This window comes from Symphodus melops (assembly GCF_947650265.1).
Source record: "Symphodus melops genome assembly, chromosome: 1".
Classification (NCBI taxonomy): Eukaryota; Metazoa; Chordata; class Actinopteri; order Labriformes; family Labridae; genus Symphodus; species Symphodus melops.
In genome coordinates, this window is record NC_136691.1 from 7,107,432 (window position 1) to 7,248,344 (window position 140,913).

Consider the following 140,913-nt stretch of genomic DNA (forward strand, 5'->3'; position numbering starts at 1 on the left):
CTGATAGCACCACACTGTCCATTGTTGTGAAGATACCACCAACTGATCAATTTGATCAATCTTATTATATAGCTCTCAATAAGAAAGAGAATAAGCATATTAACTAAGCCTATATCTTTTGTGTCAACATACTGTATGGGGGCACACATAATTCAGCTCAGTTCAAGTGGATATTGGAATTGGTCAGTATTTACATTTTTAAAAAATAAATAAATACAAATACTCAACCAATTTTTTCTTTTAATTACAAATAAAAATCCACCTTTATTTACACGTTTTAATTTCGGGGGGATGCAAAAGCTTGTGCTCTAAATATAGAAGGGGAAGGCCGGGTCACTGGAGGTCACTGGAGGTCTCTGTCAAGTCGACACTTTTTGCATCCACTTACACGTTTGATAGTTTTCGTCTTCCCAGCAACATCCCCTTGATTTTGCCATGGATGTTAAAATTCCTTGTAAGGTATGTTGGCTACTGAATGTATGATTGTTACAGAAAGCTCCCAGGTGACATACTGTATAAGCAAGAGCCAAGGCTGACTTTCGTTTTGTCATTTGCACTCCTTTAAACCAAATGGGGGTGGAGGAGGTTGTCAAGTGAGAGCTGGAGGGAAATTCCCCATCAACAGCTGTGAGATTGATCAATCATGGGGGGAAGATTTCTTAGCACTTTACAGTCAAACCTGGTCTTCAATGTCATGTTCACTGAGTTATAGTAATTGTCTAGTTTATGATGCAGGCTAGATATGCAAAAACCAGCACAGATACTTTAGTGTAAATTTACAACAGTTTTTCTACAGAAGAGTAGATACTGTAGAGAAACACGAGAATTCAATTATTTAATTTGATTTTATGTGAAGTCCTTCTGTTATAGTTTCGACCTGTTTCCCTGTCCTCAATCTGGCTGCCAATCAGTCCTAAGTGTTGAATAGTAGGGGCCAATAGGGGCCATGTGGTATGGAAAGTAGTATCGGTGTAGACTACCTGGCTATCTCACATAGTCAGGTAACACAGCCTGTTGAAGGCAGCGATGCTGTTTTTGATGCAGTGCAATTATGGGGCCATGTGGCTGGTTATGTAACTTGTCAGAAGGGAATTGGGGCATAATTAGGATAAGAGGCGTCTTCACTGAGCAGTTATCATTTAATTAGGACAAAAGTATCTTGTGTGTATTCAAATTCTCCTGCTGTAAGCAAGAGAGCGTCAAGAGGAACCAGTTAGTTCCAAGAAGCTTATAATTAAGTATTGACGCGCGCAGATGACACCTTCTTCTATATAACTGATAATCCTGTGTACCCCTGAGCTCTATTGACATAGTTTTTGTATAAATGCAATGTAATATTTTTATGTTGCATGTGTAATCGTTGGGTTCTGTACCTTTGCTGAAGTCCTTTGTCTTTACAGCCGAAGCAGGTTTCTTTCACAGAGGCCACATCTCAATTTCCACAGCCGTGGACCGACTTTCAAGGACTGCTGCTGTCTCTGAGGGAGACTGTTCACAGAGAAATTGCACACTTTTGTGCATAGTCAGCATTCCTGCAGAATTTAATGTGGGACTTTGATTAAGAGTATTGTAGTGATTTAAGTGCATTTTAAACTTAAAGTTGTGGAGTATGTGCATTTACATGGCTGACTCTTCTCACCTTTAGTCATTTGCTCAAATATGTCAATACCGTTTATACATTTTTCACTGCAACATGTGATGTAGTTATATAGTGTGTCCCATGCCTTCTTTGTGTACAATGTCAAGCCCTGGTGTTACACGCGAGTCCTGGGTGTGCAACACCTGTACTTCAGTTTAAGTACATGAGGATTTAGTGTGCAGGTTTGATTATTCAGGAGTCGTTGTCAGTTGGCTGAAATATGCGACCCAAATCATTGCGACCGATTCTTTAAAGCAATTACAGCTAAAATACCTTAATAATGCTGCAACAATCCATGAAGTTTCTTTTTTTTTCTTAAACCTGCAAACACAGAAATTACAAAAGAAATAACAAAGGCAGATGGGGAGAGGAGGTTGATGGACAAATTAAATGATACACAATAGTCAGGAGATAACCACAATCATTAGGAATCAACCCACTGTGACCACCACAGCATGTTGAAATGTAATCCAACAGATGCGTTTGTAGTATCATTTTGACTGGCGTTGCCTTACAGACCAAATGGCATGAACAATTATATTTTTTAAAGTCAAATAAACATCTTGACGTGGTAGTGTTAAGTTAATTTAATGTTTTATTATTAATCCAGTCACCAGAGGAAATAGTAGAATGATAAAAAACAAGATCTCAGTAACATTGTATTTCCCTTGTGTGCATTCTGTTCTGCAAACCCTCCTCCACTTTCACACCCCAGTGATGGTGTTGAGCATCATCATCATCGTCATCATCCATCCATCCATTCAGTGATCTGTCAAACATTCAAATGTAACAGTGAAACACATGAAGCAGTCCTTTTATAAAAGTACACAACAGACAGGTTGGTTGAAAATAAACATGACTAAGAGAGAGAGATATTTACAAGACTCTTCTGACTGACTTTAATAAAATGAAGTAAAAGATCTTTTGAGACCAAATGATAATAATGAGGTGCAAGAAGTACACAAAAGCAGCATCTGCTTTAGTGTTGTCAATCCAAAACAATATTATTTGTATATAGTGCTCTTTTTATGTCACAAGCCTTTCCCCCTCCCTACCATCTTTTACATACAGTAGGTTAGCCTTGGGATCATGTTAGTAAAACCTTTAACTAAAACAAAAAATGTATGCACCATGAGTTCAGGCTATTTTTTACAGCTATACAAGATTCATTCCCACATTAAGACACATAAAGGCCCCTGCTCTCCAACATGGAGGACTGTGAGATAAGCATTATGACTGACAGGTTCCACAACCGATGTAACATGGTGTCTATACAGAAGGTGACGGTCAAATATTTGGGAATTGCGTTAGGTACGTTGAGCGCAATGTAATTAACATTTATTCGAAACTGCTCACAAAGATTTCTTCAAGGTAACAGTACCATTTCATTTGGCGGCACAAGCCACATATGGTGATTAAAGAAAGATAAACAGATTCTATGGTTAAACTATGAACGAGGTGAAGAGGCGTTTTTGCACAGTTTATGGTATGGGACTCGTGTAATAGACAATCTTACAGGCACTCGAAGCTTCTGTGACTGCTGACTTGACAAATCACATCGGACCCCTTAGGGGTATCTTTGTGTAAGAGTCAAAACCGCAGAATCCCTTTCTGTACCTTAGCCAACAAACAATAGGAAAAGAACAAACCCAGACACACAGAGACATAATGCGCCACAGAAAACGTGGCTTCAGTTCCCAGTTTGCAGTGATCCCACAGTGCTACACCTTTTGCCCGAGCGACTGCGCTGGCCGCCTGCCTGACTTCATGCGGCTGCGAGCGTACACCCGCAAGAAAAGTGCCAAGAAAACTACAGCGACACCGAATCCTCCGACGATGGAGACAGCGTGTCCGTAGAGGAAGCACGAGAGGAGGATGGCGATGGCCTGCCGCAGGGTCATGATGATGGTGAAGACTGCGGCTCCGAACTGGTTGATGGTGTAGAAGATGAAGAGTTGGCCGCACGCAGAGCAGACGGACAGCAACACGGCGTGAAAGGCAAACTCGGAGTGGCGCGCCATGAAGGCCAGCGAGTCAAAGAAGGCGCCCTGCTCGAGGAGCGAGAAGACCGTGAAGAGGCAGGAGAACAGGTTGACCCCGAACATCATCTGCACCGACGACATCTTGTACTTGAACAGGTTGTCTTGCCAGTTGGAGGTGAAGCTATCGAAGACGATGTAGCCCACGAGGATGACGATCCCGCTGAAGGTGGTGACAGTGGACGGGTGTTTGCTGGGCGTGCTGGACAGCAGGAACATGCTGACCCCCACAGAAATCAGCACAGCGGTGAAGTACTCCCAGTATTCGTAGCTCTTGTGGGAGACGATCTTTCCCATGAGCATGACAGGAATGACTTTGGAGGCCTTGGCGAGGACCTGAGTGGGGAAGCTGATGTACTTGAGCGCCTCGTACTGGCACCAGCTGCTCATGATGTTGGAGAGGGAGGCGAAGGAGTAATTGTACATGGGCGCTCCATGGCTGGGCTGCTTGAACATGAGGCACCACAGGCCCGACACAGTCAGAGCGAGGATACGATTCATAAAGACCAAGAACTGGGAGTCCTTGAATTTCTCACCCTCTTCCTCTGGAGTATTGGCTCCATACGAACGGGTCATCACACGCTCCTGCAGGACTCCCCATGTCAGGTAGGATGCCTGGGAATGAGAGGAACGACTTCAGCTTAGATTTTCAGTCTTATAATTCTCTTCTGATCATTAATATGCCACTCTGTATCCGGAGCACGAGGAAGGTTTGGGTTTGCTGCCCTAACACATTACTAAAACGGAATTTGTATGACTACAGATTTAAAGATTCCTACTCTCTCCACTGGCGGAAATAATAGCGGAATATGTCTCCAAATAATTCCAACAGAAAAAGTGGACAAATGGTTAGCCAAAAACTTAAACTAGCCTTAGATGGACCCATAAAACTGTTCTTTGAACTACTGCTGAAGCCTATATGAAGTCTGTGTTTGGTGCACGGCTCGTATGCAGCACGTCTCTGTAAACAACCTTTCATTGTGCAGATCAAACAATGAGAATAATGGAACTTAAATATAAAACAACCGTCAGTAAAGCTGTACAAACATGTGGTGTTGTTACAGGAACTAGATCCCATATAGCTTTATGTATTTAACGTCTGTGTTTCCTGGGAGGATCCCCACCTGAAGTCCGGCGGCACAAAAGATTAATTTGATGACTTGTCTAACCGACGAGCCTGAATGACCCTCGTTCCTGGATCCAACCGACACGTCATCCAACAGAACTGACTTGGCCTCACTGCCAAACACACAGGACTTTATGACAGGGAAGCAAATCCCACTGCCTGAAAAGGAATGGAAAAATATTTATAAAAGTAATGAACTTGATCTGAAGGTGGTCAGAAAGGAAGAACGACTTAAACTGGCACGTGTCACAAATCATACATCTCACAAGCGCACACCTGTGTCGAGGTAATTGGTACGCTTGAAGTAGCTAATGAGGAGGTAGCCAGGGATGATGATGGTGGAGTATCCCAGGATGTTGACGAGGAAGCGAAAGACCCAGAAGTCGTTCCAGCCTTCCAGAAGTGGCGAATCATCAGCAGCCGCAGTCGAAGGAAAGAGAAGCAACACAAGTGCGAGCCAAACCCTGCAATGCAAACAAATGATTAAAAGATCATCCTCCATCCAGCAGCAGACTCAGACAAACAATAGCATAGTGCGTATAGTGATATGTTAGATCCCAATATCCTAGTGCAAACTGAAATAAATAGAAAGGTCCGGAAATGTTCAGCTTCAAATGGCAATTTTATTTAAGCAGGTAAACATTTCTATCAACAAGATCTTCTTCAGGAGAAGATTGTAGATCGAAACATGGCAAGAAAATGTAGCTCAACAGTTCAGACCTCTCTCTCTTTATTTGCGTCCCAACCAACACTGATTTTAATCTGTTTATTGAAGCAGGAAGACCTGAGATTAAACATTTTGTTTTCCAGCTTTTTCTTGGGCTGGGTTTTAACAAAGCCAGCCAAAACTACCCAGACTAATGTTCATCCATGGTTTACGCAGGCTGCAGTAGGAAGAATACAACACTGACGGAAACACAAAAACACAACCTGTAAAGAAGTGAGAGGAGCATCATTGCCCAACCACCACAAACAACAAAGATGACAGAAGCAAAAAAATGGTGGTGAAACCCTATCTTCCGATTAAAGAGGTGTGCGACTTGCTGTCGTGGCACAGTGTGTGTGTATCCATTTCCAAACCAGGTTGGGCGTTCTCCCCGGGGGCCTGACTCACATAGAGCCTCTTTGTGTGGGACTCTACCAAGGCCTGGTCTGCCACTGTAGCCCGCTGCAGAGAGACCTGGGCTCTGAACAAGCAGTGTGTATTAGACACAGGAATGCACTGCACAGTCAAAGCATGCAGCCCACGCTGTGCCACACCAAGCACTGAGAGAAATAACTTTACCTGACGAGAGGACGCTTTTACTCTATCAGAGTGTACAACAAATAAAACGAATAAAAAGTCCCACATGAAAACATGCTTACTGCTGCTGTGTAGTGGAATATATTATAAAACTACATCTGAACTGACCAACCCCCTTAATAAAAAAGGCAGAAGACCCAGTTCTTTCATTAACACACACTTACTCATATTGATGGTGATTAAAAAAACAAATTCTATAAACCTTGGTCATTGTCTCACACTGTCGTGTTTCCTCCCTCTTTAGATGTGTGTGTGTGTGTCTGGTATTTACTCTCAGAGTAAACACAGAAGTGCCAAAGGAAAAAGCCAGACTGGTGACAGATGTGAATGAATGTCAGCCATACTCCCACAGCTCATGATGTCATTATTCGTTATTATTATTATTACTATTTCAAAAAGCATTATCACAGAAGCCCTGTAACTTTCTGTACACAGTAATCCAAATATGCGACTTTTTTAGTTATGAAATATAACTGCAGCATAAGATTCGTTTTTTAGTTTTTTGACCCTACGGGGACACCGTTTTCTATTGTCAAGCCTTTGAAGACAAGGAAAAACATAAAAAATATGTTTTTAAAACAGCAGCTACGAAAATATAAAACTGATTTAAGCCAGCTCAATTCTAGCTGAAAGATTAGCCTTAAACCGGAACAATTGTTTGTCTAACTAGCATGAGTGTTAGCAGACCTAACAGTAACACAATCTGGAACTACAACTACCGACTCCGCGAGGGGACAAGTGTCAGTAAGCCTGTTTGAATACCTCTGTAACTTATCATTTACATCAGATAGTTGTATTTTCCTCTTGGTCTTAAACCTACCTCCATGATAAAGATGGCATTTTCTCCACACTGTGTAGCCAAAGATACCTGGCGTAGCACACACGCCGGACACACTCAGACTTCTTCTTCGCTGTCAACGAGCATAAGGACACGCAGACCGAGCAGGAGCAGCGATGATTTTATATAAACAAGGGAGTGTCTCCTTTTGTACGAGCCGCCTTTAGCTTTGATATCTCCAACTTCTCCTCAATGGCCGATGTGTTCACTTGAGCAGGAAAGGGCCCCCCCTCTCCTCTTTACTCAGCACCAAAGGATGTCGGAGACACAACAGCACACATCTGCCGCGCCCGCCCCCTGTCGGCGTGGAAGAGTAACTGCAACGCATGTACACAGACGATCAAACGGTTAAAAATACTGTTATTTTTTTAACCATAATGTTAAAAGGCACATCTTTTCGTTGTTGATTATTCTATCTTGTAAATTATATTACTGTATTAAAGATCTCAGAGAAGCCTCGAGACTTTGTCTGTTCTGAGATTGTGAAAATTAGATTTTTACACAACCTACAACAATAACTTACTGGATAGTTGATTCTGTTTGGATTTATCAATGACAACTCTTCAAATTGATTTTTAATGTTTTAAAGTAATTTGTGTTGGTGTTGGGTGGCCCAGTTTTTCAAGCAGGTACAAGCAGGGTAGGGGGGCTCAGAGGGAACAAGGCTGGGAATCAGTGCAGTAGAATACTTCTTGGTACGTTAAACTGGTTCCCCAACACATCTCTGCTTTTAACGCAGCCTGCAGCAACACCAGCATGACCTGCACTGTATATAACTGAAATAGCTTTGTGCTATGGACTCAATGCGGAAGTAAGTCAAGTTTCACAACTCTGTGTTCTGGTTTTTTGACCATAGAAATGTCCTTTTGGAAGATGTTTTCATAAGAGGTTCTGTCTGAACAAATCACTAAGCCCAGAAGAAATATACATATTTGAGTGTCTTGCAAAAATACTGATGTGATCACATGATGCAAAGACTTTTTCTTACAGTATATTATTGAATCTGTCGTGCTGTTGGGTTGTGCTTATAAAAGAGAAACAGCTGAGTGGAATTTCCAGCTGCTTCATAGTTTTACTGGAGCCACCAGGAAGAAGCCTTACAGAGAAAAACAAAAGATGCATAGAAACAGCTGACAGGAAACAGAGAAGAACTCGTGCTTTGATGAAAGAGCCCTGTTTTTTTATAATTGGCTGTATTTTATGCACAATTAAAATGACTTCAAATGCCCCTGACCCCCGATTGCCTTTTCCTTGAAAAAAAAAGCACAAAACGCAGCATGTTTTTTTTTTAAATCCTTTTTAATACAAAATAAACAAATTGCTTCTATTCACTAGACAAGGCAGTGTTTTGTCACACCAAAGAACAGTCCGATATGTTTGCAGATTAAAGAAAAGATTAGATAAATAGAGAATTCCTATTCATGCCTGTAAGTAGCAAACAAAAAAAGATCACAAAGATGAAGCTGCAATGACTGAATTATATATTACATTTCTGTTCGGGGAAAATAGTTTTATAAAACTTTTATTTTTCAAAGATTGCAGGTCTCTTTGGGACACAGTAAGTTTGGTTATTTAGTAAACGGAGCTTCAGTTTCCTTCTGCTATAGATTCACTCTTAAAGTCTGACTGTGGCTTCTACAAAAGACCACAGACATGAACACGTTACAAAACAGATGCAAACAATTGCTGAAACAGTTTGAGAAACTCTGAAACAAATAAATTTGAATGTTCATAGGCCATGTATAGCCATTAAAACAAGGTTAATGAAATAAAGAGGTAGAACTTTTTTTTACGGATCTTTAACATGTTGGTTGAAGATTTGGCACTCACATTGATGATCTGCTATCCCTTCCTGAGGCGAGCAAAAACATAGATTTAAACAAAATGTTAACAGTGTTCAGTTGAGCAAAAATTCTCTCACTGTCAAAGGACAGTAAGAACTATATTGGGAGCATCTTTGTCGAGATAAAAGATAAAGACCAATCAAATCAGAATGTACAACAAATAGAGGCACTATTAAAACTTCAGCCCTTTAAGCTTTTTTTTTTCCTTTTTTTTTACGATCAAAAGTTCCATCTGTTGTGACGCTCCAGACAATTTCAAGATTGTTTTTCAGCCCGCGAATCAGCTCAAAACTTCACACCGACCACTGACCTTCCAGAAATCTGGATGTCATCAAAAGGAAAGAGAGCCAGGATCTGAAAAGACAAGCACACAAATGATATAACTCCAAGCTGTTGGAAATTTAAAAAAAGGGACATGTAAATCCACAGCTGAGAATAACAAGTTAAATAGTCATTAAAATGAATTGTTGACATGTTTTCTTTTCCTCTGCACCCATGAGTTAGACTTGCAGTTGTAAAAGGAGAGACTGCAAACTGGACCTGATATACTGTAGTTGTTTTCTTAAAGGTAACGCATTGCTGTGTTAAATGTTACAGTAGTTAAGATGTTAAGTTTTCATTATTTACTCTCATAGGTGGGAAACACTGCTAATGTAAATGATTTGACAGACTTATTTCTTAAGTCAGAGGAAATGCAAAATGCAAAGTTTGTGTTGCTAGCTAGCAAAGTCGAGAGGAAGAGCAGAAGTCTGTGCAGCTTGTTCTTTTTAAAACACACCTGTATCGGTATCATTTGAAGCTTCCCCTATTCGACAGTAGTCGAAAAACTTTAAAAACTGCAGGAGTGTATTTTGAATAAAAAAAAACTACTATGAAAACATGCCGATACTTTTTTAAATTAGCAAATATTATTTTTTATCTTCCTATTAACAAAATGTTTGAAACTATTTGTAAAAGAAGAACGGTAACGTAAGTCAGACAGACAAAAAAGCGTTGTCGAGGTTTAGTGAGATAAAGAAAAGTGGCACCCAGAGCAACAAAGTAGCATGTTCCATGTCTATTTTAGAAATAATGGATCCGTAGTACAGAATCAAAATGTATCACTCATGTATGTTTGTCTTTGTCAGGAGTTTACATTTATGTGCCACCTTTATGTGTGTCATCTTCAACAACTTACGTCATCATTGCCGTCAGCCAGATCGAGCGCCGTTTCATCCTCCATGTTCCGCAGCATTGTGTCGGCGCCGGACTGGCAGAGGAGGTCGGCGATGTCCGCGTCCTGTCTCCCGACGGCGAGATGTAGTGCCGTGCAGCCATTAAACATTGCTACGTCCACATTAGCTCCTTTGCCGAGCAGAAGCTTCACTGAAGTGATGTCATGCAGTTCAACAGCGAGATGAAGAGCCGTTTTGCCGCTGGTTCCTTCCTGTTAGGAGAAGTTGATTTAATGTGAATATTTACATTTGTCCTTTCTTTTCTGAAATTACCCACTTTCCTTTGATTTTTCATTTTTTTTATTATACAAGCCTAAAATACTAAAAACCAATCAAACGGGTGGGAGGCTAAGCTGTATGTTTGGTCGGTGATTTAAACAGTGAGGAATGTCTGGGGTGGTTTCGGGACTCCCCATGTTCTCTTCCATCATTAGAAAGTTAAGAGTGGCTGGTGAAGTCGGCCTAATCATATCTCATATCTAATTATGTCTCCCTGCAGAGAGTCCTGAGCTCGGCTCATATCACTATCAGTGTTGCACAGGTGCAGCAGATTTACAGTTAAGAATACAACACAAGGCCAGGCGCCATATATAAAGTTTAAAAAGGAGTGTAATAATAAATACTTGAATGTCACTGGATTCGATGAAGGACTCAGAGAGAAATAAATCTAGCTCACATCTCAAAGAGAACTGTAATGTTTTCCCATCCTTTATTCTTTAGTTTGAAAAACACATTAAAATAAAAACCATGAATTAATGAAAGATGTGTAGCTCAAATCTTTTCATTCACAGCTGTCAGTAAAACTAAAAATGTTCTCCTTTAATCCCTTGACATGACAGATCCAGTATACGAAGGCTTCCTTTCAGAGACTGACCTGTATGTTTAAGTCCGCTCCCTTTTTGATCAGGAGCGTCATTATGTGATGTTGTCTGTTCAGTGCAGCCAAGTGGAGACAGGCGAGACCTGCAAGGAACACAGCTCGTTCGTTTGTTTCCTCAAAAAACTGAATGAAAACTGCATTTACTAAAAGTGGTTTTCAAAATGAAAAAAACTGAGACCACAAGGAAACAGATCAACAACAGATTGGTTTTGTAAACCCACCACATCTGTGCTACCTTTGATTTAACAGCTGAAACATGATGAAGATGATGCAGACCTCCAGTTAAATCAACAAAGCATTGTTAGCTGGTGAGGTGTGCAGAGATCAGTCTTTTGTCCTCACCTCTCCAGTTCTGGGTTTCAAGGACCGGTGCCAACTTGCTCGGGGAAACCTCTCGGGTCATTTCAGTGGCACACTCTGTCTGCCCGTGCTGGCAGGCCACGTGGAGCGCCGTGTTCCCATCCTGGTCCTGCAGCTCCAGACTGGCCCCTTTCTCCAGCAGGCCCTTTACCACCTTGATAAGGTTCAGGTATGTGGCCAGGTGCAGAGGACTCTGAGGAACACCAAAGAAGATTTATGATGCAATTAAAATATGGATGGATTAATTAACCATCATTTTTTAAATATCTAAATGAAAACATACAAGGGCCTCTTAAAGCTCAGCTAACTTTGCCCCAACTTAGCGCCTCCTGTTGACAAAGCATGAGGATTTATATCTTTGCAGATTTAGTCGTCGACGTGCATGAGAAGTGTTTATGATAGAAAAGTCTCCTCCTGTTGAGAACTGTATCATTAACTGTGGAAAATGTCAGCCAAGCCTGTTCGCGCAGCTGTCAATCACCTCGTCTGACTCCTCCCCTGTGGCAGAAGTTTCAGGTCATAAATGTAGAATCTATCAACCTGGCTGTTGATAATCTGTTGATCAGCTAAACGTGAACATGCTGTTATCTTTTGTCTGCGCTGCTTTTTCAAGCTGTGTTTGAAACATTACACACTAATACAATACTACCTAATACCCCTATGGGAATTCTTGATAGTGCCAATATAGTGTACTCATAGTGTAATGTACACGACCACCTTTTGAACACAACTCGCTCACTCTCCGGCTGCTGTGCCATAATTGCTGCCGCTGGTCGAGAATCAACCTTGACGGTGAACAACGGCATGAATTTGAGTGATAGCTGATATTATAGTTACAATTTCAAATAATAATTCAATAAAAAAAATGAATGAAGGATTTTTAAATCCATAATTAAACTAATGTTTAATGCCAGTCATCATTCTTATTAGGAGAAACTAACGTTACAACTCTCCATCTTTGTTAAAAAGTTTGGTCGACGTGTCCATAAACGTATTGGTGTAATTATTTAGTGTTCTGTTCCTCTTTTCTATGAACAGTCAAACGCCACTTTCCGCTCAGAGAAAGCTTTAAACCCCAGTGCATGATGGTATATATTGCTTGGATAGTGACCACGTGTTACACTACTTTTCACAATGCATTGTGGGATACCAGATATCAGTGCACCACAGAGGTTATGATAATAATCTATAGTGTATATTCACTATGCTGTGAGCGCTGTGTGATTTCGGACACAGCCTCTGTCTTTCTATATTTCCCAGAATGCCTTTCAACATCCTCCTGATGACAGTGTACCTGTGGCACTCACCTGTCGGTTACTTGCATGAAGACAGACACACACAGAGAAGCAGCTGATAAAGTGAAAGTTTCCCTCATCCACAACACGTCTTGTGGTTTCACAACAATTCTAATCTAATGAGGTCAACGTGGGTGCAGATTTCGAAACCTCTCCTCCTTTCTATGAAGGCATTCATTTAAAGGATCGATTCATCATAAGTTACACTGCATCGACTCGGCATTGCAACATCGGCTTCTTCTTTTAGAAGTGTGCACATTTCTCAGGGTGGAAAAAAGACTTGTTCTTGGTAATTTATCCAAATGTGAGGTCTCAGAATGACTACTAAAAGGAAATTAGGCAAACAGAGTGGCCGTAGGGCTAACTGAGTCACAGCTCCAAGCGCTGAATCTTAACTTCAGGGTTGCATTCTGACAGATCTGACAGTTTTGTTCGTCTTTTGCTCTGGTTTCTTGCACTAACAAGACTCTGGTCTGAAATTCTTGGAGGATTGCTGGATTGCTGCCTCCACCCACATCCACACAAGGAAATACACACAGTTCCCTGTGGTTCTATTTCTACAGGAGGTAGAGGAGGGGAGTTTCCATTCAAAGTCCCTCATGAGCTAACACTAGAGCCACCCACAGTGACGTCCCTGAGATAGGTCGGACTGCAAATAAAGAGGAACAACAATTCTCTGGAACTACAGAAATAAACACACAGCAGCAGTTTCCACAATCGATAGAGATCAGGAGGAAGTCACTTAGGATTGAAAATTCCCCCGTACAAGCTGAAGTGAGTTTGTGGACTCACCTGGTACAAGTTGTTTTGGATGTCGAGCACGTCTCTTGGGAATATTTCTATCAACTTCTGAGTAATGAATTCCTCTTCATGGATGATTGCTAAGTGCAGGATTCTACAGGAGTGAAAAAAGGGAAATCAAAATGTGTTTCCATTATTTTTTGCATGTTTACTTTATCTGCCATTGAGCAATCAACACCCAAAGGAAAAAAAAAAAAAAAAAGAAAAGGAAGAATTTCATCAAGAGAAAGAAAAAAGTTGCATCAGCTTTTATTCCTGGGTATTCATCTCGAGAGACTACCGAGTGAAGTAACACTAGACAGATTTAGTGGTGTTGTTACATGCTAACATTTCTTTTTCTGAGATGTCTCAGAAAAATTTAAACGGCCTTTTAAAAGAAAAAAAACACACATCCCTTCAGGTTTTCGTTTAAAGCCTTGACAACACAAACAAAAACACACAAACCTCAAAACCTTTGCAGGACGATGGAGCAAACAAATGTGTGTAAAAACGCAGGAAATGGAAGCGAGCATTTGTGCTTTATTTAGAGTAAGCTGGAGCTAAACAGACATGGGCCTTATCTGAAGATGGATTTAAACAAGTTTAGCATCAAATTTCCAAGATGTCACAGTTTATGTTGAAAGCTGTAAGAGCAGCAGAGGGATGCTGTTTCTTTGAGGCATGCAGCGTTTCATAAAAGGTTTGCGTCTGTGGTTACTTTAAAGACCAATGAGTGATTCGTCTTTCAGAATAAAGGTCATTGAACTATTCAGAGACAGACAGAGTGGGATCAGAAGTTCCCACAAAATCTCCCTGCAGACACATTTTATTCAGCTTTGTGCTGTGAGCGACGGGTTCAACACTTTGATTAGCTCGGAATATCACAGCACTACATATGTCGCTGCGGTTGTCATTTGAGTCTGCAGGAAGGAAGAGGGACGTTATCACTCACGTCATCGTTTAGAATACAAACTGTCTGATTGATTTAGCGTAGGCCTGTCTGCAGATACAGAACAAAGGATGAGATGTTACTGCCTTTACCAACAGACTAATCAATACATTTTACACACACGCTACCGAGCATTGAAGAGATGTTTCTCCTTAATGTACACATATTTAAGAACAGAATCAACAATTCAGAAAGGTTACTCTTTAGAAAAGACTGCAAATGTTTGACGTCTAAAGATTAACTTCTTGGGATTCCTTTTTTTTTTTTTTTTTTTTTTTTTTTTTAAAGGTCATCATAACTGCGGTTTTGTTTGAATGATCTTAATCAGAGCTGTAAGTAAAGAAAAACCAAAATCTGCAACAAGCACCTGTACATGCCTAACTTGTTGTTTTAAAGAGAATTTGAATGAAATGGCACTCTGCTCGCCGTTTCTGGGGAGCCTTAAGATTGGAGATTCATTTTCTGGTTACACTTCTGGAAGAAAAGCTGTAATGGCAGGTTTGTAATTAGGATTGTTCACAGAAAATACAGCTCTGATGCAAGTTATAAATACCATTCATTAAAACATTTGGGTTGGTGTTTTTTTTTAGTGCTCCTTTCACCCTGAGAAAAATGTGGTGAGGTTTTTTTTTTTGGTTCTGATAAAATCAAATGATTGAGGTGAAACAAGAGGTGCAATCAGCTTTAGTTGAGGTGCTAAAAATAACAGAATAAATGTGTGACCAAAAAGAGGCGTCACTTTTTGAATGAAAATATGTTTGGGTATTTATGTAAGGAGATTTATCCATCAATAACTGTCCTGACACAGTTAGGAGTGTTATGCACATGTGCTTCAATGGGCGCTTTAATGACTTGCAACAGAAACCGTTTTTAGTCCTATGCCAAAAGGTCATCACTGACTTATTGAAGTGCCTGCGTATTAAAGCCTTTGAGGAAATGTTCTGGTGTGAAAGGGACTTCCTGGTTTGAGTAAGACTTGAATGAATAAGAATTTTTAAAAAAAATCCCACAGGGGAGGAAAAAAAAAAAAATCATGTTTGAATGATTCTTCTCTCTCATGTTTCAGGTGTATTTTCCTCCTCTCTGTGACTTTTAGTTAAGGTGTGAGAATGAAACCATGTGGCCCCGACAACCAGCAAGCGGAAGTGAAAAGAGGTCACAGAAGCAGCAACACCTCTGCCATGGTGTCTACAGAAAATTGTCAGATCACAGTAGTAGTCATTAGCATGGCTGTTTTTTTTGTGGTTTTTTTACGTCAAAAAACTTTTGATGACAGAGCAAGACCAAATGAGTCGGTCACAAGAAGGTCTGCATGTGTTCCTCATGCTGTGTGTGTGTGTGTGTGGAGGTTGAGGTGTTTGTATTGTGAGCCAAAAGCAGCAGTTTCATTTAGTCAGACTGAGAAGTGAACTGCAGAAAAACAGCTCCTGTGGTAAAAAAAAAAAAAAAAGAAAGAAAAGAGACGTTTTTTTTTAGAGTGAATGTCTTGTGAAAAAGAAAAGAACAGCAGCTCATGCATACTGGGATCCAACAACATCAACATGCACACACAAACTGACTGTCCCATCCTGATCAACAAGTTTCTTGGATCTAAAGGCGTCCACAGTACTGCCTCACAGCATGTGCTTTGTCTGCGCAGCATGGGGAAGTCCGAGCCTATCTGTTTCACTTCTGTTTTCTGACTGAGAGACGACTCACAGGAGCAAGCGTGCATTCATGACAAGGACAAAGTTCATTTTAAAAAATGAGCTGTAGAATCACAGCCCAATGAAATCCCCTTCAAAACCAGCACCATGGGAAAGACAGGGCCCCAAATAGAGCACATTTACACACTCTGCAAGCTGCCATTTATGGATGTTTCTGGTGCAACAACTCCAGAGGAAATAAAGTTAAGCTTGTGATGATTGCAAGGGCAATCGTAGTTAAAGAGTAGATTAATCAATTATCAATGGGAAAGAACCAGTAACAGCGGTATCAGGGCTATTATTAAAGCAATGAATGCATATAAAGGTTGATTATTCTCTTATTCCTTGCTGTGTTCCTTTTTATCTTTCATGTTATCCTTTGCTGCTGATTGGATGAAAAAAAGGGATTTGAAGGGTTTACCTCAGACTTTGAATAACTGTGACAGGCACTTTTTTTTTAAAAAATATTGCGTTTCCTTTTATAAACCAGGGATACTGCTGACAAGCCAGCACAATGTATTCATGCAAAGAAAATAAGGGGGTTTGATTTTCAAGATAAATACGTTTGTGGAAAAAAAAGAAAAAGAAAAAAAAGACAAACAGATGCAAACAGCCTCTCTGCCTGACTTTGTTCTGTGAGGGATACTGTCCCATATTATGTCGAAAAAAACCTTTTGATTGAAGATGTTGAACTAAGCTGTTTGACACATGCAGGGCAACTAAAGCTTGACGTTCAGAAACCAGCAGTGGTGTAGAGCAGGCCTATTGTTCAGTTTCCATAGAGTATACCCACTTCAAAATCTCCTCTGATTCACACGAAGATTTTTTTGACAATATTTTTTAGTATGCGACATTTTTTTCCTAGGATGGTGAAGGGATGACCCTCCATACTCTGTCTCTAATTGGCTAGTACGCACTTACTAAATGTAATGTAAGAGTAGTTCGTTTTTATTAGCACAGCTACTTCATTAGGCACCACTGACAAACAGCATGCAACATTGGCTCTTATCAACAGATAAGAAAAATCAATAAAGCAAACGTGTTTCTATGTGATAAATAAGCAAACACGTACGTGTCTCCGTCTTCAGTGATAGTTGTGAGCAGGTTCTCCTCCTGTTCAGAGAGTTCACAGATCTGTGCTTGATCCTTGCTGCTGGACAGAGTGCAGTCCCCCACTATGTCCGTCAGACTCTCCACCGTGATGGACGAGGAGCCGTAGGCCGAATCCAGTCGCTCTTCCCCGGTGGAAAACTTGTCCCTCGGCCCGCTGAAGTCTCCGCTCGGCTCCCTGGCTCCCTCCTCGGACTTCAGCATGGAGCGGTACGAGTCGATGCCCGAGTCTGTGCGGTTCTCTTCCAGGGAGTCTTCTTTCCTGCAGTCGCTGCTCGCCATGGTGGTGGTGGTGGACTCGCCGGGTTTCCCCCCCCCCCCTACCGCTCCTCCCGCCTTCCCAGAGGAATTAAAGACCACTATCGGGTGTTGACGCCTCCCGGTGCTCGGTGATGTGACCGGACTCCGAGTGTAGCCGACGGACACCTGAGGAAGAAAACACCGCTCCTTTGTGAAACCGGAGGAATGAGCCGCCGCGTTTCATGCCACTAATGGAGAGAAAACTTCACCTAACAGCAACAATCCGGCGGTTCGATCGACTATAAAACTTCTTAAACTTTCAAAAAATATATCCTACGATACCTATGTACTGAAAAGTTTCGTTAAAAAAAAAAACGGAGAGGGAAACAGGCGGAGTGTCGTCGTCTACATATCCGGTAACAACACGAGCTCCAGGCGTTAGTGAGCCTATGAGCAATGAAATGCGATAAGGCCGGAGAGGAGAGCTGACATATGAAAGGCGAAGCTGTTGTTGTCACGAGGGGAATCCCCAGTGCGCGTGCACAAACGCACACATGCATAGTTACTCATGCGCGCGCACGAACTCGGGTACGGGAAGAACGTTGCCCCAGTAACAGAGCTAGACAGTTAAATGATTTTCAAAATAAAACTGAATACTATTGTGTGCTTTTTGGGGATATGTACATACAAATGGGGCGTTTATTAACACTTAAGCACTTTACAATAAATGTTGCAGCAATTTCAAATTCAACTTTTTTTAGTCCAACCAAAAACCTTTTTTTGCAGAACCTATAATGCAAAAAATATAGGAGTTGTCATGGCATAGTGTTTCCAGCACAGTGGGTTTTCTGAATGCATTGTTTAGGCCTACTTTAAAATGCCTGCAACACAAAACACAATAATATTATCAGATTGTTGTTCACTTTCACCAAATGTTTTTAAGTGTTTTGCGATGACTAGCCCAAGTAGGCTAATGTTGATACACCTGCTTTACAATAAAAAACAACATGTGAAGACATGCAAACACTTTTCTTCAAGTCTCAAACATAAATCAAGTTTAAAAGCAGCCAAGTTTTTGCTTGCCAAATAACACATCAAGTTTCTCTTTTAACTTCCCCCCAATAAACAATTCTCAAAAACAACATTAATCAGTTTTTAAAGCCCTAACAGGAAGTCCTAATTGTTATTGTTGAAGGTTTGACTAGCAGGAAACAAAAAATTATAATCAATGAACTGAAACCTATTTTCTGAGAAGCTGCCAAACCTGAACTTGGTTCACATAAATCTTGTTCAGTTGAATTTGACAGTGACTGAATAATAATGAGACAAGGCTGCAATGCTTGTTGTTTAACGACTGAAAGGCCAGTCTGCATTCTGACATACAGCATTACATAACAACACACATATTGTTTTCCATTCTGTGCTATATTGATTGATGCATTTACTATAGTTTATCCCAGTCACACAAACAAGATTGCATACTCGACCACAAATAATGTTTTTAAGCAACAATGACCATAGAGGATAACCTCTACAGCTGTCAAGAGCCATTATCTGTGTTTCATGTAGTGTCAACACAACACTAATCCAGCAGTCCTCTCTAATGTTCAGACAGTGGGATATAAACAAGGACTTGGACGCCAGGACTTTTAAGGAAAGGCTTCCTGATGTTTGGGAGGAAACCGTTTATCCAACTCTAATTTAAAAAAAAAAAAAAGTGACCTCAAAAGGTTGTCAGACCTACTTATACCTCTATTAGGGGGAGTCAGCTGCATTAAAATGAATATATAAAGGAAAGTGCACCTTTTTCAATTGCTCCCTGTTTGCTTTCTTTTTTTTTTAACCCTCAGTTAAACCCTTGGTAAAAGTCACAAGATCTTCTACTCTATTTGATTGTAACTTTGCCCCCTCATGGACACAAATTGAACTGCATGATTTCGATGACGAGGTCTATCACCTAAAAGACCACACCATGATAAAGGAATAAGGAATAACTCATTTGTATCTGGTCCTGCTTTTAAATGTGAACTCAACATATGATCTATGAACTGGAAGTAATTACATCTTTGTTTTTTTGTTTTTTTTTCAAAAAAGATAAATGCTCTTTGTCAAATAAACATGGCTTTTGTTATCTGCATCTAAAAGCTTTTCTGTAAGAAAAAAAGAGGCAAGAATGAAATTACTTGAACTGACAAAGATTGAAAAAGTCCTTTACAATATAAACAATCAAGACAGCTTATTGGCCGAATAAAGTCATTTCTGATTAACAGATTTCCAAAATAAAATACACATCACTTGTGTATTTATTTAGATGAAGAATTGCGGTCTTATTTATGTGAAAACAGTAAGCTATGTTTACAATTGTAAATGTTGGGTTCAAGGTTAGGTCCCTCAGAAAAGACATCCCTTATGAGGGGAACATTTTTGTTTAGCTTTTCAACATCTCTGTTAGGGAAGATCCTGCTTGTATGGAAGAAAAGAGGTGCAGGTAGGCCACAAACCACAACACAAACTCATTCTTTCAATTATTTCACTCTGAATTCATGACAAGCAAATTCAAGCAAATGTTCATAAGGGATGTGAGGCTCTGTTATTTATAGTCCATTTCGCAGTGATTTATTAATGATGTGCTTAGAATACAATGGGAATTAAGAACAAAAAAATCTGTTTTGTACAAAAACATATGGTTACAAGTGTTTAAATCTCACAGCACTTTGTTGATAAAATCTTAACCTAAACATGATCATCACAAAATGTCATATTGCATTTGCAATATTTAACAACACTAATACTTAAACAACCGTTTTTATGGTCCTGAGTCTTATATTGGATATTAATACCATTATCATAATTGGTCCATGCAGACAAGGTCCTGCATCTAATGGGATGCAGAAGGGTTGGTTCCTCTTTGCAGCCCCGCCTCTGTCTCCTGTTGGGCTTTACTCGAGCAGGGATGCGTGTGTGTGTGTGTGAGCCTGTATGGGTTTGTGTGTTATTTACGTTGTGGTGTCGGTGCTGGCTGCTCACACGTGTCGCTGTCCGTCGTCTTTGTCCTGCTTCACAGCTTCACTGAATGCTGTTCTGGACGCTGCTTAGGGTAAGGAGCTGACTGACTGACGCCTTTGCCTTTTCCTTATTACTATAGCTCCCCTGCGGCTCTCCTCACCAACATCCTGTCACTGCATCGCAGGAGGAGTCCTATTTTGCGCGTCTTTCCGAGGCTCAATGACCGGATTACCCTAAGCGATAACCAGCGACGTCTGCCCACCTGGAGGACCCGGGATGAAGGATCTCTTCAGATCTTAGTTTCGGGCTCCGACCGGGCTGCTTTGTTTTGGATGACGCGCAGAGGGTTCCTCGTTGTCTTTATGTTGCACCCTGATTTGGAAAACCCCCATCCCATCTTGAGATCCATGCCCCGTTGTCATTATGTCCCCCGCATCGGCTGCCACCGCCAGTGAAAGCAGCACCACCACCGTCCCCGAAGAAGAGGAAGAGGAGCCGAGCAGCCCCAGAGAGGAGGTGAGGACACACTGTTTACCAGCTCATTTTCTGCATTCACATTTAATTGGTGTGCCATATTTCATTGATATTGCAATCCCGATCATTTCACATTAATAATCAGATTTTATTATTAGATTAGGGTTGGGAGAAAAGGATGGGAATTATTCTGGATTTGTTTGAGATTACACCTGTATTTATGGTCCTAATAGGCGAAATAAATAAATGAAAGTGTGCGTCCAAGCGCGCACCCGAGTGTGCACGAGCGTGGGTCTACTCGTGTTTGTCTTCCCTGTAGACAAGTGGTTCCCAAAATGTGGTAAGCTACAGGGACCTTTTATGTAGAGGTTCGTACACAGATCACAAGATTACTAATATTTCTGCAAGAGCTTCTATTGACAAGGACAAGGCAGTCTATATCTCTATGTGACTTTGTTGCTCCAGACAGTGAATTCATCAGGGATCTTTTGTCTGAGTGAATTCTGATAAATTATCAGTACATTTTTTTGTTCTCCTATCTTCTACAAACATGTTGGACAAGTTGAATGTCCATTACACAAGAGGGTTTTTATATAATCTTGCTGGTCTTATTATGTCAAGATAAAGTGTCCTTGAGAGGCACTTAGTCCAAGGCTCTACATTTGTCTCATGAATTGTGAAGCTTCTCCAGCACTGGGGCTTCAGACTGAAACATTTATTTTAGGATATCACAGCACATCAAATTTAATATGAATTTTACCCTTCATCAATTCAAAAATACTTTTCTTGTTTTTGTCCAACAATAAATCAAGTGAATAAAGGATTACAGACACTGATTGGAGGTAAAATCTCACTCTGAACATGCTGCAGCCTGATATCCGGAAAATTCTAAATATGATAGAGAGTTGTTCTTTTCTGATTTAGTTTACTTTTGTTTTGGCATGCATAGAAAGGGATTGCATTTTTGTTTGAAGAGGCAGATATGATACAATAAAGAGAGCTGAGTGTCAGAAATGTTAATGGAGACTGCAGGTGACTTTGCCCGCCATTCTACACCACGCCTGTGTCAAATGCAAACAAGAAAAGGGTCAATTTAGATGCTGTTTTTAAATCAACATCATATCATTTTCATATTGGTTTCATTCAATAAACACTGCAACAAAATACTTGGTTTGATGTAACATCAGAGTAGCAGGGAATCATGGGATGTGTTGTCTCTATATATAGTTAAACAATCATTGTGGCTGTTAGATATCTATCTGATATCACTCAGATGGATATCATGGTCATTCGACTCCACTGAAATAGCAGATGCAGATTTTGAAAGCTTGCGAGTCTATTTCTTTCCTCCGTGACTTTTCTTCTAGTGTTTCTGGCATTTTCTCAAATGAAAGCCAATCGAACAAACTGCACGACTAGCTTAAAAAGTGTTTTTCGTTTCTTCTGGGGTTTAACATTGTTGGAATCGTTTGGGATATTAGGACAACAGCTCAACAAAATATAAAACCCAGGGTAGGTCGTTTTAGAGATTTAAATGAAGCAATGCTAAATATTGTACTTTGATTCCACCATTTGGCAAAACATGTTTATAGGACCGAAAGCTCATTTAATATTTGTGTAACCTCTTGATCTTTTTTTACATGTATTTTTTTTCTCTTACTTCTGGTTCGGGTGTCCCTGCATGACAATTACATGAGGCCTTGTTACCCTGTGTGCTTAATGAGAGGTCTTTTATGCCCATTAACCCTGCCAGAAACATTTGTTTTCTAATGAATCAAAGATGTGATGAAAACCACCCGTGTGTTCATGGTGAGTCATATCCTCCTTTTTCTGCCGTCCTTAAACTAAACAGCTCAGTTTTGATCTCAAGCTGGATTTTCTAAAATCAAACTGTCATGTGTGTTGATAAAATAGCTTTCAGAAACACAGTCGTATTTGCTCTGGAGTGCATTTCAGACATTTGTTTATTTACTTACCCAAATTGTGTTTTTTTTCTACTGCTTTGACCGAAGCTGTAAAATGTAACATGTGGCACAAAGTATGTCATGTGGTATTGATTATAGTGGTAGTGCGTGTACACAATGCATCTGAGTAAATAGTCCTTCTGCAGTGGGTTCGTCTCAATGGAGAATTTCAATGTTAATCCCTTTAATCCCCCGCAGGGTGTAGTTTTGGGTTGTTGAGGGACTTGGGGACCATGTGACCAAGGTGCTGCAGATAATTATGGAGAGAAAACATCTATTATTTATGCTCATCTGTCACTGGAGAAGCAGGGCTGACATATTGAAGTCAATACATCAATGCAGTAGTGCTGGTTGTTTGAATGTTGTGGTCACTATATGGAGGACTTATGGGCTGTGATGTAAGAGATAAACAGGGTAACTTTTTTTCAGTGAATCAGTGCTGCTAAATTACAGTCTCAAATGTTTTATGTCTGCACACAGACAGCTCTACCCTGGTGCGATGTCTCTTATGCTAATTTTTGAATGAATTTTGTTATTATAAATGCTTTCGGGGGCTTTTGGATGTGTGCCAGGTTTGTGTGGCAGTGTTCCCAAAAGGCTTGACTTGCTCTTGATGCAGTCTCTCAGGCTCACTGTAGCCCATGGTGACAAAACAGGGCCCCATCTTTACACTGCCAGAGATCGACTGTATTTTTTCTGGCTGGATTGACACTAAATGGGAAACCTACCCCTCAGTATGTCTGCTCTGTTACTGAGCTTTTTCAGTTATCACATCACACTTTTTCAGTTATATGTGTTTATAATCACTTACACTTTGGTTTCAGTTGATCATTTACTTCATTTTGGTCGTAACAGTGGCTGAGTCTTTTGATTATAACGCGAACAGACCAGGACACATGAAATTGGCTCACAGCTCATGCATAAAGTATTCCAAAGCACTTACAACGCAGAAAATTTCCCTAAATATTTTATATGCATGAGCGAGTACTTTTTAAGTTTCTAACTTTATACTTAACAGAGATTTAGGTCAGACGTGTGTTCATCAATAATTCCTAATTTTCTATTTTAGTTTGGGAATATAACCCATTATATTTCCAGATTATTCAAGGTATCCATGTTTAGGATTATGATTGATTACCATCCTAAACAAAAATATAAAGTATATGTAGTGTTTTTTGGTTGACTTATGTCTGTATTCTAATCTTTCCAGCAGCGACCTCAGAAACAGTCCCTGACAAAATCCCTCTGTCAAGAGACTCACTGGAAATGTCTGCTGCTGACCCTGCTGATGTACGGCTGTGTTGGGGTGATGGCCTGGTGCCAGGTGACCAAGGTCACACGCCTCTCCTTCGACAGCGCCTACAAGGGAAAGTCTATGATGTACCATGACAGCCCCTGCTCTAATGGCTACATCTACATCCCCTTAGCCTTCCTGGTCATGCTCTATGTGGTTTACCTGGTGGAGTGCTGGCACTGTTACACCAGGAATGAGCTGCAGTACAAGGTTGATGTGGAAAGTGTGGCAGAGCGAATCCAGCGCATGCAACAGGCTACACCCTGCATCTGGTGGAAGGCCATCAGCTACCATTATGTGAGAAGGACAAGGCAGGTGACGCGCTACCGTAATGGAGACGCCTACACTACTACACAGGTGTACCACGAACGAGTTAACACCCACGTGGCTGAGGCAGAGTTTGACTATGGGAACTGTGGGGTTAAAGACATCTCGAAGAGCCTGCAGGGCCTTGAGGGCTTCCCTGTCACCCGGCTGAGGTTCACCAAGTGCTTTAGCTTTGCCAACGTTGAGTCAGAGAACTCCTACCTGACCCAGAGAGCTCGGTTCTTCACAGAGAACGAGGGCCTGGATGACTATATGGAGGCTCGAGAGGGGATGCACCTAAAGAATGTAGACTTTAAGGAGCATATGATTGCCTTTTCTGACCCTGATCACCTCCCCTGGTATGGATTAAACTCCACTTTCTGGGCCGTAGCAGCTTTCACCCTCTCCTGGCCTCTGCGTGTGCTGACGGAGTATCGCACTGCATGTGTTCACTTTCATGTAGAGAAGCTGTTTGGCTTCGATTATGTGCCAGCAACACCATCTGAGGAGCGGCCATATTGCAGACACATCCCTCGAGTCAACACCATCGACAGCACAGAGCTGGAGTGGCACATTCGCTCCAACCAGCAGCTGGTGCCCAGCTACTCTGAGGCAGTGCTCATGGACCTGGCTCAGCTCTCTGGGAGCTGTAACAGCTACTCTGTTTGTGGAGGCTACGGAAGCTACAGGCAGAACTGTGAGCGCTGCCACCGTGCCATCAGCAGCTCCTCCATCTTCTCCCGTAGCGCCCTGAGCATCTGCAACACAGGGAGCCCTCGCATCCCCTTTAGTGCAAGTCGCTTCTCTCTGGGTCGGCTGTATGGCTCCAGGAGGAGCTGCCTGTGGCGGAGCAGCGGGAGTTTGAATGAGCAGTCCTGCCCAACAGAGAGCACGCGCTGCCTGTCAGGAAATCAGAACAGTGAGGAGAACCCCCCAGCCTATCAGGACGCTCTGTACTTCCCTGTACTCATTGTACACCGCAACGAAGGCTGCCTAAACCACGACCATCGCTCCTTGCACAGAAACGGCTCCTGTGTCGAGACCTCTCTATGACCCGCAGCCGTTCAGACTTTTCAGAGTGAGGAATAGAATGATACAGGAACAGATTGACCAGGCTCGGGCTGACCTTGAACTCTCCTTCCCCCTTTTTCAACAGAGGTAACTCACTCTCCAACCACAACCAGGACTGGATCATATCCCAGCATGTTGTTTAAAATATAATGCACCTTTCAAGGAACAAATTACCAAAAGCTCATGCACTGTAACATTCATAAGGACAAAGGTCACGTTTCCTAGAGGAATCACATCCTACTGTAAATGCCAGATTTGTAGAGCTTAGTCACAGACCATTTACAAGGATATGAGTAACACTTTATAGTGTCTGAAGCCTGATGGGGGTTTTGAATAAGCACTCATCCAAAAGGACAGTGAGTCATGTGAATTACGAGGGACAGCCTCATTTTTGAAAGCATATTTCACAAGACTTACCGCTAAGTGTTTTTTGGATGTTATGGCTCTCATAAAATGAAGAAGACAAAACAAACTATCTAAAACATCTGTATAAGAAACTTTTTCATACCGACTGACTCACATGTGTGCGCACAAAGTCAGAGCTCCTGGAAATTCATATAAAAGGAATATGTTTCTATGGTTTAAAGATAAATGTCGGATGCAGACGCTGAAATATCAAGTTCGCAGATATCGGTTTGGTTGCCGTGACATTATACTTCCTGACTGACTAAAAATAGCAACACAGTTGATGAATAATTTAGTACCTGATGGGCTAAAGGACAGGAGAATCAACAACGCTTCTGCAAACTGTTACTTTATTACTGGAGACTTTACATTTTGTATAATTGGCTATATTTCAATTAATGGACTTCACAATTATTACATTTAGCTCGTTTCTATCTTGAGATGCATTTAATTTCATATTTGGCAATATTTGTAAGCAGCCTACCTCTTAATTGAAGTGCCTAGTGTTTTACTGTTACTGACAAACATAAGCTATTTCTCTCTGAAGTCATCTCATCCCAACGCCTCCCCATTAAAACAACTTTTATTTACACTTTCACTGGCACGTGCTATACATTGGAATATCATTTTACATGATCTGATCCCATCATTGTTTAAAATACACACGAATCTGGCCCCTTACTGTTTCTCCTCATATTAAACACAGCTCATAAGTATAGCCGACTGAAGCTGCTGCTGATGCATATCAGAGAGACAGCCAGAGCTCGCCGTCCACGATGCTACAAATAGGCAGAGGCCTGGATTCACTACTGATAGTGTCACATTTAATAATATGTCAGGGTTACTTTAAAGAAGTTTTAAAAAAAGTACCTCCTCTCAAAGTCGCAAAAGCCTCACAGTCGAGCTATACATGGCAATACAGAGGTAGTGATGAAAATTAGGGAATGCAAGACGTTTAAAAAAATGAATAAAGGAATTATATTTAAGAATTAACTAATTAACTATTATCACTGTAAAATCTCTCACCTCAACTTGTCACTTCACAAGTGTGGTTTAACTCTTCTTCCTGGATAGCTAAGCCTTGACTGAATTAAACATAGACTTAATTTAAGAAGGGTTACTCACGAAAAAACAGCCTTCATACATAAACAAGATTTTATCCCACCATAAAACAATTCTAATGTGTAAGATTAGTGTCTGTGTTTGCACGTCTTCACAATAACGAGCCTTTCCACTGCAATGGGACCAGTTAGCCATGCTCAACTTTATAGCAATACCAGAGAAATTACAGGAAATTGTCAAAGGGAGCGAGCATGATAAGAAACACAGATTCCATTTTAAACCTGAAATTTGATTTGAACTGTTTTAAACCCTCTCGGCTGTCTATGTACGGCAGCAGAACTCAGGATGGTATTCAGGAAGGATTCTGCTTTGTAACAACAGACATTTTGATTCAGTGTTCAAAGGCGTCAACTGTTCATTACTTGTTTTAAAAGACAAACTATATGGCTGTTGAACCAAACTGACTATAATTCACATTCTAAATAACAAAGATAGCGGTAACACTGAGCGGTAAGATAATGATAATAATGAAAAAATTACTAATCTCTACTTGTGCTATTTGTAGATATGTACTTAGCAAAGAAACCTACTGAGATCTCTATTAATGTTAACTACATGATTTACCTGTAATACATTTTTTCGTGAAAAAGCTCTTATTTACTTTCCTTTAAAGACTTTGAAGAGTTTTACATCACTATGATGTATGTGCAGTTGTAAAGAGGCTACTGCTAGCAGTGTTTTAGTTCAGCTTAGCACAGGACTGCAACAGGCTGGCTTGACTTTGTCTCTCGCGACACATAAAAACATCTTTGATTATTTCTAACAAAAGCTTAAGAGTAAAAACAATTTATGGCCATACTAATGTCTGCATCTACAGTATATGTGCTCAGATATAAGCTTTAATGGTAGGTGGACTTTATTTTTATCTTGGTTAGTCTTACCATAGTAAACTAAAAGCTGCTGGATGTGAGCTCTACATTTTCTGGACGGTACCAGGATGTTGGGCAAGAAGCACAAATGATTTCTTAGTACCACAAAAAATAGTTGTACATCCAAAAATGTCAAACTATTCCTTAAATGGTTTACAAATGGTGAACAATGAACAAGGAAACCTTTTTGTTAACACAATACGGCGTTTTTTTCTCCAAATGTATGAAAGAAAATGAAACACGTTATCATTAATCCATTTGATAGTGGTTGGATCGTATCCCAGCATGCATTGGTCCGAGGGGATTCATGCTTTGTCCGTGCACTATGGGGTAAAGTTATAAACCATTGGGAAACCAGGAAGAGCAAACTAGCGAGGAAACATCGACTTTAATGGCTCTCGAGTGGGGCGCAAAAAAGTACATTTTGCTCTCAGTTTTTCACTCAAGTCATCACATTCTTTCATTCATTATAAGCCAAATAGCCTCTTAATGGCTACACTGTGATATTCACAAATAGTCATGTAGTAACAAAAAATGTGCCAGTGCAATGTTTACGTAGCAGCAGTGGCAAAAATAAAAATAAACCAATTTGTGGTAATAAATTCCAAATGATGACTGTTAGTGTAAAGGCTTTTGTCATGCAACGCACTAAACCCTTTATTCATGAGTAGGGAGCAGATTAGGATGGTATACTATGAACTCTTTCACGCTCTGGGGCTGTCTTTTTGTATTTAAAGGATTTGGGTGATTTAAAGACTGGAGGGCAGAAGATGATTTTGTACTGTAAATAATAATAGAGATGAGAGGTCGCAGTGAGTCTTGTGCTTAGCTGAATGTGTCACGCATACTTTAGAGGTAACCAATGCAGGGATGTTTTTTTTTTTATGCGAAGATGTTAAATAGTAAGTTTGAAAAGGCAATACAATATTTTTTAAAACACAGCAGACGACTTGTTTGTGCTGCTTTTCATTCAATTATTTTTGTTTCCCTAAATGTCATTTATACATTTTCAATACATTTTTGATACTTCACTCAAATTAGACCTATAGACATTTAGCATGCGGGGCAAACACATTCCCATCTTCTTTTTATGGAAAAGAGTTGCCGGATTATTGCTAATTATTAAAAAATCTTTATATTTTATCAAATGTACACTACTGTTTGTACTAGTTTATTTAAATACTCCTTCTCTTTACCAATGCTCAACTCATGATTTTGCAGGTTTTAAAATGTTGAAAATACGAGTTATTACACTCAAAAGGTTTTGTGTAACTGCCTAGTGAAGGTATGACTGCTTTAACATTGGACTGTAGAAAAAAATGCAAGTGTGTATGTATTCCAACACCACCACAACGTTGCCTTGATGTAACATAAGGACTTAAAACCAAATCTGTGTATGGTGTAAACATGGAAAAACAGCTCCTCAATAAACGGACATGCTCACTAAAATATGTGTGGATACACAACCTTTCTTAACACACTTGTTCCCCTATCCAAGAAGTGATACTTTCACACTGTACATCTTGGAAACTGGATATATGGAGAGCAATGCATGTGTACTTTTAGTCAAACTTAATTAAGACAGGTGTTGATGAAAAAATAATGCTGTGTAAGTCTATTTTATTTTATTCTCTTGAGTCAGTTTCTTTTTTTCTGAACACGTGTTGGTCCAAACCACCTGGTTTATGAAGGAAATACTCTGCTCATCCACCTCTGTGTTACGGACATCACACTCTGTTACAATGGTGTTGTAAGACATCGCCTCCTCCAGAGCTCTACCTCCATCCTACACACACACCCACACACACACAGCCACACAGGGAGAGAGAGAGAGAGCACACAGACATTTGGCACTGATGATGCATACATCCATGATGAACACTTCACAGAACGCTGTTCTAGGAAAGTCATGACAACCTTGAAATATCACCGCTCTGCAACCTTTACTGTCAGAAACTGCTTACACTTTGAAAACTGCTCACTGTGAGTGTCAACAGTGTTACATTGTTGTGTCTGAAACAGACATATATATTTTTGTCGAGTGTACACCGAGGTCCGAGATATTGACGGTACAGCGCGATGCATTTCTGCTCCGTGGGTGATTTTTGATCCTCCACAGTTTATTCCAGTCAGACATACTGAACGACGAGAGAGAGAAAAAAATCGGACCCAGCTTTCACTTACTTTGCTTTCCATTATTGCATGTTTTCCACATGCTGTTTATCTATGAATAATTGAAAACCAGTGCACTTTCATGCTTTTCTGTCTGCTAACTTCTCTGGTTGCTTTGAGTGGTAGTAGTTCTGCGAAAGAAAATCCAGTGATTCAACGGATCTTACTTGATAAGATTTTCAACAGCGAAGTAGCATTTTTATGTAAATCAAGATTGAATATAGAGACCAATTGGAATTGATTTAGCTTTTAAAATTGTCACTCTTTGTCTGCAATGTTCTCAACTCTTGCACAGCGACATTTTCTCTAGCACCACTCTCTGTCTTTAAGGCGGAAAATATAAATCCCAAACCTGGACTGTGATTATCATCACTTACCACACCCAGGCTGTTGCAGGAGATGTTGATGCACTTTAGGCTTTTATTCTGAGCAATCACTTTGGCAAGTGCGATGGCAGTTGGTGCCGTCAATGTATTACCTCCCAGGTGAAGGTGAACAAGGGTGTCGTGGTTCAGCAAGGCCTTCCCAATAGCCTGACCCCCCTCGTCTCCCAACCGGTTCAGACGCAGGTTAAGAGACAAAAGGGTGGAGTTGTTGGACAAGGCATGAGCTATGGCTTTGGCTCCATGGTCTCTGATTGCATTGTAACACATGTTCAAAGTCTCCAGTTTACTCCTGTTGAGTAGTTTAGCGACAGCTCTGGTTCCTTTGTCTCCAATCAGGTTGTAAGAAAAGTCCAGCTCCCTCAGAGACGGGTGGTCCAAAAGGTGTTTCACCAGCAGCCGGCACTTTTTATCATCAATGTGACTTTCATAGAGCCTGAGAAGCTGAGGACACAGTGTTTCATAAAGGTGAGCCGGAGAATATGAGGAGAAGCACAAAACATGAATCTTGAAAGGCAAAGGCCCATATTAGTTTAGTCATGGGAGTTAAACTTAGTGATGTTTTCATTTTTTCTTGAACTTACCCATCAAGAATTTATTTAACAAAAAGGGCAAACCTTCAAGTTTTTTGTTTATGCCTTTGTTTAAAGATAGCACAGTGCTAAACTAGCTTTGGAATTGAACCCGAGCTGCCTGCTCAAAGGACTAAAGCCTCCATGCATGGTGTGTCATACTTACCGCTAGACCACCAAATCTCGCCTGTTTTTAGCATCTCCAATTAGCTTTTTTTCATATTATAATAATTTTAAATAAATTTTTTTTAATAAATTGCAATAGCTAATTGGGAAACTGAATTTCATATGTTTAATTGTGTTCATATCTAATAAAAAATGCAATCATTGTTGCAGCCCTACTCTTAAAACCAATAATGTCTTTTATGGTTTCCATATCATGCACAGAGACTGGCAGATACATTCAATGTTCTCATGTTGTAATAAATTATATGACAAAAATGTTGTGTCATCTAGTGACTTATTCAGGCTGCTGCCAGAGGCTCTGCTGTCTGTTCTGAGATCTAAATAGAGCATGAATTTTATGCTTGGGTAAAGTCAACAACAATTTCCTTGTTTCATGACATATGGGACTGTAAAACGTCTGTAAGTGAGGCTTCATAACTGGCAAGAAAGCCAGAATGGCTGAATTACCACAAACTACATTATCCATGTTCATTTATATTATTGCTACAGATGGAAGTAATCAATATTCACCTTCAGACTCTTGCAGGACTGAAGGGCTGTAGCAAGGGACTCACAATCTCGGTCAGTCATCTCAAACATCTGCCATTCAAAGTTCATTCCACATTGTTTGACCCTGTATACCAAATGTAGCTCTTCCAGGTTTGTCAGCTTACTGAGCAGGATGTTAAAGTTAAAGTGGTCAATGGGCGGTCCTTCATTATTGCCAAACAACTCCAAGCCGTATTCCTCCTCCTCTGTCTGTGGCTCCTTGATAGGTGGTAGGAGCTGGGAAATGTCAAGCCTCTTGACAAATTTCTGACAAATTGGCACCAGCTTTAGAACTTTCTCTGTCTCTGTTACCTTTGGAATAAAAAGTTCAATAATTTCCTCCATGTGCCTTTCAAAAAACATCCGCTTCCAGCTGTTTCCATAATGTGAGACGTCACAAAGGTCCCACCGCCCCTCACAGCATCGCTGCCAGTAAACTCCATCTGAGATCAAGTTGGCGGTCAAATTAAAGGGCAGGGAAGTCGACAGTCCTTCTTGCACAAACTCTTTCTCGCTAGGTTTCAGCTCTCCATATATCTGCTTCACTGTAACAGGTTCAAATTTTGCATTAAGCTGGATTTACATGCGAACTACTCATACAAAATAGTTGCAGAGAAGAAAAAAAGGAATTAGCAAACCTTTAAAGTTTTTAATGATGCTTTGCAGACACAGTTTTGATAAACACGACACTAAAGGCAAGTACCAGTCTGGATCTTCAGCCATGATCTTTCTCCCCCTTGTGTTGAGGTTAGCTCCTGGATGATGAGAAGATCTCGACATGTTGCAGGGGTTTTGTGTTCTGCTTAAAGAAAAGATTCAATAATTATACATGAAAAGTGTAACTGATTTTACTGTTGATATTTTCTTCACCATATTTTGGTGTATTTAGGCTAGGTGACGATAGTTTGTTTTCACGGCCTGTGATTCCTGAAATTGTTTTAAATTACAGAGTAGGTCCTACATCATCAAATATACCATTGACATATACGTATAATACGTCTGTGCTAAAGTCACATACCTTCAATTGTAGTGTTAACCATTCATAGTTAACGATTTAATTAAAATCATAAAAGAAGAATTACCTGCGGAGTACTGGTCTCGACCTTGTCTGTCTCCTTGGTAACAGAATGCTCGTAGTTCAGGTTCTCCATCAACATGGGAAATTTCATCACCAAAGGTTGCCCTACGGTATCGCGCGGACTTCTATATATAAACCATTCTAAAAACATTGTTTACAACATTTTGCTTGCTAATGTTTTATGGATTTAAATTAGTTGCTGCAATATTAATAAGACAATATTTTGGAACGTTTCACAATACAGGGCTGAGGTTTCGTGAGTTTTCTTTCAAAAATTACGAGTCGAAAGTATGAAGAGTTGGAATATCCAACTTTCATGAATGCAACATAAGACTGTGGACGCAACCCTAAAGGCGAACAAGTCTACTTCATTTATCATATCATTAGGTTTTCATTAACCATCCAATCTAAAAAGTAGTGACTGTTGCAGTAAGATAAGGTGGATTTAGTGGCCACGATGTAAATCTTTATTTTTGTACTTGAACACTGCATCTCATCAATTATGTTAGAATACGTCTCTATTTCAAACAGAAATAACAAATTACCACATTTTCAAAGAAAGTGTCTGCTATTTATGGTTCAGTACAGGCATTTAAAGACTGGCTTGGGAAGGCCACACAATATAGACTAGAGTTGCAAATTAATTTACAGTAATATTTAAACAGCTGGACACAAGATAAACACATTATAGGCTGTTATTGAATGTGTATCCCAGGTCTGTGACACCAGTGTTGCAGGAGGCTGTGTGCAAGGATCTGCTGCAGGGTTTGGCCTGATCATGCTGGGAAAAAAGTTGGATCTAAAGAGTCGACAGATGGACCAGGAATATGGACCATGAGCTGTTTGGATTGGAGTATGTTGGAGTGTATCCATCTTTCTTTCTTGCAAACAACAACATAAAGCAGGTGCACATCTAAGGTGGAGGAGGGGAGAAACCAGAAAAGAAAGACACAATCCTGGCTGTTAAATAACTAATGGAAGGTGTAAAAAGAAGTTACAGTTAAACTGAAATGTTTTCTACATCCTGCTTTACAGGAGCTGGAACTATTCACATGCTCTTTATTGTTAACTGTCCTCAGATTTGAGCCATATTTTGGGAGTCTTATTGTGAGCTGCAGAGGAAGTGACACTGTTTAAGTGAAGTGTGGTTGCTGTTGTTGTTTTTTTCTTTGAATCCATCTTTCCTGGGATATTATTGCCTCCCACAGCTCTGACTTTGAACTTTTAATGTGACACAGTGAGGGGCAAAACTATCAAGCCAAACTACACGAGTTCATCTCTTTTTTTTTTTTTTTATGAAGTATGTTCTGTTTAGAGAGGGAATATTTTAGTCTGACTTCTGGAGGAAGTATCTGTTTGGATTAATGTACAAAGATATTAGTTTACTTCGAAGCTAAAGATTTATTAGATTTATACCTGTTACTTTAGTTCAAGACATTCAAAAACTGTTTCATGTGCGGTTGTAGGAGGATCAACTTAAATGATTCTCTGCACAACGGGTACTCTGTAACCTGGACAAAAACAGATTACAATAGATTTTTGTAGATTACATTTCATTCAATCCAAAACTGTGATTTATATTTTTTTTAAGTTTTATTTTTGGCCTTTTATGTCTTTATTAGATAGACAGGACAGGAGTGAGAATGAAAGATTGGGAGTGAGAGAGCGGGACAAGGGAGTCCACTTGGAGGACTCCAGCATCCGTTCATTGAATCGTCAACTATAGTGTAAAGTTCTACCTACTGTAGAGACAAAAGCTATGAACTCGATGTGCAATCCATCTGTTTCATTCTCTGTATTTGTATTTGTAAATTTAAACTGTTAATCAATACTTAAACTACTATAAGAAATGTTATCAGCAAGAACTTTGTGTTTATGTGGAAGGCCGGAGAGAGAAAGCAAAAAAGAGAGAGGGAGAAATAGCTTTTTACCATCATCACTATATGTTGCTCCAAGAGAGGGGTGGAGGGTTGGATGGAGCGACGAGGCTCCAACTGTAGCCCCGGGGGCAGTCCATCAGTGTCATCCTCACGAAATACAGCCTGACAAACACACGCTTCCCTTGTACTCTGGCTTTAATGGACCGGCTTGAAATCAGCACAGGAGGACAACGCACTCTGTGAGCTGCTGTCCCAGTGCACTCTGGGTAGAGTCAGCATGGGATGAATCATGGGGATTTTGGGGAGTCCCAACAAACTGTAGACATACACTGATTGGGTTGAAAATCATTGTCTTGACATTAGGCAGTGTGATTCAGCTGTCTCACATTATTTAGGACTGATGCATGTATGCAAAGGTAAATTCAAGAGGAGCTACTGAAAAAGACATCTTCTGAGAAAAGACCATTTCCAAAATTGTACAGTATTTCTTCCAAACACGTGTATATTTTCTTTTAACCCAATGTGAAGAAACCAAAGTATATATGGGCTCATAGACTTGTCAATTACTGTTGGTAAGTATTTCACTTAAAGTAGTCAAACTTTAAAAAAAAAAAGTATTAATAACACAAGCAATATGCATTTTTTAAATAAAAATAAAAAATAACAAGTACAAGAGCTCTTTGCCTGTAATAGCTCCAGCTCTCCTATATGGATATGTAATTATATCATATATTAAAAACAGCTGTTCCTCTGAATATCAACAGCTGTTAATTAACACAGCTAATGAGCAGGGCTTGGCCTTCCTATAGGATCCCTAGGGTGCGGGGGGGGGGGGGGGGGGGGGGGGAATCCTCTGGAAAGAGAGGCTGGTCGGCAACAAAAACAAAAACCGGCAATTTTTTTATGGCAGAAATGAGACTCAGTCTTCTTACGCTGCACAAACAGCATATTTTTTCCTTTTTTTTTTTTTTACAGCAGGAGTTCTGCAGAGTTCACCTTCAGCTGTCAAAGCCTATTGAGCTGTTGTACTCGTTGCTCGGCAAACACAGGACACGTGTAATTACTAAGATGAAAATCTGTTTTTAAATTTGACATAAATTACAGTATTCCTTTACCTTTTTTCTAAAAGCCACTATGACAATAACTTGATAGGTTACTATTAACAGGTATTTAAAGTGACAGAGCAGTGGCATGAATGAAAACCTGTATTGAGGAGTTATTTATGGGACTGAATTGTGTCTTGCACACAAAGTATTAAAGCTCCTGTGTAAAACTCTTGTGGGAATTGTGGTGCCCCCCCAACACCTTACATCTTCTCTCTACAACGATCTTGTCCTGAACACTAATATTGTTCGATTTTTCAAACAAAAACGCTTATCCTGCTGTCTCACACACTCAAATGTATCACAAATAGATCTTACAGTCATTCAAAAAAAATTACACGGAAACTAGAACAAACTAGATAGAAATCATAAACCTCGTTTATGGACTGGATTGTTATATCAGTATTTATTTCACTGTTTTGTCACTTGCTGAAAACTCCTCACTTGAGAGTTAAAATTCTAAATAGGTTGTCTTCAAATAAAGATAAACGATTAACACATTATAATTAAGCTTTTAGTAATTAGTGATTTCCTGAGATGAAAACATTCAGTTGTTTATGTTAGTCAGGACAAATGAGATGTGATGTAAACTCTGAAGTGGTGCCAGTGGGAGTGTTTAAGGCGCCTCTTCTTTTTTCTTCACCAGAGTACTTCAAAGCGTGTGTGGGTAACTCCCAGGAGGCCGGATGAAAAGAAATCAGGGCATCGCTGAATGGGACACAAACCACTACAATACTCTACATTTTTTCACCTGCACCTGGCTTAAACCAGTGTTTCTATAATGAGACGTGTAAAAAGGTTTTTCAGAGGTTAAGGGAGATCAGTATGTATTGAATATTTCATTGAATCACAAATGTTTGGCCTGCTTTACTTTGTTTTAAGGTGATGATTTCAAACGCCCTCTTTCCTTCTTAACCTCTATTAATAGCTTAATGGATGTTTATGTTGTTGGATTCAGTTCATGTCATTTTAATGTTTGTTGTTTTTTATTGACTTTCATAATGATGAATCTGTAATCATTACACCAAAGCAATAGTGTGTTGATGAAGGCTTACGTTACTGTTGTGTGGTAACTGAGATGAAAATGATCCCTTTTAGAAGTGTGCTCTGAGTGCACTTTGCATGGTTCTTAAGAAAACTACAAAAGTTGTGAGAGCGTCTGTGAAAATGCTACTAAAGAAACTTTATTCTTTTTATTGAAAATAAAGACAATAAGACAACAAATATTTCAACAAAGAAAAACAAACCTCAACCGAATCTAGAGACTGGACTCTTGATAAGACCAAAGATTGTGTAACAGCTTTAATGTCCCGCTGTAATATTCTCAAAAAACGCAAACAACGGCGCCAGAGAGTCCGATTCACACTACCACCCACAGCAGCTAATCGTCAAACTGATCGACACTTTCATCAGAGTACCCGCTGTAAGGAGAACTGGAGTCCAAGTGAATGCTGCTGTCTGTGTCCACAGAGACCACAGAGCTGAGGCTGCTGTCTATGGACACCATGCTGCCACTGTCACTGTCGCTGCTCCTGCTGCTGTCGTCGTCATGGATCACCTGGATCAGCAGAGCCGCGTCAGCTGCTAGACAAAAAGAAAAGAACACAAGTCAAAGAGAGTCTCTGTACACAGATTTGAAAAAAGAAGCATCTTCCCTCTGTGTTAAAATCAGGACCCCTAAAGCTGCTGTGAGGATCTTTTGGTTTGTGGGGATTTTGGCGCCCCCCTGTGGACATAGTAAATCAGAAGCATTGGGGCAACGGTAGACAAGTGAGTAGTGCACACCCTATGCAGAGGCTGTAGGTCTATAAGAGGACGGCCAGGGTTCAAATCCGACCTGTGGCTCCTTTCTCGCATCTCATTTCTCAATCTTTCTCTTTGATCTCTGACTCTGTCCTATCTCTAAATATCTGCACAAAAGCCCCCAAAATAAATCTTTTAAACAATCCTAATAGTGGTAGTAGAGGGATTCTCACACAGGCAGTTTTTGGATGAGGTTGCTTACAGAACACTTTTTGAAGCCACTCAAGGCATCTTTTGATTTGTGATAAATTGGATTTGACTCGACTTTGGTAAGCGTTGTAGATTCTGTTCTGCTTTTTGTCTGCAAGTGTTTATGTTCGTTTAGAGAAACAAGAGACAGAGGTCGATGTGCTCACCTGCCTTTCATGGAATCTGTTATCAAAGATGCAGAAAAACACCAGACTGGCCATCATGCTTTTTATTATACAGGTAGACTTTGTCGGTTTGTAACATCATGTTCTCTTAAAATTGACAAAGACTTTTCTGTTTTGGACCAAAAAATATTTGTTTGTTTTTTTGCTTTGCTTAAAAACATGAATGACCTACATTGACCTGCTGGTTAAGATTAACACACTTTCCTTTTCCCCAGAAACATTTGGTTTCCAGACCTGACAAGTCTGGCGTTCAGATCCTCTTCGAAGTTTTATGATCCAAACACAGGAAAAGGATAGTCATGCTTTAACTGCTGCTTTAGGCTAAACATTTTAGTGCCATGCCACCTGATATTCATCGAGAAGTATTTTTTATACATTATGTTTTTAGTTTCATGAGAGAGAAAACATGAATTAGCCTGATTGTGCTGCCACCTTGTGTTCAAAAATGTTTACTGCATTCAACCAGCTCCACCTGTACAATAGTTTTTTTTTCCTGCCTGAGAGCCTCTGAGCAGCTTCATCCCACCTGCTGAAGGTCAAAGCACTTTGCTCAAGGTCAAGGGGAAGAGGTGTCGAGGCTCTCCAGTTATTTGATGATGTTAAAAGTGACATTGATAAATTGAGAACATCTATCTATAGCAAATCATTGCTAGTAAAACTGGAGCCCGGTATAGATCATGCCATACCGGTCATGTGATCCTGACTGAAACACACCACGGTGATGTGTGATGGAGAATGTGAGGCAGGGGAAGTCCAGTAAACATATAAAGGACTAAAGTCACTGCTGCAGTTATGCGTCTAGGTCAGGGTGACATGAGCAAATTTACCTCAAAATGGAAAAGATGTTGATCCAGTATTCTTAATAATAATTTACTTGACACAAGAAATGTAAACCAGGATTAAAAATAGTAGACAATATGTAACTCTATCATAGAGTTTTTTTATTTATTTAAATGACTACCAACTAACCTCGTAAAACAAAGATACCTACACAAACATTTTCAGTTTGCTGCACAATAATGGGCCACAAGATCTACGTTTTGGAAAAACACCACCCAAAATATAGATGACATATTACTGATCTTCTTTTGTGTTTTATGTTTCTAATAACATCATACCTCCTTCCTACAGACTAGGTCTATGTTTTACGACTCTATGACTTTTACTACATCATGCGTTCATGAAGCTCTTTTAGAAAATGGTTTAGTATAGAATCCTTTTGATTCTGTTGATAACGCACCTCTCACCTTTCCTCTCAGAGACGAGGGTCTGCCGCCTGGCCTTCATGTCCAGGCTCAGGTTCTCAACCATGCTGTTGATGCAGTTGTCGAGTGCCAGACAGCGAGTCTGGGACTGGATGGCCTGTCTGCAGATAGGACACTCGTCTTTCTTTTTGCGCCACTGTTTGATGCAGAAAGAACAGAAACTGTGCGCACAGTTCAGGTTGACAGCCTGCAGAATGATAATACAAATGAAAACTTTTTAATGATCATGGAAGAGTTTTTCAATGTCTATCCATATCTCCCAAAGCAGCACAAACACACACACAAGTTTCAGACATCTGTAAATAATTTATCTTTTAAATATTTTTTTGTACTTGTACTCCTACGTACTCTCCTCTCAGAATCAATTTTTGTATTCAGAAGTTGAGAATAACACTTTAAATCAACCCTAATGTCCCAGCTGCAGTTCCTTGAGTGTCCACTTGGGGCTTGCTCAATAAGCCCAAGAAGTCACATTAACACCCATGTTAAAATGCCCATTTTTACAGCAGAAATAAAATGAATAATAATGAGGGACGTGACTGATTTGACTGGAAGCAGGGTGCTAGGAGGCTTCAGGCCCGCCTCAGCTCCACCTCTAAGCTTGTTACGACGTTCACAGGAGTAAATTTGAGACTGATTTTTTGATAAGAGAACTGCCAATGTTGGCCTTCAAAACTCCCCTTGAGTAACCATTGGCAGACATCGCTGAGACTACGTCCATGTTTTCTACAGTATATAAACCAAACCATGTTAAACTGGCTCTTTCTCCTACCTCGACGAAGAGTTCGGAGCAGATGATGCACTGAAGCTCGTTCTCCAGAACTTCAGTCACTTGTGTCACTACTTCTTCCTTCTGGGCCCTCGCCTTTTCTTTCTCCTCCTGGAAAAAGAAATGACAACCCATTACTGATTCCATGCTTAACCATGCAGAGAGTATACCTGAACTCCTTCAAAGTCACCATACCAGTTCTTTGTTTTTAGCCAAAAGAATTTCTTCAAAGCCTTGTCGAGAAAGGGCAAGTTGGTCTATAACTTTCCTTTGCTGAGGATGATAAAAACACAGTGACAATGTTGAGTTAACGTGATGCACTCCAAAATACGACATTCTAACAGGCTTATATAATGATCGTATCTTAACCATAAGCTCTTTGTACAGTTGCTCATGTTAAAGTTACTCGCCTCTTGTAAGGCCTCTTCCAGCTGCTTCTTCATGAGCTCCTCTTGTTGCTGCGTTTTCTCTGCCTAGAAAGGGTCAGGGTGATAACATGCTGTCATATTTCACTTTTAAACAGAAAATGCGTCTGCTCACACCACAAACAGAACTAAAGAGTAGGCTCTTGTGCTGCGTTCCAATTGATCTCAGAAGTCATCAATTCTGAGTTGCTGGTCTGATACGACATCAGGAACCCTGAACTGCTGAAGTCGGAATTCCGACTCGGAAACTCGACGAAGCTTCAGTGGCCCGAGTTCAAATCCAATATGGCTGCTAGGTGCATCCATAGGGACGTTTAAGCTGTAACTGTTATTGTTTATTAGCAGCTTAGTCGTCTTTTTACAGTATATAATTAAATCCATCACATCGATAGTATCGTGCAAGTTCTCTCCGTTATTTTTGGTCACGTAGTGTGTTGTTATCGTTTGATATAAGCCAACAAAACAAAGGCACTCCATGTTGCTTTCCTGACATGCAAGTGGAAAGCAGTTAACTCGGGTGGGACGTCATTCCCAGCTCTGAGATCTGAGATAACAGGAGCGCAGCATTAGCATGACACGAACCGTGACTAATTTGCACATGGTAATCCCGTTAAATAAAGAAAGTATATTTGATTTAAAAGACCAAATGAAGGCAAACACTTTGAGATCACTTAAATCAGTAAAAACACATTTTCTCACAAAGTGCTTCAACTGTCCGGTCAAGCAGATAGAGTTTATATGCCATTCTTTCCAATACATCATCCTTTTCCAAAATGTTTTCAGCCGCTGAGATGCAACCACGCTAACAAAAAGGTCACGTGCGCTGCTAAGATGCGTCTGAAGACAGAGACATCAGAATCTCACCACCATGAAGTAAGAAAGCCACCATACTGATTCAACAACACAAAGATTCCATTTTGTTCCAGCAGCTGTTCTGGACATTCACTTTGTGGACGGAGTTTCTGTAAAAGCCGTCACCTCTAGCTTCCTCTTAGTCTCACTGAAGGACTTCTCCAGCGTCTTCATGCGGTGCATCTTGGCTCTGAGCGTCTCCAGCTGACCCTGCAGCTCCTTCACCTGCTCCTCTCTGAGCGGGTCGGTCTGCTGGGGCGCGCTGCCCAGAGAGGCGACCTGCCTCTCCGTGTCATCCACCTTCTCCCTCAGCAGCACGATGTTCTGGCTGTACCTGCGACGGGAAAGAAACGCAAAAAAAAAAAGAAAAGAAATCAACAAAAGAAAATGTCTTTAAACTTGCATGGTCACAGAGAGTGAGAGAGAGAAGAATAGAGCCACCGTTTGACTAGAAGAGATTTTTTTTATTATTCTGTAACTAATATGTTTGAGTTGTCTTGCGCTGCACAGTAAATGTGCGTGTAGGGAAAGATGGTCACTGGTGTCTCGGAAACAACAAAAAACCTCCACAGTTACCAGGACGGACTCTGCGAGTGGTTGACCTGGTTGTTTCTTCTCTGTTTTTTTTGGTGATTCTGCAAACCAACTACTGCCACCTGCAGTTACTGAATGTGTACATAGGCCAATGTACAGAGCAATGTTACTGAGAGGGGAGGAGAGAACAATCAAACTCAAGCATTCAGACAAGGTAGAAAACAATCAGGCCTGGTGTGAAAACAAGCTGACTTATCTTGGGGCTTTCAGAACCTGTGTTGAGCATTCTTTTGACTCACTTCTGATATTTTTAGGCGTAGTAAATATCATGTAAAGTAATGACAATGAATTAATGAAAATACTTGTGAGCCACAGCCGAGGAAGACGTTGTGGTCCTGGCGGATGGAGAAGTGACAAAGAAATATAAACAGACCATAAGCTTGTACATGAGAGGCTCAAACGGGGGCTTACATTTGCAAGTTGTCCTGATCACAGGTGGAGCTGAGGTCATCTGAGGGCCTGTCTGTTTCCTGGACTTGTCCGCTGGTTCCCGTTTCCTCCGGCTGGGTGTGACCGGGCCTTCGCCCGGGGCTCACTGGTGTTAGAGGGCACGGCTTGGCTAAAGACTTGTCTGAAGAAGAAGAGCGGTACAGTTTTGGTTTGGAGGTAGATGGCTCAACTTCTTCCACAGCCAGCTTCCTTTTAAGCTTCTTGGCAACATGAGCCGTTTTGGCGCCCTCTTTCTGTCCTTTAGTCAGGTAGAGTTTAACGTCTCTGAGGGGCCGCTGGACGAGGATGTAGTCGAACTCCGCCGTGTTTCCAGTTAAAGGAACCCCAAGTTGAATGGAGTCGCCGAGCCTCAGCTGATGGGATTCTTCAGACGGTATACGTTTTCCATTCACCCACACACCATTGAGACTCTAAAGAAGAAAAAAAAAAAGGAACAGCAACAAGTTTTTATTGACATTAGCAAAGATGTATTTATCCAATGTATTATTAAGCACACGACTTGGTAGCAGCTAACAGAGATGCAGACATAAATGTCTGGACGCCCTGGGGTTTCTTTTGCGATTCTCGTTTGTCTCGTCTCCCTTTTTGTTTTGTCCTGTCTGGCTACAGGGGAATGTAATTGGTTGCCTGGGAACTTTATTGGGACATATTTAATGTTTGTTGTTGTTCGTGAGATATTCTAGAATTCTTTATTTGTTGATTAGAAGAAAAAAGTAAAAACACAGAGAAATATAACTGCAGACTTTGTGACATATAGATTGCACAAAAAGCAAGTTTTTCATGAGAGCAACCCACATACAACTTTTCCCAAAAATGCATGTTCCTTACAAATGTGGCACCATTTAAAAAGGTAAATAAACAGGCTTTGCAAAAAATAAAAATACAATTACTTTGGGGTGTCAGTAATTATTTTTGTTTGTATTTTTTAATGGGATAATAAATTAATAATAATAAAATAAACGAGATTAAAAGTCATGTTTTAAACCACTCTTTTTAATGCTACCTTTCTGTCAGTAACAGTCCACTGGCCATCATCCCTTTGTTTGAAAGTACAGTGAAGTCTGGAGATCATCAGAGGACAGCTTGAAGACAGCAGCTGGTGGGTCACATCCAGTCCACGTCCGATAGTGACCTGCAGAGCCAAAACATCAACATCAGTCGGTTTGCTCAAAGGCTACTGGGCATTTCGTTTAGCTTAATAAACAGGTGGCTACTCTTCGACAACTACTTCCTGAAGAACAACAGAAACGAGCCATGGTTGAGAAATGTTTTTTTATGTGTGTATGAAGGTAACTCCATCGTGAACTTGAGAAAGTTAAAGGGTTTAAAAGGCAAACATAGCCTCTTAGCTAGGAGCAGCAAACTGCACCTCCGTGTTGTCGAACAAGCGAAGCCAGTCTGAGTTTCTCCCGACTCTCATCAAACACAAAACCTCCGAGCCCTCATCCTCCTCGGCCGGACAACACTCTGTCGTGACGGTGTCCATCTTCTCTCAATCCCTTCACGGCGAACGCGCCATTAAAACATTTCTGAAGATGTGGCTCCACCGTCCATGGACAACACAAGCTAGCTGTAGGAGCGTCAAGCTAACGACTGTCAGGACGATACCGGAAACCAAGGTATTTGGTTTCAAAATAAAATCCGCCAGAAAAACGCAAGTGATCACACTAAACTTGATTTATTTATCCTTTCGGAAATTTATTCTGCGTTTTTGCTGTCATTAAAATGAGAAAAATGCAATGTCCCGCTGTGAATAAATCAATAAAAATGACATATTTATAGTAATATAAATAACTTTTACAGCACCTTTAAAAATACAGTTTACAAAGTGCTTTTGACAAAAAGCAAAGGCAAAAACAAGAACAAAGCAAACTAAACCAAACACAGAAAAACATTTTAAATCCCCCCCTCAAGAATAAAGACAATGCAAAAAACCCCCCACAATAATAAAAGATAATAAAAATAAATACATAAAATAAAACACATATATTGTTTTATTCCCTATGTCCCCTGAAAACAAATAAAGCCTCACACTTGGGAAGGCTTTGGGGGGAATAGGGTGAAGTTTACATTTAACAGCCAATTTTATCTTCCAACTTTCAAATACTTAAACACAAATATCTCCCCAACGTCATGAGTAGAGAAAATAAATTAATGCACAAATGAATTAATACTTTTTTGTTCAATTTGAAGGGAAAACAATAACACAAATATAAAAAGTATTTTTTTACAATTCCACACATCCGGTCGCCGCTCACTCGTGCGACTCCGCGTCTCATATCGCGCGCTCCCCGAGCTCCAGGCGGGACTTCCTCTGTGTTGCGGATGCGATATTCAGGGTGAGCAGGCAGAAAGGGCTTGGTCGCGGTGTCACTGGTGTATGTGTGCGGCTCTGGAGAGCAGAAAAAACCGGGCTGACGAAGCCGCCGCTCCTGTCGCTGAAGCCCCGCAGATGAATCTCCTCCTCGGCTATGCTGCCCTGAGAGCTCCGCGTGCACCCGCCCTGCCAACATGTCTGATGTCAACAAGACTATTCAGAAATGGCACGCCAGTTTTAAGAAAGGCACGGACTTTGACTCGTGGGGACAATTAGTGGAGGCTGTAGATGAGTACCATATGTAAGTTGCGTTCAACATGTGTATCATGACATCTTTTTCCTCAAACATTGTTCATCCTTTGAGCACCGAGCGCGCCTGTTTCCCTTTTCCTCCTCTTATTTGAACCCATCTCTGCGTAAAGTCTGCATGGTGCGTGTCGAGAGTGCACAAGGCTGCACGGGGCTTCACAAGAAGTTGTCGCCTCCTGAGCTGTCAGTCAGCTTCCCACAGCAGTAAACAATCCCTACACATCCATGACGTGATGTGGCAGTGGTTGCAGAAGGGATCAGGCATTCAGGCTGCTGCTGCTGTGTGCATGATGCATCCCTGCTGCTTCATCTACACAGACACTTTGAGTTTAGGGAGAGTCATTTCATGCATCATTGAAAATCCTCAGGAAATACGCGCATTTAGTTTCATTATGTGTCATTCAGTGCAGAAATGTGCCAATATTCCTGGGAGTATTGAGAAATAGTGAGCCACACCCTCTCATTGTTATGGGTGGGTTTTTTTTTTTCATCTGTGCACTGAGGAATGTTTCCTGCTTTTTCATAAAATCACTGACTTCACACATTGTTCAGGACGTCATCTGCCTTCTCAACTAATTCATGTTTTTTTTATCTGGAATTGCGATTATAATGTCAGATCTACACTGACCACATATTTTGTTGACCACAAGAGGGCGCAGAAATGCAGAAATAGGCACGATTGTAAGCTCTACATTGTAAATTGTGCTGCAGTGTTTACGCACGTTGTGTTCTTTTTGTTGTTGTTTTTGTTTAGTCTGGCAAGACAGCTGCAAAAAGAGGTCCAGTCACCGAATTCAGCTGACTTCACAGAGGAGCAGAAGGTAATCATTACATCTCTGTTTAACCTCTGGACTAAAAAGTTAATTATTCAGCATTTAACAACAAGTGTTTTTTTTCTTTCTCTTCCTCTTCCTTTATTTTAGAAAACTCTAGGAAAGATTGCAACATGCCTGGAGATGAGATGTGCCAGTTTACAGGTTTGTGTGATATTGTAAAATGTGTTTCAATTGTGATTAATAATTCATACAATTTGTGACCATATTCTCATTTTTTATTTCTCTAAGTGTAATTACACTCACATGAAACTTGACAATAAGGCAGAATATAAAACAGGAAATGTTTTTTGGAGCAGGATGAAAATTGCTCCAGTGATGTAACGAGTCCAAACCCTCCGTAGACTGGATCCCCTTAAACGTTTTTGACGAGCCGCATAAAAATGTGTTATTTACACCAACACACACTCTCCTGTACTCACCTTTTTGTTTTTTAAATCTTAAATTGCTGAGCATATTCTGAAATGCTGTGTACTTGTGTTCGGCAAAGTTGCTTAAAGAAGGGTCGGGTGTAATTTTTTTTTTTAAATGTTTCTATATTGATAGTTTTTTATTAGTTTCTTTATATTTTCTGTAATGAAAATTCTTCCCGTGTGCTGGTTTAAATACCAATCATCTTTCGTGAGAAGCAGACAACTTTAAGTGAAGAAAATATCACCATACGCCTGAGAAAGCTCTACAACAAAAAAACTCTTCCTGAGATCATTAAAGCCCCTAATTCACTGAACATGGATTATATTTCTCACCAATTCACTTTAACAAATAGGGGTGGGTTAGGGTTAGCTCGTGTGATATTGAATCGCTGGGGCCGAATAAAACACAGACTTATTTTCATGAAGTGGCGCTCATTTCTTGCATGAGAGGAGTGTGGATGTTAGCTGATTGGTTAAGAGGAGGTTGACAGGCAGGTAAAGGGAGCAGAAGAAGAGAGCAGGATCATGTCAGACAGCAGGGAATAAAGATGGCAGAGAATAATAAACACATGAATCTTGCACTTGTGTGTTTTCTATTCGTGGATCAATCAGATAATGTGATGTATTATTATAGGATTGTCTTCCATGATATAAACTATCAACAAATCACTTTATCCTGTTATTATTGTTACTGTTGGACATGCACTACGTACCATTTTATGACTGACCAAGCAATTCTCACTTCATTTCTTATGTGTAAAATGTTAAATGTGTCCTGTTTCTGTCCCTCTGTAGTGCACGCAGTCAACAGAGGAGTTCAAGCTAGAGGAACTGAAGAAACTGGAAACCAGTAAGTCAAGTGAACTGGGGAGGTAAAGTGCAATGCTGTTGTCATGACGGCATAATCTAATTTAAACTTGCTCTTTTTGTCAACAGTAATTCAAAATACTCTGACCTACAACAAAGAGTTCCCCTTTGACGTCCAGCCTGTGCCCTTAAGGTAAATCATCCATCAGTAAAAAGCTCAGGCTCACTGTTTGAAGGATGTGGTTTTTACAGTGTTTCCTGCTTCAGCTTTCAAGTTTATTTATTAACTTTGGATAAATGTGTGTGACAGAAAATCTCTAACTACCTTTTAATGAAACTAGTGACTGTTTGAAATCTTCTCGTCATACACTGAATCTTCTTTTGGGAGTTAAAGACAAACATGATTGGACTTTTTTTTTTAACATGTACCTTTTCTTCCCTGTGTAAGCTTGGAAAGCTTACAGTGCACCTTTTTATCTAATCCGATATCTGATTTTAATTTCTTAGCTGATTTGAACCTTTGTGGTTTTCTGTAAAGATAAACAATGACCTCAATCTAAAGTGAACACAAGCTGAAAGAAGAAGATTGACTCTCTCTCCTGCTCTCATGTGTCACCTGGATTAAATTCACATTTACGATGTTTTTATTTTATTCCTCTCCAAATAAGAAGTGACTAAAGAAGCTGTTTTTTTTTCTCTGTGTCAGGAAAATTCTAGCACCAGGTGAGGAGGAGAACCTGGAGCTGGAGGAGGAGGACGATGCTGCAGCAGGAGCAGGTTCTACAGAAGCGTTCCCCCCGCGAGCCCCCGGTAACCTTAACGACTGAATCTCATACAAACTAATGCAGTTTTGGGCTCTTTGATCTGCCATGAGTCCTGTTTTTTCCTTTGGAGGGCTGTTTGATTGTTTGTCTCATTGTGTTCTCTCTGTCGGTTCCGTGCATGGCTTCATCGCTCATTCCTGCTTCATTTGCAGCTTCACAAGGTACAGTACGGCTTCATCACGTGACAGCATCTCAGCCTGTTCTCTGCTGCATGACAGACGTGTGTGGGTTTTTTTTTTTTTTTAAAGCCTTTCAGTAGACATGCACTGTACTTCACTCATTTCAGGTTATTTTATGTTGGTCTTGTGGTTTTAAAAATGAATGCTGCTTCAAATTAAAGACAAGAAGCCTAATTGTTAACAGTCATCAATAGTTGGAAGCTAGCTAAACAGAAGCTAACCATGAGTATATCAAACCATCAACGGTTACTTCACACTAACATTATATTGAGATGGTAAAAAAATATTTTACTTTAATATGTTTTCTTCCTGTGATGTCACCCCCTATCGTTATGGTAACTGATTAAACCTTTGTCCCCTACAGGTACCTTGTTGCCACGGTTACCCTCAGAGCCTGGGATGACACTACTTACATTAAAGATTGAAAAGATTGGGTTGAAGGATGCCGGGCAGTGCATCGATCCCTACATGACCATTAGTGTCAAAGGTAATGATCACTTGTTATTGTGCAGAGTTTATAGGTATGATGTCACTGCTTGAAGCTGCTCTCAGGTCACAGCCTCACCTTTGTCTCTACCCTCTCATCTTCTCTGAAATAAAACCTCTGAAGTGCTTCAGAAAGGTTGTTGAAAGGCATGACAATATGTGCCAGAGCAGTCCTTACAGAGTTTGTGTTAGACATATGATAAATATGTTCTGCGAAACCAGCAGCATGCTCTGCGTTTGTCGTGCAGATTTGAACGGCGTAGATCTGAACCCGGTGCAGGACACGCCTGTGGCCTCCAGGAAGGAAGACACCTACATCCACTTCTCTGTGGATGTGGAGATCCAGAGACATGTGGAGAAATTACCTAAAGGTAACACCTGACAATTCATCTAAACTAAAGTGACATGCTATTAATGTAACAACAGAGAGATTCACAATGAGAGACATGTTTCAGTGTAGAAAGATGACAGGATCAGGTTTTCATTAGAGCGCTTTTCCTGAAGTACGTAGAGCTGATCAAGAAAAAGGAAGGGGAAAAAAGCAACACTTTAACCACAGGGGGGCGCCATAATTGTGACATTCTGGAATTTCCTCATGCAGTTAAAACTGATACATGGGTACCACTTAAAGTCCATTCATCAATCCATTATCTATAACGCTTTGTCCCATTTTGTGTCGTGGGGGGGTTGGAGTCAGTCCCAGCTGTCGTTGGGTGAGACGCGGGGTCACCTGTCAAACACAACACTGACATATCGACACAGACAATCAGCCACACTCGCCTCCACACCTGTGGCCACCAAATTGCGAGCAATTTCTTTGACCTGTGGGAGAAAGTTGGAGAACTTGAAGGGAACCCACACATGCACAGGGAGAACATGTAAACTCCACACAGAGAGGCCCTGATTCGAAATCTCTTTGCACTTTGAGGCAACAGCGCTAACCACTGCACCACCATGCAACCAACTACTTGGGAAAAGTTGAAGTTTTGTAGGATGATCAAACTCATTTCTGTGGGATTTGTTGAGCTTAAGAAGATGTACGATGAGGCCGATGTAACGTCTTACGTGTGCAGAATCTTTCAACTCAATAAAGAGCAGGTTTCAATGAGATGATACTTCTGATGATTTGATCCCTTTTTATCACGCTTTACATTCCTCCAGGAGCAGCTATCTTCTTTGAGTTCAAGCACTACAAACCTAAAAAGAGGTTCACCAGCACTAAATGCTTTGCCTTCATGGAAATGGACGAGATCAAGCCGGGCCCCATCGTAATCGAACTGTAAGTCAACCAAAATGTACTTTTTTTTTTTTTTTTTTTTTTTTTTTTCAATTAAAGAATTCCTTTCCATCTTTTTCCACAAATAAATATGAACATTCTTAAACTGCAGGTACAAGAAGCCAACAGACTACAAGAGAAAGAAACTGCAGCTCTTAACAAAGAAACAACTCTATCTTCATCTTCATCAGACGTTACACAAAGACAGTTAAGTCCCAGCGCGTCTGGATTTTTAAACCGCCTCTTGAAGTCTCTCTCGTACATCCACGCGGTGCACAATGTGGTGCTCCACCTCCTCACATCCAGCAATACTAAATCAACCTCATAGTCTCTTTTTTTTAACAAGTATATGAAGAAAGCAAAGGGAGATGAGCTCATTCTATTACTTTAACTCTTTTATTGTCTTTGACTTGTTACATCTCCATATCGCTCCTGTTGTTAGAAAACTGTCTTCAGAAACAAAACAACCGGTTTGAGATCAAACTTTCTGTTCAAACAGCCAAATCATGTCTTCGCCAGTCTTCCTCGACTCACAGCTCTTTAGGAAACGGGACAAAAAGTGAGTTATTGCAGGTGCTTTATCTGTGTTTTGACTTGCCACTCGTTGGTGCTGTTTCACTCTTGACTCTTTAAGTTACTTTTTTTTTTTTAAAGCAAAACATTAAAGGCTACTAATATGTAGATTGTGGGAAATCATGGGAGAGTTTGCGAAGAAACACTGAATGATAACACATGAAAACAAAGCGGAGGGCTCTGTGGAGCTCCAACAAGAAACGGAATCCTTTCATCATCCCATCATGGCTTTAAGAGTTTGAACGTGCCATAATTAAAGACTTTCACAGTGTGGCATTATTTGTATTCATGAGGTCAATATAACAAACTGAGCAACTGGTTTATTTCATTTTCTTTTTAATGATTCATAAGAATGTATGTAAAAGGAGAATAATTGTATTCAATAACCGTATTCATCTTGTTTGACTATGATTTCAACTGTAACATTTTATAACAAAGTGTTAAATAAAACGTGTTAATCCATTTACTTCTGTTTGCCTTCCATGAGCAGAAAACTTTTCAACATTTAGTCTCTGTTTTGTGCTGTTCTCTAAACTCCAAATTAACACTTTTTTTTAAACCACTGTATCGTTATTTTGGAAGATATTTATGAACTTCTTGTTTTAACATCCAACAGACATGAAGCAACATCGACGATGTACTGGAGGTACTTTATTGTGTGCCAATTTTCACTCTTTTTGTTCTGCTTTGGTCTCCACCACTGCAGGATTTATTCAGCTTGTTGCTAACCAACTTGCTGCTTGCTTTGTGTGGATGATAGGTGGGTAGCGTGCAGTGATTCAATAAACTACGGTAGCAAATAAGGGGCAAAAAGTTAGCAACAGCTGTAAGGATTTTACATGAGAAAAAAAAAAAATCATGCAGCAAAGTCTTGCACTGAGCTCTCCCTCAGGACTGGAGCACTTTGTTCCAGACTCCAGGCATGAAGGACAGCTCAGTGGATTTTATTTCTGACTTTTTTCTAATTGCTGAATGTTTTGTTGTTAGCGCAGTTTCAGTTTATGGCTGCATGTTTTTCTATTTGCAGCACCTCTACGTACCCCGTAGTTGGATTTTGTGGACTTGAGCACGACTTTTTGAGTTTGAATCTTTCACTTGCTCCATGATTTTCATAATGATAAATGGATTTGACCAGAGCAGATTGTTTGTCCTCAGTTAAAGAGCATATTGCAGGTTAAAGACAAAACGTAACTAATCATAGGAAAATACGTTAACAATACTGTTTTTAAAGAAATTCTGAAATTAATAACCCACAGGGTCTCCTGGAGACGTTTTAGTACGTGTTCGCACGTCTTTGCTTTTTACTTCCGCATTCGGCTGTGACGTAGCATAAGGGAGTCCCGCTGAATCCCCGTCTGTTTAACATAGAAAACCATGGATCCGAGTGTCACTCCCGTCAATAAATAGGAAGAAAATATGTATTTCTTTACATATAATGGTGTGCTGGCTTATTATTCTGAACCTGTTAGATGTGCTAGAGAGCAGAAACAGGCAGGATTAGAGGAATAACGGCCTCAGGAGAGAAGCTGTGGTGTGAGGAGAGACCCGGAGCAGGCGTCCTGCTGAGTGACAGGTGTCAGCTCGCCATATATGGGCTCGTGCTTTGTTCACATCAGCATATATAAAGTTTGTAATCACATTCAATCAATTCAAAAACAATTTGTAGAAGGTGCAAGTGACGATCATTCACCTTTACATTGTATGGGAGCTGCTTGTAAAAACTGCAAATCTGTACAACGTATTACGGTGCCGCGCTGTGCGCGCGCGAGAGAGAGAGCGAGAGAGAGACAGACAGACAGACAGACAGACAGACAGACAGACAGACATAGAACCCGATTACACGGCCTGTGCAAATGCAGCACCATGTCTTTATTGTTTATTCCTCATGCAGCCCAGTGCTCACGTTGTTATAGAAAATACAGTGTATGGTGCAGGATCACGGCGCACGTAATCCACACAAAACATGCACAACAGCGCACACACTCCACAGTTTAATACGTGCACATATATTAGGCTACTACAAAAAGTTTAAAGTTTTAATGGGATAGAGGACCGACGTAAAGCTTGTGTTTCTGTTTGTTTCCAAACCGCGCGTTCCGTCTTTTCCCACTGCGCACACACAAACACACACACACACACACACACACACTCCACAGTTTAATGCGTGCACATATATTAGGCTACTACAAAAAGTTTAAAGTTTTAATGGGATAAAGGACCGACAGAAGTAAAGGTTGTGTTTCGTTTCGTTTCCAAACTGCGCGTTCCGTCTTTCCCCACTGCGCACACACACACACACACACACGCACACATACACGCGCTCTCTTGTAACAGAGTTGGATTTATAATAAATCGTATGACTACATATATTAAAACAGACTGTCCGGTGTCTATTACGCTCACACTAGAGAATATAACAGAGGATTCCAGCAGATCAAATCATTAAATGTTTGTCTGCGTATATAATATTTTATGTTAAACAGCCAGAGATTTAAATCATTAATAAGGAAACGTTTTTGTGTCTGATGCCGAAATATTCAACGTGTCTGTTCGATCGTTTCTGAGGTTGTGAGAATAATTCACCAAAACACACTATGAATAATCAAGCCACTTACACTATGCACCCGAATGTGCGCCGCTCAAGTTACAAACTATTGCAGGGAGGCATCATGTCTGTTCCCACGTGTCATTACACCTCTTTAATCATGTTTTATCCTGTTTTTTGTGCTTTAATTCTTTTGTGCTGCCTTCTAAATGTTTGTTTGTAAAGTGTTTGATGCTCTCGGTGCAAGACAAGTTCCCCCAGGGGCAATAAAGGCTTCATTCATTCATTCATACACGGACGCATAAAGCCGATCAAAGCAGAGTCAGAGAACGGGACTCCCTCATGTTACGTCATATGACGCGTTGTTGAAAAAAAAAAGCACGTTCTAAACGGCTATGCTAAAACAGCCACTTTCTCCTCTAAATTAGAGCACTTATGTGTTGTAGAACATATTAAAAAAATAACCTACTTATTTTACAGCCATTAACAGACTATATAAAATATTAATTAAAAAAATTTTTTAACCTGCAATATGCTCTTTAAGTACTAAACATGTACATTCCTTTTACATAAATATTCAACATTAAAAGTCCAATTAGTCCTGTTGGCACACATACTGCAGAGTGGTTCGTTGTTTATTTACGGACAGTCGTTGATTCACTATGGACATTTTGAAATGTTAAAAATGCAGAAACACGTTTGTTTCATTTATGGTTTTAAATGTTATCTTTACTTGGTCATATTAATAGATGATTAAAAATGATTAAAGGCCAGTTAGGCACTCGGCGACCCTGTAGCTTTGAAAGCACAAGTAAGAGTGTTATTACATCCTAGATTGAGAGAATTTGAAGTCTCTTATCTGTATTTTTCAGTCTTTTGCTTTAATGAATACAGAGTACATTGGATGTGGCATGATGTGGATGTGTGTCCTGCATTAGTATGTTTTTAATTTAAACAAGAAGACATGATCAACTGAAGATTAGTCAGGTGTTTTTTTTTCATGTTACTTTTCAACCAGGTCATCCGTTTGGTTATTTAAGGGACAAGAAGTTTCCACTCTGACTTTACTTTCAATAATCATCTCTCAAGTTGAAGATCTGAAGCAAAAGCCTGAAACAGTTTGACCCTCTAAATAAAAAAAAAATGTTACTGTTTCCATCCCGACTCTGCAGATGTTTCTCACTCACTGAAACGTCTTGTGACATTTGTTTTTCAGATTTTATTTTTGTAACGTCCCACTTATCAGGACTGTTAGATAACTAACTGATGAAGATAACCGTGTATGTATGAAGCGCTTTGATGTGGACTGAGATCTGTGGAGTGTTTTAGTTTGGGTGACACTGAAGGGAATTGCATCAAAACATTTACAATGTTTTTTTTGTTTTTTTAATAAACTACAACTGAAGCAGTTTGGTGGATGATTTCATTCAGAAAACCAAAACATGTACCTAATTGTTTGGTGGAAAGTATCTGTTAGAGCCGACTGATTCATCTGCCAGCCGATAATATCGACCAATACTAACATATCTAACTGTAACGACAAACGTTATCACAGATATGCAATGTTACTGGATTTAACAACTTCAAAGGCATCTTGGTTTATTTATCAAGTTGGAGTTTTGATTGTTCCCAATAAAAGTAAACTTTTGCACATATGCAGGTTTTGGATGAACTAACAAATTGATTTTTAATGTCAGAACTGACAGATAAGGTTTTAGTTAGGGAACAGATGTATTCCTTATTTTTTTCCAAGCAAAGGTGTTTAGACACGTTGGGAAGTACACAGAACTTTTGTGTGACCAGCTGATAACATAACACTGACATCTTTTACATTCTTTATTATTAAAATGTCTACCAACATAGTAAAATAAGTTATACATCTGGCCATCAAATCACACATTTGCTTTACAGTCGGTTGGAAAGCAGCTTTGGGAAAATGATGGTATTCCTGAAATGCTCGAAGCTAAATCTCCCTCCTTTTTTTTTGAAAATAATTTCCACAGGAAATGACATTTAAAAAATTGCCCCTTAAAAATCATTGCTATATTTTTTCTTAAGATCAACAAAACAGAAATTTCTCTGGCGTAAAATGAATTATTATTGCACGATAAGCCGTTTAAAAAAAGTGGCAACCCTTTAATTTCACATCGATTTCCGACACAATCATTGATGATGCTTTAATTGAAGGACCATGTTTCTTTTCCAACAAACATCATTGCAGTTTTATTTTTAATACGGAATCATGACCTACGTGTTTGGACTGGATCTGGCTTGTTAATCGGGTTTGGGGTAAATTCAAGTTCAAGTCCTCTGCCGCAGCTGGGGGCATTTTTAAGGCTTGACCATTGCTGGCCTCCCTGAGTCCTGAGGGGCCTCCTGCTTGCCAGGTTGGCCCTGTCCGGGGCCACTGTGGGCTAGTGCTGAGTTCTGGAGGGCATCGGGTGGAGCCGGACCGTAAGCGTCACCAGGATGTGCAGGATGGGGAGGGACGCCTGGAGGGAGGTTCATTGGTGGGCTGGTGTGTTCACGTGGGCCTGGGAAGCGCATGTCAGGAGGCATGGGGAGACGCGGTCCCATGGGTCCTCGGATACCTAGACATGAGGGTTACAAAAAGGACAAAGGCTGAAAACATCTTCATAGTCAAGAAAACAACCAAGAAACCTTTTTTAACCCGAGCATGGATCTGCATTGGTATGGTTAGCTTTCAATCGTTCCAATCCACTCATACTGAAGGCTTGCAACTTCTACTTCAGACGTAGATTTAAATAATTTCCTAACACTTTAACACTGTTAACACAACTGTAAACTGACCGAAAGACAAAAACAATCAGACATTTATTTTTTGTCTCTATAGGACACTTCTCTCCAGCTCTTGTTTACCTTTATTAATCTGTAACTGTGGCCATACACCCTTTCACTTTAAGGTGTACTGGCTGACATCTATGACTGTAGTATGATGAGCTCATTGCTCAGATGACAGACTAAAGATTAATAAGAGTCAATATTTTTACTATACCGATTCAAATAGATCTTTCTCGCTCCTTAACATTGTTTTTTTCACCACTAAACAGACACCAACTAATCTGAAGGTCACTGAAAGCTAACTTAGCTTCATCTGATAGAAATGGTGTGAAAGCATTGCTATAATACCCATCCGATAGGTTCATGTTTACATGCTGAGTGAGGAGGCATTTCTTGTTCTTCTTATTTAATGGAATACTTTCAGACTTTTGTATTGGTTGTGAAGGCTCATATCACAGTTATGGTAAAGATGTGGTTTATTTTACAACCTCTATTCCCTTCAACTTCATATTTCGCTTAAATAATGACTTATTTATAGACTTCCAATCTCGCCCAGTATCAAAGTAAGCTCTGCTCTTAAAAAGATCCAAAAGAACCAGTGACACTCAGTCAACCTCAAACACTTAAGTTTTATGTGTTTCTCTAATCGGTGTTGAAAATAAGTCAAAGGTCGAACGCACCATGTGGAGGAGGCATCGGTCCAAAGTGGTGAGATGGTGGGGGACGGAAGTGAGGGGGAGGGGGACCCCGAGGATCAATGCCGTGTCCTGGGCCCGGCCTGGGTAGATACGCGTGTCCATTGGCGGGCCGATGTCCAAACTCTCCTCCCATTGGTCCAGACAGAGGCATGCCTGGGTGCCCATTGGCTGGTAGTGGAGGTCCATGAAGAGGAGGAGGTGCATTGGGAGGAAGAGGACCATGAGGTCCTGGTGGGAGGTGGTACGGGCCCGGTCTTGGAGGCCTGTAAGGCCCGGGAGGAGGCAGTCGTCCGTGGGGTCCAGGAGGGAGGATCTGGTCATGGGGTCCAGGGCCGGGTGGAGGTCCCATGCCCATTGGGCCTGGCGAGTCCCTGATCGGAGATGCTAAGAAAGATCCAGGGCCCTGAACAACAGACACATGGTGACAATGAGTCCTGTGCTGCATTTTCAAATACTACACCTAGAACGAGTCTGTCCGGACACCAAGAAGAGAAGGAAACAACTCTTTAGTCATGCTTTAAGAAATCCACAAACCACCATTTCCATCCCAACAAAAAGTGCATTTAGTGCTCAATCACATGACCAGTAACCACACACCTTGATTATTTGGATGAAAAAACAAAAACAAAACAAAAAAAACCCAAACATCCAACAAACTTTTAAGCTCATTTTTCCAACAGTAGAATTGCTGCTTCTTTCCGTGCTGTGAGAAATTGTGAAACCACACACAGCCAAAAAGTTAAGTCAGCCCCAGTGTTTCAAAATGCCAGGAAATCTCTTCACAAGTCCAGATCCAGCTTTAGAGGGAAAAAGGGGGTGGAGTGCTCGCTTACACTGTCACAACTGGACTGAACAGCCTCGATACTCACAGGCTCGGGACTGTCTGTGGAGGCATCAGTCTTTGTCTCTGCTTTTATTTGTGGATCTACTTCCTGTGTCTGTTTCAGAGCAAGGACAGACACAACGACATGTATAGGAGGCTCTATATCTTAATAATATGAAGGGGAGGAGGGTAACTAATCATAATAACAATAAAAAGGAGTCTGTTCTGATCTGAAAAAAGACTTACAGATACGTCCATGTTGGCAGGCGAGGAGCTTCGGGGACCCATCATGTCTGAATGAGGAGAAACAGCACAGCGTTACAGGAAGCTTTTAAAAGCAAAGGTGAACTCTTGAAATTCAAAGACTGCAGACGACATACCCATCCCAGAGAGGTGTTTGTTTTCAGCGTAACGACCGTGTGGTTCTGATGGAGGTCGTGGACCTGAGGGGAGAAGAAAACGAGACCAATCTAAGAATGACATCCATCCAGACTCACCGAGGGAAGGAAGAGAAAACCAACTCTGAACAAGTGCAAAGATTGGTCTGTGAGGTCTGTGAGGACAACAGTCAGAGGGACAACGTTTTGTGGATGACTTCAAAAGCCCCTGAAAACTTCTTTTTCAAATGGAATTCCTTTGTTCTCTTATACTGACTTTCTATAAACCAATCATTAAATCATGAGGGGAAATTCATTTGGTATTATTCTACATTCAGTTATTAAGGTTTTACATGACTGCTTGGATTTATAGCTGTGAACATGTTTTTAGGGGCTTTGAGGAACAAAAGGTGAAGAAACTTCAACAGAAACACAAAACAGTCCTTCAAAATAAAAGGTAATGATTCGATTAAACAAAACAAGAGCATGAAAAGGGGGAGCTGAAGGCAGAGGACCAGAAGGTTGCAGAATGAGAGGCCATAAAAAAGGAAGAACACAAGGAGGTGCAGGAGCTGACAAGAAGAGTGACGTCAGGCGCACATGAAGGTGAAGATTTCAGGAGACGGTAAAAGAGGGATGATGCCCAACTGTAGAAGTGGACTGAAATCCACCAGCACTCACCGTACGGGTCAATCCTTCGCCCCACTGGGGCTGAGGGAGGGCGTCTGGGGCCCTCGATCATTATCGGAGGGGACGGTGCACCCCCACTCACAGGAGAGGGGCCGTATGAATCACCTGTTTTGATCAAACCATCCGTTTACCAAAAAAGAAAAGAAAGCACTAAGAATACCCAACAATCTATGCAAAGATGAAGTCCTCGCTCCAGGCGCAGAGAAAGTCAACATGTAGCACAAAAACACAACCCAACTGGAATCCTTTTACCCATTTAGCATAAAATAAGACATAAAAAGGCATGCATGATTTCATTAGAGAAGAGCCTCCTCTCTCTTCTCAAAGGCTACGTCGGGCGTCCCAGTGGAGAAACAACAACAGTCAAGCTGTGAGGGCTGCTTACCTTGGCGAGGGCCCGCAGGCTGTCCCGAGTTTGGTCTGAAGAGAGGAGCACGGCGCTCGTTCAGCTGCGAGGTCAAGACAGCAAGTCTGCAAATGTTGGGGGGAGAAAAAAAAGTAAATGTTTACCGTGTCTGGGTAAGCTGTTATCTTTATTACTGATCAATCAGCTGAGTAAATCAAAAGATTTTCCGGAGGCATCACAGCAAGGACAATACTAAAATATTTATGACCATCTCAAGCAGAGGAACATAAACAGTTCTGATTGAGGAGATCAACCAAGTGTATGTTTTCTTCTCCCCAGAATCGTTACACACTAAACAAACAAACGATATCTGCGCTATGTTTACTAACACTTACTTTTCACGGAGTTTTGAAGTTTCAAGCTTCTCTTGATTCAGAGCTCGCTCTGCGTTACGAGCGTTTACCTGCAGAAAGAACAGGAGAATGTCTTACAGTCCTTCCTTTATCATGTTTGTATTTATTTAAAATCACATAAATAAGTCAACATACCCAGTTTGAATGAGTTTTGTTTTCTTGTTCTTTGACCTACAACAGATACAAACAGACATTCAGTCAGTGGTCGGGTGTCGGGGAATCCTTTTCTCTGCACTCGCTCATATCACAAGAAGTCTACCTGTTCTTTATAAACTTCCTCCGTCTTCTTCATCTGCTCCTCCATCTCATTAATACGCTGCCTTAGGACTTTAACCTGCTCTTCAGCCTCCACGGCTTTTCCTCCCACCTCAGACAGCATGCTCTCTTTGCTGCGTCGCTCCAGCTCCTCCTTAGTCAATCTCCTGTAAAACCACAGAAACACACTTCTTCCACTAACAGTAACACAGCGGTATGTATTGGAGACACTGTAAATCATCACACTTTTGATTGAAATGAATGTGCAGATATAAGATGTGTAACAGCAGCTCATCAAACGTGCTGATTGACGGTCACAGCCTCACTTACTGCTGCAAAGCGTTTTCCTTCTGCTGATACATTTCCACCATGATTTCATTTTTCTGCTGCAGGATCTTGAACTGGTTTTCCACATGGCTCTTCTCGCTTTTCAGGCTTGCGATTGCGTGCTCCAGCTCCTGGTGTTGCTCTGCAACCAGAAACAACAAGTGTGTGTTCATTTAGAGGGAGGCAGAGAGAAAGATGTATCCAAAGGATAAATGTTTGACCAATGTTTCCTTTAATACTTCAACATCGTTTTAATCCAAAACTAACAGGACAGACTTACCTTCCATTGACCTTCTACTCTGTTCTTCATTGAGTAGTTTGGTCATGAAGCGATCACGCTCTTCTTCGACTACAGAGAGGGTGGTCTGGACCTGGAGTCAAGCATGAGAAACGCATTAAGACACACATTCAGAAAGTGGAACATGTGTTTATGGTGCACGTGTACGGTGAGATTCATCTTACCCGGGAAACGTCCATCATCTGTTTGATCCTGTTCTTTATGGCCGTCTTCTTGTCTGAAAAAAAGATTTTGAAGAAATCTTGAGCATTTCTTCTGTGACTGACAAACAAAACGTGTGATGGCTTACTGCATTTATTTTAGATAATAAACTTTATACATAGCAAACCATCAAAACATTTGTACGCATGCTTAATCTACATCAGTGCTTAAATCAGAGACAAAAAATATCCGACTGACCAGGTGCAACTTCTCCGTTGGCTAAAGCTTTGGAGTCACCTTTTTGTAAATCACAAGCCTCCAGGTCTGCCAGAAGATCAGACAGCACCTGCAAAGAGACGATTCGAATGTCACGTAAGCTAAGAAGAGCTGGCATTATGTAAAGCTGATATTTAAGACAGATTATGAAAGCATTAAAAATAGTATTCCGGGGTAGCTGGTAGACGAGCAGTTATTGGCCGTGCCTCGTACAGAGGCCAAAGTCCTCGAGAGCAAGTGTCTCGGGTTCAAATCGCACTTACGGCTCTCTCTCTCTCTCTTCTGTCCCGTCTCTAAAATAAAGGAACGTTTCTTACCTCAACGTTGTGATCTTTCAGCACCACAGAGTCCTCCAGCTCTTTCTGGGACTTTTGGTAGACTTTGATTTGCTCGTTCAGCTCCTTGTGTTTTTCCTCCCAGCCCTTGATGTTCGCCTTCAGCTGTAGGAAAAGAAGAGTGCGTCAGTAAAACTACATCTATCACTGTTGACATCTGTTAAGAGACCGCAGTGATGGAAGTGAAAACGTAACCAATCGTCTTACAGTTTTATTTTCTTCTTTTAGTGCTGCAAAATCTTTCTCCAGACATTTCTGATGAACGTTTCGGGCGTCTTCACGGATCTTGGCCTCGTCCAGCAGCACAGTGGTCTGTAAACAAACACATGAGGCTCATATAAGAGGCTGAACTTCATGCATCACTGCAGTGTGCAGAAAACGACGCGAGGACAGGTACCTTGGAGAGCGCATCCTGAACCTTTTTCCTGCTGAGCTGCAGCTTCTCGTTCGACTTCTCCAGTTTTTCGATCTGTAAAAGAAATGTTGAAGCGTCACGAATCGGAGATGACGGGCAGAGGATTTCACGTGGAGGGCGGAGTGTGAAGCACTTACCCTGGTTTCATTCTGCAGAGATTTTGCCCTCTCGTCTTGGAGGAGTTTGGTGTATTTGTTCTTTTCCTCTGCTATTTTTTTATTTTTGGTTTCGGCCTGCAAAGCCTTACTCTGCACAAAGGTGAGGACAGAAGAATCGCTGACAAATGAGCACACTCTTTCAAAGCCATTGGAAAGAAAAGAATGAGCACAGAACAATCAAACACAAAACTCCAAAGGTCTTACCTCCAGGTCTTGCATTCTTTTCGCTGTACAACTAACCGCTTCCTTGGACTGCTTTTCTTTTTCTTTCAGCTGTTCCATCTTAAAGAAATGAAAGACGACACTTCAGAGAAAGTTTCCAAAGCAGCTTGAATATTTTTTCGGTCACGTTAAGTTTTGTGGCTCACCTGTTTCTGGAGCTCTGACATTTTTGTGAGGGCATCTTCCCTCTCTTTTTTGAGTGCGTGCATTTGCTCTGACAGCTTCTCTTCACCCACTGTGTGCAACAAATATTACGCAAGGAGTTACAATCTGCCCGACAACATTTTGTAAAGCAATGTGGTATGCAATATACGCAAAGACTTACCGAGGTATTGTCTCTTCTTCACCTTAAAAAGGGTTTAGAAAAGATAAAGGTTAAGAGCTCATCAATATATTTTGCAGATAAAAACCCTATATTGATTCTGAACTCTGGGTAGGTTATCTTCCACTTCACGTCTACCTTCACATAAGCTGTTTAAAAGCAGCGCGCATGTACAGAATCAATCAATGTAAGCTCACACCAAACCAATACTTTCCCTGTGCTGTTGTCTAAGGCTGACGCACAATGAAAGCAGAGGTGAGAGAAGATGTAGTACAACACTTACTGCCAACACAGTCCTCCAGAAGAAGAGCGTGAAGGTCACTACTCCAACCAACGCACTGATGACAACAGCTTGCCAAGGACAGCCGTACAAGGTGTCCCCTGGCTTCCACTCTTCTGGTAGTCGTGAAATCATCTAAGGTGACAGAAATATGAAGAATGATCAAAAGCTCAAGAATGATGCAATTAAGCTGGTTAAACTATAAGTCTGTCAGAAGTTTATTTTTCAAGTCGTGCAATAAATAAAGGCTGTTCATTAAGTGATCATTCCTGTTGTGATTTGACTGTAAGTGAAAGAATCCAGGAAGTCAAGTCCTCAAACTGTCTTCCTCTTACACTCATCAACACATATCTGATGAAGAAAAAGAGTGAGCAACCTGTAACTCTATCTCCAGTATCAGCACATTACCATACAATAGTAGTACTTCACCTAACAGTGCCCTTACGCCATGTTCAGTATCACTGAAGTCTGTGAAATATCCCGAAGCAGAGGATGAAAACATGCATGCAGCTGCAAAAGTAAATCAGCTCTTTTACATGTGTCCTGCCACTGACACATTCAATCTAACACCAATAAAGACAGCATTGTTTTAAACTATGGACCGCATGTTAGACTGCATTAGGGTTGCTGCATTTATATAATTTTTTTCAATCAATCAATGGTTATGTGTTGACAAAGGCTGAAGTCATTAAGTATCATATCTGAGCACAAGTAGACCCTAATACTACCACGCGATTTAATGTCCAGTCATACCAGAGAGTAACCTTTGAACTGATCATGAGGCGATCTGGACAGGAGCACGCACACGTGCGCACACTCTTATGAGTTAAATATGGGGATTTAAAATTATTAACACATCGAGTTGCTTGGAAGGATTAACAAGCTCGATTCAGCCAACTTTTCTATTTTAACATTGGACTTTAACAAGCCTACATTAAAAAAGCAGGACTGTGACAATATTTATGCATATTCAAACTATAATCTACATGGACACATAATGTATATAAACACAGGAAACACATCTTCAGTCAACAATAAGAAGCTGATCGATGAGACCCTGGTGAGTAGTTCACGCACAGTTTGTTTATTAACACGTCAGCAGGCCACGACAGCAAAACAAATGCGTGTCATAGGCTCTAATGTACACTTACATGCTGCAGCTGCTTCAGAAACAACAAGTAAATATGGTCCGGTTCCATTACAGGTCGGGGTAATGTGTCGGTCTCCATGCCAGTCTTTTAAAGAAAACAAGAGCGGAACTAGTCCGGAGGATGCTAAAGGTTTGACAGATGTTAGCTTGCTAGCACCGTCAGCGTTAGCTTATCGTATGAGTACACTGTGTCGTCTGGATTCAACTTTACAGCTCAAATATAAAAATGCTACAAACACTGACAGCGTTAGACACCGAGGACAAGGTGTAGATCTAAGTGACGCTTGGACTTGAAGTTAGCGGTTACATATAAAAACGATTCCTTTCAAAAGCTGAGCGGATAAGCCGGAGAGGTTAGCCGAGCTAGATGTTCAAAGATGGATGAAAATGTTACAACAAAAAGACGTTTTTAAAACCAAAGTTGGCTTGGCAGCAGGTAGTCCAGGTTACAGCTCCGTTTTATGATATGCATCTGCCTTTTCCATGCCAAAATAAGGTCCTCTAGTTGAGCGAGTAGACAGCTCAACACCGGCTGTGTTGAACTTCAGCCGACACCGAGAGAGTCAACAAGACAGGGGGAGGGCCATGGTGGGTTCAGGGGAAATCGGAAATTTTGAATATTCCCCTGTCAAACCTGACACATTCAAACCGAGTACGTGTTTGTTCCTGTGAGTGCTACAAATACTCTTACAAAAATTAACTGAAGAACAACGCTGGGCAATAATGTTACCTGTGAAAATCCCTCTAGTAGTTATGTGATGTTTTCGTGTGTTTTATGTGCTTTTGCTATTTTGTTTTGTGCTGCCTTGTAAATGTTTTGTTTGTTTAGTTTTTTTTTATGCTCTCAGGTGCAAGACAAATTCCCCAAGGGGCAATAAAGGTTTTCACTCATTCATTCAAAAGTCTATAAGAGAGTATCTTTGCATGATGGATTGTGTCAATACAAATCAAACCTTTCTTTTTGCATAATAAACAAATACACCATGTGGGCAAACTACTCAGGGAGCACATTGAGACTGGTACAAATTTTTGTGTAGTTTGGAGTTTTTTTAACATGGTGTTTTCTGTGGAGATTATTTGAGGCATTGCAAATATTCTTTCAAAAATATTAATAGGTATTGTGTTGAGGGCATGTGAGAATATAACAGGCAAAGAGTTACCACAAACAAAACCTGTCAAGTAATTAATGCATAACTAGCCCTTGTTGTGCAAATTACAGTATTATCCTATCGTTCATAAAATCACATTGTTTGCCATTAAAAGCAAATGTTAAAGTCGTGGTTGTGTTTTACAGTTTAGTGCTCTAGGTAACAGCTCAAGTCAGAGTAAAGTCAAATAACGTGACATAAAATTCACATTCATCTGCATTATGATTTAATAGAATCAAACGGTTCACTTCGAACATGCACCGCTTGGATAACAAATTAAGCTAACAAAGCTAGCATTAACATTAGACTTACCACTGTAGTCCACTCGGTTAGTTTTGTCTCCATCATTGATAGAATGAAGCCCATGTAAACAATTCCAGTTGAGAATAATCCCACTTCTTGATGAGTTTCAGAAACTGGGTCCATGGAGTCCAAAGATCCTAGTGAAAGAAAATATAAATGTAAAATGAAGTGTGAGGGCTTGGCAATGATCTCTGGCATGATATGGGATAGCAATGATTATCACTGTCGTATTACCCGAGGAGCCAGAGGATGAGCTCTCAACCTCGACACCAAGACCCATGTCTCGGGGATTTTCCAGGGTGTCTTGAGGGACTCTCTGCATCTCTTCCGATGCACTGAAGCTCGCCAGATTGTCTTTGTTTTTATTAAAGTGTCCACCATCTTCCTGCATGTTGACATCTGGTCCGTTGTGCTGCTCATCCCATACTACCTGCTCTGTTTTCATCTCTGCTGGCCTTTGATCATGGTCCGTCACTGTGAGTTTGTTTTCGCTCTCATCCACGTGGACGCTGCTCGTGCGGTCTTCTTCAACAATATGGGGCATATCTTGGTTTACATTTAGGTCAGGTTGACCTGGAAAACAAACATTGAAATCCAAAATAAAGCAAAACAAATCAGGTCAATTTTCAAATGAATGCTACAAAAATGATTTTATGAATGATAGGAGTTGTAAGTTATCAGTAGCAGCGGTCTCCAACCACCAATGATTAAGTCATGTGAGGCTGCGTTCACTTTCAGTTAGTAAGCTAGTGAAAAGAAAGCATGAAGAAACAGGCGGCATGAACATTTTTTTTTTTTTTTTAACTAGGGCTGCCAAAAAAAGGCTAACGGACAGTGAGGATGGTGGAGACACTCTATTTATTCAGCTTTGACTGCCACCAAACAAGGCTGGGCAGTAGACTGAAACATGCTGTACCCGTCACTCACACACACAGCGCCAACGAGTTCAGTTTAAATATTTCAAGTGTTTTCTACATTAGCTCTTGTTATGCCTTTACTGTACTTCATTTGTCTTAAAATAACATAAGTAGAGGATAACCAGAAGGGGACTGACATGAGATAGAAGTGCCCTTTGGACCAATGTCTACAAGGCTTCATGTCTGCAGTGCCTTCATATTAAAATCTGATTTCACCGTCTCCAAATAATTTAAGCAAATGGGCTAAACCAGACTTTTCTGTGATGGCCCTCTCTCAGTGGTTAAAACAACAAATGAAGTGGTACGTGGAAGTGAATCTGGTGATCCTACAGCCATTCTTAAAACAGAAATGTCAAATTGAAAATATGAGGGAAAAAAATAAATAAAAATCTTACCTTGGTGAAATTCGGATGATTTTTCTGTTGCTAAGGGAGTGCTGTCACTGGCTGTCGAATACTTCTGTCGAAGGCTGAATGCAAGTTCCTGGAAGTCATCCAGTATTTCCGTCTCTTCATCCGAACCACTTGTATCTTTATGTTCTTCATAGTTGTGTTTCGACTCCCAGCCGTCCAGCATCTTCTCGACCTCATCCAGGATGGTGTTCTGAGAGGCTTCCAGGATGCCCTCAAGTGCACTCTCAACATCTTGCATAGTTTCAGTGTGTGAGAGACGCGTCGCCTTCATTTCTATTTCCAAGTCGGAGAACATGGCCTCCACTTTGAAGAGATTCTTGAGACCCAGAAGCTTTTGGACCTTTTCCATTTTCTCCTCGGTGAAGTGGTTTCGAATTAGTGTCAGTCTCATCACGCTGTCGCTGTACTCCGGCTCTGGAGTGGATGCGCTGGGATCAGCTTCCTCAGGTGAACGCTCTTCCGATTGCGAAAAAGAAAGTGCATTTTCATCTTCAAGTAATTCTTCTTTCTCCCCGGTTACTTCTGTGTTGTGCTCTCCTTCCAACTTCTCTTGGGGAGGTTCCTCTTGAATCTCTGGATTTTCTGGTTGTAAAAAAGGCCAAAATTCTGCTTGGCTTTTATCACCGTCTAAATCTGCTGCCAAATGTTTGCGTTTCTGATTACGTGTGCTGTCATATACTGTCTTTTCATCCTCTTTGATATCAGAACTCTTTGATTTAATTTCTTCTGTGGCAGGCGGCAGATTCCTTTCGGTTTCAGCACTGGCTAGTTTCTCATCAGCCATTATTTTCTTTTCAGTCAAGTCCTTTTCCAAATCTTCACTTCTCTGTGTTGGAACGCTATCCTGTACTCCTGCATTCTCATTATTGACCTCCTCTTGGTCGTCGGCCTCAAAGTGTTCGTCTGTAGTTCTTATATCTACTTCTTGAGCCTCAGGAATGGCTTCTTGGGGTTCCACATCATCTGATGTCGTACTTTTCTCTGTTTGATGGTGTGTTGGCTCCTCTGTTGGTTGAAAGGTTTCCTCTGGCCCTACCACTGCCTCATAATCCTCATAATCCTCATCGTCATAATCATCTGACTGTATAGCATTGATATTAGGAGAATCTGCAAGAACGTCATCTTTGTCCTCCTGGTGCTTTGATGACTCTTCTGATGGTGGTTCCTTAACGTTTTCCGTTGCTTCTTTAAACATCGAAGGGGTTTCTGAAGCAGCCTCTTCTGTCTCATCATCATCGTCATCGTCGTCGTCGTCTTCCTCTGAACCGAGATCTTGAGCCGTCCTTTCTCCCCCAGTGACAACGGAAAAAACAGCGTCTCCAAATGTTGTCCATATGTTCTTCTCCTCTTCGGGGGAATCCAATGATGGAGTGTCCAAGGCGTCATCAGAGAAAGACAGCTGTGGAGTTTCTTCTTTAACTTCTTCGTGATCCATTTGAGGATCACCTACAGTCTCCCTTTCCTCTTCGTCATTTGGAGTGGTTTTCTTTGTCGTTTCCTCGTCAGAAACTAAGGCATCAAAAGTTGCTCCAAAGTTTGTTTTTAACTTGGGGATTTGCACTCCTTCAGAAATGTTGTCTGAATAAGGTGGAGTGTCTTCAGTGTCTTCAGTGAAAGAGATCAAAGGAGTATCTTCTTGCACATCTTTAGGAGGACTCTCTGTGCCTTCCGTTTCCTCCTCTTCTTCATACGGTGTGACTTGCTTTGTGATTTCATCATCAGAGATGACAGCATTAAATGTTGCCCCCAAGGTAGATTTTAAACCAGGGATTTGAACCCCTTCCGATATTTTGTCTGAATAAGGTTCTGGAGTTTCTTCAGACAAAGACAGCAGTGGAGTTTCTTCTTTAACATCGATGATCTCTTCTGATGGATGTTCTACTGTTTCGCTTTCCTCCTCTTCATAGGGAGACACATTCCTAGTGATTTCTTCGTTCGAGACGACAGAATCAAAAGTTGTTCCTATTGTAGTTTTTAAGTTGGGGATTTGCTTGCCTTCAGATATTTTCGCTGACTCAGATGCTGGAGTGTTTACTTCCTCTTCAGAGTAAGACAACAGTGGAGTTTCTTCATTCAGATCGATATCATCTTTTGGAGGCATTTCCTCATCTTCACTTTCTTCCTCCTCTTCATTTGGGGTGACTTTTTTGGTGATTTCGTCATCAGAGACGACAGCATCAAAAGTTGTTTCAAGGGTAGCTTGTAATTTCGGGATTTGCACACCTTCAGACACTTCCACTGAATGATCTGCTGGAGTGATTTTTGTCTCTTCAGAATAAGACAAAAGTGGCGTTTCTTCGATCAGATCAACATCTTCTGGAGCACTTTCCACACCTAGGCTTTCCTCCTCGTCATCATCATGTGGTGTAACTTTCTTGGTAACTTCTTCATCAGAAATGACAGCCTCAAACGTTGTTCCTATAGTCGTTTTTAACTCGGGGATCTGACTTCCCTCAGCCATCGAGATTTTTTCTGAAACTAAATCATCATTGGACGAAGGATCCACTCCTGTTTCTGTGTCTTTGGTTTCACTCATATTTGGGACTTCAGTTTCAAGAGCCGTGTTTTCTTCTGTGCGACCTTCATTTCTTTCAGTAACATTCAGTGCATCTGTCTCTTCTTCTTCTGAATGTGATTCAGAGGTCATGCCAAGCTCGTGTGAAGAGGCACTTTGATCATCTGGGACTTTATCATGGAGGTGTCCACGGTTATCATGATGCTCTGTTTGGTCTGATGTTCCCTTATTTTCCCCATTATCCTCCTCCACTGAAGATCCTAACAGTAAATCTATGTCATAATTATTAAACTTATCAAATCCAGTGTCAAAACAGACAAAATCTGTTTCCTGAAAATTAGAACAAAAAATAAAAAACAAAAATTATGCACTGCAGTGATGACATTCGAAAGCTGTATTTTATTCCAGATGCATCTGAATTAACAACATATTTTCTTACCTCTGCTGGAACTTCAATTTCTTTTTCAGTGTAAATGTGGTTTACTGCAAGAAGATTCATTGGGAAATAGCCAAAGCTACTTCCAATCTATTGACAAATAGAAAAAAAGAACGTTTTGAGGATTATAACTACATGGTTCAAGCTCAATATTACTTAATGAGTTTTATTTGGCATAGTACACTTACACTTCCTGCCCACATGTCAGCCCTTCTTCCGGACAATTTGTAGTATACAAAGATAGTTTCTGACTTCTTAACTGTCAGGAAACGACAGTCTGGTCCAGAGAAGTCCTTTACAGCTTTCCCCCGAACCAGGAGCACTGTAAAAGCAAAATGGATGTACTCAGTCAACAATGAAATATACATTGGTTTCACAGACATTTTCAGGTAAGTATTTTACCCAAATCATTGTGAGTTCAAAAAGACCAAAAGTTGAACTATTCCCAAAACACATAGATTTTGTTATTTATTTTTTCTAAACATATGATTTAACGTGACACACAATCAAGAAAAAATGAGCACATTACATTTGAAAAGCTGGTATTCTTTGGTGTTGGGAAAGCGTAATTGTTTATTCAAAATAATCTGTATCTGTGTCATCTAGCAAAACAGGTTGAGCTTGACAATACTGTCCCTTTTATAACAAAACATGCAACATAAACTGAAACTGTTCAGCTTAGGAGATTCAAGATTTTTATTTGTCACATACTCATAGATAGCGATCAACATTGTTTACCACTGATAATGGTTCAAATCAAAATGGGATGGCCAGTTTAAACTCAAATTTTATGTTGAGAAACACTCAATTAACAAAAAGGGATAACGCCACTTATCAATGTGTGCCTTTACCATTTAATTGGGATTGTGTTTTATGAGTACATGTGTCTTATCTTTACAGTTATTATGACTCTGGTCTAACTTTCCCTTCTGATATGTTGATATATAAACCTACAAAAGACCTTTGGGTGCATTTTCAGGTGAACATTATGACATTATGGGTGAACTGGGTTAACTAAATAAAGGACACAATACAGGTAGCCTGGGGTTTGTTGATCAAGCTAGGTAAACAAAAGTAACCTTGGTCTATATTTAGCAGCGATAGCAACATGGTGGACATTTAAAAAAAACAGCTAATATTCCCTCATATTCAAACAAGCCAAGCCGAGGATACTAATTTATCATTAACTAGTGTTTGTTCAGGTACGACAATAGCGTTGCCGGTGGCTAACTAGCTGCTAACATTAGCTCCCAGTATCCATACAGCAGGACAGGCCGGAGTAGACTGTGCTGCCTCTGAAAGCAAAACCTTTCCAACATAATGACGCCTGTTGTTATTATGGGTATGTTTAAACGAGGTGAACAGCATCAGAACACCTGCATGAAGTTATCCAGGTCGCTGAATATCGACTGGCAACAAGTCGAGAGATAAGGCTCAGTTTATGGCTCAGCTGTGGTATCGGGATGTTGAGGAGGGAGAAGCATCCTTGAAGTCATCATGAGCTAGTTTTTTATAACAAGAGAAATAAACTTACTGCTGCACTCCTCGTCGGCGCATCTTTTTAAGTCGGAGAACCTTTTCTCCAAGGCTGCGATGGAAATAAAATTAAATAAAAGTAATAAAAAGCCCTGTCGGTAGAAGTGTTTTGCTGCCATGCTGGCAGTTTGAGTGTCTGCAGCTTAGAGCTGAAGGAGCCGACACGTCAGCAGATCAGATCCGGCTGGGTGGGTGGAGGCTCGGATAGCTCTTCACAGGATATGGGTTTTTTTTTGGATCAGAGTGTTGGAAAGAGAGCTCCAACTAAGTCAGTGATTATAGAAGAAAAAGAAGTGCCAGATAATGTTTAATATCAACAGTTTCTTCTAGGATCCATTAAGGATGCATTCAAAAGATTGAAATTAGACCTTCTTAATGATGCACAATTTTCCTTAACTGTTTAGGGGTCTCAATCAAATATAGCACACATATTTTTCAGGTTGTGTACATTTCTCTACATTTGGTAAATAGGCTTACAATTAAAACAAAACTATTAGAAATAAATTGAATGTGATGCTAATCTAAAGAGGAGTGAAGAAATATCCTGTTGTCAAATATCCTGTTTCAACATACATACAGCATATTAAGAGTAATAGAAAACCCCAGAATATTTCTGTAATATGATTTTGTTTTCTCACACATTTTTTGTATAGAGCTCTACGTGCTTGAGAACGCATGATATTAACAAACAAATAGGATAACTTAAAGCAAGAAACAAACAAACAAACAATGGCGATGCCATCACTGACACATAAAACATAGAGAGGAAAAGTAAATAAGAACACTAGGGGGGGGAAATGACATAACATATTTAAATACACTGACAAAAACAACAACACTGAGTGCGTTTGATTAATTATAATGAAGCTGTGATTTGCCTGAGCTTTTTACAACGTGTTAAACTCAATTTACAGATGGTAAAACTCTGCAAGAGAAGCAGGCATACGTCTTCTTCTGAAGTGTTTTTTTAAAAATGTTTTTATCCGTGATTGTTGCATTGCAGCAGGAATACTTCAAAGCAGAAACACACTTTATGAAACGAGAATCCTTTTGCTGTTCCAGACTCTCGCCTCGGGTCAAATCAGGTTGGAGGAGTTGGAGAAGAATGAGGAAGAAGAGAAAAAGGAGCAGGAAAAGTCACACGCGAAGAAGAAATTATTTGCCCCGCCCTCTCCGACCGCGGCAACCAATAAGCGTTCATCTTTCTCATTTCCACTTCCTCAGCTGCCTCACTGGAAACATGATGGTCAACAGTTCACGTGTGGAAGTCAAATAAAGCGACTGAACACCACATGATATCTTGAACATACAAGCTTCTATTATTTAGACTTAAACATGTATTAACTTGCTAAATTACCTTCACAGGTTAACGTTGCTTTTAGCAATTTACCTTCGGAAAGCCTCAGCCCAGCAGGTAGGAACTGAACTTACTTGGTTTTGCAAGTAAACAAGATTGTTTTTCGGACCTCAGAGGTCTCAGCGGGTAATACAGTCAATAGTATATATATATATAGGTTTTAAAAATATATTTTTTCCACTCAAACAGTGCTTTCAAGCTCGCACTAAGTAGTGCATAAGCCCTTAAGTTCAATAACAACAATGCTGTATAATCTTATGGTCTTTCATAATTATTTATAACACTCTAAACACAGAAGTTGCCATCGCAGCAGAGACTATTAGTAGATCAAGCCAGGACTCGATCCAAAGTTATCAATCAATCGTTTTTTCTTTTTAAATAAAAACAGAAATGTCAGAGCAAAAAAAAAGGCTACACTTGTAAATACATTATTCAGTAGTTTAATCACACGTTGAAACACAATTTAGATAGAGAAAAGTTACGGTAAAGTCTCAAATATTTTTCTCCCTGCAGGTGAAAATTCTACTCTGAGCATCTGTACAGATGTTATCTGAGTCCTGACAATGGATGACCTTGAAAGAGAGATTGTGCCTCTTGAAGACCCAGAAGATGATGATGATGACAATGAAGACGACGTCTCAGAAGACAATTCCTCAAAAGTGGGAAAGAAAGCAAAGCTCCCTCTGGTTAATCCCATGTGTGTAGGTGAGTTATCAACATTGTCATGTGTGAAACCTGTCAAAGCTAGACATCTATGTTGGCTGATATTTGGCCAATACTGACTTATTTTCGATAATGCATTTAGTGGCTTATTAATCAGTTCTAATACTGAATTGCTAAATACTTATTTAAATGTTTAAAGGGTATTTAAAACTAGATACCATTTTCAACAGAATCTCTCTGTGGGGTAAATGACGTACATTTCTTTAATTAGACAAAAACATAGGATTCTTCTTACCTAAAATGTTTCTTTCTGCTTCAATATCAATGTTGAGAAAAGAGAATACCAATTTTGGCACAGATTCGTATTGTCCTCAGAAAACAAACCGTTTTTAATGTCATCTAACTAACAGAAACTTCTTTTTATCCGTTAAAGAGTCACCCAAGGAAACTGGTTTTCATCAGAGTACCAGAAAGTGCCTTGAGCGGATTCGAGAAGCGCTGCTCCATCATAGGTGGCAAGAGGCCTCTGAATATATGGCGTGTTACCCACAGATGTTAGAAGACCCGACCAATGGCAAGGCTCAGCAGTATAAAGAGGTAGGTATGCTTCTGTCTTTAATGTCAAGCAGAAATGGCTTGTGGTTAAATCATTTAACATTTTCAACTGTGAAACAACATTTCCTCTGTAACTGCTATTGTTCTTTAAAACATCATTATTAAACACTACTTTAACTGCAATCCCAAGTTTGGGTGACTGTGGAGTAGTCATAGAAAGTGACCGTCTCTCAAAATGGAGGTTGGCGGTTCGATCCCTGCTTTCCACATATCGCGGTGTCTTTGGGCAAGACACTGATTTTTATTTAACCAGGTCGTTAAGCCATAGAGATCAAGATCTCTTCCACAAGGTTGGCCAGCAGTGCAGCAGCACACGTCGTAGTAAACGACATATTGCACGATTGAAACAGTTTACAACAACAATTAAAAAGCTGCAAATTGGTTTGCAGATAAAGTGCAGAAGTAATGACCACAGATTACTATTCAAAAACACGTACACTGTCCTCGTCATTTAAGATTCAAGTAAAGCGAGATCTTCCAGTTTCAAGTCATTCTGGACAAATTGCATGCGTTTTAAAAACTGAAGCCAAAAAGTAGAATTAACATGTGAGTGTGAATGTATTGGATTACTTACTAATAATGGGCATTTTACAAAGCATCCTCTGCTGTCAGTGTATGACTGTGTATGGAGGGGTACCTGTGACTGTAAAAGACTAGAGCAGTGCTTTATACTGTAGGTACAATCCATTTACTGATTCTTTACCAAGATGGCACATGAGCTCTGTTTCTAAAGGGGCATCTCAGTTCTTTTTGAAATGTTTTAGTTTTACTAAAGACATGTAAATATTCGGTACACTTGTTTCCACATCCATGATGTTAACTGTTTTCTTTGCGACTTCTAACGCAGCTTGTTTGGAGGATCAGCACTGAGATCCTTCATCATCACCCCAACTCAAAGATGGAAGACTACAACAACATCTATGAACGCATGAAGAACTCCGGAGTTAAACATTATCTGATGGTACGTTACGTTAGCTAATAGACCCAAGTGCTCTCGTTCCTTGTGGATATTTCAGTGTTTTATTAAAGACCTGTTTCTCCGCCACTAGATCTGCCTGGAACATTCCTTCCACTTGATGCTTAATGGTCACATCGAGGATGCAAAGCTTCAAATGTCTGTTGCTGAAAGTTGGAGGCACGGGAAAGAGTCATCTTCTCAACTTCAGACGACTAAACTGATCCAGGCCTACAGGAGTTTGCTGGATTACATCATCTGGTGTGACAAAAAGTCTTCTCACTCCAGCAGTGGTAAATTGATACAGAGCTTCACACCCAAAGCATTTATTATTTACTCATGTCAGTGACACAGTCAGGCTGTTAGCATTTATGTGATGTTACACTGCCACCTACAGGCCAGAAAAATTAAATCTAAAGAGGATGAGGCTGACAGACCTGTAGCTGTCTATACACTTTTTACTAAATGCTGTTTGTGTGATAGATTGTGGGATTTTTCTTCATCGGTTGTGTCAAATGTTTTGTTAACTGGCTCTACTGTTTCAGATTATACCAACTCCAGTGAAAACCAAGACGCGCACAACTATTTCAGACAGGCCTCAGTGAGTCTAAAGGAGATTTTGAGAAATCCTGGAGTCTGGGATCCCTTCATACTGAGTTACGTTCAGGTCTGAACTCCCAACTGCTTGAATTTAATTTAAAAAAAACATATTTTTTCCACTTGCTGTTCAATTTTAGGCCAAACTCAAGTAAAAAATGTTATTTTTTTATTTTACAGATGTTGGAATTCTATGAGGATTACGAGCAAGCTTTACAAATCCTGAATGACTACGCCTTTGACAGCCATTTCCCTCCCAATCCCAACGCACATGTCTATCTGTACCTGTACTTAAAGCGACATGATCACCCTGACAAGAAACAGATCAAAGTATTAAAGGTATCAGACAAGAAGACAACATGCTTTATATATTGCCCAAGGAGAAACTGTGTTTCTTCCCTCTGTTATTGAACAAGCCACGCACACAGACGCAAGAATTACTGGATAGTAAAAGCTGCATCAACAAAATCACTATCACTAAATGTAAGTGTACTTGTTTATGTGTAACTGGAACATGCACTTTCTTCCCTCACTCCCTCCATAGAGCCTCCATGTATTAGTTCCAAGCCATGAGCTGATGTTGGAGTACGCTTCTTTTCTGCTTCAGTCAGGTAAAAGCAAATTAAATATCGACCATTTCAGGAAGAAGAAGAAAAAAAAAAGTTAGGGTGAAAAAAATCTCTGAATTTGAAATGCTTCTTTTAGGAATGATTTTCTCTTCTGTCGTTTCCAGAGAAAAACAGTCACACCCAGAAAGCTTTAGGTGTCATTCTGGAAATGTTGGACTTTGCCTGCTGGAGGGACAACCTCGATGTTTGGAAGCAATTAAAAACCATAATTCAAAAACTACAGTTACAGTAGGTAGAAAATATGTGGAACGTTCTAGTTAGATTGACGTACTAAAGCCTGTTGTAATGCATATCCTGTATGTGTATTAAAACAGACAAGACTGGAAGAACGTTGTCTCTGAACTTATGGCTGTGAGAAAAGAATGGTGGCCTGCGCTGCACTTCACAAACTTCCACGCCAGCAAAGACTCTGCAGAGAATCCAGAACTCATGGCAGTGAAGGCATCACTGACAAAGATCCTTTGCCCTGGTAAGTAGATTTAGATGAAGGTATTGTTAAAGGTAGCTGATTTCTGACTCTTCATTTCTGACTTTCTGTCCAAACAGAGAACTTTTGTTTTTTATTAACTCGTAACACAAAGTCCATTCTAAAAAAAATAATGTTTTCTTTCTCAAAAGTGGGAAAGAAAGCAAAGCTCCCTCTGGTTAATCCCATGTGTGTAGGTCAGTTATCAACATTGTCATGTGTGAAACCTGTCAAAGCTAGACATCTACGTTGGCTGATATTTGGCCAATACTGACTTATTTTAGATAATGCATTTAGTGGCTTATTAATCAGTTCTAATACTGAATTGCTAAATACTTGTTTAAATGTTTTCTTTCCTCAACGGCAAGATCGAAGACTTTCAGTTGTTGAAACAGTTAAAGTGAATTCTGAGTTTATACATATACCACAGATCTTTATGTTATGATGTTTTCAAGGTCATCTATGCCTTTTTCTTGCAGACCTTAATCTGAAGTATGCAGCAGTAACAAGTGGAGAGCGGACATAAGAAAAGGATTCAAAATGAATATCAGTGCCTCTACATTTCACAGTCAGGGAACGGTGCTGAGACGTTGGAAAACAAATACCAACCCCAGCAGAGGCTTCTTAAAGAAGCGGTGATCATGTCTCCACAAACACACTTCTTAATGTTTGTATTTCTGATATACTCTTAATGGTCATGCAGACACAGATGTGACACTAGCTCAAAAACGAAGTGTCAACATTTTTCATTCATTCAACTATTTATTTGGACAGTTGTACCTTGAACGTTATTACAGAAGCACAAACTACATTGTCCACTATGTGGAGCTCTTGTTCTGTAGTGTTACAGTCAGCTGCTGTAGGGTATGACAAACACATTTAAACAGAGTGTTGCTCTAAATGTCAGCTTTCATGTTGGTTTCATGGTTTCTATAAAGATTTTTAATGGGAGCGGAGTCTCTTCTGCTCTCAGCTGACCTTTTACCCCTCCATGGAGGGTTTTTTAAGGGCACAAGCTTGTGTACACAACACACAGCCTGAGGATTTCCTCCATTGTCATATCAGAAAAATCCACACAGACCTTTCAGCAACAGGATCCGTCTAAGTTAAAGCGAGTGGACAAACAATGGACAAGTGAATGTCTTTGATATATTCCATTTCTACGGGTTGTTTTCTTTCCCTCTGATGTTTCAGTAGCCATCGTGGATTTGTTGTGAGTTTTTACATGTGCTGATATTATTTCATAAAGCGCTGACATTATGTGGTTTACAGATTTTTTTTACATTTTGATACAAACTGTTTATTCTATATTCATATTTATGTTCTCAAATTTGATCTTGCAACATGAGGGGATTCTGGCCTCTTGTCACTGTGCTTTGCTCTCTTTTGAACCAGAAAATAAAGTCCAGCATGTCAAGTTAATAAGTCAAAGTGTTTGTAATGATTCTGTTTCTGCTGCCACAATGTTTGCCATGCAGCGACCCACTCAGCCGTATGCATGCGTGTGTGTGTGTGAGTGTGCGTGTGGCTTTGCAGACATGACATTACATAAACCAAAGCCTAAAGCACTTGCCTGACCAGAGGAGCAGCTGCAGAGGGAATCTGGGAATACAGAACACATGTCGCTTGAAAATTCAAAACTCGGAGAGCAGTGAAGAGGATCAAGTTAGAAGCTGGTCACTGCTCTGGATCTGTCCTGGACATGACCTTTAAAAGACTTTTTTTTCATTATTATTTATTGTAGATTTGCATTTTTGTAATCACACAGATGTTCAGTATTTGCACTGTTCCCTCTGAATTGGAGTCACTCTGTGGGGAGGTTGCTTTTTATCCTCGGGGCACCTTGACTGTTTAGTTTAAAGGTCATTTTTTGCTCAGAGATACAAAGTGGAGGCTCTCTTGTCCCTGTAGTTTACATTTTCTCACCAGTTATCAGCCATTGTATTCTTGTCCTCTTTTCTCAACAGTTCTGTCCATAAGGGCCTGGTTTTGGGGTGTAATATCTCCCTATGGTAGCAGTCACACAAGCAGGAGAACAGTCTGACCTGTGAGGTAGATGTAACCATCTAATGGGGATTATCAAGAGTTACACTCTACAAAATGTGTTGCTAATGTAGCTGTAAGCTTATTGTTGTATGCTGAAGCAGCAGCAGAAGACTGGGGCAGGGTGTTCTCACTGTTAACAAGACTAACTAGAAGTGTGCAACTTTGTTCCCTTTGGTTTGGATGTTTTCCTGGTCAAGATCTGAGATATGAATGGACAGAATAGAAAGGATGGATAAAATCTGCCAACACAGATTTATATTGAAACACATTGACAAAAATAAAAATATGGCACTTTAAAAAATAAAACTTATTTTAACTGGAAAAAAACAGATACTTACATTGTTCCCTCAAAACAATGTACGAATCAGAAACAGATTTATTGCCAAGTAGTTAATCAAGGAATGTGTCTGGGTGTTATTCGTGTAATATTGCAGAAGACCAAAGCATGCATTCTTACATATTCTCTGCGATACGAGTAATGTGTGGTTGTTTTCTCAAGATCCTGACTTATTTATTTTGTTAATAAAGATAAGCACAACACGAACAGAAACAGGTGTCATCTATTCATTTGGCATGCTGAGGACTGGTTTATGGCTATGACCAGCAAAATGGTTTTGTTTTTTAGTTTTCCAGAAAAATCATCCCACTATTACCAAGAAACAAAGAAGTGTTATCAAGAGCTAAGGAGATAATTTAACCTGTCTGTTATTTAAAGCTGTTTTTCTCCATTAACAGATAACATGTTATGCTAAGATAACGGCAACAATTACCAGAAATTACTTATCAAAGAAAAAAATAAAATGTAGCTCACCGGCCTGCATACATTACAACTAACATACGAAACAAATAGTAGTCTCATGTTGAGTAGATGTGACATGTTTATGTCACATGTCTAGCCTTTTTTGTGAAATAGCAGCACAGTATAACATATCTAAAAAAAACAAGGAGCTGTTTTTACATCTATGTTTAAGAAAGCCAAAGAGGACTCACTGTTGGCTTAAGTGGTAGGATGTTTATGAACAAGCTAGCTGTTTCCTCCAGTCTTGCTACCTTCTGAATTTTCACTCATTGCAAACTTGATATTTTAACTATGTAGCTATATGCTCAGTTATCTGTAAGAAGACACGATTGATACTGAGCCATTGTCTGTATATGAAGTTTTATCTAAAGTCTGTGGGCTCATAAGCACAAAGGCTATATGATGAAGGATCTGCTCTGTTTGAAGGTAACCAACTCAAATTATTTAATTATCTAATGATTAGGTACATTTTACAGTCTATAATACAGCAGCCCAAAAGGAAAATCACACATGTAACTTTCACCTGGGAATTCACCCTATCGATGAGAAACACTGTATTTCATGTAGCCTACAGTAAAAAAAAAAAAAAAAAGAAATCTCCCGCTATGCGCTCATCTGATGACACTTACAGGCCTTTTATACCTCCTCCAGCTCAAGGGAACATTTCTGACATTTAGCCTAACCCCACTGTGATCTGACAGCCATAATTAATCATTAGCACAGGTTTCAGACTAAGTCTAAGAGATTTGAGGATCTGTAACCTTAAATCCAGACTGTGGCAGTGTAACATCTCTGTAACTCTGCACAACATTTGAAGTCTGGTGTGTTTTGAGAGGAGGAAGGGAAGGGAAAGACTGATATTTCAGCCATGCAATTTGGATCTAACATCCTGATGTGTCTGTTAAGTGATGCATACCTTGCACGAAAGAAGGCACAGAAAACAAGAAAACATGAAGCTGTAGTCTGATCAACTGAAAAGAGCAACTCAAGATCAAACTAAGGGCATAAAAGGAAAAAAAAAAGAATGACGTTTTTATTTGAAAAAACAAACAAACAAAACAAAACCCTTTCTTTTGTGAAAAATGGCCTGCAAACAGAATTAGGTGTATTCCAAACCTATGAAGGCCTGTTTGAACAACGAATAACAAAAAAACCTCTCGTCACACGCATGATTCTGGCAGACAAGCATTGCTTTAGGGGAGGCAAATCTTGGAGAACTTCGGTGCGAGGGAGAAAGAATAAAGAACACGATTCCCAAAATATCCTCCCTGTTATGTCTGTAAAGTTGAAAGTGACAACTGCAGTACCTTTGTTCTTGGAGTGCAGCTGCAAAAATAGCTTTCAATAATGTATTAGGAGAATAAAGACTGAGCTGATTTCTGGGGACCAGCTTTCTTTATGTGCTGTGCAGCGACTCATGCTGCTGAACCCAAACTGATCCTCTTGACTCTTTAAGATTGCTCCAGTTATCCAGCCTGGAAGAAAATCCATGGCCAAGGAAATAAACAGCTAATCTCCCTACAAATATTAACGTCTGGGGACTGGACAATCGCTGAAACTCGATAATTACTCAGGACTTGATTCTGAAAGGTTGCTCATGCACACAGTTGCAGAAGACAAGCAGTGCAGCACAGCAAAGTAATGACTCTGAAATGCAATGTGCCCTGACCAGCAGAGCATTCACCAGAGGCTATGGAGGTTTAATTTTCTGGCATGCCCGAGTGCGATAAGTGGTAATCCAAATGTTGTGACTTTGCTTCAAGCTCCGTGGAGACAAACTAACTGCAAGTGGATCATAAAGACCCCTATATGATTTGAAAACTGAAGAAAAAATATATAAATGAATTCCAGCCAGGCATCAATTATTAAGAAACATGAAACAGCAAGGAGGCAATCTAGAGACAAGGATTTTTATTTTATTTTGGTGTGCTTCACTTAGAATGATGCATTACATCTACAAGTGAATATTTTAACACCCAAGTGTCTGTAATACTTTTGTTTTTCACTTCTGATCCCTTTTTTGCTTTTGCTCGAGAAATATTATTATATAATTTACACATAATATAATTATTATTATAATATATATTTGATTCATTTATATCGGTCTATATTGTTGTATTTAATTTTGAACTCTATGGCATCAGATTGTAAAGAATTTTTGCAACCAAAGTAAAAAAAAAAATGCTTTTGAAAAGTCATGTTATTGAGTATTTATAGCCCTTACCAGCAGGGGGCACTCCAGCCACCTGCAACATCTGTATTTCAATGACTTAATCTCAGTACTGACAGGCTAGAGAATATGTGAATGGAGCTTCTGAAAGAACAAACCTGCTTTCACACAACATGTTGACATCTTTTATGTGGATTCACATGATGTCATCTTTTAATTTATCTAATTTTCTCGTCTTTATGTTGAGTGTTGTGACTCAACAGAGGAGGATAATGTCTCTAGCTTTCAGTAAACATGTAATCTTAGATTTTCAAACATAAAGACTGAATAATAGGTATTTATACCCTTTCAGAGGTGATGTCATCATAGTGAAAACATCCACACACACTCACTAATCTAACCTGCAATCAAACATTTCACACTTGATGCAATCCTCTGAAAGTCTACAAAGTGTAAAACCACGAAGGAAGGGACTGATTCTGTGAGACAGTTTTCCTCAAACCAACCTGTTTAACGCCACAGTGACTCATGTAAGTGTATATGTGCCCACTGAATCATGTTGTTCCTACTTATCTGAATATCTGAGTAAGTACAAAGAGCGATGAACACAGGGAACTCACCTGACCTTAAAGAAGCTGTTTGAAGTCCATTTGTTGGCTGGAAAAAAGAACAAAGCCTGGTGAAATTTGAATAATGTGGGAGCTGTCTGTCTCTCTATCAGTCATGTCTGCTCATCCTTCTCTCAGTCAGTCCTTAATCTCTAAGATAATGTAGTTAAACTTTACAATAGTGTATAGCTTTGACATTGGTTAAAAGTATGATTTTGACATTTATGGCTTAAAAGGTTACAGGGTATTTTTGTGATATTAGTGATAAAAGCTTTTAACCATCTATAGAGACAAAGTGCAATTATCTCCCACCTGAATCTGCAGGGAATCCAATCCATTGACTTTGTAGTGCGTGAGGGTGCCTTTTTGTTGCTTTTGTGTGTTAGCAACAACAGAAAGAACATATTGTATGCATGAATGCACTTACAACACAGTAAAGAGCCTAAAATTACTCTCTTTTTTTAAAAGCATCCAAAGTAAATTACTGGGCCTTATAAAAAACACAAGTGGATATTCACAATAAGATGTGAAGTATCAGCAGAAAGAATGAGCTGTCTGATTCTGACTCTTATTTGAGCAGAGAAGATGCTCAGCTATGTTAAGCTTGATTCTCTACCTTTTTTTCCCAGCTAAAATTATGTTCTGTTGGTGCTTCGATAATAAAGCATTGAATATCATGAGCCCTTTCAGACTGCTTTTTTTCCCCACTAAAGTGCCATAACAAAGCTTAGTCCTCATCAAGTCTTTGTAAATTCCTATTGACTCCACAACGACCTAATATTGGTGCCCAAACCGGGAAATTGAAATTGTGTTTTGTCATTGGGAAAGCATGGCCCAGCGGGAGCTCCACATAAACACGCTCCCCTAAAACCAACTCACCTCTGTAACGCCTCTGTTACTACCTTTGGAGATGGTGACCCCCCTGATCACTTTGTCCCCTCATTACTACTATATGCAACATTCAGATTGTAAAGCATGCTAAAAAATTTGTCGTACTGAAGAAGTATCAAAGCTCATGTGAGGAACTCGCAGCAGATTTTGGTGCCCCATTTTGACAGTGCTTTCTGCTCTCCCTCCTTGCCTCTCCATCCATCCTCTTGCCCATTCCTCTTAGCCTCAGCCATTGTCCTGCTTTCTTTTCGTAGTTATACAAATCTCTCACTCACTTCTTTTTATAACTGAAGGCTTGAGTGTGAACTAGTGCTGTAAAGCCATATCCTCTTCTCATGAGAAGACCTCGGCTGCCTGCCAAAGTTACATGGTGCAGTAAACATTGACACTGTGGTCATGGTAGAGATGTCGTTCTTCCTGTTTAAAGTTATTGTGCTCTTAAATCGACCTTTAAAGCAACGGTTTAAAGTTGAAAGAGTTACATATTGTTGTACATATAAAAACCACCTGGACTGTACGTCTTAGTTAATGTAACACAAACATGAGTGAAGTGAGTTCACGAAGAAGTATTTTTAGTTGTAGTTTAATGAGTTCTAGATATATTCTGCATTAAGTGTGGTGCCTGTATTTATTGAAGTAAAGCCTTGATTATAGATATTAGATTTTAAATAGTTTTTTTGTACAACACTGGAGCTCAATTTAGGACAGAAAAACAAGATTAATCATACAGAGACAATACAGGAAATGAGGATAAATGCACTGTGGGTTTTAATGTTTTAATTCATAAACAGACGGATCCTCTAATAAATGTATATCTCTAAGTTCATATGAATATAATTCTATTATAGCAAACAAACGTGTTCTAATGAGTTCAATCTCTTTAAATGTCTCTGCTGTTTAATGATCACATCCTGACCTCACTCAAACTGTGCTCTTCTTTTCAAAGAGCTGTGATGCTGTATTATACTGCTGGCCATTAAAGTTTTCTGTTTGTGTCTTTGTGCCGTGTTAAAAACTGTGTGTTAGGTCAGATTAACAAATAGTAAGGCCGGTGGCAGGGCTGAATGACAGCATTAACTGGAGAACAATGGGAGTGTGGCACTAAGCCCTTTCACAACCTGTCTGACAGCTCGTACAGCGTTGATGTCACCCTCTGACTCAGGCCGTTACTGCCGCCGCTGTCACCCTGGACGTTTGGACGCATGACATCACCAAATGACATGTATCACTCTGCTTTTATTTCTCTTGTTTTCTTTTTGTCTCTCTCTTTCTCTATCATTTGCATACTCATCAGCTTTCCTACTTTGTTGGCTTCCACTCTGCCAGTGTGTGGAAAAGCCGGAGCAGAGCATGACTGGACATCATCAGTTTCCCAAGTGGACTCAGACAAAACATCTGAGAAAAATGATTTTTGGGTCATGTGATAAGCTCTCAAGAAGAAGTAGAGTAGACATTTTTTTTAGTGATAGTTACAGATATTTTACAGCTCTTGTGTCACTAATGTTGTTTTCTTGTTAGACCAAGAAAAAGGATTTCCTGTATGACAGCTTTAATATAAAAAGGGCCTTCAATGGTTCAGGTGATAAGACAAACACATACAGATTTTTCAACATGCTGTGATTTTAAAACAGATAGTTATCCAGTTGAGATATCAAAACACTGCTCTGCATCTGAAAAGTTCATCGTGACGCGCTAAAAACAGAGCTGTGTTTCGTATGTTTGGGAGACATTGCCACAGTAACTCAACAAAAAGGTCATCAGAATCATTGAGCATTAAGCCCTTACCTGATCTTCAGTTTGAATTAGCACTATATTCACTCTAAGCTGTTCTTTGAAGAAGTTACTTTTCTTTCCAGCACGTTGATGCTCACAAGTGGTTGAATGCAGCAACTCGGGCAGTGTCTCAGTGTTTGGGGGTGAATGAAGCAACAGAGTCCACTATATGACGCTATAATGACAATATTTGCTTTTATATCAATGCGTATTCCAACGGGATGACAACGTCAACAAAAAAGTGGAGAAAAACACAAAAGAGGCATTATCATTATCACGTTTTTATTTCTGTCAAACAGGAAGTGAAGTGTTTGACAGCCTGTTAGCATTTGTGGAATCATTTCAGGAAAATATGATCAAGCACTAACGTACAGACAAAAACATCAGCTAAAGACACTCTCATAGTTTCATATTACAACAAAGCAGGGTAACTGTGAACTTCGTGACTTTCTAAACATTGTACCTCATTAATTTACGGAGGGCTTTTTCTTTTCAGCGAAAGCCCAGAGCAGCTGCTAACGGAGGCTAAACGTTAGCCCCCTCTGGGAACTGCTAAAAGGCCCTCTGGCTCACAAACGGCAATGCAGCAGGTGACCCGCTGTCCTAGAAACAGTTGCTATTTAGATGTGATTAACAACCGGAGTAGAGCGAGTCATTGTTATTTATATTGTGTTTATTTGAGAGGACGAACACAGCGAGTTTTGCTGATAACTAGCAGCACTCAAGGATCAGACGGCTGAAAGAGTTTGTGTTATAACCTGCGAGAAGATGCAAATGTTTAATAAACAGACCCTCAGTGTGGGTATAAATATCAGGGGACATCATGTAATACACCCAGTCGTCTAAATCCATCCATGTGTGTGATATGCTTCCATTCTTGGAGAAGGTCAGGATTAAATGGGGCTCTACACTGCAGGGAGAATGACAGTATTTTCTATTTTTGAGCTCATTATCTCAGATTTCATCAAAGCACGAGGTCAAAGAGCATAAACAGAAAATAGACATACAAATCTCTACAGAGTTTATGTTTTAGAAAATATTTATGGATGACATTATTCACTATCAATGCAGGCGAATAGGCTAAGAAGTTAGGCTAACGTTTACATGTATTTTTTTTACCATTAATGAGACAATATTTGGTTGTTGCTAAGTGACCGTGAGGATGATTCACCCCTCCTCAGGCGGAGGGACATGCCGACCTGAATGAATAATACTGAGCAGACGAGTCCACCTCAGAGAAAACAAGGTTGTTATAAATTCACTGATGTCGATGTTATTGTTAGGTGTAAACTATACTGCTAGCGGTGGTATGGCACAGCTACACAGCAGACACCTGAAGGAGATTCTTGTCTTTCATGTAAACCACTTTTTATTTCTTTAAAATTGAGTTCTCTAGTCCTCAGATTTCATTTGGAAACCCCCTCGGGTTGCAGTGGTTTCAGAGGAGGAGGGGGAATACAAGATGAATTATGAAATGTGTTGTTATAAATAAAGTTTTCTTTTAAGAAAAAGATAAAGACCCAGCTCTTTCATGAATACCTATGACCTTAATGATGACGACGATGGTTTTGATATTATTGTTGTTGTTGATGATGATGATGGTAATGATGGTGGTTTTGTTTGATAACAACGGCTTTTAATTTGGTTTCCATACTGCTTTGACTTAAAGCTGTTCATTTGCACGTACTGACATTATTTCCTTTTTTCTAAATTCTTGCTTGTGTTGTACTCACTCTCTGATGTGTTGGATAAAAGCCTTTGCGAAGTAAACTGTAGAATTGTGCCAGATTTTAGGAAGAAGGGTCCTGAATGTGCTTCGTCTCCCCTTCTTCTTCTAGATAAGCAGCTCATATAATGAAAGAATAGCAGCTGAAATTAAAATGTCATTCAAGCATGTATAATAAATAGAGTATATCAAAGTATGTGTGAAGCAGGTGAGGCGAAGGGCTAAGATAGGAAAGGATCTGAAATGTTAGAAAATCAGAAGTAAAGAGTAGTTCAAAAGGTTAAAGTAAAAGTGCAAGTACAATCACTAACCTAATAGAGGTGGTTATGGCAGTTTAGCTCTTAAAGGAGAAGGTGTTGAAATGTCAGATGAAGATTCGATAAAAGAGAAGGACGTGTCATTTAAAGAGGAAGTTATCAAATACAACATCAGTATATGGTTAAGTGAGTCAAAGTACGAACACTTAGGGAGTAAACTGTGTTTGAATCATGACACTTAGAGGAGGTGAAAGTGTTTTAGATTTGCTTTAAAAGTAAAAGTATATTAGACTGAGAGAGATCTGTTTGTACTTGTGTAGAATTTAATAGTAGAAGAGTTTCAGTATTTCAAATGAATGTGTTTTTAGTGGTTAGTTTCTGATTGAGCAGCACAAGACTTATCTGATCTTGAAAATGTATCTTTAAAATCTAAGCAGCTTTTCTTGTAAAGTAGAGATGAAGAATATTCATTCAGCCTGTTAAATAATATTATGAAAGTCATTTCCCTTTTGTAGTTGTTCCTCAAAACTCTGCGGTCTCTCACCCAAAGATGAAACACAACTTTTAAACTAAGCTCTGTTTCGCTTAAAATGATCAATGAATCCTAATTCATTTCTTTTTGCAATTCTTAAGTGTTTTGACAATATTCTTCACTGGATTCTCTTATGATGGGTGACAATGACTCATAATATCTTCTTTGTCTGGAGTATAAAACTCAGATGTATCATTCACGTTGTACATCCAAAAACAGAGTGTAATCTTTGTGATCTAAACTACTCAAACTCTTAAACTCCTGTGTGCCGCTCGCTGTCAGTGCTTACAAAAGTTTAGACGGGAAATTGAGTTAGCCTCCAACAAATCAAGAAACAAACAAAGACATGCAGCCGTGCTGTGACAGTTTTTCAGAGGGAGGCAACATAATGCAGCGACAGACTGGGCCGACTTTTTTTTTTATTTTTTATTTTGGGCTCTCCAAGCTCAGGCAGTTTGCAAAGCGATGGTCACACAGCTTGAGCATTAATGATGAACAGAATTGTATTCTGGAAATCCACAGTGGTAGTCCTCCGATATGAGAGAGGAAATATGATCAAGAGCAGTTGTTTGGTTTCTTTACTTCTTTGTTTTTTTCAATATATGTCACTCCTCATTCACTTGGGTGTCATCGTATTTTCTTACTACCACATATGTTATTCTGCTATGCAAGAAGTCCATGGGTTGGGGTGGGACGGGATGAGTTGGAAGGGGTTCTAATTAAATGGTAAATGGACTTGAGCTTTTCTTGTCTTCGGACTACTAAAGGTGCTTTTTAAAAAAAAAGTATTTTTACCGCAGGTCAAACCTACACATTCACACACTGATGGCAGGGGGTTGGCATCGGAAGAAACTAATCCCATTCATACACTGTGTATGCCACTGACAAAGCAGCAGGAACAACATGGGGGTAAGTGTCCTGCCGAAGGACACATCGGCTGAGGCTGCAGGAGCTGGGGATCGAACCCCTAACCCTCCGGTTCAGAGACAACCTACTCTAGCGCCTGAGTCACAGCTGCCCGAAATAAGGGTATTGGTTTAAGAATAGTTGTGGATGAAATATGATGAGTGTGTTTATTAAAAATAATATTAACAATACAAGCTCTTGTTTTGTGTTGATGGAAGCAGTTGAATATACAGAAAGCTAAGAGTTAAAGGTCAAAAAGGCTGTTGCGTCTCTGGCAGCGTCCCTCCTTGCCATCTCTGGACATGTTCCTTTTCAAGCTGTTACGCCTGCAGTCGTCCCATCTGTGCTGCTCCCTCTTAGAAACTATCAACAACAACATTTTTCCATCTCTTAAATCCTCAGTGCTGAAGAAGAAGTGAAGTCTACAGCCAGATGGGAGCAACAGGGCAGTGTGCATATTCAAAACTAAAAACATCAATTAGTAAACTGGCTGATCTGTAATTCAAACTCTGTCTCCAGGGGGGCCGATGAATGTCGATGACGACCAGTTTTCAAGGTTATGCAAGGTGAACCTCTTCCTGTGCTGCACTAAATGTGAGATTCAGTGTGCGCCTATCTGAAGACAGGAAGTGGTTTAGGTCTTTAATCAGGGCTGGCAAACTCTGCACCGCGATCACTCATGTTTTCCATGCCGAGTGACTCAAAAAGGTTTTGACTGTGTTTCACATCAAAGTTTGACATTATCTCCTATCATGTGTGGGATCTTTACAGTGATACACAAAGCCACACGTTGTCATGTTTTCCATCAGCTGACATTTGTAAATGAAGATATTCGACTCAAACTGATTTAAGATCTCAGAAAAGGGAGAAAAAAAAGGTTTTAAAATCAGATTTCTCATGCTGTAGTGCATGCAAAATGAAAAAAAGAAAAAAGAAAAACCGCTCATTAATCAAATATACACTTCTTACAATCCAAATCATTATTTAATGTCCAATTTCTCCAGGTGTTAGAACAAAAAGGTGACAGGTGTTAAAGCTCCTGTGAAGAGACTGCAATTAATACTGATTCTCTATTGTTAACAAGAAATCAGAAAGAAGATTGATCATTTCTATGTAGTCAATGTTACCACTGCCAGGGTGTAGGTGTCAGATGAAGTGACTTACAGCCCACTGCAGGACAGTCTTTTGAAACGTCTACTGAAATTCCATTACAAAGATTTAGAGTGACGGGTATATTTGACTGTTAAAACAAAGCAGCATGAGATGTTCATCAACTTTTATAAAATGTCTAAAGCTACATTGAAGGAAAACTCTCATATTTACTCTAAAAAGAAAAAAGGACAAAAAAAAGTGTGAGTGTTAACACTGACTGAAAAAAAGTCGGTTAATGTAGCCTGCTTGTGTATACTTCAAATACGACTCAGTAGTAAAAAGTTATAAATTATGACATTAGAATAAGGTGATTTGGTTATAAGGGTTAAGATGAAAAAACTACATTATTTACACATTTTCACGCTGACACACTGAAGTGATAAACACATTCATGACTCAATAGTTATATATTACTCAAGGTTCATTAGTGGACTTTTTATGCCTGAATCAGGGAGAGAATATGGGGAAAGACATGCAGGAAATGAGCCACAGGTCACACTTCTTCCCAGGCCGCCTGCTTGGAGAGCTTGTACCTCTGTACATTGGGCGTGACCTAACTGCAAGGCCATCTGCATCCCTGCAACATCCTGTATACTTCTAATAGTTAAAATTAAAGATATGAGTACTTCTGTAAACACTCACTTCATACGAAGTGTTTTTTGGGCCCATAAACCTAACCACACACTTTGTACACCCACCTTTTATTGAACCTGATCCAAAAACTTACTGGGCTGAATATAAATACAGCACTTCCTACACGTATCAACACTGTGAAAATAATTCAGGCTGTAATTTAATTTCCCCCAAAACAGGTACAGAAAAAATAACAAGAACACTTGGAATCAGCAATACTTCCAGGTAACGTGTTAGAATCTTAATACATTTCATCATAACTGACATGTCTCACTTGCCGCAAACCTCTGATCAGAACAATATCTGTAATCTGATTGTTCACACAGAGCAGACTTAGTTCTTGGTAATGGCTCTGATCTTTATATTATGATGAAGCCATTTAAAAGAAACAGCCACATGTTACAGTAGATCTTAGAATTCTGACACCAGAAGGACAAATTATTATGATGTCAGCTTGACAAACATTTAGCCAAATGAAACCAGACACACAGGGAGAACTGGTTGAATTTACATAACTGGTCGGGCCATGCTGCATCCAGTGTTTAAACTGCCAACAGGTCTGTTTGAAGAAAACACCTGCTTCTTATATCCAAAGTATTTCACCCATAACGACAAACTGTAAAAAGACACCTAAACTTCCACTCAAGTAGTTACTGCCCTTTCCTCTCTATTGCTGTACCTCTTCCCTATCTTATGTCAGATGTAATTTCTATAAATGTCAAAATGTCTGTTACCAAATCTTATAGCTCACAGTCATTATTGTTCTGTGGAAAGGATACCTCTCCAAACTTGAGCTGCCCTGCTCTTGGACAAAGCATTTTACGAGCACTTGTCAGATAATCAAACAGACTTTTAATGGTTGAAGAAAGATTTTTGTAAATAAAGATTCAACATCTCGAAAAAATCCAAGCAATATAAGAAAAGTTATTTGTAAAATAATGTAAGGCTAAGCATTAATGATGAACAGAATTGTTCATCATTTGTGAAAGCTAATGAAAGCTAATGTATGCTAAGGTAGTTAGCATGATAAATGAGACATTAAAACACAAATCTGTCCATTTAGACTTTTCCCTTCATACGCTTTACTATTTGATCATGTTTAAACCACTGATCTCAGGGTTTGTTTATCCTAAAGCTCCTGTGAGGAGTTTTTAGTTGCTTATAAAACAGATTGAAATGAATACTGAGGCATCTCTATGTGAAACGCAGACAAGACTATCAATGACAAGATTACTTATTTTTTACAATGTATTATTGTATGCATTTAATAACTGACATGTGGAAGTGTAAGAAAATGTAAAAAGAAAAGATTAGCTAAGAGTTAAGAGGCGCAGCTTTGTCCACAGGGGGCGCCAAAAATGACATAAGTCCCTCGCAGACGCTTCGATCCCAGAAGTATTCTGTGACATTTTGTAGGTCTCGAAATGTAACACATACATTAAAAAGACGAATGACCTCACACTTTCAATTCATTTTAGTGAATAAATTAGCTTTGTTGATTTTAACCACTTTTTACACAATATTTTTTCCTATTTTGTTTAGACGTTTTCACTGCAGAGTGATGATGTGACAAACAGATTTATTTCAAATGAATTTTGTCGTTGTGTTTTTAAAGAAAAATAAATGTGAATACATTTACATAATCTGGATAAAACATCTCAAACTCCAACCTCTTTCTAAAATCTCAATGACAGACAAACCAACAGCACCAAAAAGCATAATCTCATTTGCAAATGGCTTTAACAAAACACACAAAAACAGTGCATTAAAGAAGTATTCAGATTTTGTAGTCTTGAATTATGCACAAACAAACTTGTAGTGACGATCAGCTGATCGGCCACTCAGCTGGGTGCGGGAACAGATCTTGGGATTTGACGCGCTGAATGAATTAATGTCCAAACATTGTCTCCTGTTGGGTGAGGTTCCCATTTAATTTATATTCGGATCTTATACAACAATATGGTTTCTTAAGTGATGGTGAAGTGATGGTTGAAGTGATGATCCTACGTGTCCATAACAGCGGTAAAAACCGTCTGACCTCCCCGTCACCCATGCCTCATTACCTGGCTCCTAACACCCGTGCAATATATAACTTCCCCTGCCACACCAAGCTACACTCCCCCCTGTGGTAGACAACTGCTATATATATTTAGCCCCTACACACCGGCCCCTAATTGTGAAGACATGAACAATTACAAACAAACACAAAAAAGGAGCAACAAAGAATAATCTTCTTCCATCTTCTTTGAGTCAGGGATCTCCAGTGCCTGACTCACTCATTGGGTCATGACCTTTACACTGCTTCTTGGAGTAGAAAGAGCTTGGATATGGGTCGTTCCAACTGTCCTGTCTTTGTTCTCAACTGTACTATACGTACAAATCCATTTTTGTCTGGGAAAGTCTTCATCACTCTTCCAATTATCCATGATCCTCGTGGAGCAGCTTGATCCATGACTACAACAATGTCTCCTGTAGTGAAGCTTCTTCGAGGCTTTGTCCATCTTTGTCGCTCTTGTAGTAGAGGCAAGTACTCCCTTATCCATCGCTTCCAGAACAAATCAGACAGATATTGAACCTGTCTCCAACGTCTCCTGACATAAAGATCGTTCTCTTGGAAAAGTCCAGGGGCTAGGTTAGGTTTCCCTTTTAGCAAAAGGATATGATTAGGTGTAAGGGCTTCCAAGTCATTGACATCATCAGAAACCCGGGTAATGGGACGGTCATTGAGAATGGCCTCTACTTCACATATGACAGTGGGAAGGCTTTCATCATCCAAAGACTGCTGTCGTAAAACTGAAAACAAGACTTTCCTGACCATTCTGATGAGTCGCTCCCAAACTCCGCCATGATGGGAAGCAGCAGGTGGATTGAAAATCCAATCAATGCCTTTTTGCCGGAGAGTGCTTTGCATCTTACTTTGGTCCAAAGCGACCACAGCCTCTCTTAACTCTCGCTCCGCTCCAACAAAGTTTGTGCCATTGTCCGATCGCAAACAACTCACTTGACCTCTGCGGCATATAAACCTTCGTATTGCGTTAATACAAGAGTCCGTACTCAGGGAATGAGCAATCTCCAAATGTACGGCTCTACTTGCCATACAGGTGAATATTACTCCATACCTTTTGACCATGGCGCGCCCTCTCTTGACCTCAATAGGCCCAAAGTAATCCACTCCTACGTTTGTGAAGGGAGGCAGGTCTGGAGTTATCCTTTCCTTTGGCAGATCAGCCATTTTATGTTCACTGGGTTGCCCTCGATACCGTCGACAAACTACACAGTCAGATATGATTTTTCGGCAGGCTGAGTTGGCATTGGTAATCCAGTACTTCCTTCTCAAACTTGAAAGCATATGACTTCTCCCAGCATGTCCAAGGTGTTGATGAATGTGTTGCAGAATAAGCTTGGATATGTGTTGAACTTTTGAAAGTATCACAGGATGCTTCAGTTCTTCAGGTAAGGCTGCCCGACTGAGTCTTCCACCCACTCTCAACATACCATCCTGCAACATCGGATCCAACCTGTAGATGTCGCTGGTTTTCTTCACACTGGATTTTCCTCCTTTCAATGATAAGATTTCTTCCATGTATGTTTCTTGTTGACTGAAACAAATAATGGCAGATTCTGCTCTGGAGAGGTCACTTACAGCAAGTGGTTGTTTATCTATTGCATTTCTGGCAATTCTCATCTCCTCTTCCACCTTTTCTGGTTGTATGGCTGAGCCAGCAGAGGTTACAGCAGCAATAATTTCCTTCCTTTTCCTACTTAGCTCCAGGAAAACTACCTTGAACCGAAGGAACCAGGCGACTGAGGTCTTCAGCTTAGCCCAGTCAGAGAAGTAGTTTAGGAGTCTAGTAGTCGCACTTTCAGGATTTGCAATAATGATGTTCGCCATGAAATCACCTTTGACCTCTGGATCTTCTGAAGTAATGGGCTGTGGGTTAAAAGGTTTTGGCCAATCCACCTCTGGCTTTCGAAGAAAGTCTGGTCCATTAATCCACCTCCTACATGCCAAGAAGTTATCTGCAGTCAGACCTCTGGAGGCTTCATCAGCAGGATTGTTTCGAGAGCTGATGTACCTCCACTGAACAACATGTGTTGCTTCCCTTATGGAAGCCACTCTATTTGCCACGAAGGTGTGAAACCGTTTGGTCTCATTACTGATGTACCTTAGTACAGTCTGACTGTCTGTCCAGAAACAGGACTCCTCCAAGTTAAGCTGTAGTTCCTTCCTCAGCATTCTGTCAACTTTAACAGCCAGCACAGATGCAGTAAGTTCAAGACGAGGAATTGTTGTTTGCTTCAGCGGTGCAACTCGAGCTTTTCCTAACATAAATGCAAGGTGTACTCTTTTATTCTGGTCCTGCAACCTCAGGTAGGATACTGTGCCGTAACCATGGTCACTAGCATCTGCGAAGTGATGCAACTGTGCTTGTAGGGGTCCTCTGAAATCCTGTGGTTTGATGCAACGCTCCACCTTCAGTTCTGCCACTTTCTCCAGGTCCAGCAACCATCTTGTCCATTGTTGTGAGAATGTCTGGGGTATAACATCATCCCAGGACATATTTTTGCGACACATTTCTTGCAACAACAATTTTGGTAGCAAGGTGAACGGTGATAAGAACCCCAATGGGTCATAAACAGAACTGACGACTGAGAGAATCCCACGCCTTGTATATGGCCGCCTTTCGACTGCAGGTTTGAAGGTAAAAGTGTCACTCTCAGCACACCAACTCATTCCAAGCACCATCTCTGTTGGCAAGTTATCATGTTCGAGGTGCAGCTTTCTGATTGTTTTTGACCTTTTTTCCTCTGAAATAGATGATAATACATGCCGACTGTTGCTTGTCCACTTTACCAGCTGAAATCCTCCCTTAGAGCACAAGTCAGTAAGGTCCTCCACCATCTGAATTGCTTCCTCCTCTGTGGGTAAAGATTTCAGGCAGTCATCCACATAAAAATTGGTAGCAATGGTATTCGTCACCGCAACTTTAAAGCTGTCCCTATTGTCCACTGCCGTCCTCTTTAATGCATAGTTGGCACAACTCGGTGATGAAACTGCTCCAAAGATGTGTACTCTCATTCTGTGGTCCACTGGGCTCTTTGATGTGTCTCCCTCGGGCCACCACAGAAAACGAAGAAAATCCACATGCTTATCTGACACCTTTACTTGATGGAACATAGCACGGACATCAGTCATCAAAGCAATCTTCTCCTGTCTGAACCTTGTTAAGACACCAAACAGTGTATTGGTTAGGTCAGGACCTTGTAAAAGTTGACAATTCAAGGAGGTTCCTTTAAACCTGGCTCCACAATCGAAGACTACTCTCAAGGTTTTCTTCTTCGGGTGGTATACACCATGATGGGGTAGATACCACATTCTGCTGTCCTTTTTATGCAACTGATCTTCAGGGACCACTTCTGCATATCCATTGTCGATCATCTCAGTAATAAATGCTGTATACTCATCCTTGTAGATCTTATTCCTTTCAAACTTTCTTTTGAGACACTGAATGCGCTGTTCAGCTATGCACCTGTTGTCTGGCATGGTGATGTCATCCACTTTAAAGGGTAAGTCTGTGCAGTAATGACCTTCCTGTATACACGTAGACTTCTCCAAGATATCCAAAAATCTTAGGTCCTCCCTTGACATCTCATGTTTCTCCTCCAGTGCCTTCTCATTGAAGTCTTGATTATATTGAGCAACCAACAGCTCCTCCAGTTTGACGATGGATATCCTATTGACATAAATGGCTGAACAGCTTCTCTGACAAGCACTATTGCCCCTTAAAGGACCGTTGACGACCCACCCCAATAGGGTCTTAACAGCATAAGGTCCATCGTCTTTACTGTTGATTATTTCCCAAGGCTCCATGAGTTTTGGTGCATTTGTCCCAATCAAAATTTCCACCTCAGCGTCCAATTCTGGAATCGTGATGTCTTTTAGATACTCCCACCTTTCAATATCTCGCTGAGTAGGGATGTTGCATTTTGACACAGGAATTGTTTCTTGAGTAAACATTTCTGGAAGTTCAACAAATTGGTTAGCATTCAATCCGGACACTTCGAGGCCTTTAATAATGTCACTTTCAACAACCTTTTCCTGGCCCATAGTGCGCAACAGAATACTGGTCCTGGTGCCCTGCAAATTCAGCTTCTCCTTAAAACGCTTAGTACAAAAGGTTGCTGTACTTCCAGGGTCTAAGAAGGCATACGTCTGCCATGTTTTACTTCCGTTCTTTGTTTTTATCTGTACTGGCACAATTGAAAGAGTACAGTCTTTGTCTCCGGCCCCAGTGCAACCACCTGCCTGCAGTGAGACAAGTGCGCTACTGACTGATGTTTCCTGTGGTTTGTTAACCCTTTCTTTGTTGTACACATGCAGAACAGTTGGATGTTTTAAATTGCACTTGTCACAAGTCAGACGACTTCTGCATTCTTTGCTCATATGGCCGGCTCTCAAGCATCCAAAACAGATTCCTTTTTCCCTCATGAAATCTATTTTCTCCCTGTGAGCAATTTTATTCAGCTCTGAACATCGTAGCAATGGGTGTTGCTCTTTACAATAAAGGCATGATACTGAGGCTGGCTCCTTAGATGTTGTGGGTTGCTGTGGTGTCCTGTAAACTGAGGCCTGAAGAGGTACAGTATAGTTAGTAGCTGCAACAGTTGTTGAAAATCTGCTTCTGGATAGTTGATTGCTCCTATTTACAGCCTTTGTTAAGATACTTGGTCGCACATCTGAAATATCTCCAAAGAGTGGATGAGACAGGATTTTGACTTGGTTCTCCAGAAAATTCACTATGTCTGGGAATGTGGCCCTATATCCTCGTCTTTCAATATCACATGCTGCAGACCTCCACCTTTCCCTCAGCCTGTATGGACACTTCATTATAACAAGTCTCATGTTTGATGAAACGTTCATCTCGTCCATGTACTGTACTTCATTCATTGCATTGCAGCATCCTCTTAAAAACAATGTGTATTCCTGCAGCACCTGAACGTCCTCCGTTTTCATAACAGGCCATCCAAATGCTCTGTCCGTATATGCTGTTGCTATTTTGTGTTCGTTGCCAAAGTGCTCCTTCAGAAGATCTTTTGCTCTTTGGTATCCTTGCTCTGGCCTCATGTGTAGACAGCTTTGCACCAACTGCCTTGGCTGCCCCCTGGTGTATTGTTCCAGATAACTCAAACAGTCTTGATAGCTGCTGGTTCGCTCTTCAATACAATGTTCAAAACTCCTAATAAAGGAAATATACTTTAAGGGGTCACCATCAAATACAGTGATGTCTCTTTGTGGTAGAGTAGCTGCCATTTGCTGTTGCACAAGCATCGCTGTAATTTCATTTTGCCTTTGCATGATTCCATAAACTGCATCCTGGTTAATAACATTTGCAATATTTTGTGAAGATTGAAGCCCGTGCCTTTTATTTTCCTGTGCAGCGACTGACCTGAAGGGTGCAGCAGCTGATGCTGTGACAACACTTTGAGATTCAGGCCTTAGATTTGAATGAGACATTCCAGTGTTTGGTGACAACTGTAGATTGCGAGTTCTGTCCTCCGCTTGTGAGATCCCATTATGCTGCACTTGGTCCGAATTTGTTTGCATCCTTAGTTTTGGTCTCACATCATGTGCAGATGAAACATGTGGTGCTCTTGAACTTTGATGTACTGCTGGAGCTTTTGCTTTTGGTACAAATTCCCTTATTGTGGCATCAAGTTCAAGGTGTTGTTTAAGCCCTTTGCTCACATAGGAATTCATCCCATTTGAAGAAACCATTTCCTCGTCACTGCCTTCCAGCACAGAGAGTTTTGCAGTAGCAGCAGCAAGTTGTGTATCAAACTCCAGCTTTTCCTTCATTTTCCTTAGCTTTTCCTTTTCCTGTTTGAGGTTTTCCTCTTGTGTTTCCAGGTCATGTCTCTTTTGCAGAGCAGCAGCTCGCTCCATCAAAGCTGCTTTTTCTGCCTTTGCCTTTAAACGTGCACATGCAATCGAACCAGAACCAGATGATCTGCTGGAATGACTTCTTTTGCTTGACCTTTTGCTGGACATATTAGACACACTGTCTTCAGGATTAATGTTGTCTTGGTACACAGATTTCACATTTTCATCATCATCATTTTCATTTTGTCCATCATCAACATTTTCATTTTCATCACCATCATGTAAACCACCATTTTCTTTCAACCATTTTGATATTTCTTCAACAAATATGTCATTGTCAGCCTTTTTGGATTTAAACCATGTTTCCTGCTTTGTCTGCTCCTCCTGGGGCAGAGGAAACCCAGTGAACAATGAGTTATGGAGATCAGTAGCATTTTGACACAAGCTTTTGAACTCTTTCAGATTTTGTTGAACAACAGAGAAGTTTTCCTTGGAAGACAGAAGAGTGGTGATTTGTGGTTTTAATTTGCTGGCTTGTTTTAAATTGGCATTCCTTTCCCTTTGTAGCCTCTCCATTGTCATTGTGATTCCTTTTAAAGAAAGTTTTCTTGTTCTTTTTCCAGTGCCATCATCTTGTGTCTCTGTAGACTCCGTTTCAGTTGTTGGGCCTTGCATTTCATTCATTTTCAAAACTGTGCACTGCTCCTTTAATGGAAGACGCTTCAGCACAGGGCTTTCACACAACCTGTGCGCTTTCGGTGTCCAATCCACATATTACAAAACCATTTGAGTAGCGTTTTCCTCCTTATATTTTAATGAATGCGAGCAGATCAACACAATTGGGGACATGATTGAATGAATACATTGTCAAAGCGGCCCACTGTCGCGTGCACAGCGCAACGCCGTTCCAAACATTTCAATCCGCGTGAACGCGCTCACCTGGGAACTCCTGGTCATGCTTTGCTTCACTTTCGGGATGGTTTTGTGACATTCAAAGAAGAAACAGAGCCGCTATCCAGGACCTTCCAGATCGTGCACATTATCCAGGTGAGATCACGGTTTTTACTTGTGTAGTGACGATCAGCTGATCGGCCACTCAGCTGGGTGCGGGAACAGATCTTGGGATTTGACGCGCTGAATGAATTAATGTCCAAACATTGTCTCCTGTTGGGTGAGGTTCCCATTTAATTTATATTCGGATCTTATACAACAATATGGTTTCTTAAGTGATGGTGAAGTGATGGTTGAAGTGATGATCCTACGTGTCCATAACAGCGGTAAAAACCGTCTGACCTCCCCGTCACCCATGCCTCATTACCTGGCTCCTAACACCCGTGCAATATATAACTTCCCCTGCCACACCAAGCTACACTCCCCCCTGTGGTAGACAACTGCTATATATATTTAGCCCCTACAAAACTTGTTTTGAGAGTCTCTGAAAGCACAGTGTCCCTGTTCACCTTTATCACAAGTGAAATAGGAGTCGCTTTGAATCTGATCTGAAAAGGCTTTGATCAGCTGTGTCCATTTATAAATAACAGTACAGCGGGCTAATAATAGCAGCAATAATACATGCCCTGCATTGTTTCAGGCTGCCAGTGAGGATAGAGAGCTCCGATTATATTTGGGGGTTTGAAGCCAGCGAGACCTTTTCACCGCAACATGGCTGCTGTCATATGGGAGCGAACAGCCAGCCAACTTGGCACTCGATTAATGGTGGCTCCTGCCAAAAACACCCACTTATTACCACAAATGATGTTACCTTTCTGTCTCACGCCCAGGTCAATGATGCTTTCTAACACAAACAGGACACCATGATTGTTATAAGTCTTGTAGTTTTTCATTATGTTGCCATTACAGCAGGTTACAATTGGTCAAAAGGTTAATTGTTGTTCTTTAAATAAGTAAGGAAGGCTATGACGCCACAACCTCCTGCAGTCTGTCAGACGTGTTATCAAACTTAATCACATTGCTGCCACACTAGGTATTTTTCCTTTTTAAAATAGTTGAGTGGTTTTATTTGGATTAATAACATAGTTTGTTTTGTTGGGTGTATTTCTTACATTTGTCATACAAGTTTGTAAAGTCTAATATTATAGCAGTATAATCTTTAAACTGTTCATGTTCTGTTTTAACCATTTACTGAAACTGCCTTCAGGTAAAATGGGGCATATAAGGGTAATGTTAACAAAGACACGACTGACCAAACATTGATAATGGCGAGTACACCCTCACATGATTGAAACTGTGACTGTCAAATGACCAATAACAAAGTCCTCGAGCAACAATAGTGGGAGATGTGCAGCTCACAAAGTCAGCAATTAAAGAGGCTGTTTTATACTAAAAAAAGAAGAAAAGGATGAAATTGCCCATCAAAATCAACAGGCCTTCAAATTAATCACCAGTCAGATTTAACCAGAAACTTAATTATCAGTAATCTAAAAACAAGGAAATAAAAAGTGAAGGAAACAAAATATGTCAAAATAAAGAGACAGATTTTTGCATAGCTAATGTAGACTAGGATGTTAAACTTTAGCTTTCAATTGTTTGCCTGTTTGTTTATCAAGTAGTTTTGAGATTTTTACAGGATATCTGAAAAACAAATAGTTTTAACAAAGTTAAGTATTTTTTGTACTTTGACATACAAAACAACTGAATAGCCTATAAACACTGATAACCAGTATGTTGTTTAATCAGCCCATATTATCGCTCTTTGATGTTTTATATGATGTGTTTGCATCTTCTTTTAGAAGGAATAAATTCTTGCAACACACCTCATCAATAAAATTATTTCTGATTCCTCTATGCTGAAGCTGTCCACTCCTGGAAATCAATTACTTTCCAGGCCTGCTTTTTTAGTGGCTGATGTCTTTAGGCAATATAAACTGCCTCTCTTTATATTTGGACACAATCTGGAAAAGATATCTGGAGCTTCAGAATAGAGACAAAAACATAAGAAAAAAATAGATAATAGGCCTACATAGTTCAACATATTGGTTGTCTTTCTTTTGATTTATACTCTTTTTCTTAAAACTATTGCTTACTGGTCTTATTGAAACGTCTGTTTTACTGTACCTTACGAGTTTACGAGCAACACGTGAACGCACCGTGTCTTCTTCCTCGAGCCTCCTAGGGAGACTCTTGATTGGTTGCCAGTGACATCATCCCTGCTCGTATGTGGGACTGAAGGCAATTCAAGCGACCCCCCCCCCCCCCCCCTCCCCACACACACACACACCCTAAAAACCTCCCTCCTCGCGAGCAATCGAGGCGTACAGCTCGAGCAAACCCCTCCCACCAGCAGGGCCGGACCTCACTGTACAAAAAGGACCACATTTAATATTAATGAAGTCGTGTATTGGCTCGCGCTCGCGTCAATCCTGCTGCGCAACTTCAGTAGGCTGGCAGACTTCCTTCAATATTATTTCTGGGGAGCAGGGTAAAAGTACTAAAAATGTTGCCGCTCCACAACACTGGGACGGACTGAATGGAGGCGACGCTGCCCGCAAGCGGAGATTAATAAACCACTATAAGGTGCACGCGACACACACCGGTAAGCAGAAATAAAAGGCAAGTTTGGGAATTAGTGCCCAAAGCATTAGTTGTTGTTTGGATACAGAGAGTGAGCTATCATGCTATTCTAAAATTAATGAAGAGGAGTTGTAAATACCACCATTTGAAGATTTGCAAATAGGCTATTATTCTTTGAATGTTTTATTCAGCTGTAAATTGTAGCCTATATCCCCCGCTGCGACAAAGTTACAAACCCTACATTTTTAAAAGCTACCACCGCCTTTTAATTCTTTATTTTATAATGTATTCGGTGATGTGAAATTGAAATGTTCAGCTCATTAGATCAGTTAGTCTCGTCCTGAAAGTCATATCACATTCACGGCACGTTCCCATGCCGGTTTCTTCAATGAATTTTGGCCATGAATGATTCCTGCTGAACCTGCACCGTGCTCAAAGGATGACGATGGCCGGGACAGGCAATGCTCGGCGGGTGACTTTACATAACATGCCAGCATGACATGCTTTTAAAATGCTCAGAATGCGGATCAGAAAATAATGCCACCCTTCTGTTGTTTATATATATATATATATATATATATATATATATATATATATATATATATATATATATATATATATATATTGGACCCCGACTTTCCATCTGGGGGAGAGAGAGACCAAACTGCGGCGCTGATGCAGTATTTTATCTTTTTTTTTTCTCTGCCTTGTTATAAAAGCTTTGGATCAGAGAGACCACAGTTGGGATGAAAAATTCAACAGCACACATACAGAAATACACACATAGCCTTGACACACATACACTCAGACATTAAAGTGTACAGTATGTGGAGGATGATTCATATTGATTACACTTAAAGGGATTCAGTTACACCAGACTGTGATGATTTCACTGTTTATTATTAGTGGTCTGTCTGTCACGCCTATATTTTCTCACCATGTTGGGTGTAGCCCCTCAGGTGTTGACACTACTAATATTTGGCTTCAGCAGCCGTTTTCTAGTTTGCATGTTGATCAAACTGACAGGAGGTCGCTCTTTGTGCTCTCTGCTCTTTCATTCACAGCCTTGGTCTGAATCACTTGAAGAAAACCTCATACAATATAAGCGTTTTCAAGCTAAGATTTTCTTCTTGCCTCATGCTTTTTTCTCGTCTCTGTTCCCACAGAGCGGCTTGTTGAGTTCTCCGTAAACGTCCAGCCCTCGGCCTCCCCATGCCTCCATCTCCTCTTGACGACAGAATTGTGGTGGCGCTGCCAAGGCCGATCCGACCTCAGGAACTCCAACTGCGCCTGGACACCAGCTACCTGGACTCCATCTCCAGCAGCAACAGCAACACAGTCATCAGCACCACCGTGGTGAAGATTCGGGCGACGGCCAATCTTGTGACGTATATGCCCTCATCCAAGGGCTCCACGCGCTCGTTGTCGTGTGGATGCAGCAGTGCCAGCTGCTGCTCTGTGACCACCTATGAGAAAGACAGCCCGAGCCTCAGCCACAGCCAGGTGAGTGCCAGCAGCCCAAACCTCAGCTATGCCGGGGCCCCCAACCCGATGGTCAGCAACCATGAAGCGTTAAGCGCCCCCAGTCTCACCCCAGGCCCTCCAAAGGCAGCCGTTAGGGTCATCCACCCCAATGAGCTGGCCAAACGGATGACCTGTTGCCCCATGGGACACCCCATAGGACCCATGCCGGTCATTATCGACTGCCGGCCCTTCATGGAGTACAACAAGAGACACATTCGGGGGGCTGTGCACATCAACTGCTCCGACAAGATCAGCCGTCGGCGGCTGCAACAAGGCAAGATCACTGTGCTGGACCTCATCTCCTGCCGCGAGGGCAAGGACTCTTATAAGGGCATCTTCTCCAAAGAGATTGTGGTTTATGATGAGAGCACCACGGACCCCAACCGCCTCACGTTTTCTCAGCCGCTGCATGTGGTTCTGGAGTCCCTGAGGAGGGAGGGCAAGGACCCCATCATCCTGAAAGGTAACATCCGAGTGGGTTCGTTCAAGCTTTGAAGGATCTTTAAGGGGATAGAAACTTCCATTTTAGTTCTGGCCAACCTTTCTGCCTGTTACAAGGAAGTCTCTCGTTGCTACTGTTGCCAGTGAAAGTGTTTTCTCTTTGCTCAGTATATAAAATATCAATGGGGAAACTTTTGTCGTCATGTGTAACTTTAAAAAGGGAGAGGAGTTCCATTTGTGTTGCGTAAAAGGCGGATCAAAAACACTTTTTATGGTTTAATGGAGCTCACTCTGATCAGTAAATCAGTGAGGACATGTGAGATGTGAAGGTCACTCTTTTCATTGTTCTCCTCGATTTAAGGTCTCAATTTATTGGCAGATGGTTGTCCACCAATGAGTGTTGTTCTGCTCGAGGTCTCAGCCTGTTAATTTCCAGCCACATAGAACTGTATCATTGTAAGAGGGTCTCAACATGTTAACAAAGAGTATTGTCTAGACCTGCTAGTAGTCGGTGTAGTTAGTAAAAGGGAAGGTAGTCAGATTTAGTAATGGTAGAAGTTTATGACATTTAAACAGATTTGGTGCTGTTATGATGTTGTAGTGTGCGTTTAAAGCTGGTTAAAGTTTCAACTTTATTGTTATGGTCAGCTGATTTTGCCCGTAAACACAGCGACTGTTGTTTCTTTCCCCCCTCGAGCTTCGTACCAAAGATTAACAGCAGTAACATCGGCCCACACACCACAGCTTTGACTCAGTTCAAGCCCGAGCACACTCGCACATAAACATCATCAATTCACTTATGTGGTGCGAAACCACACTTTTCTTACAGAGCAGGATTAGGCTGAACACAAATGACCGTACGATTGTTTATAGAGTCCCAAAATGTATCCACCAATGAGGAAGCTCTTTGCCCCAGTGGCAAGGAAGTGCCTCATTGGTGGAGAGCAGTCGACCACAAATGGACAAGCAGAGAAAGTTGGAGAGAAGCAAAGAGAGAAAGAGAGAAATGGATGAAAACACAAACAGACTATACGATGTACAATTAGCAACGGAAAACATATTCGCACACACACTCTACACCAGCTCTGTATGGGACACATTTCAAGCATTTTGCAGAAGCAGCTGTTAGTAAATAAGGCAGCCTTTAGAGATGGCAGTCCTTGGGTTGCTGCCATGTTTGCTATCTTTGGTGTATGTCTTTGAAGCTGGAGCAGCAGCGTGTCCTGTGTGTGTGTGTGTGTGTGTGTGTGTGTGTGTGTGTGTGGGGAGGGGCTCGGCTGCGAGTGTTTCATGAATGCCTGCGAGTCAACGTCTAGCCGGAAGATCACAGCTCCTTGATCTCTTCTCTGCTCTCGGTCCTCTTGTCCTCCTGGGTGCTTTGATGGACGAGGCTGCTCATCCTGCAGCGTTCTCTCTGTGTGTGTGTGTGTGTGTGTGTGTGTGTGTGTGTGCATGAAGCTTGCCTCAGTGGGAGGAATACACACAACGTCTCACTCATTCTGGCATGCAAAATGCAAGACATGCTCTGCTCTCAGCTTGGACAAGTCTTTGTTTATTGCAAGAAGGGCCTGTGTGTCCCGTGTGTCCCCTTTTACATGTTTGATTGCAGCCTATATTCCATCTTACCTAATCCTTTGGATGGTTTAATAAAACATGAACTACAGCCGCCCTAAGCACTAAGTAGAATGGCCTTCTCTTTATAAAAATGGATTATTGTCTTTCACTTTTTCATTTTTTTGGGAAATGTAGTGCTGATTATTTTTCGTTGCTTGATAAGAATGAGAGCTTTTTAAGTATGCGTGGGAATAGTGACAGATTTTGAACATTCTTGTTCGACTGCTGATTAATTTACCAGCGTGTCTTAGTCATGATTTATCGAAATGTGCTTGTAGCTTCAGTGGAAACACAACATGTTTCTTTCCCTGCCCCTGCTGCAGCTCAGAGAGGTAACTTGTTAACATTTAAAACGTCAGGACTGCCATAAACAACGCGTCAGCAGTGGTGGAAACAGCAGGTCTGTGGTGCGAGAGAGAGAGAGAGAGAGAGAGAGAGGCCGAGGCAGAAGCTGGAGTTTCTAAGCAGGAGCTCGGCCTGTGGCTCGTAGATGTGATCGTTTTCCCTTTGTGTTCAGTTTGGAGATCACGACGGTCACACTTGACAGATTCCCTCTCACAGCAGTGTGCTTCGTCTTGTGGAGACTGTTATTCTCAGTTTACTATAAAAACATGTAATCAGCAGAGTCTGACTCCAAAAGACAGACTTCGGTTTGAGCGGAAAAAACTGGAGACAGTCTGTGTTGATTGCAGCTAAAACAAACAAAATGTAAGCATCAGTAAACAGGCTGATGATAACTTCAGGTTTTTTATTCAGTTTTGGGAATGGTGGTTAAGTAGTACTTTATCACTTAGCGTGTGCACATTTCACCTGTTTAAGACTAGGATGTTTTTGATACAGTCAGATGAAACTAAAGCAGCCATCGGCAACCTTTAAATTCATTAATGCCATTTTAGAGAGGTGCTTTTTCGGATTTTTGGCTTCCAGTGAAATATGTTGCAGCAGTGATTGTGTAAAACCTGAAGAGCAGCGGGCAGACATAAAAGCTGTGAGGTACACTGCAACAATAATGCACGCTTTAACATATTTTCTTTATTGCACTCCATCTTGTTCCATTACAATGTTATGGCACATCCCATTTAGTTTTATATCGTGCAGGACTAGTTCAACTGACACTTTGTTGTAGTTATAATCAGAGTTCAGGTTAATGAGATGAGAGGAAAATCAAAAGCAGATTTTAGAGTTACAGTATGAGAAGAGGTGGACACAGTTCATGAAAAATGTAACTCTAGTAACCATTATTTCCTTCACAAAGATGTTATCCTTCAATATCCAAAGTTTAACAAAACAAAACAAAATTTAGTATTAATTTGACAGTCTATGGTATTAATAGAAGAGGCCATAGTGATTTAGGAAACTTAAAATGTGACACCTGTCTGTTAAAAATCTTTTCTGATATGTGATCCCCTCTGACGGGCCCACAGCTCGTAAGAGTGTGTTCAACTGTCACTTATGCTATGGATCCCTAAAAAGCTATCATATGACCATGTTGTAAACCAACCAGTCCAACCAATCAGCAGCTACAATCTTTGCATCTGTCAGAATACCAACAAACAAACAGTCCTGCTGCACGGCCAAGAGTATACATCAAAGCACGTTACATCCGTCAGAATCCATGGATGCATGCATCAACATTTCTCCCCCTCTATGGCCGGCATTACACAGGATGCAGATGTGTCCGTTAAAAAAAGGGATAACATCAGGGTGAGCAGTCTCGTGTCTTCGGAGAGTCTCGAGCAGTTCAGGTCAGCGGACGTTAACAGAGAGCACATTTACTGGGAGTGAGGTTTAGATGAAAACTCGTGTGTTAGAAAATAATCAACCAATGATAAACAGAGCATGTATTTATCTCTGTGGAACCTTGTGTGTAATATTGATACTCATTTAGACAGTAAACACAATAGGTTTGGCTGATTAAACAGTATAGGTTAGAGTTTTTAGAGGTCTATAAGAAAGACTTCATGTAAACTATACAAATAACACTGGAATTCCCCCTCATGTTTTGACTTTATTGTGTCAGAAAGCTTGTTAAGACTTTCCTTTTTTTGTTAGTGTAATTGTTACCATGACACCCACGAAAGTGAGGGTGGTGCCATAATGAGTTCACGGGGAACTTCGGCCTGTTTCATGGTGAAAACTGTCCGACAGTCGATCCCCACCTGTCTGTCTGCTCACAAAGGGGGAAGTTGAGCCATGACCTCACACAGCATGATGTCAACTGTTGCAATTTGAACAATACATGAACATGAACTGATACCGTGTGTGTGTGTGTGTGTGTGTGTGTGTGTGTGTGTGTGTGTGTGTGTGTGTGAGAGAGAGAGAGAGAGAGTCTGACACTTTCCACCCCTCCCCACCACGCACTCTGCTAAAGGGAAACTTTGGCGTTAACAGCGACAGGTGCAAACCAGTTTATTTGGAGAAGTGCAGATGTCCAATGAGAAGTACATGAAAAGCTCAGTACATCTATAAACCTGCATTTTAAAGAGGGGATTTCTCAGGCAGTTAGCCAGTGGAAACTGCCTTATTACTTATTTTAATCTGCTTTAAATAGAGTTTGTAGTCAATTGTAGCAAATGGAAACACTTTGATCCCTTCATGTTGATTTTATATTCAAAAATAAAAGATTAAAATCATGACCAAATCTGTTTGGTCCAACGATTTGGGATTTCAGTTATGTTTTAGCACCTCAAAGCTTTGCCATATAGCTGACAGAAGCATGAGTGAAGTCTGTTTATTAATGAGGGCTCCAGTGTGAATCAAACCTTTTACGCTAGAAATCTTTAATCAATTGAAGGAGATCCTCGGTCTCAAAAAAAATTGACACACATTGAAGAAGATGTTGTTTGTCAGTAGTTTTAGTCTTTTTCAAGCTGAACAATTTAACCCTTTTTTTTCACTTTAATCCTAAATCATCATCTGTGTGCTGTGTTCACAGGCGGCCTTAGCTGCTTCAGGCAGAGCCATGAAAACCTGTGCGAGCACTCGCTGCACCTTCACGAGGGCTTGGAATCTGGTGCGGCTGCCGGCCTGTCGGGGGCGCTACCTCACTCCCTGCCCTCCACCCCGGACATAGAGAACGCAGACCTGACACCCATCCTGCCCTTTCTTTACCTGGGGAACGAGCACGACGCTCAGGACATCAACACGCTGCAGCGCTGCAACATTGGCTACATCCTCAACGTGACCACCCACCTGCCGCTTTACCACTACGACACGGGCCTCTTCATCTACAAACGCCTCCCAGCCACAGACAGCAACAAGCAGAACCTGCGTCAGTACTTCGAGGAGGCGTTTGAATTCATCGGTATGAAAACGGTCGCTCTTAACAGTAATAGTTGGTAATAGTCCATGGTGGGGCTCAAACTCAATGTATTTTGACCCTTTAAGATGATGCATTCTTGTGAGGTTCAAGCACTGTACCAAAATCTCAGGATACTCAATGTTACACCTCTCAGGAGGCCTGAAGCAGTTTTTCTGAGGATTACAAAAAAAGGCACACCTTTTAAAAAGGGAGAGACAATATTCTGGATTTTATGAGCTTTAGATAGATATATAGATCTATGATTCTATTAACTACAATAATAAAACAGGAACAAAAGGTGACAGAACTTTAAAAAGTGTTTGGTTTAAGAGTGAGAAATTCTTTATGTTTTCTTCTTAGAGGTTTTGGGGAAACAAAAATGTTTAAGTTTTTTAGTAAATGCTTTTTAATTTCAAGTTTAAAAATGATGCCCTTGGTCAGAATGGTGGTTATAGATAACGTAATGACAACTTTGTTTTCTCCTGACACAACGCCGACTTATCTGTTTCTCATGTGTGATATTAAAAAGTAAAAATGTAACAAGACGCTTGTTCATGTTAACCATGCATCATGACTGAGTTTTGCAAATTTGAGACATATTGTTTTTATGTAAAGCTCTTTGCACAGATTACTATAATCAGGCACAGTGTGGTTTTTGGTTAGATCTAGAGTTTATAGTTTGAGTTTCTCACCATGCTTAATGACCAAACCTTGACTTTCATAAATTGTGTTCTGACTGTTCCCATGTTTCCTCTCTGCAGAGGAAGCACATCAAGCGGGTATGGGCCTTCTGATCCACTGCCAGGCGGGCGTGTCCCGGTCAGCCACCATTGTGATCGCTTACCTGATGAAGCACACCTGGATGACCATGACGGACGCCTACAAGTTCGTCAAAACCAGGAGGCCGATCATCTCCCCAAACCTCAACTTCATGGGCCAGCTGCTGGAGTTCGAGGAAGACCTCAACAACGGAATAACGCCACGAATCCTCACACCAAAGCTGATCGGTGTGGAAACAGTCGTCTAAAGTGAAACCTTTCAAATCAACACATTTTGACTTAACTCTCAGCGCTTTTTGAGTGAGGTTCGACTGCTCCTTGAGTTGGTTTGGATTGCGTGTGAGGGAGAATTTTCTTCTTGAGTCTCCTCACGCTCATCTTGGGTTCCCTGGAGAAGCAAAGCTCTGGGTCAGTGGTGATAAGAAATGCCAAAAATCTCCACTCTTTGGACCTGGCTGTAGTCCCGGAGGAGAGGATGAGTTAGAGTGATGGAGAGAGGGGAGGCGGTCAGTTGGAAGCTTTCCACTTGTGACCGCAGAGGGAAAGAAAATTCAGTTTGGGAAAGATACTCTATGTGCTTTGAGGCAATTACAGAGAGGAGAAACTCTTAAAGCTCACACTGTGGCACACAGTTTCTGTTTGCAGACTCAGGCGGGGTTGGCCATGGCAGTGCCTGTCAAAAAAAAAAAAAAAATAGAAAAATAGAAAAAAAAAGAAAAAAAGATGAAGACATGTTTGGTGTGTTTATGTTGTTGTTCTATTTTTATACAGGGGTATATGGGGTTGACCATGACAAGCCCGCTGCGGCTTACTGTGCAATAATTTGACTGAAATGCAACTGAGACCTTGATCTTATGTGTATATATTGGTACTGATTACAAAACATTTCCAGCTCTTTGCTGGGATGCCATTCTGATGTTAACGTAATATTGTTGTTCAATTCTATATGTTTATGTTTTGCTGTCATATTTGGCACAGATGTGTACAAGACAGAAAAATAGTGGGGTTTCATTTTTTGAGTGCAGCCTTTTGCTTTGTGTCAGTCAGAATCACACACTGTCATATTTTATGTGTTTGCTCCAGTGTCTTTGTTTTGCCATTCCTGCATCAACATATACATCAATATTAGCAATATACTGTATGTGTAGCGAGACAACCATGAGCTTTCTTTTCTATGCATGGCTGCTATCAGAGAAAAACACACTTAAAAATAATCAGTGAATATTTTAAAACAGGGCTAAAGCTGATTTGAGATGTTGCTGAATGGAGGAATTTCACTGCCTGTTTTTTTCTGTGCAACATTTGTTCTTTTTGACCGCATCTCCTTCCCAATCATCCACGACACAGCTTCATTGTAATGTAATTTGCTGTGTCCCTTTGTAGCTACATGTTTGTGTCAATGCCCTTAATTTTCAGCTTTAATCTAATCCATCAAAGGGTAGCAGAGTGGAGGTACAGACTTCAAACATTCAGCTCCTCCTGTGCGTCACAGTGCAGTGTGACACAGGGTGGTACAGTAGAGCAGTGTGACCCCTTGTCTAATCTTTTGCCAGTCCCTGTCGCTGACACTAAGCTACAGTTTAGTGAGCTCCTCTGCCTCGCTAAGGCAAGCGCTGCTGTCACGTGCTGCTCTAGTGCCTCTATCAATGCCTTAATTCATGTCACCACTGGGCCTGCGCATGCTACAACATCACGTGCAGACGGATGCAGAATGAGGTCAAATTTTAACTCCCAGACAGAAGCAACCGGCTCCTTTTGTTCTCTGTGTGACATCCAGATTTCACTTTTCAAAGACTATTTCTGCTGCTTCTGATTTCGCACGCAGAATTTCAGAAGATTGCATTCGGAGATGCTAAAAAAGCCTTGAGGTATAACATGCTCATTATGTAACACTGATCTGGCGGTGGCAGGAAGAAGTCTCTGAATACCACCGTGAACTGTACAATAACACTGCACTAAACAGCAGTGTAAAGAGAGAATAAAGAGTGTATGTTTGCCCACACAGTTTCCCCTCATCCTGTTGCATCTGACTCACTTGACTTATTACAACAAATACATGGAGATCGATAACAAGACAAGAAAAGTTCTTGTGCTGCTCGTTTACGCCTTCATTCTGCTACAGACTTCACTGAACTAAATCTAAACTGAAACTTCATCTATTTTGCAAAGTCATCTTAACAAAAACATAGAGATGTTTGTGCTCGCCAGAAGCCTTAAATCTAGTTGTTCTTCCTAAAATTTAGACAAAACCTAATGCACCGTACACATTCAAGTAGTGAATTACATTTCCCAATTCATGAACTGTAGTTGTATTGTGGATAAGCAAGAATACTACGGGAGCATTTAAAAAAAAAAAAAAAAGCTCCAGCATTTTCCACTTCAATTCTGGTTTACCTAAAAAAAAAAATTAATTTCAGGTTAGGTGAAAACAAATCTTTTACAGCTAGATGGTTCAAGATTTTTCTATTTTGGCAGTACGGTAAGAACCTAACTTAAGCAGTGTGACCCCTTGTCTGGAATATTGTGAACAAAAAATGATATGCAATTTAATAATAATAAAAGCCTCAACCATAAACTGTACATAAATATTGACATCCTGTCTCCATGTCCTTCCTCTGCACAAAATTGAAGCCAAAACACCCAAGTAACAGGTGCTGTCATATTGCGCAAGTGGCAAGTGAAGACTTGCGGAGAAAGGATCAAGCGAAAGTGACACCAAGATCTTTTTCCGCCAACCAAAGTACACATTAAACTGACCAAGAAAACCACAGAGTTCCCAGTATTCAGTTCACAGCAGAAACGATTTTTGTACGTGATGAAGCAGACACTCATCTAACTTATTCTAAGTAAACGTCTCAGAAAAGCAAAGATTTGGACCTAAAATCAGCATATGATGCATGGTAAACGCACAGTATGTTAAATTTGCCACCAGGGGCCTCTCAACCGAAAAAATAACAAAAGATGACGTCAAAGCTTGCGGGGAATCATGGGAGTTCTCTCTGCTGCTCCCCTCCCCCTCTGGTAAAAACGAACATAGTCAATATTAATGGGCGAAACTGACCTTAGAAAGAGAATATGTCTATTGACGATGGATCCAAGTACAACTTACATTACGTTTTTTATCACAGCAGCACATACGGCAACAGTATGTTGACATTACTTATGCAGCGGTCTTTTACGTAACATTCTGTGTTTCCTTGGCAACAAGCAACATTTTGTGTCTGTCATGGCGGCTCATCATGGCAGCTGATAACTGTATTCTGATTTTAATGTTTGCCCTATGTCCCATCTGTTAACATAGAGGAGGAAGTGACCCATAATGCAGACTGTCAGCAGGGGGAGCTTCAAATAAGGAGGCAACTCAGTAAATGCACTAACAAATGTTGTCGACTTTTACAAAAAAAAAAAAAAAGATTCTTGAAGCAGCTTCAAGTGAATTTCCACTGTTTGGAAATACATTTTACAATTCTTTGGAAGATCTATAACTGCTTTTAATTTGTCAAACCAAAGGACCTCATCCCGGATGTAGAAGCAGGACGTTCAGACCTAGAAAAGCAGAAACATCTCTTCATCCAGTATTCTCTATTTCTTTTCACGCTAACCTCACAAGTAACGCATTTTGTTTTAATTGTGTTCAATGCTTCATATCGTCTTTTCAGTTTTCCATTGTTTGCATAAGAAAAGGCATAAAATGAATCACAGGGCTAAAGACATCAATGTCAGCGCACCTGAAAAAAAAAAAAAAAAACCCTCTGAATGCACCATCTGTGAGCTGTCATATTCTACACATGAACATGTCTGAAGGAGAATGTGACACGTTTTCATAAAATAGTGGATACAGAACTCTCTTTACAACACCAACATTTATATAATAAGCTTTGAAAATCCCTCATGTGAAGATTCATGCTATGCAAATAACAATGAAACAGGTTGCATCTTAAACAAACTGTTGTGAAACTGTTTTACGAGGCATTTTTTGCAAACATTTTGAGCATGAACAACAGATCGAACGGAAAAAGATGTTTAAAAAAAAAAGTTTGCGTGGCAAAGAGTCCTCACTTGTTTTTTGTTAGTGTCGTCATTGGTGTTTACTGGTGCTCCACAATAGATTTTAAATACTATTAAAAAGTATATATATAAAAAAGACAAATTACCACATGTTTGTAGCTTGTGCATTTATATTTGCTAAAAGAAATCAAGAGTGCTAACCACTTGAGCCAATGTTCTAAACAAATGATGTACCATACCATCTGCTGGTTTCTATTACATCAGCAGCACATTGCTTTTATATGTACCATAACAATGTAATAATCGTGGTACTGTACATTATGCTCTCTGGTTGAAAAACAAAGCATGCTGTGTGTTCCTGGCCCTCAATGGGTGGGGGGGAGGGAACTCTTGGCCATTATGGTGCTGTCTGTCTTTCCCACACTGCTCTTTCTGTAGAGGTCATAGCCCGACCGACAGCTCCAACAGGCATCCGTTCTGTATTTGAACATTATCAAACTGTCATATTTGATGTGCACTTTTTACAACTAGACTTGTTTTAGAGTCTCTGCTCTGAGACTCCGGTGAAAATGGGCTTCGCTCTACAAGTCTCTGTATCTTTCTGTGTCTGTAGTCAAAGTCAAGTATATACAGTATATAAATATATATCTATTTTCTTTGTATGCATATATTCATTACTATTTTTGCACTGACCTACAGACATTTGGATTTATTTTTCTTCCACAAAGGGTGCTATAATAACGGAGGCCTTCTCCCACACCTTTTTTGCATGACTTGCTAAAAAGAATTCCTCAACTGGTCTGTCATCTCTCCTACTCTTCTCCTACTTCTCCCCGAACTGTTGCAAATTGAAGCTCTGTCATTTTTGTAATCCCTACTTGTGAGCTTTGAAATAAACAGGGAGGCTTCAAGTTTATGCTGGCGTCTCTGAGGTTTATTTTCTTGTGAATCTGAAAATGCTTTATCTATGAAATAAATGAAAAATTTTGAAGCGGCTATAATCACTTTTTTTATATTTAGAATGAAATAATTGTAATCAGAAAGTGACTACTTGTAGTGACGTACGCACAGATCTCTGCAGTTCTCTTCAGCTATAAGACATTCAGCTGTTTTGTTCATCATAGTGGTATACTAGAGAGAAACTTCACTGCTCTTTTTCGCTTTTACAGCTCTCCTGCTGGTTTCCAATTCTACAAATTATTTCACTTAGCAGACGCTTTTATCCAAAACGACATACATCAGAGAGTAAGTACAACTGAAGCAAAGATCGAGAAAAAAAGGAAACAATGTCAGTAAGCTCAAATGATCCGCTTTGTGTCTGATTGGACACACAAGTGCTGACTGACAGTGCATAGAGGCAAAGCACAACATTGACTGCAGTTCTTGAGAGCTCTAACCAGTACAGAAACCATCTTAAAAGATGTTGTTAACAAATAACACCATTGTAATTACCATCATCATCACCACCCTAAAGGTCGTAGGTGTTCATATAAAGAGCTGGGTCTTTAGATTTTTCTCAAAGGTCCAAAGGGACTCTGCAGATCGAATGGAGTTTGAAAGTTTGTTACACAACTGTGAGGTAATGATGATCAAATTCTACTGATAACGTTTTGGCAAAAAAAGAAGAAGTTCTGCCTTTAATAAGTTAATAATTCTAAGAAAGAGACAAATGCTCCAACTCACTATGCTTGTCATGAATCTGTTAGTGTTTCAATGTCATCAATAAATGAGCCTTTTTATAAGGGTGTTCGCACATCTAACTTTCTCGGTGCGTAGGTCAACAAACTATTACTTGAAAAGAAACAAATCCCACACACTACTCCTGCTGCTGTAAGTGTCAATAATTTATTAGAAAAATCCCAATGCTTCAGTCCGTCTGAATCTTGAAGTGTGTGAAGTTGTCAATAAAGTTTTCAAAATGGTTAAAAGAAAATCGTACCTTTATGAGAACAAAACTAATAAGCCTCATATGAAAAGCTGCATCAGCTAAAATGGATAATAGTGTATAGAAAACATGTGTGAAAACTTCCTAATAATAAAAGGGAAGAAACAGACTGAGGGATAAAAAAAAAAGAGGGGTGGTATCACAGGAGAATTGTCATGGGATTTAACGGCAGCCAGGAACCAACAGAAGCTCAGAGACTCTCTGACCATCGGGATCAATAACAACAAAACAACCCTAACAGTGGGAAATTTGAACAGACAGCCTCTCTCAGCCTCTTGAAATTTTAGCATCCAGTGGAGCACACAACCAGAGTTGTGAATTATCTGTGCTGCCCTCTATTGAACCATGTGTCACATAGCTGCAGGAGTTATGGGCCTATATTTACTCCTCTTCACAGGCATCTCCCACCTCGTGGCTGGCAGCGAAGGGGTGTGTAGGGGTCAAGATCTCTCCATAGGAACAGGAACAAAAATAGTTTTTAGCGTTGTTTCTAATTACAAGTGATGAGTGCCCCGCCTCATTAATCCTTTCCTATCAGCACTGGGCCGGCTGGCAGCACAAGAATAGCCCTGATCTCTGTGCTGCTGAACGCCACTCTCATGTCGGCCTTTCATGGACGTATTAGGCAAAGCAGCAGAGGAGAGGAGAGGAGGAGGATCTAAGTTTTCCACACTCATACACATTGACAAAGAATCAAGTGTGTGTCTGTGTGTGTGTGTGTGTGTGTGTGTGTGTGTGTGTGTGTGTATACTCTACCAGTCGGAAGAGGTGGTGAAATAAAGCAGAGAGGATCTGTGATCCTAATGACGGCTGCACTGGTTACCATCAAAGCTGCTGCTTTTGTCACTGGAAGCACGCATGCACACGTCATCCCACCAAACGGCATCATAGCAGCACTGTGCAGCTCATGCATAAAATGATTCCTGTCATATTTAGCAAACATCAACATAAAATATGCAGAAATGCACACAGATTCAGAGTAATGTGAAAAAAAGGGAACAGAAATTGAAGTATGAAAAAAGGTTAAGAGAGCTCTGGGAGGGAGGTAAGGGGAGGGTGGGATCTGTTAACGTTGTATTCTGTGTCATCCAGATGAGAGAGCGGCTGGAAAAAAATGGACGAGCTGGCCCAATCGCACATGGCGGACGCCCAGCAGCAACAAGTCCTGCTATGACAAGTCAGCCAGGCCGAGAACCTTCGAGCCAGGACAGAAACTCCTGGTGTTCCTACCTGGTGATAGAAGTGTGCTGGATGAAGAAGTGGATGAGCAAAACTCTCTGACCTGGTAGACCATGATCTCAAACAGCAAACTGCTTCAGGTAAGATCTATCTGTAATTCAGAAGTTTTCCACAAAAATCCCTGGGACAAATATTGTTGAGCATGACATTGTTGTGAGAGACGGTGCAAAGATGAGAGGTATAAAAATTAAGTTAGAGGATCCCTGAGCGGATGCTGGCCTCACTGAGGAGGGAGGTTGACCTGATGCTGTCCCTGGGGTTCGAGGTTTTAAAGAGCGAGTGGTGTAATCCAGTTCTACCCGTACCAAAGGATGGAGGCACAGGGTTCTGCATTGATCTCAGGTACCTTAATTCATTTCATATTCTTGATTTAAAGTTATATTAAATGGACATCTTTTATATGCCCAGTTCTTATAATTTGTTTTTTAAATTTGTTTTTCTATTTTTAGATAAAATAAAACCCCATCTTTTCTTTAAACTTGCTCCTGTGTCTCGACAGTGTTACGAGAATGAATGGCGTCGAGGGGATGCTCATTCTCTAACACACAGTGGACACACAGACTATGGAAACAAATTGTATTATTGTATTTTCAGACTGTTTTTCCTCTCCCCAAATCCGTCACTACTAAAACCTAGTATTAAACTTTTGAAAACAAATATTATGTTAATGTTTACTTTCCCTGTGTTAACATTATTTTCACCTTTTTTTTATTAAAGGTTTTCACAAAATCAATACATGAATTTTTACACATTTTAAAAAACACCCAGTGTTTCAGTGGTGACCAGTATCTTCTTTACAGTGTTGTATCATATTCACTCAACTGCATTGCTTAATATTAACTCAGAACATGGCCGATGTTGGGAATATTACAATCACAGGTGCTTTTTGGTTAATAAAATAAATTACTTTTGAAGAAAAAATGTTAATCCATGATCATTTATGTACAAATATTACTTATCAATTGCTTATTTGCTATAAATAGATGATTGAAAGTCATAAACTCAGTGAGTTTCTTCAAGATTCATCATTTCAAACACATTTATTTCAAAATGACGGGATTTAACTCACCTTTCCACTTTGTCGCTATTTAAAATGATCATGTCACTGCTGAACGCTACCATATGTTTCGGTAGTGACAATTGTAGCTAATTTTGAGCATAACTGAATAGTAGGAGGAAGCACAAGGCTAGCGTGTGGATTAATAAAGGATACCTTCTTTAAGTGATCATCTCTGATAAATGAATACTAATTATATATTCCTCAAATGAACATATGTAAGCTATATGTAATATGTACTTTTGGTTTCTGTCTGGAGCTACACATCTGATCCAATAGGATGCAATTTGTAATTCCATTGTGTAAAAATGTTTGGTTGCCCTCATACAGTTGGCCACATATTGTTTACACCTGCCATGCAGATTAGTCCTGATAAGCTCTATTGACTGTCGATCTCCCTGTAATGTATTCCTGCTGTAAATGAGTTCTGGCCCATGATTCTGTTCAGTCAGCTCTTTGTTGGTGGGTATGACTTATCCTACTGCATCACAGACAGAGACAGGAAGGACAGGACGGGGGAACAAGCAGAGGAGTAAGAGATGCAGAGAGACAGACAAAAAGGAAGAAAGAGAGAGAAGAGGAGGTCATGGTCCATATCAAAAAGCAGACAGAGGAGCTTACAGGAGGTCTCAATGCATGACACAGGCCCTCTCTGCATATCAGCCTATGCAGATATACCACCTGCCGAAGAGCTGAGGACAGGGAAGGACGAGGAGCATAGACAGAAGACGTAAAGAAAGAAATTTTTATTCTGCAAGATTAAAATGATACCAAGAGGACCACGAAGGCTCGGCAAGGAGGCAAGATAAAAACGCTGTCAGCTTGAGCTGCTGAGTCTGCGAGCTTGCAGAGTGAACATTGCGGCAGTTTGTTATCGCTTGTGGCACACGTTGGACTTTTGAAGTGTCACTGCTTGTTACATGTACTCCACACGCTGACCGCTGCACAACAGACAGGCCGGGGTTCAGTGTGGTGACGCCACACCATTTGTCAGAAAGTCTCTCATGGAGCTGCAGTGGCGGCGTCTGGGATATGGTGGCTTGTGGTTAAGCTTCTCCGACGACAGAAAGAGACCTAATAACACATTGACAGTCTCTATACTGAATGACCAGTTTGGTTGTATTCGTACATAAAAAGACTCAACTACATTATAAGGATCATAGGCTCATGAGGACAGTTTTTACAAAGTAAATAATAGGACATCTAGGCTCTTTGTACTGTATCTCAGCAGAATAAGATCTCCCCTGCTGATCATTTGAAATATTACAGATTTAAAGCACATTACGTTACCTTCACTTACGTAGAATCAAGTGTGTGTCTGTGTGAAACAGGGAGGCTATCTCGACTTCTCATGTAAAGTCTATAGTAGTGGTGTTAGTGCACAGCTGCGTCATCACTCTATCTTGCCTTATGATTCATATATAGTGATGTGCACAATGTATTCATGGACACTTGAATCATCAGGGGAAACACACAGTGAGCTTTGAATTAAATGACAGCTTACCCATTTGCATGGCGGCATAATTAAATGAGCTAAGCTAAAATACAGTTACAGCCTCACTACATTCAGATATGACTGATGTAAGGGAATTTAAAATGACTGAAAGTGTAAAGTGAGCGTGAGTTCATGGTGAAGGATATTTCTGTCAGCCTACTTGACCTAATGGGTTTTCGTTTCGCTTTTTTTTCCGTCTTGAATATGTGAGCAGGTATTCAGACATGTCAAAACAGGAAAGTGGTTTTTAAAATAAAACCATTAACTATGGCTCAGTTCCATTAAGTGTTAAGGTCAGATATTCCACTGAGCAGAAGACAGACACAAGGATATCCCTGGAATAGAATTTAGCCATCTTAACTGTGCTTTATCTGAGGAATTGAACTGAGTTAAGCCCCATTTCCACCAAGCGGCCAGGTTTGGTTCAGTACAGTTTAGTACGGTAAACCCGGATCTTGCTTGTGTTTCCACAACCAACCGTACCCTTAAATATCACTGAAACACAGCGGCGTGTCAAAGTGTAGAGAGCCAACAAATTCAATAAAGAAGAAGAATGCGACACACTAAAAGATCAAGGAGTCTGAGGAAGGTCTGCACCTCCTAGGTTGTCCATGAAGCGGAGCTACACGCTGACCAAAAAACCCCCAAAAAACAGTCTTGAAATTACTGCAAACTGCAGTGTGTCTAGATCCCCCCATTAGGATTGGAGCAGTATGTTGGTGCCCCAACAGAAGGATACCAAAAAAAAGTAAATATATATACATATACATACATACATATATATATATATATGTATGTGTGTGTGTGTGTGTGTATATATGTATATATATGTTTGTATATACAATATGTATATGTATAGATATGTATGTATATACACACACATGATCAGCCCTATGAATATAATATATGAATAAAAAGTCAGTTTATTCAAACATTCCCAATTAAAAACAAGAAATGATTTCATTGACAACTTTAAGAAAGAGAAAATGATAAATCCTTTATTTGGTTACCTTTAGATTTCAATATCTAAATCCAACCGAGGTCCAGAAACATTCAGTCTTCAGCCTCCTCAGCAGAAGCCTGTATTCACTTCTTTTTGCAATAAAAGCTCTGAGGGTGAAACTGCTTTTGGTTTTTGAAATATTGATATTGCTTCTCAAGCACAAGCTGAGTGTATCCCAAGATCTGAAGACCCACCAAAGAATTTGGGCGATGTGTGTGTAGCTGAGCCGCCTTTTTATTTCCACACTGTTTCTGCCTTCTCCTTCTTCTGCTCCAGATAAGCTCTTTTAATTACTGCCCTCTTTTTTTAGACATCACTTCCCTCCCCCCAAAAAATAAGTAAAAAATTACACCTGAAGAATGGTGGCTCAGCAGGTCACACCAGCAGCTGGGGGGAAACTATCGAAGGCTTCAGGATGAATCATCTCACTGGAATACAAATGAAACATAAAGGGTGCAGTCTGTAACACTTTCACTTTAATTATTCTGTTTTAAGATTAGATGTTCTAGTTTTATATTTAAGCCTTTTTTTTGGAATCTATGAAGCAACTTCCTTCATTACTTGAGCAGCTTTTTTCAAGCATCTATCAACAATTCCTGCAAGGAGTTTTTATCTGGTTATAAAATAGAATATCTGATGAATCTGAATACCTGAAACTGCTGCCACGGAGTAGGTGTAGGACAAGCGGAAAAGCCCTTTCCACCAATATTTTACACCAAAAATGTTACCATTGAGTGAAAGATTTGACATTAAAGACAGCAGGATAAGATGTGTAAAGAAGATTAGCTAAGAGAGAAGAGATATAGTTTTGTCCACAGGGGGCGCCAAATCAAAACCCCCCAAAAAACCTTCAGTTTCTCACAGAAGCTCTGTAGCTACTTCTATCATGCTATACCAATAAATTACCAATAATGACACTAAACCTGTATGATTTTGAGCTCTAAGAATATAGTTTCAATGTACTGGTCTTTTTTGGGGTATTTTTTAAATCAGGTGGAACCGTCACTGTCTGCTGGTTTTATAATCACTACATGATCTTTCTTGCCTGCCCACCTTCTTCGCCCTCTCGCCTCATCTTTGGATGAACTTTTTTTTTTACCCTGGGAAATCCCCCCGCCAAAGTCGACATGATACATTCAACCCACCTATTATATTTCTCTGTCGGGGGCCGGGAGCCAAAACAATAATTTAGACCCCCTTTACTGCAGTACTTATCTTGGTGAGTGCACACACAAGACGAAAAAAGTCCCCAAAGATTTGTAATATTCAGGAAGTTTGATGGATTGTTTTTTAACCATTTTTTGATGCACATAGAGCTCATTCTGGGGAAAGTGAATAATTGAGTAGTAACACAATTCTTTGGGGATGGGAGCCACAGAACTGTTCATCATCTTTTTATCTGAAGTCAGAGTGAAATCTTTAATGCTTCTGCACATTCAATCATTGAGTGTTGCAGCATCAAAAGCTAGCCAACAGTCCACTGTTGAGGGCAATGGAGACACTGCATTTCACATTTCTAATCTTTTATGACAAAAGCAGATGTGTAAAATCACAGTACCTATAGGTAGATAAGAATCTGTACACAGGTATGTTTCCTGCGACTAATGCCCTAATCAATTAATGCAAGTTAAAATTTAGACTAAGTGACAAGCCTTTGCTCGAGTCAGAATTTCTGCAACCACGTGAAGTTTCTATTAAAACTAAAAACATAGAGATTGATCATTATCTACTCATCTGTAATTAGGCCTAGTTTGGTGCATGACTGATGTGACTCGCGGGCAGAAGTATTAAAGCATGATGAGCTCGAGTTCACAATTCAGATTGTGGAATTCAGCAACCAAGATCATAACTTGATTCGCATCAACTCCACCTCTCTGCCTGCTTCTTGGTTAGCCGGAAGTTAGTTGGAGTCGGCATTTCAATATGGAGACTGCCATTGTTGTGCTTCGCCCTTCTTCAGAAACAGAACGAGGGAGTCCTCTGAGACTACGTCCAAGATTTTATACAGTCCATGTCTCAGACAACCTCTTTCTTTTTGAGAGCCCAGACTACTCCAATTTAACAGGCCTTAAAACAAATAAAGGGGCTTTTGAAATAGGGAAATTATTTTTAACACATCCTAACAGTGAACATTTGTTTTCTATCTAACAGTCATGTGTTATCCTCTTATATAATTATTGCAGTTAATAAAATATAGTTTGTGAATGTCCTACTTCTGCACTATTAATAGAGTCTGACCTTTCAGTCAGACATTCACCTAAGTGTCTGCATGAATGCATGTGCAGTACACACATGTAACTCAAACCTCAAAACAGGGCGTAGTAACTCAGCTCGTCAATAATGGTTTTGTGTGTACACAGTGAGCTGAGGTGCAAAGTTGAACTCATATTAGTATCCTTGACTTTCACAGACATGGAGGTTTCATATGCAGTGAGTGTAACTCAATAGGCCCATCAATTACCTCTGTTTCCTAGGTGCGTTAACAAACAACAGCTGCACAGTTTCATAAATGAGCCATGCAACACAATCACACGGCTAAAATATCATGAAGTCTGAAAACCCAACAGGACGAGGAAAGACGGTTTCTTTTGTTTTCATCTATCAATATATGCAAAAATGAAAACCCTTTCAAAACTGTGTACTGGAAGAATTTGAGGCTAACTTGTTTCTTTCTGTTACTTTTTTTTGAGACTAATGACATTTACTAATGTTGTCTCGAAGCATGAAGGCATGCTGTCGCTGTAGTTGCTACAGGTTTCATTTTTGGTTGTGGGACAGAGGTAAATTTTTTCCATGGTAACTGGAACCTCATTCAAAACCTCGTCCTTGAATAGATATGAGAGCGACTCTCTTCTTTTAGACTGAATTTGAGTCACTGGTGCAACACACATGTACCAGCTCAGGTCTGTATTTACTCTATTTGTCTGCATGGAAAAAGGTATAAAAAGAAAGTTAGACAGCTGTTGCAGGTCAGGACACCCAAGTGGGTGCTTCTTCTATTCCATTAAATGTGGGCTCACAAACAGAGAATCATTAAAACAGTAGTGCAAATGAGTAAGTGAAAAGGTGGAAGATTAACTGATTTTAAAGGAGAGCGTGAAGGACCGAGAGGGATTAAGAGGACAAGAAAAAGAGGCTGTTTCCAAAATAATACTAGCCTATCGCAACACATAACAGAAGAGTTTAGATTATTAGATTAGATTATTTGAACAGAATTGAACTGAAAATTTGGAAGATTGGTAGATCATATCAGCCTCGCACTCACGTGTCAGCCTTTTCTCCACACAGAGAATGTCCACACTGGTACAAACTTTACTCTTCATTTTAAAGTGTGGAGCAGCCACATTTTCTGACAGTGATATGTGTAAGTATTCATATTTTGATTTAGGTAAAGAATGACGATTACTCCACATAAATGTGGAAGTGCAAAAACACAGGGTTTGAGGGGAGACTACTCGAGGCTGGCTGCAAAGCCCTGTAAGTCACAGACATTAAATGAGATATAGTTTGTTTTGATAAGCTTCCACCATCATTAGCGCTGCTACAAAAATGTCCTTCTAGATGATCATCCATGTATATATGTTCAACTCTGTATGAAGTAATCTAATCTGGTATTTGCTCCAGGAGTGACTTTGAGCGGGCTTTGTTCCTTTAGGTTTTCTCTCCATTTTTCACAATGGAAACATGAGTGCAGCTGAATCAGGACTTTTATAAATAGCTCAGACTGTGATAACAGAACAGAGGAGCTCAGAGGGGATGCTGAAGCTCCCTGCAGATACACACTCGATGCTGGAGAGAAAAGACGAAATCTAAATGGATGCTGCCATCTGCTGGACGGAAAAATAACACACCACCAAGGTGTCTTTCCCATGTATTTAATCTTGTTAAAGAGAGACATTTTACACTGTTACTTAAATACAGATGTAACTCTATGAAGAACCTTCATACATTTTAAATGTACGGTTTAAAAGGTTTCCTGTGTACGGACTTAAAACTTTCCTTTTTGAAAAATATATAATATAGTCAGGCCTAGCACAGGTATGTGCCAGCTCCTAGTTATGCTGCTATAGGCTTAGACTATCAGCAGAACAGGCATCTTGAGCTCTTATCCCTCTCCCTCTCTCTGTGCAATCACATATTATCTTGAAGTCGCTATCTGTAAATCTTAGTTTCTAACCACATCTTTTCATGGTAGCTCCTGTAGGCTCCTCTCGTTAGTTGGTGAGCGGCCTACATTCCTCAGAAATTGATTGTTTAATTCTCATAACCACGATGCTGGTATTGCATGCTGCTGCTGCCATGGTGAACTGGGTTGTTTAAACGTCACATGCTGACCCTAAAGAGAATGCACAACTTCACCTGAGCACAAAGTGACTCATCCCACCACCAGTCTCTGTCTCTTTCTCTCTGTGTCTTTGTCTTCCACAGCAGCTCTCCCAGCCCTCTGCTCTGATTAATGAATGTTTATGCGATCCCGTGTTAAAGCTGTCATTGTCCAGATCGGCCCTCTCTCCCTCCCTCTCTGTTGTTTGTATACTCCTCTTTCTCTCTCCGTCTCCTTGTTGACTTATCTCCTCCCAGAAGTACTCCATTTATTTGACAGCAGCAGGTAGGACAGGCCGGGGGGAGACGCAGTACAGACTGCCGCAGTTGCAGGCAATAAAAGTGTCATTTTTCACTTGCATTATAAACAGCTCGTAATGTTGAGATGAGCCATTGCCTATTATGGGCTGCGTCCAGCCGGTGACATCAGTAAACAGAGTGGGACAGCTTTCTGTGAACCAATGAGGAGTGTGTTTTAACAAGCAGAGTGGGGTCGATGGGGGTCTGGATTAGATCGTCTTGTGGTTACCAGGTAGACAGTGTCCTTGTTATGCTTTAGCCTGGGAACAGACGGCAAACACTTGGACTCTGAGGCACAAATTTTGCATCATGAATATTACAGAGGTTATGGGGTTATGGGACAGCTTTATTACTCTGACAAACACCAGGAGGGCTGAGGGAGGAGGACAGGACGGCCATATGTCTGCCTCTTTAGCTTTGCAAAGTAGGCTGTTGAACTTTTTAACTCCTCTGCTTGACTTTTGATTCAACTTCGTTTTGCAGACTGTGACCACTGCTATTGTGGCAATGAAACGTCTACCTTTAAGAGATGCCCTGATAAGTAATTCCACACAATGTTGTAAGCCAAACAAACACATGTATATTTTTTGAAAGATTTATTTCGGGGCTTTTTATACCTTTGTTGTCGAGATAGGACAATAGATAAGAGTCAATTGTTAGGTAGAGAGAGAGAGAGAGTGGGGAATGACTAGAAGTAAAGGAGCCACAGGGACACCCGCCTGAAGGACTAAAGCCTCCATACATGAGGCACACGTACTAACCACAAGGCCACTGCGGCCCAACTACACATTTCTAATGGCACTACTAAGAAGAGCTCTGTATTAGCCAACACCCAATTCTAGGTACGAGTATCAACATTGGGAAAGAAAACATGGTATTCTAAACTGTCTTTACACACAGTGTTTCAAGCAGATCCTGATGGGAGGCGGGCTGTTCTCACACTAACCTTTTTGTTTTTTTACACTAACTAATAACAACCAAAGTTCACCTTAGGTATAAAAAGAGTCTGCCTTTAGTCAGGGAGGAAGATTTTTGTCATGTCCCCCACACCTCTACTCTATATATGCATCTCAAAGAGGACCGCACTTTGACTTGATTCTTTCTTCATTATTCAAAAACAGTCCTTTGACTGAATGCTTTGCAATGAAGATGATGAAGTAAGAAAGGCAGATCATGCCCTCTTGTGTGCAAAGGAGGCACTGCACAGATCCAGCAGAATCTTGTGCTCAATATCTCAGGTTTCATGGGTGCATAAAGAGTCTCCTTATTCAGCAGGTATAAATAGCTTACAACACATAAAGTTGATTTATGTCTTTGACGTCCATCACAAACTTAGTTTAGTTTATTTTTTGTCTTAGGGGTGAAAACTGTAACATTCAAGTGGTAGCAATCATTGACCTGTTCAAGAAGCTTCATACCGCCTGGATTTTTCTCTGCTTGTAACATCCAAAATCAGAGGTTTACACTTTGAGACGTTAGTGATTTAGTTCCACAAAAATTGGACCGTCACTAAAAGGATCTGTAAGACCCGGACATATCAGTGAACTGGCATTGACACACACTTCCCAAACTCCCTCACACTCATTAAACTCTGCTTTGTTCCTGCTGTCTAACTTTTTCTATTCTTTCATTTCACGTCTCTTTACGTATACGTTTCCTCTCTCGGTCTCTCCGACTCTCTACATCTCAGGGAGTCTCGGTGGGCTTGTAAAGGAGTTTTAATAGGGGGGAATATAAATCTGAAAGTGACAAACTCCAGTCCGGGCAGAGCAGGGGCTGGGTGTGTACGTGGCGAACTGCTGTGTTGTAAAACCAGGACCTCCGAGGCTCCTGTGCCCCCCAGCAACTCCCGCTGGCACAGCTGTGAGACCCCACAACCTCTCAGCCTAAACCACAGACAGGACGCTCAATGGGTTTTTAAAGTGTGGACTGAAGGGTATAAGAACAGGCTGCCTGGATTGACTTTGAAGGCCAGATTAGTTCGACAATCACAATTTCCTCTCTTAGTCCGTTGAGGATTAACATGGAGGATCAACATTAACTGCCTTGTATTTTTTTCAGAATTTTTAAAAAAATGTCAGAATATTTGTTTGCTAATCTTTTAGGATAAAAAAAACCAACAGCTCACCTAACCAGTGGCTGACCTAACCATTTAAAATGTAGATAACAAGGAAGAAGAAGTAGAGGAGAAAAAGAGGCAGGAAAAAAGAGGAGTGATTTCGATTTAGTGAGTGAATACCATTTGGATGATGACGATGTAGTTATGCAGAGCTTTTGACATCGTGTCCATGGGGGGGCACTGCACCATCTCCACCTGAAAATATTCAGCGGAGTACAGTTTAGCTTCTTGTCTTAAAATGGAAGCGTCTTTTAGATCCCTGTAAGAATAATGGACTGATAGATTTAACAGGCCCAGTCCACAGATTAATAATTCTGTCCCCTGATTGCAGAGCGTGTCAAATCTGTCAGATAGTTTTAACAGCTTTGTTTGACCCCACCCTTTTTCCATTCTGGTCCAGTTGAATTTGGCTCGTTGTCCCCAGCAGCTGTGTTTTGAGTCATTTACAGCTCAGCTGACATCGCTGCTCCACATAATGGATTAGAGGACAATGAAATCATTTATTGTCCAGAAGTCTGTGGGGAAATGAGAGATTCTTTGGATACAACAGCTGATAAAATCTGACTTTATATTGTGTTGAAAGTTCAGACAGAAACTGAATAGAGCGGGTGACCACATCTTTATTAATCAATTTAGTGTCATTAAAATAAACGAAAGTGTTGAAATTCTGTACACTGATTTTTCTTTCTTTTGTTGTCATCAAATATCTAAGGCATAGCGACCAGGCTGCATTTTCCCAAGTTAATAAGTAACTTCTAATGACGCATACAAACAAAGACATGATCTTTATGCATTATGAATAAATTAGAAAATCAAATATTCGGTCTTTGCCTGACATTACACATGCAAAACGTCTGGCTTTTCATTCTTTTGATTGATTCTTGTTTAGAGTTCAAGTCTTATACTGTATACCCAATGTTATTCTATGTTCTAACATTATTCTACGTAATTGTACATTATCACCATCTTTTATTTTATCTTTTTATTCATTTCCTTTATTGGATCTGTGCCCATTTTAATAGTAGCCATATTCATGAAAAAAGTGTCAAAACATGTGGTAAAATTCTTTTGTACATTTGTGAACAACTGATTTTAATTTTTCTGACTCATACTATGGAGTTTAAGTTTTTATCCTTTCCTCTGTATTTTCAACCCAATCTTTTACAAATTGCAATCTTGAAGATGTATTTTATTTTCTTCTCCTACAAGTATGATGGAAATACAGTAAGTCCTTTCAGCTATTTTTTGCCTTTATCTTGAGCAGACTTTTAGGAGATCCAAACCACGCTCAGTGTATCATCAGTCAGCGTCTTAATAGACATTTATTTGAGTAGAAAACTACAAAATTCTGACTTTAAAAAGCCCCATTAACCTGTTATTTATTATGATTAATAAACAAATGAGCAATCAAATGCAGGGAAATTATTTTTGATAATAGAATTATTTATTGATTAAAATTTCAATTGAACTTAACATAGTTTTATATCATGTTGTCAGCAGCCTCAGTGTAAAACTTCCAGGAAATATTCACCCACTGTGAAATAAGTGGCTCGCCCTGTGCTTGATCACACTGGGTGGCAGAGCTGGCACTGCACTGGAAAGCATTACTTCTGCATGGTGTTAATGGACTTACTTAACTCCTGGGTCCTGACTAGTGTTTTCCAATGAATTAAAGTGTCAGGAGCCACAAATCAGCGTCTGGGATCGGTCATGTGGGTACTAGTGGTGGGAGAGTCTTTCTTAATGGTTTGTTCCCTGGACGCATGAAACCAGAGCTCTTAAACTCGACCTGGTGTTACTGAGGCCCGTTTTAACTCTGTTTAGCTCCTAACATACACACACGCACACACAAGCTTACACACTCAGGACACACCATTCCTCCCTAAATCAGATCTACTCCTACTCCCACACACTGCCCCCCCCCACCCCCTGTAGCAGATCAGAAACATTTACTCAGCTAAATGAATTAAGTAATCGCACAATCCCGCAGCCCCTGCATTACAGAGGAATTTCCATATTACAGCATCTGATACTCCCTGTTCACAGCTCTCCTACGCCACTAATGCAAGAGCCTGAGCAGGCAGGCTGAAACGGGATATCTGAGGGGATTGTACTGCAACAGATGCAGTGAATAAAGTATGTGCATGTGTGTACGTATGTCCTGCTTTTTTATTGGAGCTCATTAGGACAGCAAATAACTCCCCATTAAGTTTTCATTCAAGCAACAAGCCACTTGAGGATGTGGTTTGCAGTGATTTAGAATAGATGTGTGCTATATGAGCTATAGTTACTGTAATCTATCCAAGTTTCCCTTCTTTAAAACATTAACATTATAATCCTTTAAAAAAAAAAAGACTCTACAGATTTTACTGTAAACTCCTTTCACAAGGTTCCACTGTTGTGGACAAGAAAAAATAGGGTCAAAAAATATGCAGCTGCACCAGAGATAGACAATTTTATTCCTTCATATTTGTCTCCTTAAATCTGATACCAATAATTCGAAGTTAACTGCTGACAGTTTAGTTCAAAATGTGCTATGCTAGGAGCTGCTGGTGTTATTAATCAGAGATGAAGAGCGTTAAAGAGATCTGGTCAAGCTCACTTTATTTAACTTCACTCTCGATTGCCTTTTTTGGTAACAAACTTGTAGTCTTCATCACCATTCGATTTTCACACAACTGACGTGCTTTAGTGTTTTTTAAGGACTAATATTTGGGATGTTGTGCTTTTATTCCAAAGGGCAGTGGAAACACAGAGAAATCAGCGACAGAGAGCGGGGAAAAACATTTGAGAAAAGAGCTGCAGGTCAGACTCAAACTTGGGCCGTCTGCTTTGAGGACTTTATCTGTACAGTACATGGGGCGGGACCTCCCTGCGAAGCCACAGGGCATGATGCCAAGCAATACACTAATATGTTACCATACCATTCACTGAGGGACCATTTGTTTTGGACTCAGATACTACTCATATTTAGTTGCTTCTACAGTAAAATCAGCTGGTATAATTAACAGTAAACAATTGACATCTAGTCAAAGGAAACCACATTATTAAAAAATAAATAAATTTAGAATAAAAAAAAAAAATATATATATTTCTATTCCAGAGGTCAACCAACCAAACAATAAGTAACAAACCATATTGCTTTGTTTCGAGTCATACGCTGAGTAAAAAAATCAAATCTTTTCTCAAAAATTGTGAGACTCAGATCAAATCCAAAATGTAAATCTTCAGTGTACTGTTGTCCTTTCTAAGAAATACTCACTGGAGCTTGACAAGATAAAACAGTTACACAACAACATCCTCATAAATGTTGGCCTGATTAATGCTGTTTTTCACCGGGATGCACATCAGATATATTCAGGTATCTATTTTTAATTACAACCAATAGCAAACCCAACCCTCTCCTTCTATAATCCTCTGCCTACCAACCTCCTACCCCATGTGGGAGGATCATCAACCAGTAGGTAGCCCCCACACAGATCGAGGGCCACACACAGCTGTGTGGAGTCGGGGGGGGGGGGGGGGGGGGGGGGGGGCCTTGGGCTTGGCGATGGTACGAGCACATTTGAACAAGCTCAGAGAGGAAAGAGAGGTGGAAAGTTTGAGTCTGAGTGAAGTTGGTTGCAGTTAAACTGTCAAAATGAAGCTTTTGGAAAACAAAAGAACATGAATCTGCAGAAATATGCTTTTTTACTCAAAACTCTTAAAGCCCTCATTGTCTTCTAAACTTAATGTAACCCATGTTAGAGCACCTTCATGTGAAAGTAAACAAACAACTGAGAAAGCCAAGTGTTTAAAATCCACGTCAGTAGAGTTGGCTGTTTTTAAGTTGATGTTCACGAGAGGCAGGGAGAGAGCACAAAGTCACCCAGTCATCACAAATCATTCAAACTTTAAATTTCTCTTGGCCCCTTCATAATCCCAATTGTACAGTACATGTCATTCTATGGATGCAATTTAAACCCTTTACATTATTTGATTCAAGTCCTCTGCTGCAGTACATCTGTGCTAACTCAGACTTTTCATTCCTACACAATGTACAAATACAGTCTCACAGGTGCAGTTGCTTTCTGTATCCACTAGGAGTCAGTTTTTCTTATCAAATGTTTTAATACATGTTCAGACGGTAGTCTATAAGTTAAAGAGCTGTACTCATGTCATAGTGACTTTTTATTGAGCTGGACAAGGTCTCTGAATGTGATGAAAGTTATGGTGACACATAAAAGGAGGGTCTTCACGATTCTTCCGACAGGTTCACTCGTACAGATAAAAGCTTCCCCTAAATGAGACTGAAAGCAAATTTGGTGGTTGATAAATTCGTCGTTGTTTACATGAGATAAAGTCCTTTGCTTTCACACAGTGCTGGACTCCCAGTGTGTCGCTGTTGAGGATCCTACAGAGTTAATAATCACTCAGTCTTTATTATCTCAGCATCAGTGTAATCAGAGGCTGAACAAACAAGGTAATAATCAGGAGAAGTAAACAACATGCTGTTTTCCTGTTTAAGGACGCAGCGTGACTACTCAAAGAGAAAAAAACAGCACAACAGTACAGACAATTTACTGTAATTAAACAAGTCTTTAACTTAAAGGAGGAGTTTCATTTTTAACTATGAGTTTCCTTCTGCTGTGAAACATCACTTGCTGTCTCCATGAATGCTGATGAAATCATTTTGTTGTATTTTGTCCATGATACATCATTTATAGATGTTGAGAGTTTGTGTATTAAAGCAGTTTAAATTATCAGAGGAAGGATGTCTTTTCACTTCAGAGAAACGGCTCAAATAATTTCTGTTCAGTGTGGCTTTTGAAAAATTCCTTGTGTCTGTTATTAGAAAAAAATGTACTTGCTTTGCTTTTTTTTTTTTTTTTTTTCTGTCATAGAAACAAGGGGTGGAAACCACCAGAGGCGATATTATCACCATACAATATCACGATACTTGGTGTCACGATGCAATGTTATTGCTCTTTTAAAGAGTTTGCGATATGCTGCAAATTGCAATACAACATATAGAAATATAAACTATGACTGAGCCTTTTTAACAGTTTTAACATGTCTACTAAGAACTGTTCTGTCATATAAAACGAAAATATTCTCAGTCTTTTCATTTCTACACAAGGAGAGTGAAGCCCAGACTGACTCTGTAAAAGGCTGGATGCACCTCACAGTTTGAGCTCTTAGTATTTCAGGCTCATCAAACCCAACTAAAAACAAACATAAGACAACAAAACATTTGCTGTAATATTTAACAATGCAATTTGTTTAAAATGAATCGTGTGACCCCTTCAGCAATTAAACTTAAAAAGAATATTTACAATAATAAAATAAAAACTTTCTAACTTTTCACTGTTTTCTTTTAATCCCTGACTCTGACTCTATTAACTTATTTTGATCTCACTCTTCTTGTTACGTACTGTTTTATCTCAACTTTTTAGAAATTATTGTTATTATTTTAAACTATCTTGTGAAATGTTTGAAATACTTTTTGTGTCTGTGTGAAGCACTTTGAATTACCAGGTGAACTTTATCTTTTCTCTGAAACAACACAATAACACATTGACATGAGGAGAAGCTCACGTCTCTTCACCTCATTTTATGACACATCTTACCTCTTACACACACACACACACACACACACACCTACACACACACACACACACACACACACACACACAGAAGCTATTTTGATCTTCTGAAGCGAAAGGAAACAAATAACAGTGCATTAGCCTCAGCTGCGCACACGCACACACACACACACAAGCTTCCACACACACAAAGGTGCTTGGATGATTTTGGCAGGCTGCAAGTTTATTATTTTGTTTTATGGGGCTGGGGAGGTTGTTTTGTGGCGCTGCCTGTGATATGGCGGCTCTGTTTGTGTGCTTGTGAGAAAGGAAGCGGCAGTAAGATCAATACATCCTCTGCGTAGATTTCCAGCAGAGTGTGACGTGCGTGTGGGGAAATGAGCCGGGCCGAGGATACTCTGCTTGTTATGGATTTGACATGAACTTGGCCCCAGCCTCTCCGAATGTGATGAATGTATTATTTAATCTTCCTGTCTTTGTTAACCTCGCCCTGACTGAAGGCGCAGTGATTCTGTATTTGTATGTGTATGTCTGTGTGTGTGTGTGTGTGTGTGTGTGTGTGGGTGTGTGTGTGTGAGTGAAGGGATGAAACAACATCTCCAGTTTGGCCTTTGGATTTTATGAACTATAATGATGGCTGTAACGGTAGAGCCTCTGTACTAGGACTATTCCCACCACAGACACGCTGATGGGAGCTGAGTTGTATTTTAAGCACACAAGTCAAATGAGCAACACACATTTATATTAACACATGAGGAGACATTAACAGCTGCTTTCAGACTTTATCAGTGTCATTATTAAAGGCTAATGACCTGACTGAAGAAAGCATCTCCACTTAAGACTATTACCTTACCTTATAAAATGTCCTGAGACTAAATTTAACCTGAACAGGGAAAAGGGAAAGTTGAAAGTGTTGAACTTCTATGCATGCACAGTTTGTAAAGCTTACAGTAAGAATAAAATATACAAATACAAATCAAAAACATGTATACTTTTATATACAGTAGAAAAAGTAGGGCGTGACTGATATGAAAAAAATCATATCCGATATATTGGCCAATCCTTTTTTTGAGATATGCAAAGATATAAACATGTATGCATTGATCCCTGAAATGTAGTTATCAAACAGTTGTGGAAAAGACATACAACAACAAAAAAAGATGTTCACTCAACTGAAATACAGAAACTATGCAAGTTTGTCCCTGTGGAGGGTGATGATGCTTGTTGTAATCCATTTAGAATACTTTTCAGGCGAAAGAGAACTGCTCGTGTAAAAAAATTAAACTCAAATGAAATGCTATTTGACTGATGAATATACCTAATAATAGCATTACATAACCGCAATAAAATTATCCGATTTCCATAGTGATCGGATATGCGATTATCGGCTGGCCGATTATTCGGGCGGGCTCTAATTAAAAGAGAACCAACTTATATGCAATTCTGTCAAACATTCCCTCCAACACTATTTGTTGTTGTTGCACATTAATGTTTCAGCCTTTTGTCATGTCTTTAAATAGTTTGTAGATGATTAAGGTTTGTCAGACGTAGTTTGTTATTTGGACAATCTTAACTCCGAACAGGTTGCATGGGGTCAGATGGAGGTTAAAAAAAGAAACAGTTTTAGGGCTTTCCATTATTGCCATGGTTGATGCTCTTTAACAATGGCAGCAGAAAACAATCACTTTTATGTTTAATAATTAATTGTTTGGTCAACAGGTGTCAGAAAAGTGAGCACAGATTTACTGATGCAGATGTCATTTCTAATTGACAGGTGAAACAGAGAGAATATAAAAACATGAACACCAGATTAGAGCAGCAATTCCATCATGAAATAATAGTTGTTTTAATTTTGTCCTTTACAAGTGACTATCCGTATCATGATCTTTAAGATTATTACACGTCAAAACGGGGAAAATCTCAGGGAAGTGGATGATTAGTAGAGAAATGACGTGATGGTCCTCATAGACACAGATGCTCTTACTTGTATGTTTGTGTCTGTGCGTAGAGAAAGAAGTGTGCTAAAAATAAACATCTCTGCCAGGAGACTCAGACAATGACAGGGCAATATTCTTGAGAGGTTGACGACGTCAGAGCGTTTGGACAGGAATCAGACACAAAGACAAAGAGACTAATTTAGACATACGGCTGGCGGTGTGAGTGGGAATCTCATTCGTCACCTTTGGGTCAGAAATTCAGTATATTTCTCATACTGAGAAAGGAGACAAACTTACGGAGAAATAGGTGTTTTCTCCCTTCACTGCTAAAAATATGGAGGCAGCGAAGTTTCCACACCAGAGGGTTTGTGGGAAAACATTGTTTAATGTTAAAGGCTGAGGTTGACACATCATCACAAGTTTAATGTGCGAAAAGTTAAGATGAACATGATGACATAAAAAGGGCTTAACGGTAAATGTAAAGACATTTACTCGACATGTGAAGATTGAAAGCTTCTTTATTGACTCAGTAGACATGGTTTCCTCTTAGTGTCCCTGGAATACAAGTTTTAAATGAATTCCTTTGCTGTGTCAATAATCACCTTTAGCAGATCAATTTACTAGAACAAAATGTGTAAGTTTTCTTCTCTCAAACAGACAAACAAAATGTCCCTGACGTGCTGAAATACAAGTCACTTTTAAATTGCCTTTGAAAAAAAGAAAGTATTGTATGTTTATGAATAAATAAAAACTCAATCTGTAATCATCTGACGGTTTCCTCCAGCAGGGGGCATTAAAAAAAAAGCAGTGTAAAAGGCTCTGTCGCACCAGAGCGAGGCACAGAGACATTAACCTGAACTCATCATCTTCTTACAGGACTTCTGGTTGTAATACTGGAGCAGGTGAGCTAACTGCTAACAAGCTAGTCTGTAAGGATCATGTACTCAGTAAGAGACATCTACACAGCCGTTTTTTTTTATTGTGCATAATTTCATTGTTTAATGATGCATTTTGTGATTAAAGAGAAATGAAGTTAAAGCTCTCTGAGGACTCTTGTAGCTCAGTAATGCAAAGTGTATACATCTTTTGTTTTTTAGCATTTATTTTCATTAAACCAGAGGAGGTTAAATAAAAGTAAACCCCTCTCTGTTCCCTCAGAGATTAAGCAGGACAGTCAGATATAATTCAAAGCTCGAGCACATTTTCAATGCTGATGCTCTCCTGACCTTTAAACCAACCGTGTGATCAAGTGAAGCCAACTTGGCAAATATTTTTTTTCTTCATTAACACGCAACATAGACGAAACTAAGGACCTGTGCATGATAGGTAATCAATCATAACCCAAAGCCCTTTGAGAGGGATTGTGTTGCACTATTTTCACTTTTAAGAAGGGCTGTCACGAGTTGTTGATCAATGAGTTTATTAGCAGAATATTCATTTAGCAGATGTTTGAAATGTTTTCACATCAACTGTCTGTGTTTTAAATGAGGTGTTCATACAACCAACTATCTTATGAACTACTGGAGTTATTTCATTGGACATCTAACTATCACTTAGAATAAATCCTGCATGCTACTCTTGCTTGGCATCATTGATTTATTTGAAAAAATATCACAATCTTCTGGTCCCTCTGAACGTTAGTCAAGAGTGTTTTCAAACAATTTTCCCACCATGATCTTAGAAGTAGAAGACAAACATTTTCTGGCTCTACATTCTTAAATAATGTTTTGTTCCCTTTCATTCGTTGTAGGTTCAGGGTTCAAAGGTTTTATTTGTCACATCCTCGTAGATGATGTGCAGTGAAATGTTTTTGTGACATGCACTGTACTTCTGTGCTTTATGTGCTTACAAGCGAATGACTTCGGGTTTCATCATCACACAGAAAGAACAAGACATTGCTAGATAGTTTGAACAGGCATTGTTCACTATTTCCTGACAGTTGATCTACAAAACAATTATCTGTGTTTTGTTTCCCATTACAATTAACTACTATGTACAGTAAAAGTACTGCAAAGTGTCTGTCAGCATATGATGCTGAGAATAAACAGGTACAGAACAAAATCCTTTATATTCTGCAACAGAGTTTGACCTGTGAGCATCAGTGGTTGTATTTAAACTAATATATATGTATCGTGTCCTCCTGTATTTACAATTTGACTTTCAGAGCAATATTCTGTGAGCTGAAGACACTTTACTATTGAGCTCTAATTCAAACTTTACTAAAACTAAAAGCAACATTTTCTAGTTAGCCTGAAAAGGAAACAATAAACTCCATAATTGGTATGAGGCTTTAAAAAATGAGCATTTTATAAAACAGCTAGTTCTTTGCTCCACTGCGTCTTACACAAAAGGCCTGTGATACCCGAGTCTGTTTGCACCACTTAGGCTCAATGCTTCATAACACAAATGTTAGATATGACGCTCGATGTGCTGTTCAATTGAGCTTCACAGCAGCTCTGTTACGGCTGCTGTGACCTGCAGCCGCTGAACCCACTCCGCTGTGACAAAACGAGCCAAGATCCTTACAGAAAGCACATGAAGGCAAACGTCTTCTGGAGAAGCTATGAGGTGAGTGAAATGCTCTGTGAACGTCTCCAGCATGACACTAAAAATACTGAACACAGTGTTTGGCCATTAATGAGCTCCTCCGTCAGGTTGTCTCTAAAGAGCATGGATAAGCTGCTGTCAGCTGTGGCCAGCCATCAAACACACATAGACGATAAGGTTTGAGTGTTACAAGTAAGAGATGTATCACTGTTGGTCTCCAGTGAGCTTTTCTGACCTTTTGCTGCAGGTCCTTAAAACCATTTATCACTCAAGTTTTTAGATTTCAGCTCATAGTAATTCCTAAAAAAAAAATCCTCGCCACCAGTAGGGGGAGTGACCCAAGGGTCTGAGGACACCATGTCAGGCAACCCAGAGAAAGCCCAACTCCCCCACAAAACACCCTAAAACACTTTTCAATGGCAGTGCCAAACCACAAAAAGTAAAAAGAGACAGCCATATTTTCGAGAATTTGCTGCATAAAAGATGTTTTTTCAGCTCTATTTAAAGCCAGGGTTAGACCTTAAGCTTCTGATGAGAGTAAGATGAGGGTTTAAGCTTAGGGTAAACTTGCTAGGTGAAAATTAAAACAAAATCTAGCGGTGCAGACTGGCCAGAAAGGATCAAGCTCCTAAATCTGGAGCCTCGTTTCCACAATCTGTTTGGACCCAAACGACCGCAAGAGCTGAGAGGATGTTTAAGTGAGCGCTCACCTCGGTCACAGAAGAGACTTGTGACAAGTCGAAGATCCACAGAGAAATCAAGAGGATAAAATCAAACATTTCTGCTCAACAGGCTTTTAAAATTAAAAAGTCATTTGTCAGAGAAAATGAGGTTTGTCCTCTGGAACAAAATCTTTTCCACACATTTGTGGGGAGGTAGTAAATTCTGATACAAGCATCATTTTTTCTGCTTCTTTTTTGCCCCAAATGATCCATTATATGACAGTGAATCAGGGGCCTGGAGTTGAGTGGTCTCCAATGCCTCTTCACATGCATACCTCAAGAGCAGAAGTCCCCCCCCCCTGCACAGGATACAGGAGATTTGGATGTGCAGAGCTGTGCTCAGCTCCTGATGTCACAGATGACTCAATCCAGAGGCTTGTAACTCCAAAAAACACATCTCCAAGATCCTGAAAGGGGAGTGAAGGAGTAGAAGGGATCACTTTCCATGCCTCCATAAACATGTTTTCTCTATCAGATACGAGTATTCTCAGTCATGAAGTAGAATAAAAGACCAGGCTCTTTCCAAAGACTACATGAGGAAGAAAAAATGTAAACATTTAACAACACTGTGTCTCTGTTTAAGAGGAAGGTCAACTTTCTTTTGCATCTCTCTAAAACCCCACTTGAGTTAAACACATCGATGTGTTTGGTTTTACCCTCTCCGAGGCCGGCTTGCAGTGCGGGGTCCCTGGGGAGGTTGAGATTAGCTAGAATGTGATGAGATGGTGACAAATATCCAACACTCCCCTGCATCAACAATCCTAAACGAAAAAACCACAATGGAAGTGGGGGAAGGCGGCTGCGATTGGACCGGAAAACAAAACAAAACAAAAAAGGAGACGCGGCCAGGAAACGAAGGATCTATTTCATGCCCCCCTGTCTGTTTGCCTGCCACCTGTTAGACATGATCATTACCACCAAGAAAGGCATAGGGGGACTAAGCCGGCCACATTTATATCAACAAGCTGGGATAAAACTGTCTAATTATCCCCCACGGCCTCTGGCCTGGCCTCCCGGCTCTCCTCGCCCAGGCGGCCCCATTTGCCAACCTGGCCAACAGCCAAACTATGTGAAAGCACATCCTAATGACAGCTCTCTTTCAATCTCAAGTCTTTGTAATTGCCCTGGGTAGCTTATACACATTATGTGGCCCTGCTCCAGCTCAATAGTTGGAAGGTCAAGGGGAGGTTTAATGGAATAAGTATGTAGATTTATTATTACTGTGCCTGCTACTAATAAAATAACACGTGAAAGTGTTGAAAGTGATGACAACACGGCTCCATTTTGAGAGAAAATACAGGTTAGTTTGAAAATCTTGTTGAATAAAGATGATGTAGAAGAAATCCCCATATTCACTCAGCAGAAATATTTGGCTGGGACTGCGCTCAGGGTGAGCAATAATGTCACAATGTTATAGTGCTGAGCTAAAGATGTTAAATTGTATTCATGAAGTCATTAATGAGCCATTAATGAACAGCAACTAAAAAGACAACACGCAGTAAAAGTCTGGAGGGAATGCTGACAGTAAATTAAAACAACATGTTTGAAAAACCTATGAGCTACAGTTAAATAAACTAATCAGCGGCACAAGCCACATTCTAGCTAAAGTAATCTTGAGCCAAGAGGTGGCTAAATGCAAACAATATCCTCATAAAAAAATACAATGGAGAAGGCAAGAACAGACTAAACTTTGTAAGATCAATGTACATGATAATCCTTTTGCTAATGCCAGAGAGAAGCTAACATTAGCATTCAGTTATTTACTCACTAATATAACTAGATAGATAGATAGATAGATAGATAGATAGATAGATAGATAGATAGATAGATAGATAGATAGATAGATAGATAGATAGATAGATAGATAGATAGATAGATACTTTATTGATCCCGAGGGAAATTCAAGTATTAGCAAGGACGTGGCTAACGTTAACATTTTCTATTTAAAGTGAAGAAAACCTGAAACTTTTTGCAAAGATAAAGGGATTAAATTCTTTTTCTATATTGACATAATAATCAAATAATTGTTGAAGAATTAAGTTGGAAATGTGTAACTTGCTCACTGTACTTGTTGTAGGTGATGGGTTATTAAAGGAAAATAGCTGCTCTGTGAATATGATGAATGGGGTTACTGTGCAGTTGTTATAAGCATAGATTTAAGATTAATTTTCTGCTTTAAACAAGAATAACCTCTTACTAACACTGAGACAATCTGCCAATTGTGCGTAAATGTTAAATTAAGCTTTGATGATCATCCAAGATTGAGAGCAAACATGGCCTAAATGTAAGCAATTTGCACCTGTGCAAAGCTGACTATTATCATAACAGTTTTGATGACTTCAGAGGGAATGTGTTGGGTGGGAGTGGGGGCATGCAGCTCCCCTATGGGAGGTAGCATTAAGGTCTTAATTAGGACGCAGGGGGAAAGATTCAAAGTACTCAGAGATGACGAAGGACGCAGCGATGGGAAACCGGAGCGGCTCGTCTTTCCTATTTCAAGGCTAATTGCTGAAAAGGATCTGACATGGATGTGCAGCGAAACACGGACAGTATGTAATAAGACTGCATGAGGTCATCGCTAAAAGCTGTTGAACTAATTCAATGCATCTTTGGAAGCTTGTAGATCTACTTTAATTAGACATCGCTGTCAATATCAGGAAAAAACCCTTCAATATTAATCAAAACTTAATGTAGTTCGTTCATTTACTGTATTCTAAATTTAAAAGCTTACAAAAACTACAACTACATATACTTGTTTTGTGCAAGCACTCATTTAAAAAACCAGTGAGGGAAAAAGGCCATAAAGATTTTCTCGATACTACGGGTGACAAAATTGTCACTCATCGAAAGCTGCCACAGCAGTTGTTTACTTCCTGGAATCTATTCCCCCACAAGATCTCTGATAAAGCAGCAGCTGCAGCAGATATGATTACTACAACTGTGCTCAAACTGGAGGCAGGATTTCAACTCTGAACCAAAGACTTGTTCATACATTTACAGCCTGCTTTAAAGTGACGTGTTTATGATCTGATAAGATGTCTTCTTTAACCAGTTTTAAAACTCCATTTGAATCATGAAGTTTCATCATAACAAACACAAACCAGATTCATACAATGAATCCTTCACACTTCAAGGGGTCATATTTGATATTTTTAAACTCTCTACTTAGTAAAGCTGTCAACGTAGAAACTTAATATTTTCTGTGGAAAAACAAACCCATCTGACAGAATACCTGACGCATCACATCATCAGTAAATTATTTTCATTGTTGTTGTATGGTGACATTTTACCTAACCTGAAACTGGTTGCCATCACAGCAGAGAGTAAGTTAGCTGTGCTGACACAGCACTTTTATGTGATAACTCAAACTATTTCATCTTTACAAAGAGAATCACTAACCACAACAGTTGATTAAACAGCAAAAAAAATACATATTCTGTATTTACAGTTTATTTTATTTGTTATCCTTTTTTTATTTTAGTGAATAATATTCATAATATTAAATATAATTAATTTCAGGAAAAATTCTGAAATTGATCAAGGGAACTTTGGCCTCGATCTGAACAAACCACATATGAAAGTGTGACTTTGTATGGTCGACCTCTGTGTGCTGCTACATTACTCTCCAGCTGCTTTTCAAAGATTTGAGAACGTTTACTGATACAAGCAGAGCCAAGGGGTAAAAAAAAAAACGGGATTTGTTATGGTTAACACTTTTCAAAGTAAGGGTTATTTTATCAAAGGGCCATTGCCAAGAATTTCTATGAAATACAATAGTGTTTCCTAATTGGCTATCAAATGAGTTTTAGTCATTGACATCATTTTTAAACCTCTCTTCCAGATAGAGTCTTTTGGGGCCAAGTTTGTGTGAAGTCGGTTGCACTCCTGCTCTAAAGATCATCAGAAATGATTCCCCTGGCAGTGTCCAAACTTTATAGAGTAGTTTAAGGCAAGCCTGCGCTAATAAAAATACAGGTGCTTTTCTTCCTTTTTCAAAGACTTTTGCAGACTTCTGTTCAAGCACAGATCAACAGTGATACATCATGTATTTATTCTTTGGTCTGTCTAATGGGATGGACATAGCCCTTCAGCTCTGAGTCTTATCTGCCTGTTAGTGAATGATTTGCCAAACATTTAAATGCTAACTTGTACATTTCCTGGGTGAAAAAAAACGGACCCCTTGCTTTGAAGCAGCAGAGAGTGCACAGGGATAAAAACTCTACACAATTTCCATATGAAATAGGAAGACAGGGGTCCACCGGGAGACACTAAATTGAAACTAAGGCTGTGCCGAATGGACCACAGGATATGCCTGCAAAATTTAGACACATCAAAATGGCGAAAAAGTCTGTTAGTGCCCATTCATATAAACTGAATGGCT

At 40.2% G+C, this 140,913-nt stretch overlaps 10 protein-coding genes across 21 annotated transcripts; 4 read left to right on the top strand and 6 right to left on the bottom strand.

Annotated features, from left to right (window-relative positions):
* Nucleotides 1-2,211: 2,211 nt before the first annotated feature.
* slc35b2 (solute carrier family 35 member B2) lies at nucleotides 2,212-7,234 on the bottom strand. Its single transcript, XM_079358132.1, has 4 exons — nucleotides 6,928-7,234; nucleotides 5,081-5,268; nucleotides 4,803-4,963; nucleotides 2,212-4,293 (listed from the first exon to the last, which is right to left on the bottom strand). The coding sequence occupies exons 1-4, from the start codon at nucleotides 6,945-6,947 to the stop codon at nucleotides 3,361-3,363; spliced, it is 1,302 nt and encodes a 433-aa protein (XP_079214258.1). The 5' UTR covers nucleotides 6,948-7,234; the 3' UTR covers nucleotides 2,212-3,360.
* A 991-nt stretch (nucleotides 7,235-8,225) lies between these two features.
* On the bottom strand, nucleotides 8,226-17,349 carry nfkbie (nuclear factor of kappa light polypeptide gene enhancer in B-cells inhibitor, epsilon). 2 transcript variants are annotated; one of them, XM_079365415.1, is made up of 7 exons: nucleotides 17,025-17,349; nucleotides 13,331-13,433; nucleotides 11,226-11,436; nucleotides 10,878-10,966; nucleotides 9,967-10,215; nucleotides 9,100-9,143; nucleotides 8,226-8,797 (listed from the first exon to the last, which is right to left on the bottom strand). In XM_079365415.1, the coding sequence occupies exons 1-7, from the start codon at nucleotides 17,342-17,344 to the stop codon at nucleotides 8,788-8,790; spliced, it is 1,026 nt and encodes a 341-aa protein (XP_079221541.1). In that variant the 5' UTR covers nucleotides 17,345-17,349; the 3' UTR covers nucleotides 8,226-8,787. The 2 variants fall into 2 exon arrangements, with proteins under 2 accessions (XP_079221541.1, XP_079221540.1); XM_079365414.1 differs by having other exon boundaries at nucleotides 8,226-9,143.
* A 2,708-nt stretch (nucleotides 17,350-20,057) lies between these two features.
* Nucleotides 20,058-27,407, top strand: tmem151ba (transmembrane protein 151Ba). The gene is made up of 2 exons (XM_079362050.1): nucleotides 20,058-20,824; nucleotides 23,957-27,407. Exons 1-2 carry the CDS (start codon nucleotides 20,732-20,734, stop codon nucleotides 25,397-25,399), a joined length of 1,536 nt encoding a protein of 511 aa, XP_079218176.1. The 5' UTR covers nucleotides 20,058-20,731; the 3' UTR covers nucleotides 25,400-27,407.
* A 2,009-nt stretch (nucleotides 27,408-29,416) lies between these two features.
* drc5 (dynein regulatory complex subunit 5) lies at nucleotides 29,417-32,842 on the bottom strand. 5 transcript variants are annotated; one of them, XR_013779339.1, is made up of 6 exons: nucleotides 32,673-32,750; nucleotides 32,293-32,453; nucleotides 31,637-32,199; nucleotides 30,363-30,812; nucleotides 29,998-30,116; nucleotides 29,417-29,599 (listed from the first exon to the last, which is right to left on the bottom strand). XR_013779339.1 is itself a non-coding variant. In XM_079346996.1 (5 exons), the coding sequence occupies exons 2-5, from the start codon at nucleotides 32,432-32,434 to the stop codon at nucleotides 29,429-29,431; spliced, it is 1,326 nt and encodes a 441-aa protein (XP_079203122.1). In that variant the 5' UTR covers nucleotides 32,435-32,453; nucleotides 32,737-32,842; the 3' UTR covers nucleotides 29,417-29,428. The 5 variants fall into 5 exon arrangements, 4 of the variants coding, with proteins under 4 accessions (XP_079203122.1, XP_079203124.1, XP_079203121.1 ...); XM_079346996.1 differs by lacking the exon at nucleotides 29,998-30,116 and having other exon boundaries at nucleotides 32,737-32,842; XM_079346998.1 differs by lacking the exon at nucleotides 29,998-30,116 and having other exon boundaries at nucleotides 32,293-32,456; nucleotides 32,737-32,769.
* Nucleotides 32,843-36,877: 4,035 nt separating this feature from the next.
* On the bottom strand, nucleotides 36,878-43,871 carry rnf8 (ring finger protein 8, E3 ubiquitin protein ligase). 4 transcript variants are annotated; one of them, XM_079338884.1, is made up of 9 exons: nucleotides 43,617-43,871; nucleotides 43,251-43,379; nucleotides 42,209-42,657; nucleotides 41,330-41,537; nucleotides 40,337-40,399; nucleotides 40,122-40,199; nucleotides 39,930-40,037; nucleotides 39,140-39,344; nucleotides 36,878-37,296 (listed from the first exon to the last, which is right to left on the bottom strand). In XM_079338884.1, the coding sequence occupies exons 1-9, from the start codon at nucleotides 43,731-43,733 to the stop codon at nucleotides 37,097-37,099; spliced, it is 1,557 nt and encodes a 518-aa protein (XP_079195010.1). In that variant the 5' UTR covers nucleotides 43,734-43,871; the 3' UTR covers nucleotides 36,878-37,096. The 4 variants fall into 4 exon arrangements, with proteins under 4 accessions (XP_079195010.1, XP_079195009.1, XP_079195012.1 ...); XM_079338883.1 differs by having other exon boundaries at nucleotides 36,878-37,299; XM_079338886.1 differs by having other exon boundaries at nucleotides 37,180-37,296; nucleotides 39,133-39,344; nucleotides 43,617-43,870.
* A 654-nt stretch (nucleotides 43,872-44,525) lies between these two features.
* Nucleotides 44,526-50,730, top strand: aida (axin interactor, dorsalization associated). Of its 2 annotated transcripts, XM_079344373.1 has the most exons (11): nucleotides 44,526-44,865; nucleotides 45,628-45,694; nucleotides 45,797-45,850; nucleotides 46,915-46,969; nucleotides 47,056-47,119; nucleotides 47,633-47,736; nucleotides 47,903-47,911; nucleotides 48,294-48,416; nucleotides 48,664-48,786; nucleotides 49,577-49,694; nucleotides 49,804-50,730. In XM_079344373.1, the coding sequence occupies exons 1-11, from the start codon at nucleotides 44,759-44,761 to the stop codon at nucleotides 49,901-49,903; spliced, it is 924 nt and encodes a 307-aa protein (XP_079200499.1). In that variant the 5' UTR covers nucleotides 44,526-44,758; the 3' UTR covers nucleotides 49,904-50,730. The 2 variants fall into 2 exon arrangements, with proteins under 2 accessions (XP_079200499.1, XP_079200500.1); XM_079344374.1 differs by lacking the exon at nucleotides 47,903-47,911.
* A 3,740-nt stretch (nucleotides 50,731-54,470) lies between these two features.
* Nucleotides 54,471-70,642, bottom strand: mia3 (MIA SH3 domain ER export factor 3). Of its 2 annotated transcripts, XM_079365395.1 has the most exons (28): nucleotides 70,404-70,642; nucleotides 69,058-69,191; nucleotides 68,873-68,959; nucleotides 65,901-68,763; nucleotides 64,823-65,161; nucleotides 64,598-64,725; nucleotides 61,991-62,122; nucleotides 61,711-61,732; nucleotides 61,532-61,620; nucleotides 61,368-61,445; nucleotides 61,143-61,253; nucleotides 60,988-61,059; nucleotides 60,798-60,902; nucleotides 60,573-60,695; nucleotides 60,238-60,325; nucleotides 60,003-60,055; nucleotides 59,821-59,911; nucleotides 59,544-59,682; nucleotides 59,218-59,380; nucleotides 59,094-59,129; nucleotides 58,941-59,008; nucleotides 58,585-58,670; nucleotides 58,191-58,304; nucleotides 57,513-57,575; nucleotides 57,379-57,425; nucleotides 57,179-57,247; nucleotides 56,292-56,712; nucleotides 54,471-55,400 (listed from the first exon to the last, which is right to left on the bottom strand). In XM_079365395.1, the coding sequence occupies exons 1-28, from the start codon at nucleotides 70,522-70,524 to the stop codon at nucleotides 55,141-55,143; spliced, it is 6,102 nt and encodes a 2,033-aa protein (XP_079221521.1). In that variant the 5' UTR covers nucleotides 70,525-70,642; the 3' UTR covers nucleotides 54,471-55,140. The 2 variants fall into 2 exon arrangements, with proteins under 2 accessions (XP_079221521.1, XP_079221522.1); XM_079365396.1 differs by lacking the exon at nucleotides 57,179-57,247 and having other exon boundaries at nucleotides 70,404-70,641.
* Nucleotides 70,643-71,614: 972 nt separating this feature from the next.
* On the top strand, nucleotides 71,615-77,118 carry taf1a (TATA box binding protein (TBP)-associated factor, RNA polymerase I, A). Its single transcript, XM_079348674.1, has 11 exons — nucleotides 71,615-71,819; nucleotides 72,276-72,467; nucleotides 72,859-73,022; nucleotides 73,888-74,001; nucleotides 74,090-74,288; nucleotides 74,541-74,662; nucleotides 74,773-74,931; nucleotides 75,137-75,203; nucleotides 75,326-75,449; nucleotides 75,536-75,690; nucleotides 76,167-77,118. The coding sequence occupies exons 2-11, from the start codon at nucleotides 72,326-72,328 to the stop codon at nucleotides 76,211-76,213; spliced, it is 1,293 nt and encodes a 430-aa protein (XP_079204800.1). The 5' UTR covers nucleotides 71,615-71,819; nucleotides 72,276-72,325; the 3' UTR covers nucleotides 76,214-77,118.
* Nucleotides 77,119-87,639: 10,521 nt separating this feature from the next.
* Nucleotides 87,640-95,043, bottom strand: LOC306835971 (uncharacterized protein; the record flags this gene model as incomplete). Its single annotated transcript, XM_079362813.1, has 3 exons — nucleotides 94,974-95,043; nucleotides 92,300-93,987; nucleotides 87,640-87,817 (listed from the first exon to the last, which is right to left on the bottom strand). Exons 1-3 carry the CDS (start codon nucleotides 95,016-95,018, stop codon nucleotides 87,640-87,642), a joined length of 1,911 nt encoding a protein of 636 aa, XP_079218939.1. The 5' UTR covers nucleotides 95,019-95,043.
* A 5,347-nt stretch (nucleotides 95,044-100,390) lies between these two features.
* Nucleotides 100,391-113,231, top strand: dusp10 (dual specificity phosphatase 10). 2 transcript variants are annotated; one of them, XM_079338776.1, is made up of 4 exons: nucleotides 100,391-100,632; nucleotides 101,760-102,580; nucleotides 107,108-107,476; nucleotides 108,235-113,231. In XM_079338776.1, exons 2-4 carry the CDS (start codon nucleotides 101,806-101,808, stop codon nucleotides 108,498-108,500), a joined length of 1,410 nt encoding a protein of 469 aa, XP_079194902.1. In that variant the 5' UTR covers nucleotides 100,391-100,632; nucleotides 101,760-101,805; the 3' UTR covers nucleotides 108,501-113,231. The 2 variants fall into 2 exon arrangements, with proteins under 2 accessions (XP_079194902.1, XP_079194901.1); XM_079338775.1 differs by having other exon boundaries at nucleotides 100,392-100,615.
* Nucleotides 113,232-140,913: the final 27,682 nt, after the last annotated feature.

What these genes read in the sequence shown, in the direction of transcription:
- rnf8 (XM_079338883.1), bottom strand. Translation starts at nt 43,733, where the DNA reads ATGGACACCGTCACGACAGAGTGTTGTCCGGCCGAGGAGGATGAGGGC. An exon ending in GCTTGTTCGACAACACGGAG is followed by an intron (nt 43,380 to 43,616) that starts GTGCAGTTTGCT and finishes TTGGCTCTGCAG; the next exon opens with GTCACTATCGGACGTGGACT. An exon ending in GATCAGGACAACTTGCAAAT is followed by an intron (nt 41,538 to 42,208) that starts GTAAGCCCCCGT and finishes TTCCCGTCGCAG; the next exon opens with GTACAGCCAGAACATCGTGC.
- nfkbie (XM_079365414.1), bottom strand. Translation starts at nt 17,344, where the DNA reads ATGGCGAGCAGCGACTGCAGGAAAGAAGACTCCCTGGAAGAGAACCGC. An exon ending in TCCAAAACAACTTGTACCAG is followed by an intron (nt 11,437 to 13,330) that starts GTGAGTCCACAA and finishes GGTGTTCCTCAG; the next exon opens with AGTCCTCTGCACCTGGCCAC. An exon ending in TGGCTGACGGCAATGATGAC is followed by an intron (nt 9,144 to 9,966) that starts GTAAGTTGTTGA and finishes TTGTCTTTTCAG; the next exon opens with ATCCTGGCTCTCTTTCCTTT.
- tmem151ba (XM_079362050.1), top strand. Translation starts at nt 20,732, where the DNA reads ATGTCCCCCGCATCGGCTGCCACCGCCAGTGAAAGCAGCACCACCACC. An exon ending in CGAGCAGCCCCAGAGAGGAG is followed by an intron (nt 20,825 to 23,956) that starts GTGAGGACACAC and finishes TAATCTTTCCAG; the next exon opens with CAGCGACCTCAGAAACAGTC.
- aida (XM_079344373.1), top strand. Translation starts at nt 44,759, where the DNA reads ATGTCTGATGTCAACAAGACTATTCAGAAATGGCACGCCAGTTTTAAG. An exon ending in GCTGTAGATGAGTACCATAT is followed by an intron (nt 44,866 to 45,627) that starts GTAAGTTGCGTT and finishes GTTTTTGTTTAG; the next exon opens with TCTGGCAAGACAGCTGCAAA. An exon ending in ACTGAAGAAACTGGAAACCA is followed by an intron (nt 46,970 to 47,055) that starts GTAAGTCAAGTG and finishes TTTTGTCAACAG; the next exon opens with TAATTCAAAATACTCTGACC.
- slc35b2 (XM_079358132.1), bottom strand. Translation starts at nt 6,947, where the DNA reads ATGCCATCTTTATCATGGAG. An exon ending in ATGCCATCTTTATCATGGAG is followed by an intron (nt 5,269 to 6,927) that starts GTAGGTTTAAGA and finishes TTTGCATTGCAG; the next exon opens with GGTTTGGCTCGCACTTGTGT. An exon ending in TTTGTGCCGCCGGACTTCAG is followed by an intron (nt 4,294 to 4,802) that starts GTGGGGATCCTC and finishes TCTCATTCCCAG; the next exon opens with GCATCCTACCTGACATGGGG.
- taf1a (XM_079348674.1), top strand. Translation starts at nt 72,326, where the DNA reads ATGGATGACCTTGAAAGAGAGATTGTGCCTCTTGAAGACCCAGAAGAT. An exon ending in GTCTTCTCACTCCAGCAGTG is followed by an intron (nt 74,289 to 74,540) that starts GTAAATTGATAC and finishes CTACTGTTTCAG; the next exon opens with ATTATACCAACTCCAGTGAA. An exon ending in ATTCAAAAACTACAGTTACA is followed by an intron (nt 75,450 to 75,535) that starts GTAGGTAGAAAA and finishes GTATTAAAACAG; the next exon opens with ACAAGACTGGAAGAACGTTG.
- dusp10 (XM_079338776.1), top strand. Translation starts at nt 101,806, where the DNA reads ATGCCTCCATCTCCTCTTGACGACAGAATTGTGGTGGCGCTGCCAAGG. An exon ending in GGACCCCATCATCCTGAAAG is followed by an intron (nt 102,581 to 107,107) that starts GTAACATCCGAG and finishes CTGTGTTCACAG; the next exon opens with GCGGCCTTAGCTGCTTCAGG. An exon ending in GGAGGCGTTTGAATTCATCG is followed by an intron (nt 107,477 to 108,234) that starts GTATGAAAACGG and finishes TCCTCTCTGCAG; the next exon opens with AGGAAGCACATCAAGCGGGT.
- mia3 (XM_079365395.1), bottom strand. Translation starts at nt 70,524, where the DNA reads ATGGCAGCAAAACACTTCTACCGACAGGGCTTTTTATTACTTTTATTT. An exon ending in CGCCGACGAGGAGTGCAGCA is followed by an intron (nt 69,192 to 70,403) that starts GTAAGTTTATTT and finishes TTGCTTTTACAG; the next exon opens with TGCTCCTGGTTCGGGGGAAA. An exon ending in TAAAAGAAGAAAATAAAACT is followed by an intron (nt 60,696 to 60,797) that starts GTAAGACGATTG and finishes CTTTTCCTACAG; the next exon opens with CTGAAGGCGAACATCAAGGG.
- drc5 (XM_079346996.1), bottom strand. Translation starts at nt 32,434, where the DNA reads ATGTCGAGATCTTCTCATCATCCAGGAGCTAACCTCAACACAAGGGGG. An exon ending in CATCATTAAAAACTTTAAAG is followed by an intron (nt 32,200 to 32,292) that starts GTTTGCTAATTC and finishes AACCTGTTACAG; the next exon opens with TGAAGCAGATATATGGAGAG. An exon ending in CCTGCAACAGCCTGGGTGTG is followed by an intron (nt 29,600 to 30,362) that starts GTAAGTGATGAT and finishes GTGTGTGTGTAG; the next exon opens with GATGGAGGTAGAGCTCTGGA.